This window comes from Rhinatrema bivittatum, chromosome 2 (genome assembly GCF_901001135.1).
Source record: "Rhinatrema bivittatum chromosome 2, aRhiBiv1.1, whole genome shotgun sequence".
Taxonomy (NCBI): Eukaryota; Metazoa; Chordata; class Amphibia; order Gymnophiona; family Rhinatrematidae; genus Rhinatrema; species Rhinatrema bivittatum.
Genome location: NC_042616.1, coordinates 773,046,169 through 773,190,347, shown reverse-complemented (window position 1 = coordinate 773,190,347; position 144,179 = coordinate 773,046,169).

Here is a 144,179-nt window from a genome sequence, read left to right as displayed (position 1 = left end):
ACAGTGCCAGAGAACCCAAAAGATTGCTCATTTGCAAGAGGAACAAGGGATTTCATCAGCATTAGGTAGTTATACCCCTTCACTGAGGGGCTCAACTCATTCTTCCCCAGGCCTCTAAACACATCAACCAGATCTGCAGAGGAAAGCAGCATCCATGGGCCCATCAGGAAAGACAAGTGCTCCAAAACAGAGGTTAAGAGCCCAGAGCAGCATGAAGCTACTTCTCTGCCAATTTCAAGTAAAGCTTCTAGGAGCCAAAACATTGCAGCACATAAAAATCTCCAGTTATGTGCCGCCTTCAGCCTCAAGATCTACAGAGCTGAAATATCCCATGTAGCTTGCATCACAATAGAACGCATTGACCACCTCGGCATATGACGCATCTTAACGCGACGCTTTGAAGCAAGCGTTGAAGACTGTGCACAGTACAAAACATTTGCTGGCGCAGGAGCACTAATCTGAAGCATTGACGCATAGCCCTCACACGCGAAGGGACAACCACGACACTCTGAAGCAGGGCCACAACACGTGAAACAAGGCCACTCACACAGTATTTCCATCATGATGCACCAAAGCATTAGCCGGGTGAGGTACCTAAAGAAATCACGCTAAATTCATGCACAGGGGGAGAAGTCCACGATGCAAACATCAACTCGTGGCCACCCAGCGAAAGATCTGGAGAGCTTGCTTTATCTATGGCCAAAAAGTATCATCTTTAGACAGTGCAGTGAGTCGAGCAATTTTGAGTAACTTGTCCAGCAAGTAAGGACTGTCCACTAAGGAATTCAGAATGCAAAGAAAAAAAAAAGGAGAGGGGGATAATTTTATAAAGGTCAAAACACATTCTTCGTGGTAACCCTCAGCTTGGGGACTCCCCAAACAGCATGGCTAATTCAGCCTGCTTATCGAGGGGAAAAAAGCAAGTTTACTTATGGTGTTTTCCATAGATAACAGGATGAATTAGCCATGCACACCCAATCGCCTCCCTAAACAGCCATTGCTTGATGTTGAAGCACCAGCCTACATGCTTAATTATGAACTGAGGAGACAGCACACTTTTGCGCAGGAACTGCAGCACAGGTGCAACTGAGCAAAGCCCTGTAACCTTGAAGAAAGAGCTGTGCCTAGTGTGCCGTTGGATGACGTCACCCAAACAGCATGGCTAATTCATCCTGCTATCTATGGAAAACACCGTTTCTGGTAAGCAAATGTGCTTTTCTTTCTTCAGGCAATGTACATTAAGCGCCTGATTCTTCAAGATCTTTTCCCATAGATACAGACAGCCTGATTCATTAAGGCTTTTCTCTCATACAGTACTTATATAGGAAAGTACCAGCTTTATTAAATCATGCCCTAAGAATAGAATAAAAAAGAGGGACATTTATGCAGTGTACTGTAGTCTGATTCACAATGTAGAATTTCTTACGCCTAAAGTTTAATATATTAAAGCATAGGGGGAAGCAAGAACAATCAGCTTCAAACAGGATTGCCACATTGGATTTTATACTGAGCTATTTTTACTTGTTTTTTGTCCACACTGTACAATTTGACTATTATAGTAAGATACTTTTAGAGCAATGGCATTCAAGTTGCTGGTTAGTGGTATAGGAAATGGAGGTTACAGCGTGACCCTAAATTATATCAAAGGAAGATTTTAAAGAGGGCTCATTTCATGTGCCCAGCATACTGCATTTCAAAGTGCATGCTTTGTAAATATGAACAGTATGCAGTTACCAACACTCATATAACAGAAAGCCAAACATTTAATGCTAACATTATGCATTAGTTTAGAAAATATGTAGGATGATGTCTCTGCTAACCACAAAAATGTGAGCATTGGTAGAAGAAGAAAAAATACATTACAAGCCCAAATGTTTCTACTGATATGAGGGTGGTAAATTATCTGTTGCTCCCACAGGTCAGTAATTAGCCCTTGTTTGTTGCTACAGAAAAGAATTGTTTGCCAAACAGTTCCATAAACCACTGCCAGGTGATTTTCCTGAGAACTGGATAATTTGCTTCATTAAGGCAAAAATCTGTTTGCTGCTAATAATTATCTGCCAGAAACTACATGAATAAAACGGTTTTGGTTCAACTTAGCATGAACAACTTCTAACGGTGAAGACTTATCAGCAGTAATATTTAATTTTTGAAATACTAGTGCAGCATTACTTTCTCAGGAAATGTCAGATGCATCTATGTAAAATCAAAAGTTGATCGCCCCATGAAGACCAAAAATATCTGACCCAAAGACTAATTATTGCATTTAACGTTTGACGTTTAGATGGAGCATATTTATTTATTTATTTATTTATTTATTTATTTATAGATTCTTTTATACCGCGGTACGTATAATTATACATCACCTCGGTTTACAGTGAAACAATAAATTAGCAACAGGCTTTACATATAAGAACATAAGAAAATGCCATACTGGGTCAGACCAAGGGTCCATCAAGCCCAGCATCCTGTTTCCAACAGTGGCCAATCCAGGCCACAAGAACCTGGCAAGTACCCAAAAACTAAGTCTATTCCATGTAACCATTGCTAATGGCAGTGGCTATTCTCTAAGTGAACTTAATAGCAGGTAATGGACTTCTCCTCCAAGAACTTATCCAATCCTTTTTTAAACACAGCTATACTAACTGCACGAACCACATTCTCTGGCAACAAATTCCAGAGTTTAAATGTGCGTTGAGTAAAAAAGAACTTTCTCCAATTAGTTTTAAATGTGCCCCATGCTAACTTCTCGGAGTGCCCCCTAGTCTTTCTACTATCCGAAAGAGTAAATAACCGATTCACATCTACCCGTTCTAGACCTCTCATGATTTTAAACACCTCTATCATATCCCCCCTCAGTCGTCTCTTCTCCAAGCTGAAAAGTCCTAACCTCTTTAGTCTTTCCTCATAGGGGAGTTGTTCCATTCCCTTTATCATTTTGGTAGCCCTTCTCTGTACCTTCTCCATTGCAATTATATCTTTTTTGAGATGCGGCGACCAGAATTGTACACAGTATTCAAGGTGCGGTCTCACCATGGAGCGATACAGAGGCATTATGACATTTTCCGTTTTATTCATCATTCCTTTTCTAATAATTCCCAACATTCTGTTTGCTTTTTTGACTGCCGCAGCACACTGCACCGACGATTTCAATGTGTTATCCACTATGACACCTAGATCTCTTTCTTGGGTTGTAGCACCTAATATGGAACCCAACATTGTGTAATTATAGCATGGGTTATTTATCCCTATATGCATCACCTTGCACTTATCCACATTAAATTTCATCTGCCATTTGGATGCCCAATTTTCCAGTCTCACAAGGTCTTCCTGCAATTTATCACAATCTGCTTGTGATTTAACTACTCTGAACAATTTTGAGTCATCTGCAAATTTGATTATCTCACTCGTCGTATTTCTTTCCAGATCATTTATAAATATATTGAACAGTAAGGGTCCCAATACAGATCCCTGAGGCACTCCACTGTCCACTCCCTTCCACTGAGAAAATTGCCCATTTAATCCTACTCTCTGTTTCCTGTCTTTTAGCCAGTTTGCAATCCATGAAAGGACATCGCCACCTATCCCATGACTTTTTACTTTTCCTAGAAGCCTCTCATGAGGAACTTTGTCAAACGCCTTCTGAAAATCCAAGTATACATATCTACCGGTTCACCTTTATCCACATGTTTATTAACTCCTTCAAAAAAGTGAAGCAGATTTGTGAGGCAAGACTTGCCCTGGGTAAAGCCATGCTGACTTTTTTCCATTAAACCATGTCTTTCTATATGTTCTGTGATTTTGATGTTTAGAACACTTTCCACTAGTTTAAACAGTAGAACATTTAACCGCTACAACCTTTACAGTAAAAAAAAAAAAACAGGTTCAATGGTAACATGCTAACTTCATTAACTATAATAACCATATGATATTAATGTTCAAGAATTACGTATGAGTCATTAACTGTCAAAGGCAAAGTCCAAATGTCACATTAAAGTCAAATAAACAGAGGTTGTATGAAAGATGTGGTAAAAGATTAGCAGTATGATAAAAATAAATGGATAGAGGAAGAACATGGAGTAGGATAGTAGGAATATGGGATAGCTGAATTTTAGGTAAACTATTAATTAATCATATTCTATGATTGATTATTGATGATTTTTTATTAATTTTATATTGGAATTGTTTTATTGATTTTACTTTAACTGTGATATTTATTGTCAATTTAAGTTTTTATAGTAAACTTGCCTTGAGTGTAAGTATAATAAAAAGGTGGTCTAAAATAAACATTGATGATGATAGTGACGAGATACCTAAAGGATCATTTGCTCTTTTTATTTATATTTGATGTTAATTTTAAGAGCATATTTACCAATGTTGTCCTGTCAGAACAGGAAATTTTCCATAAACTGATCTCCAGTTTTGTGCTCAGGAAAAAGTTGATTCAATAATTCAAAATGGTCAATTCTGATTATTATGGTGTATCAGTCTCCTACATGCTGGAAATATTTGGTGACTCCTGAGGTTTGAATTGACTTCTCCATAAATAATGAAAACAGTGTTGTTCATTATGAACATGAAAGGTCTCATTGGGGACTTAATGTGTCCCTGGAGAATGGTCATTCTATGCATTGCAGGTCAGAGAATGTATCATCTATCCATAGCACCTTCACTAATGGTTGCTGCAATGATCCATTCCATCTTTTACATTAGTAAGTGGCTCCTAATATTTTTAGGAGTGTAGAAGTAGAATAGAGTTCAAAAGGGAAGGGCTTTCTATTCCCCTTCTCACCTGATTTAGATTAGCATGCCAAATACATTGGTGTTAGAACCTTGTTATTCATTTACAGGTCGATACAGTAAGGCCGCGGTAAAAACAGTGCAGCAGTGTCAGGCGCACCCTTCCTCCCCGCACGCACAGTTCTCTAGACCTAGCGCCTGATACTGTCTTCTAATCGCATGCAAATGCATGCCGCGGCTGTGAAGCGTTAGGGAAGGGTTATGCCCGCGCAACCCATTTTACTGTATAGGCGCTTAATACAGCGCCTATACAGTAACCTGGGTGCGCTGGTGCCTGTCATTTCAAATGTCATTTGAAATGACAGGCACCAGGAAGTGTAAAAAGTGTAAAAAAACAAAAAACCAAAAACCTGTGTGTTATATAAAAAATAAAACATTTTTTTAAATACCTGTCGGAGGGCCGTGGGTCCAGGCGGCCGGTGGGCGGGCGGGCAGGCGGCGGCGAGAAGCAAAAAAAGCGGCATCCGGGATCCGGGGGCAGCAGCGGCAGCGGGGGGGCAGCGGGATCCGGGGCGGCAGCAGGATCCGGGAGCGGCGGGTAGGTAGCAGCGGCAGCAGGGGGGGAGTGGCAGCGGGATCCAGGGGGTCCGGCAGCGGCAGCAGGATCCAGGGGCGGCAGCAGCAAGAAGCAAAAAAAGCGGCATCCGGGATCCGGGGGCAGCAGCGGCAGCGGGGGGGGGCAGCGGGATCCGGGGGCAGCAGCGGCAGCGGGATCCGGGGGCAGCAGCGGCAGCGGGGGGGCAGCGGGATCCGGGGGCGGCAGCGAGATCCGGGGGGCGAGTAGGAGGCGGCGTGTTCGATCGGGCGGGCAGGTAGGTGGCAAAAAAAGAAAAGATGGCCGCCTGCACGGGGAAAGCGTGCAATTGGCCGCTGAAGACGTGACGTCACGATGTTTGGCGGCCAATTGCACGCTTCCCCCCGTGTAGGCGGCCATCTTTTCTTTTTTTGCCACCTACCTGCCCGCCCGATCGAACACGCCGCCTCCTACTCGCCCCCCGGATCTCGCTGCCGCCCCCGGATCCCGCTGCCCCCCCGCTGCCGCTGCTGCCCCCGGATCCCGCTGCCCCCCCCCCCCCCCGCTGCCGCTGCTGCCCCCGGATCCCGGATGCCGCTTTTTTTGCTTCTCGCTGCAGCCGCCCCTGGATCCTGCTGCCGCTGCCGGACCCCCCGGATCCCGCTGCCACTCCCCCCCTGCTGCCGCTGCTACCTACCCACCGCTCCCGGATCCTGCTGCCGCCCCGGATCCCGCTGCCCCCCCGCTGCCGCTGCTGCCCCCGGATCCCGGATGCCGCTTTTTTTGCTTCTCGCCGCCGCCTGCCCGCCCGCCCACCGGCCGCCTGGACCCACGGCCCTCCGACAGGTATTTAAAAAAATGTTTTATTTTTTATATAACACACAGGTTTTTGGTTTTTTGTTTTTTTACACTTTTTACACTTCCTGGTGGGAGGAAGGGAGGAAGGGAGAAGGGAGAAGGGACTACCGTAGCAGGCCCGAGCCTTGCTACTTTTTCGTTTTTTGTTTTTTTTTTTTGCTTCGGGAGGAGGGGACCGGACGGGGCTGCAGGAGACCGGACTGGGGCTACACCGGACGGCTGGACCGGGGACCAGGGCGGGTAAGCAATGTTTTTTACACTACACTACACTACACTAACACCTACTAGGGGGAGGCGGTAAACTAGCACGTTAAGGCCGCTGCAGAACAGCGGGTTACTGAGGAGATAATATCAGCGCCCGTTACAGTATCGCAGGGGAATAGCTAATTCCTTCATTATACAGCTTTTTCGTTCATTTACATGCTGGGTGCGGAAAGGGTTATGTGTTTATTTTAGGAAGCGCTAAGGACGCGTGAAACTGGAGACTGTATTGCTGGATCGCCTTACTCGTCTGTATTGTGCGCTCCCAGCACGTTACAGACGGGGAATCTTTAACTGAACGTTACTGTATCGACCTGTTAGAGAGTAGTTAATTGCCCACAGCTAGGGAACTTGCGAAAAAGCTTTTTGGGACATTCCCCGATGACACTGACTGTGGTTTGGAATGAACCAGATGCCATAAAATGCAGGGCACACAATAGTTTGGTAAGGCCTTGTATAGCATTGGACTTTTCTGTGACAGGATCCAGGTCCCCTCTAAGTTCTTGATATAAATCCATGATAGCCTGAGAGCTCAGGTGATATCTCATAACCATGTATGATATCCTGGATGAATGTCGGTATATAAAAATTTTAAATAAATAAATAAATAAATGTATTCCTCCAGCATCCCCAGCAATGTGGGGCGGGGATGGAAGATGTGTTCCCTGTACTGCCTGTGTGCCTTCCTGCATGGGAATCACTGACGTGGACCATCCTGCTTCACGGGTGTGGCTTACAGCTCTGGATCCAGTGCAGATACTTCCCTAGGAGGTGTTTGAACATCCCTTGCCTGTTGTAGTTGTTGTTAAGCAACCTGAAGCAGCCAGTATTCTACTACTAGTACCCTTTGCCCTAACATTCTGGTTTTAGGAAGACAGGGCAGGTAACAAAAAGTATTTTATGGGTTCACCAGGGCAGTGTAGGTGTGTCAGAGAGGCTTAATTTTATCACATATGATAATTACTGCTATCCGCGAAACTTCCACTTCCATCTTTAAAATTTTTTTGGAAAAAAATAAGAATAGATATTGGTTAAGAAAATAAAGTAAAAAAATAAGATAAATAAAAAACTTATATCCCGTAGAGATAAATTCAATGATAAATGTGGAGGGGGGTTGGTTGTAGTTTAATGCAACTGCAACATTGCTTCCTGCTTAGATGGCATGGGGAAAAAAGGAATTGGATTCAGAAGACAATCGAGGGTCCCAACTTCCATGGTCTTGGATACCGATAAGTAGACATAAGGGAAAAAACACAGGCCTGCTTCTATGGCCAAGTCCTAAAGGAAACTGGCTGGTGCAATGGTTATTACACTTAACCAATAAGCCTTGATACTTTTGATGCAACCAACATTGCTCTCTGCTTCAATGGCAAGGGAAAATGGGAACTGGATTTAGACTGCAACCAATGATGCTTTTGATGCAATTGCAACATCACTCTCTGCTTTGAAGAAGTGAGTGGAGGGTGGGCTGTGGAGGGAAATAGTAATTTGGATTCAGAGAATCAACACGAGCCATGACTTTTTTACAGTCATGAGATTTTTACAGTCTGGAGTACTGATGCGCAAACATAAGAAAATAAGAAATTGCCATACTGGGTCAGACCAAGGGTCCCATCAAGCAAGGTATCCTGTTTCCAACAGTGGCCGATCCAGGTACAAGTACCTGGCAAATACTCCAAAACTAAGTATATTCCATGCTACTGATGCTAGAAATAGCAGTGGCTATTTTCTAAGTCAACTTGATTAATAGCAAGTAATGGACTTCTCCTCCAAGAACTTATCCAAACCATTTTTAAACCCAGCTACACTAACTGCACTAACCACATACCCTGGCAACAAATTCCAGAGTTTAATTGTGTGCTGAGTGAAAAATATTTTTTTCCGATTAGTTTTAAATGTACTACATGCTAACTTAATGGTGTGCCCCCTAGTCATTCTATTATCTGAAAGAGTAAATAATCGATTCACATTTACCCGTTCTAGACCTCTCATGATTTTAAACACCTCTATGATATCCACCCTCAGATGTCTCTTCTTCAAGTTGAAAAGCCCTAACCTCTTTAGTCTTTCCTCATAGGGGAGCTGTTCCATCCCCTTTATCATTTTGGTTGCCCTTCTCTGTACCTTCTCCATTGCAACTATATGTTTTCTGAGTTGCAGCAACAAAAATTGTACACAGTATTCAAGGTGCGGTCTCACCATGGAGGGATACAAAGGCATTATGACATTTTTTTTATTCACCATTCCCTTCCTAAAAATTCCTAACATTCTGTTTGCTTTTTTGACTGCTGCAGCACACTGAGCCGACAATTTCAATGTATAATCCACTATGATGCCTAGAAATCTTTCCTGGGTGGTAGCTCTTAATATGGAACCTAACATTGTAACTGCAGTATAAGAACATAAGAAATTGCTATACTGGGTCAGACCAAGGGTCCATCATCCTGTTTCCAACAGAGGCCAAACCAGGCCACAAGAACCTGGCAATTATCCAAATACTAAGAAGATCCCATGCTACTGATGCAATTAATAGCAGTGGCTATTCCCTAAGTAAACTTAATTAATAGCCGTTAATGGACTTCTCCTCCAAGAACTTATTCAAACCTTTTTTGAACCCAGCTACACTAACTGCACTAACCACATCCTCTGGCAACAAATTCCCTAAATGCATCAGCTTGCACTTATCCACATTAAATTTCATCTCACTCACAAGGTCCTCCTGCAATTTATCACAATCTGCTTGTGATTTAACTACTCTGAATAATTTTGTATCATCTGCAAATTTGGTTACCTCACTCGTCGTATTCCTTTCCAGATCATTTATAAATATATTGAAAAGCACGGGTCCAAGTATAGATCCCTGCAACATTCCACTGCCCACCCCCCTCCACTGAGAAAATTGTCCATTTAATCCTACTCTCTGTTTCCTGTCTTTTAACCAATATGCAATCCACGAAAGAACATCGCCACCTATCCCATTACTTTTTACTTTTCTTGAAGCTTCTCATGAGAAACTTTGTCAAATGCCTTCTGAAAAGCCAAATACACAACAACTACCGGTTTACCTTTTATATACATGTTTATTAACTCCTTCAAAAAAGTGAAGCAGATTTGTGAGGCAAAACTTTACTTGGGTAAAGCCATGCTGACTTTGTTCCATTAAACCATGTCTTTCTATATGTTCTGTGATTTTGATGTTTAGAACACTTTCCACTATATTTCCTGGCACTGAAGTCAGGCTAACCAGTCTGTAGTTTCCCGGATCGCCCCTGGAGCCCTTTTTAAATATTGGGGTTACATTAGCTATCCTCCAGTCTTCAGGTACAATGGATGATTTTAATGATAGGTTACAAATTTTTACTAATAGGTCTGAAAGTTCATTTTTTAGTTCCTTCAGAACCTCGGGATGTATACCATCCGGTCCAGGTGATTTACTACTCTTCAGTTTGTCAATCAGGCTGACCACATCTTCTAGGTTCACCGTGATTTGGTTCAGTCCATCTAAATCATTAGCCATGAAAACCTTCTCCGGAACGGATATCTCCTCAACATCCTCTTCAGTAAACACCGAAGCAAAGCAATCATTTAACCTTTCTGTGACGACCTTATCTTCTCTAAGTGCCTCTTTAACCCCTCGTTCATCTAACGGTTCAACTGACTCCCTCGCAGGCTTTCTGCTTCAGATATATTTTAGAAAATTTTTACTGTGAGTTTTTACCTCTACAGCCAACTTCTTGTCAAATTCTCTCTTAGCCTGTCTTATCAATGTTTTACATTTAACTTCCAGTGCTTATGCTTTATCCTATTTTTTTTTTTGTTGGTTCCTTCTTCCAATGTTTGAATGAAGATCTTTTGGCTAAAATAGCCTCTTTCACCTCACCTGTTAACCATACCGGTAATTGTTTTGCCTTCCTTTCTTAATTTATGGAATACATCTGGTCTGTGCTTCTAGGTGTTGCGCTGGAGGTGGACCCTTGGCCTGGTACAGGATTGGTACAGCCCTCTGGTCAGACCCAGAGAGCGCCTGCCACCAGGAGGCAGAGCACAGGATGAGACAGAGGCTAGCTGGAGTTTCATCAATAACAACCCGGGGTTCCCTCAGGTTGAGCTCTTGGCTGCCCGGGCCGCCTGGTCTTAGGTGGGCCTTGCAGGGTCTCCTAGAGAGAAAGTTCAAGGGAGTGCCCACCATGAATAAGGGTGCGCAGTTGGGGGCGGATTTTCAGAGCCCTGCTCGCGTAAATCCGCCCAAAACCGGGCGGATTTACGCGAGCAGGGCCCTGCGCGCCGGTGAGCCTATTTTACATAGGCTCACCGGCGCGCACAGAACCCCGGGACTCGCGTAAGTCCCGGGGTTTTCGGAGTGGGCGTGTCGGGAGGCGTGTCGGGGGCGGGGCCGGAGCGCGCGGCGTTGCGGGGGCGTGTCGGCAGCGTTTTGGGGGCGGGTATGGGGCGTGGCTACGGCCCGGGGGCGTGGCCGCGCCCTCCGTACCCGCCCCCAGGTCGCGGCCCGGCGCGCAGGAGGCCCGCTGGCGCGCGGGGATTTACGCCTCCCTCCAGGAGGCGTAAATCCCCCGACAAAGGTAGGATGGGGGTTTAGACAGGGCCGGGCGGGTGGGTTAGGTAGGGGAAGGGAGGGGAAGGTGAGGGGAGGGCAAAGGAAAGTTCCCTTCTAGGCCGCTGCGATTTCGGAGCGGCCTAGGAGGGAATGGGGGTAGGCTGCGCAGCTCGGCGCGCGCAGGCTATACGAAATCGATAGCCTTGCGCGCGCCGATCCAGGATTTTAGCCGATACGCGCGACTACGCGCGTATCTACTAAAATCCAGCGTACTTTTGTTTGCGCCTGGAGCGCAAACAAAAGTAGGTTGTTCGCGCTCGTCTGAAAATCTACCCCTTGGTGTTCAAACAGAGAAGTACAGAGGCCGCAGGAGGCGCTGGAACAGGAGATGCTGGAACAAAGACGCTGGAACAAAGACACAGGAACAGGAGACACAGGAACAAAGACACTGGAATGCAGGAAGGCAAACTAGAGACACTGGAGTGTACAACCTGATTGCCAAGGCACCGTTCAAGGGAACGGACCTTCCTTTTTATAGTAGAGAATCATGACATCATTGGTGAGCGTTTGGCTTTGGTTTCCCGCGCTTGGGGCTTTAAAATGGAGGACGTCGGGAGCGCATGCTCCTAGGGGCAGGGCCAAGGAGCAGGAAGACATGGAGCTCCTCCGTTGTGAGGCCAGCATCAGAGATGGTTCCCGCCACTGAAGGCAGCCATCTTGCCCAAACAACGATGATGAAACAAAATGTGAGAAACTAGCCTCTTACTTCCACAACAAAATTGAAACTATATTGACATGCTTCAATTCCCACTTCTCTCCCAACTCGGCTCTTACACCTAACAGCGCCCACAACTCCAACCACACACGCTGTACACATTCAGCCTCCCACAACCATTCCTCACATCACACAACCACTCACTCAAACATCGAACCCACTCTCACAAACCTTGAGACTACTTGTTCTATAGAAATAGACTATCCTTAAAAAAATCAAACCAGCACTGCACCCCTCAGACACAATGCCCACAAAATCTCTACACTCAATCCCCACTACTACAGCAAACCCCATTGCTAATATCCTCAACAAATCTATTATATCTGGTATAGTTCCATCCCAGCACAAACATGCTATAATAAAACCTACCCTTAAAAAACCAAACCTTGATTCTGCTGATCCGACTAACTATCGCCCAGTATCGAACCTCCCGTTCCTCTCCAAAATATTAGAGAGAATCATTAACAAACAACTCACTGAATACCTCGACGAGCATCAATTACTCTTCCCATTCCAATATGGATTTAGAAAGTATCACAGCACGGAAACGCTTCTCCTCTCCCTATCAGAATCGCTTCTAAAAGCTCTAGACGCTGGCCACTCCTACATTCTCACCCTTCTAGACATATCCGCCATATTTGACACGGTCAATCATAACACTCTCATCACCTGCCTCACTGAAATTGGTATCACCAGCACAGCTCTACTCTGGTTCCAATCATATCTGAGCAATAGGACCTATAGTGTAAAAATTGGACAATGTGAATCTAAGCCAAGAAGTCTTGCACAAGGAGTACCCCAAGAATCCTCACTCTCGTCAACTCTTTTTAATATTTATCTTACTGCTCTGTCGACTATTGTCGAAACTGGGTTTTCAGCACTTCATCTACGCAGATGATGTGCAGATCCTCATTCCCATAAACAATTCGCTCCCTAATGCCCTGAATACCTGGAACGCTGTTCTCACAGAAATAAAAAAACTACTCACTGACAACTTTCTGGCCATTAACACCAACAAAACAGAGCTACTCATCATCTCACCTCCAAACAACTCCACAATGAATACAACACTCCTATCCCAAGTCTGCCCATCCACTTTACAACAAGTCCGCAGTCTTGGCATCATCATCGACAACCATTTTACGTTAAAAAAGTTCATCTCTGCCACTGTAAAAAATGGATTTTTCAAGCTCCACACCCTAAAACGAATCAAACCACTCCTACACCCATATGACTTCCGCACAGTCCTACAAGCTACAATCCTATCAAAGCTTGACTACTGCAACGCATTACTGTTAGGCTTACCAAAAAATACGTTACAACTATTACAAATGCTACAAAACGCAGCGGCCCGCATACTCACCAACACGCACCGCAACGATCACATCACTCCCGCACTTCAGTCCCTACACTGGCTACCCGTTGCTTCCAGGATTACATACAAATCCATGATGCTAATACACAAGGCCATTCATAACCAAAACATGCAGTGGTTCTCCGAATATTTGTCTTTCAAAAAGACAAACCGACCAAGAAGAACACAGCACCAGGCCAAACTGCGGATACCCTCTCCTAAACTTACCAAACATGTATCCACAAAGGAACGCTCACTCATCGTAGCAGGAACCACAATATGGAACAGTATGCCCTCTGACCTGCGCCAGGAACCTTGCCACAGAAAATTCAAACAAAACCTAAAAACCTGGCTGTTCAAACAAGCATACCCATGACTAACTGTGCCCTTTACCTGCCGCATACATCACTGTTAACCTCCCCCCTGACTACCCTCCCGACACTTGTTCCCTTAAAAAAAAACCAAAAAAAAAACCCGCTCTACTGTATATTTCCTATACGTATATCAAATATGGCCCCTCTACCAAACTCATTTGTAACCCTTGTTACGTGTATTTCAATGATAGCTATTTTAAAAAATGGTTCTAGTTTCTAATTTGACTGTAAAGCCTGTTGCATATCTTGCATACATTGCCCTGTTTAATATTTTAATGTTGCTCCATATAATATTTTATTGTAAAGCCTATTGCTGCATTATTGCTCACTGTAAACCGAGGTGATGTTCTGAACGTGCCGCGGTATATAAAAATCTCTAAATAAATAAATGACGTGTATTTGAGCATAGGAGATGTGCGTGCTTGCGCCCTAGGAGGCCACGGGAGTGAGCATGGAGGATGGGCATGCCCATGCTGGTTTGGAAACGCCGAGACCCTCGGCACTCGGCACCGAAGGCAGCCATCTTGCCCAAAGAGTGTGAAAGAGGAGAAAAAGAGGTAAGGCAGAGTGTTCTTATGTGCATATATTAATGACCAACAAGACAACTGGTCAGACCTCTTATCCTGGGCAGAATTCTCCCACAACTCTCACATTGCCTCAGCTTCTGGAACATCTCCATTCTCAATAGTCTATGGAAAACAGCCTTGACCACCATTACCCATACCTCTCTCTGTGCCATGTCCCACGGCACAGGCTACTGAGGATACCCTTAAGACATTATGGGAACACCCTAATCTCTGCCTGCGCCAGACCACTTCCTGGGCCAAGAAGACTGCTGACGGTCGACGCCGCGCAGCTCCTGAATTCCTTCCTGGCCAGAAAGTCTGGTTAAGCACCAAGTACATTAGACTTTGAATTCCTTCACAGAGATTTGTACCGAGGTTTATTGGACCATTCTTGATTACCCGACGCATTTGACCCGTGACATACCAACTCCGGCTGCCTCCTTCTTTGGGCATACATAACACTTTCTATGTATCGTTGCTGAAGCCGGTAGTGCTGTCTTGGCCTTCCCAGAGGGTCCCCAAGCCACCTTCATTGGTGGCAGAAACCAATACAACTTATAAAGTTCATGAAGTCCTAGATGTCCGCCGTTGATGGGAGTACCTCCTTTCCTGGGAGGGTTACAGATCCGAGGAAAATTCTTGGGAGCCTGCACGGAACATCTTAGACAAGACCCTCCTCTTGAACCTCCATCGTGCCCATCTGGGCAAACCCCGACCTCCAGGAGGGGGGGAAAAAGGGGGGTACTGTTGTTCTCGCTGCCCATGGCAGCCCTGTGGTGCAGCCCTCTCATCTTTCTAAGCAAACTGCAGGCTCCAGTTCTCCGTCACTTGCGGCGGTAGGCCACTGGCTCCGACCTCGGGTTCCTGCCAGCATCTCCGGCCCTGCTCTTCTTCCCAGGACTTCCAGCCAGGATGCCTACATCCTTCAGGCCTCTCCATGGGGTTCACGAGGCATAATTTTACTTTTATTTTGAGAAAGTTCACGGATTGCCATTCAACAGGAGTAATTTACCTCATTCAGTGCCCATGCAATCTTTGGTACGTGGGAAAAACCAAGCAGGCTCTTAAAACCCATGTTATAGAACACCGATCATATATATCCACGGGCCATCTCACGGCTCCTCTTTCATCTCATTGCATTCAACAAGCACATTCTTTTGACGACCTTAAAGCATTTGTCCTTGAACAATTGTCTCTGAATTGGTGGGGAGGCGACTTCAACACTCGTTTATTACAGGCGGAGCAACGATGGATTCACCGTTTGGGCACGGTGAATCCAGAAGGTCTCAACTTGGCACTTGAACTTCAAGTTTTTTTGTGAAGTTCGTTCAACTATCACTATAGCAACCAGATGCTCCATACGTCATTTCCTGTTAAGTTGTTTTCAATCATTACCATAGTGATGAGACGCATTACACGTCATCACGGAATACATCTTAAAAAGCGCGGGCTATTTAAAGGTACAACCGGTTCAGGGTGGTCTCTGTCCCGTTTACAGTATAAAATCTTTTGAGACGATTCTGTCCAAGAAGAAGATTGATTACACTAATGACATCAAAGTTAAGTACTGGTTTTTACACAATTTTTTGGTGAGATATTGAGTCTTTCTTTTCCTTTGTTTGCAGTACATGTTATAACAATTTAGACTCCTGAAGAAGCGACTGACGGGTCGCGAAACACCAGTAGCTGTCGGGTCTAATATTAATTCGGGTCTAACACTGATTTATTACGGGAACAGACAAACTATTCACACCTTTGAACTGCTTTATGAATTTATTTACAAAGCATCATGCTTTGTAAATAAATGACCAACAAGACAACTGACGATCAGACCGGACGGCTTTGCATACACGCATTGCCGTTGTCAGGCTTGCTGATGCGGTTTCAACATAAATAAGGAAATTTCTTTTGAGATTACACAGTGTCACAGCGTTGGAAGTCCTTTTGTTGTTTTTTGAGATTATTGCCTATAGGACTGTGATTGTTTGGGTTCTTTGTATTTTTCTTGATTTAATTTGAAACCTATGCCCCCAAGAGGCCCCAGAGAGACTCTGGGGCTGATGCAATTCGGTGCACTGAGCCGAGTGCACTGTTAATGTGCAGTTGGACGCGGGTAAAATAGACGCTAATCAATCCCCTAATGCAATAAGGGGATTAGCACCTATTTAACGTGCGTCTAACGCGGAGTGAATGAATAGTGTTCTTCACATGCAAATGCATGTGAATGAGGCTATTAGGTATTAGGTATTCACTCCCAATGCAACTGTCATCTATTAATGCTTGCCAGGAGCAGGCGTTAATAGATATGTGCATCGAAAAAATATAAAAAGAGAAGAAATAAAAGAAAAAATTGACGATCGGGCCCATCACAAAAACCGACGCCGAGTTTATCAGCGTCGGTTTTCGTGGCTGTCCGCCGCTAAGGAAAACTGCCGCTGATAAACCCGGCATCGGTTTTTGTGATAGCCCAATCGTCACTTCCTCCTACCTCCTTCCTTCCAGAACAGCAGTGCCTGCCCTCCCCGTCTTCTCTTCACAGTTTCTGCAATGGTGATTTCCTGCTGTCTGGGGCTTCCTGTTAACACAGACAGGGGGACCGTTGGTCTGACTGCTGAAAAAAAGCAGGGTCTTTGCAGCTGCCGTAAGTAAAATAATGTTCAACGCCGGGTTTATCGGCATCGGCTTTTGTGACTGCCGTATGGCAATCAGGGAAACCGACGCCGATAAACCCAGGAGGGAGCGTTTCCATCCTCTCCTATTTTCTAGTCCTCCACACACACAGCTGGAAATTTGTGTATGAGCTGACCGTCCTACCTTGCTCATTAGCAAAGCACAAATGGTGGGGCCAGCCCAATGGAAGCCACCATGTAGGAAAACCCTGGTTAGATTTCTGGGCCAAGGCTCCCGCTTCAACGAGCAGCAGCTGGGGACCCCGCAGAAGCAAAGGTTACAGCCCCTGGCAAGGAGACCCAGCTCCCACTCAAATAAAGCAATGGCTCCTGGTGGGCACCGAAGCGGACAGCTGCTGCTTCTGCCTCTCAGGCGGAGGAGAGACGATAAAAAATTAACAGGAAACAAAAAAAAAGCCTAGGTCGCTAGCAATGAAGGCTTATGGTGCCGTAGCCCCAGCTGGGCCAAGCGATTGTGCTGGAAGCCCCCCAAAAAACGAAATGTTAGAGAGGACAATTATCAGAGCAATCGAGCTGAGTTGGGTTTATCGGTGTCGGTTTTCATGATCGGCATACGGAAGTCACGAAAATCGTCTGGGTCGTTATTAACGTGACTCCCCAATTTAAATATTGCATGGCGCCCCCCCCTTTGGGGCGCCATGCGCCCGCTTTCTACATGTCTTTATTACATCAACCTCTCTGTACTGTCTTGCTTGGTTTGTTAAAGAGTTAAAAAAAATATGAAGGCATTTGGCAGTGCTGAATACAGTATATCATAATGCATAACAGAATTAATATATCTGTCAGGGCATAAAATCATGGGTTGAAACTGAAGAGCTGATAGGGATATGCATTTCTTTGAAACGAATGTCATAAATACAACAAATGAGGCCATTTTCGGATTGTTGCAAACACTGATGTGCCGGTGCCCTTTCCCGACAAGAAAGAGCATTGTCATACTTCAAAGATACAGGGAAGTGCTCTTTTGTTTTCTATTTGCAATATATATATAATAGGTTCGCATTTGATTAGTATAAACCCTGCTGTTTTGGATAATTAAACAGGGAGCAGGGCCAGCCCATCTGGCTCCAGGCACGCCCCTGCTCTGGGCCAGCTTGAGGCAGTCTCTAGCACTGGACTGATTCGGATATTTGGCCTAGGAAGGCCCAGCCAGCGCCACCAAAGCCCCTTTTTTTGTTTGCTTTGGGTGGGGTTTCATGTTTAATGGTTTTTTGTTTTGTTTTTTTTACATAAAGCAAACTGAAAAGGAAACAAAACAAAACAAACCAAAATGAAAAACTGGGGGCTGCAGATCCCTAACAGTTGTTGGTAGGAAATATACCAATTTGCCCACTACCTTGGATTTTCAAGAGATATGGATTATTTAAATAAAGTGGTCAGCTATTTATACACCTGGAACTCAATATCTAGCGTCCATTGAAGACATCTATAGCATTGCAGAGGACATGTTTTTTATTTTATGCCTGGGGGGGGGGGGGGTGAGAGAAGCTATTTCTTTGCACAGTCACATGGGCAGCTAAAGGCTTTCAGGCCTTAGGGGGTTTCCTTTAAAACTGATTAAAAGAAATAGCTCGCCAGATGGAAAACCCGATGTGAATTCACTGTAAAAAAAATGAAATGAACTTAAGACTTGCCATTCTGGTTAAGACCAAAGGGCCATCAAGCCCAGCATCCTGTTTCCAACAATGGCCAATCCACGTCTCAAGTACCTGGCAGGATCCCAAGCAGGGCAGGCAGAAGCACTAGGCGAATTAGGTCTGGGCCTAGGGTGCCGACCATTAAGGGTGCGAGCCATGTGGGGAAGTATTGGGATCGGCCGGCGTGAAAGGAGGTAGCTCCCGGAGCCCCGCTGGACTTTTGGCAAGTCTTGTGGGGGTCAGGAGGCCCCCCCAAGTTGGCCAAAAGTCCCTGTGGGTCCAACGGGGGTCCCGGAGCGACCTGCCATCCGACGCCAGGACTCAAAATGGCGCTGATAGCCTTTGCCCATACTATGTCACAGGGGCTACCGGTGCCATTCGTCAGCCCCTGTCACATGGTAGGAGCACAAGATGGCGCCGATGGCCATGTGACAGGGGCTGACCAATGGCATCGGTAGCCCCTGTGACAAACACTATTGGCGCCATTATGAAACTAGCACCGGGTGTGAGTGAGTTCCCGGACCCCACCGCTGGACCACCAGGGAGTTTTGGTGAGTCTTGGGGGGGTCAGGAGGGTGGGGGGGTTTAAATTTTTATTTAGGCCGAATTAAACAGAAATCTGTTTAATACGTGGGGAGTCGCGATGCGTTTCACCTCCCCACGTATTTAACAGAGAGCAAAAAATAAGTTGCGGATTACAAATACGTGGAAAACGGATGCACACCTCTAATACATTCCTGTCCTCTGAGTCCAGCCGGCAAGGATGACCTTTCTCTAAGAGGCAGAGTTTAAACACAGTCCCTTCCAGAAATAGGATCCTTCTAGCCTTCAGTCATCTCACACAGCCAAGCATGTCACAGGTACTTACCTCATTCAGGGTGTGACAGGGCTCAATGGTCTTCAGTCCTGGAGTGGAAGCCCCTCGGGGGTTCCAGCAAAACGAGCTTTTTACTGTAACTAAACTCCAAGAGACCCTCTGGCAGGGATGCGCACAGAGGAGACGCCAACCAACAAGCAAAACCCTGATGAGGCAGGGAGGCCTCACCAAGGAAGAAAAAAACGTACATCTTTACTGATTGGTGTCTGCCCTGAACTGAAACTAGCCACACCTTAATCTGCAAAATGGCTGGGTTATAAAGCAAAGAGCAACCAATCCCGGCTTTCTTAAGTGGGAGGAGAGCAAGGGGGATGGATAGCTCAAGGGTGTCAAATATTGAGGAATGGACTTAAGGCTTTTTTAGTGCGGGACTGGATGCTCCTGCCATATTTAGAAGGGGAAAAGACAGGTGGGTGAGTAAGAAGAGAGAAGAAAGAAGAAAGAAAATGGAATAAAGAAAAAAGGAAAGGAAAGTAAAATAAATACAATGTGTAGAAACTGGAAAAGGTATTGAACAAAACAAAATTAAGTCTTCAGTTGCGTACACAAAGGTTAGAAGGCATGATGTTTTAAAACAAATATTTAAAATTCAGATTTAGAAAATAAATGTTTTGGGCACACAATAAGTCAAAAATAATAATAATAATAACTCGCTATATGCGAATGTATGCTAATGTACCACAAAAATGCCACATTAGCTACCCCTGAGCCACTACAGGAAACCAGGAGCTGCACGTATAGCAATTCTACACTAGCATTGCCAACAGTCCCTTATAGGGGATGCCCACATATTTACATTTTTTTTTTTTTTAATTTTCCATTCATTTCTGTTTAGTGCAGAAACTGCCGCTTGTGTTTTGGCCATCGTGTTTTGACAGTCCTACTCTACACATGGACTATTTGTACAACGACTTGAATTTTCCAGCTGCTTCATCAGTGCTTCAAATGTTGTGAAATCTCTGAAACCGGAGACCCTTGCGAGTGCTTTTGTGGATGTGCGCTGTTACTTAATAGAGGCGGACAGGAAGCACCATGGCAACCAGAGATCGCTTTGAACGATACAGAGCACTTGAAGGGAAAGTGCTTTGTATTATAAGCTCCTTTCACTGTGTTTACTGTTTGGGTTTACACAGAATCCTGCCTCCAGTATGCAAATTTAATTTCTTTTTCTCCGTGTTTTGGTGCCACATTTTTAGGCCCAAAGAACTTTTGTTTTGACACTTTTCAAGGCGCAAGAAGCAGAACATTTTCCTCCCTGCAATGTTTCACTTCATGCTATATGATTTAAATATTTATAAAACCACTGCCTGGTTGTGTAGTTTCTTACTCTTGTTTTTCCTGTTGAAATACCCCTAGTGGAATTTTCCCTCAGAACCTATCTGCGGACCCTCTGAGGCCTACTATTCAGCACTCACCTACAGTTTGGGAAGAGCTATACCAGGGGCTATACAAACTCATGGACCTCATGAACAGGATGCCACCAGGGCCAGAAAAGGGAGCCAAGAGCTGGGAGTCTGGAGCAGTGCCGCCGTGGAATACAGGCACGGGTAGTGGCAGGTTTCGGATCTTGCCTTCCATTCTGTTCTTCTTTTGCCACCCTTCACAATTTCCTCCTCCAACCCCCCTTTTATAAAAGATCATCCCACTGTGCCTCAGATCCAGCCTTCTTCCTCTCAGTATGTTTTGTTGTGGGGGGGGGGGGGGGAGGAGAAACATAATTTTATCATGATCCCTTGCGGATGCCTGCGTTCTAGAAGAAGGGCTGACACATAAGAAAGCCCTGCAGCCATTCAGCTCACTATTGTCAGAACAAAGTAGGATTGCCAAATGACTCCAAATGTCATAATGTCCATTTCTGGTTTTACCCCAAGGCATGCATGGATTTCTAGTTCTGATTTTCTTAAGGAATATGAAATCTGCTGGCAACCCTAGGAAGGGTGAAAATCCAGCAGGATATACGATATATGCACGGTCTAGTGGAGGTCAATCGTTTAAATGAAGATTATGATATCTGCTGTTTTTAAGCATGTCACTGTATTTCCTGGATTTTTACATGCTGTTAAACAAAGTAACTTAATAAATGACAGCAGATAAAAAAAACAATTGGACTATCCAGTCTGTCCAATTGAGATTTTTGCTCTCTTGATTTGTATCCCTTGTGCAGATGATCATGCAAACTCCCATACATTAAGAAACACCAACACCCTGCCCCCCATTTCATTTACCCAACCTATCAATCATTTTCCTACCACTCCCCTAGAGAGCTGTCCCAAGCATGCCCAAATGACTTAGGGGAAAGTCTCCACCTTTAATAATTTTAGAAGTATCCAACTCAGATGTATTTACTATTATTGTATATATAAAAACATTAGGTAGAAAGACCTTTGCCTGGATCTTAATGCTACATTTTGTAATGCACTCACCAGGTCAGAACACAGTTCCATACATCACCCACCAAATTTAGGGATGACCAAAATAATCCACATTAAATCTAGGAGATATTGGATAATCAGGAGGTATTGGATAAGGGGAGTCAAACCAAGACAGGCTTCAACACAAATTAGAGAAACCAAAGTAATTTGTATATTGACTCTGATTCATCCCTGGCTAGATTCAAGTCGATTTACTAACCTACTTTCGAGGTTTAAAAGATACTAGACTGTCTTGCAATGGAGAGACAGAATGAATGTGAATCTATCTTAGGGATGTGCATTCGTTGCCCCATTCATTGCATTCGTTTCAGTAGTACACACGTATCTCACGAATGGATAGTCGGCATACAAAAACATATATAAACTGGAAGAGAAAGCCTTGTTGTTATGAAATGAAATCTCCCACATCCCATGCTGTTAACCAATTGCATAGGCCATGTTATGAACCCGCTTAGCGCCTGCTAATCGTTGGTTGCCCTGTAATCGAAGCTGGTCAAAAGAACGACATATGTACTGAGGACAAGTTTCAAAACTTTTTATACAGTTAAACAGTTGTTTACCTGCATAACAAGGCCTGCTGAAACTTACACTACCACCTCCCCTTCTGCAGGTAACAGTATGCGCGTAGGTCACAGTACATGTACATTTATCCACCTATAGAAAGTTGCAGAGGTGGGGCAGAGAAAGGTCGAAGGAGGCACATAGGACTTTCATTTAAAGTTCCACACATACTTTCCATGGGCACACTTGCACCTGCTTCAAAGGAGGTGCAAATGGATGTTGGTACACTGTACTCACTTGTCCTTATTGGACTGTGGGACTGAAAACTCAAGCATTATGAATATTGCCTCCATAATGCTTGAGTTTTCAGTCTATACTATTCCTTATAGCTTTATCAGGTATTTATGGTATCTACCATGTAGCTGTGACCTGGACTGGCCACTGTTGGAAACAGAATACTGGGCTCGATTGACGTTGGTCTGCTTCAGTAAGGCATTTATGTTCTTAAACACCACCAAGTTATAGCATTTATCACCCTTGCAGCTAGAAGAAACAGAAAAGTGCATGGTTTATCTGAATGTACTTGTATGAACTATCTGGATAGCTCAGGCAGAATCGAACATCTATCCCTGACTCTCCTGCAGGGACACTTCCCAGAATCCCCATGTCATAAATCCTAGATCATGCCAATAAATAGTTCTGTTGGCCTTTTGTAGCTTTGGTCAGTAAACTTTTTTTTCCATCAACCACTAGGTGGCAATTTTAACATTAAAATTATGAGTGGTAAAAGAAAGGTAGATAGTGTAACAATGCTAGGGAATGTTTTATTTCTGTTGATGAGATATAAGGCTACATTTAAAATATCTTGAGCTATAAGGTGCCTGGATAGCAAATGTCCATCTCCCTCAGCATGCCAGAGAGTATGTCACATACTATGGCACAACCACTGTGTTATTACACATCTTTTACTTGAGGACTTTAATAACAATGATAATTATGATTAGTTCTTTCTACTTTTAGTGTAAGCAGGACTACACTGGATAATAAATAGATAAAGGCAGAAAAAGACCAAATGACTTGTCCAGTTTGTGAGCTATTACAGTTCATACTGCAAGAATACATCCTAAGTGCCAGCCATAGAGCATTGTCACTTGTAAGATATTGTTCCTTGTCCAGGACAGTTTTCTTCATCTCTCATTTGAATTCTATCATGGGCAGGACAGCGTACAAATTCTCTACTTACTTTGCACTCATGTCTGCTCCCTTCCCATGTCTAATCACTATTGTGCTTCCCGGCCGTGTCCGCTCTGCGGCGGGGCCTGCTCACCTCTCTCGTCCGTCCACGAGCTCCGGGCTCTCCCACTCCACAGCCAGTTCGTGGCGTCCCCGGCTCCCCCACGCTCAGTCTCCCGTCCAGGCCTCAGCAGGGCTCGGCGTCCTCCTTGGTGTCGGCCCCGCCCCTAGACATGCGCGGACCGCCCAGCCCCTTAAAGGGCCAGGGGCGGATCCCACCTCCACGGCGCGCCCTGATTGATGGCTGCATTAAAGGAAGTGGTCTGACACCACTTCCTCGCCTTGGCAATCGGGTCGTACACTCCAGTGTCTCTAGTTTGCTTTCCAACGTCTCCTGTTCCAGTGTCTCTTGTTCCAGTGTCTCCTGTCCCAGCGTCTCCTGTGTCTCCTGTTTCAACATCTCCTGTTCCTTCATCTCTCCATCCCTGGTAGTACCCTTCAGACTGATCTCACGGTACTGACCATTGCTTGCTCCTCACTACTCTTGATTGCTGCCTGGACCTGACCTCTGACTACTCCTGATCGCTGCCTGGAACTTTACCTCTGCCTGACCACTGACTTCTGATCACTGCCTGGAATGTGACCTTTGCCTGACCTGACTACTTCTGGATTGACTACAGGTACTGACCCCTGCTTCGGCTGACCATTCTGAACTGTTACTCTGGCCTTGATCCTAGCAATCCTCTCAGACTCTCTGCTCTGGCCTCCTGTGACCTCTGGACATTCTTGTTTGGCCATCGACCGCGCACCCTTGTTTGTGGTGGGCACTCCTCTGCAATTCCTCTCTAGGAGATCCTGTGAGGCCCACCTAAGTCCAAGCGGCCCGGGTACCCAAAGGCTCAACCTGAGGGAACCCCGGGTTGCTATTGGTGAAGCTCCAGCTAGCCTCTGTCTCCTCCTGTGCTCCTTCTCCTGATGGCAGGCGCTTTCCGGGTCCGACGGGAGGGTCATACCAATCCTGCACCAGGCCAAGGGTCCTCCTCCAGTGCAACAATCACAGCTCTTTGTAATGCTATAAATAACTACTAATACTATTTTGTATCATTTCCATTTGCATTTATAGAATGTGTATCTCTAAAAATAACCCAAAATGGTTTACATCAATAAATAGAACAAATCAGGATAAAATATATAAGCATGAAAATACAATACAAACAAAATATATACCCCAATCCCTACTCTCACTGAGAATAAAGGGCAAAGCTACAAAGTATAATAAATCATCTCAGAATACAATACAAATCATATTATTTAATGAAATCACACTCCTTCTCCCATCTAAAAGGTCACTTTTCTCAGTGAAGAAGATTAAACAGCAGGGTACCTCATAGATCTGTACTGGTTCCAGTGCTTTTTAATATATTTATAATGATATAAAAAGGGGAACAAGTGAGGTGATTAGATTTGCAGATGACACAAAATTATTCTGAGTTGTTAAATCACAAGCAAATTGTGAAAAAATTGCAGGAGCATTTTGTATGACTGGAAGTCTGGGCATCCAAATGGCAGATGAAATGTAATGTGAACAAGTGCAAAAAGTGATGCACAAAGGGAAAAATAACCCATACTGTAGTTATACAATGTTAAGTTCAATATTAGTAGTTACCACCCAGGAAAAGAATCATCATAGTGGACACCCTACTTTAAAATCCTCAGCTCAGTGTATGGCAGCCCTTAAAAAGGGAGGAGGAATAGCCTAGTGGTTAGAGCAGTGGGCTCTGAACCAGGAGACCAGCGTTTGAGTCCTGCTGTCGCTGCTTGTGACCTTGGGCAAGTCACTTTACCCTCCATTGCCTCAGGTACAAAACTTAGATTGTAAGACCTCTGGAGATAGGGAAATACCTACAGTACCTGAATGTAAAGCTAATGTGATATCTCAGATTGAATGTCAGTATATAAAGAAAACAGAATGTTAGGAAAGGAATAGAGGGTAAAATGGATAATGCCTCTCTATTGCTCCATCGCAAGGCCACACCTGAAGTAGTAGGTGTAGTTCTGGCCACCACATCTCTAAAAAGATATAATTGATTTGTAAAAGGTATAGCGAATGATAAGGGGTTTGGAATGGCTTCCCTATGAGGAAAAACTAAAGAAGTTAGGGCTGTTCAACTTGAAGAAGAGACAGCTAAGCAAGGATATGATAGACGTCTCTAAAATCATGAGTGAAATAGAATGGGCAAATATAAGTTATTTACTTCTTTCAAAAAATATTGATATCCACATTCAAAAGCATTTAGCCAGATAGTAGTTATCTGACTAAATGAATTCAAGCCGGATCATAAGTTAGCCAGCTAGAATTTAGCCAGATAAGTTATAGGGGTGTTCCAGGGGCATAACGGGGAGGAATTGATTTAGCTGGATAAGGTATGTGGCTAAGTCTGGTCAGGCCAAAGTCCTGTCCTAAAGTTAGCCAGATAAAGTTAGCTTGCTGAATTTAAGATAGCTGACTATTTTCAACTAGTGCAGCTACAATATTGAATAATGCTACGTTTACCGGCTAACTTTGCTATCGGGACAGTGACTGAATATGATCCTCATAAAGACCAGGGGTGTTGTAAATTTCTGGAATCCAGGCTTGGATTCCCTTGTTAATTATGCTGACATCTGTCTTAATGATCTGAGATTGTGCTGTAGAATTAGTATAAGATGGCTGCTCTAAACTGCTAAAGTCAGAGAACCAGAGAAGACATATAGCTATTGATTGCTAGCATTTAACTAAATATATTTTTCTTTAGAGGTTAAAGTTTTATCTTTTTATAGAAGTAATTAAGTTGTTTACTGGTTAAGATGTCCGATAAAACACGTAGACAAACATAAACTTGTACATAGGATTAGTTACAAGAATTAAGTATAAATTCTAGGAATCTAATAAATGTTGAGATATTTGGTTGCTGATTAGTTGAAAGCTTGTTATTAATGTTTCTGGATCTTTTTTAAAGTGTTAATTTCTTCTACGACACTCAGAGCTCTCCAGATTTGGTCAGTGACTGTAACCTGTTTACTACTTTGCATTCAAATTGATAAGATCAATAAAAGAGGAACTTAAACTGGCCTTAGCAGATTGAATGGTATGACAAAATTTTAAGTTTTTAACATCGATTTCAGCTGAAGTATATAAAGCCAATTTAGAGGCCTCTGGAAAATGTCCTAATGTTATTTCCCTTGGGATTTTCCACAGGGGACACTCCATGAAATTAGTAAGTAGCACATTCTAAACAAATCTGAGACAATTCTTTTTCACTCGGCACATAAGCTCTGGAATTCGTTGCTGGATTCTATTGCTAAAGTAGTTAGCATAGCTGGATTTAAAAAAGGTTTGGACAAGTTCCTGGAGGAAAAATCCATAAACTGTTATTAACTAAATAGCCGTAAGAAATAGCCACTGCGTGATAGCAGTATTGTGTTGCATCCATCAGTGCTAGACGGCTTTGCCCCATTTGCCTCACCTTGCTCACGGCTCCTCCTGCATCCCTAGGGAAAATGGCTGCCACCATATCTACAAGCCGACCACTCCGGCATCCCCAGAATGGCTATGGTGCTGTCTCCAGCCATGCTCCTCCCAAGGGCCTACTAGGGTGTGCGCGCTCACGCCACCCACGTCTTTATTCCAGCAATGGCGCGAACCTCAGGGGCGATCCCCTCTACTGACGTCACGCCATCCGGGTATATAGCTTGTACTATGTTGCTAGCTCAGTGAGTTAGCAAGGACTTGGTCTCGGCTGGTCTAAGCTACTCTGCCGCTTCCGTGCTGCCGCTGGAAGCTCTCTCTCTGCCCTTCGGGGTAACTGCTAACCCGCTCCTCGGGGGCCCTCTGCTTTAGTTCAGGTGCCTTACAGGGATCAGGTACTCACTCCTTGAGGGCCTGCTCTCCCTGCCTTGGTGTCTGTACCATCTTCTGCAACCTGGTAGAATCGCTTACCTACAGCAACCATCTAGTGAGTAATCTAACTCTCAGTCTATCTCATCCACAGTACTGCATTACTGGGAGACCTACACCGAAATTCCCCTTTACCAACGGGGTGAGAAGGGTCCCCTCTGCCGAGGGTCCTGAGACTGCTACATCCAGACTACCTCACTACTGCCACCTCTTGTGGTATACTTCAAGCTGTATAAATAAAGAACTAATTCTGTGTTTGTGCGTCCTGCATCTAGCCCAGTACTGCGGCGCCTCACAGGGCTCCTCCCCATGGGTGTGGTCATCTGCCACAGTACCCGAGACTCCACCCAAACACTGCTTAACCATAACAGATTGCTAACTCCATGGATTCGGTTCAGCTTACCACATTGCAGGCCATTCCAGGCCTGGCCCAGCGAATCTCCGAACAGCAGAGTGCGCTGGAGAGTTTGATTACTGCATTCAACTTACTGCACATACAGATGAATTTACCCACCACCACAGGTAAAGAAGCTACACCGCCAGAAGTGATGGTTAAGACTATTGTACCTCTATCTACTCCTACACGCTTCTCGGGGGGAGTTTGGAGATGCAGAGGTTTTCTTAATCTGTGTTGCATGCACTTTTCTCTGCAACCTAGCCATTTCCCCACAGCTTATGCCAAGACTACTTATATCTTGTCTTACCTAGACAGAAGAGTGTTGACTTGGGCCTTTTTGCTGTGGGAAGGATTCCTCGAGCTGTTCAAATCTGTTTTTGATGACTCTGCCCTGTATACCACTGCAGGATCTTCTCTGGTTCACCTGAAGCAAGGTAATAAACCTTTAGCTGATTTCGCTATTGAATTGAAGACACTGGCGTCTGAATTGCACTGGGACCCTAAATGCCTAAGGACCCTCTTCTTTGAAGGACTGAACTCTCATTTGAAGGATGAGCTCGCTGCTCGTGAAATGCCTGACACCTTGGCTGAACTAGAGAAATTGGCAACAAGGATTGATCGCCTACCTCATGACAAGGTTCAAGAGACCAAGACTCCCAGAAGACCCTTTTAGGGTGAAACTCGAGTTAAGCCCACACCCAGGCCTGCTCCTCCGGTTCCAGTTGCTGGCGAAGAAGAACCAATGCAATTAGGCCGCAGCCACCTGACAGCTAAAGAAAGAAGAACATGGAAGGGCTGTGTATGTACTGTGGACAAGCTGGCCATGCTGTTCAGACATGCCCTATATGTCCGGGAAACTGACAGACCTAAGTCCTGTGGGAGGACTCTTCTTAGTTCTTACTGCCCCCTCTCCTCCGCTGTAACTTCCTGTATCCTTGATCTGCGGACCCTTAGAGTATCAGACTCTTGCTCTAGTGGACTCAGGGGCTGGAGGTAATTTCATTCTTCAACGATTAGTGGAGCACTTGCGGATTCCCACTACCATTAAGAAGTCTCCGCTACTCCTATCTTCTATTCATGGAGAGCCCTTGCCGGGTGAAGTAACACAGCTCACTGAACCAGTATGTCTGAGGACTGGTGCTCTCCATTCTGAAACTATCTCCTTCTTTGTTTTAGAGTAGGCCATGCACCCTATAGTGCTGGGGCTACCGTGGCTACAGCAGCATATGCCTCAATTCCATTGGGCTACTCTGGAGCTTTCACGATGGGGTCTAGACTGCCACGGTAAATGCCTGATGGAGGTTGCTCCTATATCCTGCATGCCAACTACCCCAGTGATTCTGGGGTTGCCGCCTCAGTATGCATCGTTCCAAGATGTTTTTTCAAAAGAAGCTGCAGATGTACTACCACCCCACAGATCTTATGACTGTGCTATTAATCTGAAGCCGAACACCGAACCACCCAAGGGACGGGTGTACCCTCTCTCAGTGGCAGAGAATAAAGCCATGTCCAAGTATATTCAGGAAACGCTTCAAAAAGGCTTCATAAGATCCTCCAAGTCTCCTGCTGGCACAGGCTTCTTCTTTGTGGGGAAGAAGGACGGAACATTACGTCCATGGATAGATTACAGAGGTCTCAACGAGATAACTGAGAAAGATCCTTACCTGCTACCTCTCATTTCAGAGCTATTGACCAACTTCAAGGAGCCAAGATCTTCTTACAACTTACTTCGCATTTGCGCAGGCGATGAATGGAAGACGGCCTTCAGCACCTGGGACGGGCATTTTGAACATTTAGTGATGCCCTTTGGCCTGTGCAATGCCCTGGCTGTCTTCAAAATTTAATGAACAACATCTTCAGGGATCTCCTCTACAAATGTATTGTCGTTTACTTGGATGACATCCTGATATTCTCACAGGACATGACCACTCATCTGGAGGATGTCAAAAGAGTGATGCAAAGACTCCGTGAGAATCATCTTTATGCTAAGTTGTCTAAGTGTGAATTCCACAAGGAATCAGTGCCTTTCTTGGGCTATAACGTTTCCAACCAGGGCTTCCAAATGGATCCACAGAAGCTGGAGAGCATAAAGAATTGGGCTCAACCCACTGGTCTGAAGGCTCTCAGATATTTCTTAGGTTTCACCAACTGTTACAGGACTTTCATCAAGAACTACTCCTCGCTCACTGTTCCGCTTACAGCTATGATGAAGAAAGGTGCCAATGTTGCTAATTGGTCTACGGAGGCTATATCTGCATTCCAAAAACTAAAAGATGCCTTCTTGAGCAAGCCGTGTCTCCAACACCCGGACCCCACTAAGCCTTTCATCGTTGAGATCGATGCCTCAGACGTCGGCGTAGGGCCGTGCTAAGCCAAGCTGGGGATTCCAAGGCATTACACCCATACTCATTCTTCTCTCGTCGCTTCTCTCCAGCAGAGAAAAATTACGGAAGAGGAGATAAACAGCTCCTGGCAATAAAGATGGCATTTGAGGAGTGGTGCCCTTGGCTCGAAGGAGCGCAACATCAAGTCACAGTCTTTACAGACCATAAGAACTTAGAGTACCTCCACCACGCACATCACCTAAACCATAGGCAAGCAAGATGGTCTCTGTTTTTTAACAGATTCGACTCTGTGCTGAAATACCGCCCTGGAGAGAAAAACATCAGAGCAGATGCCTTATCTCGCTCATTCCTCTCTGAAGATATCCCAGAGGAACCGCAACACATCATCGACTCAAAAAGAGTTATTTTGGCAGCTACTCACTCAGTACCTGCAGGAAAGACCATCGTACCCAAGAACCTCAGAAAAAAAGCTATTAGCATGGGCTCACGACTCCAAACTGGCTGGACACCCTGGTCAATGCAGAACTCTGTCTAAACTGCAAAAGTTTTACTGGTGGCCTATTATGAAGGAAGATACGTTCTCCTACATTGCTTCCTGCGCTAATTGTGCCAGACAGAAGATGCCACCCGGTTGTCCTTAGGGTCTACTCCAACCCTTACCAGTACCAGACGAGCCATGGACACACATCGCTACAGACTTTGTGGTGGACATACCACTCTCAAGAGGAAACAACACGATTTGGGTAACTGTAGATTGATTCTGAAAGATGGCTCACTTTGTGGCTCTCCCTGGTTTACCCACAGCCATGGAGCTTGCCCAGCTCTTCATCACGCACATCTTCCACATACATGGCATGCCTAAGCACATAGTCTCCGATTGCGGAGTCCAATTCACAGCTAAATTCTGGAAGGCATTGCGCAAGAAGTTTGACATTTCTCTCGACTTCACCTCAGCATATCATCCTCAATCTAACGGAAAAACAGAGAGGATGAACAGGACACAAACAGTTCATTCATGCCTACGTGAACACTCGCCAAAATGATTGGGCAGAACGGTTGCCCTGGGCTGAATACGCCATCAACTCTTATTCAGCAACATTCACTGGATCAACACCATTCGAAGTGGTTTACGGACTACCATTGCCACCACTGCCACTTCCACTGTCCGTGTCGTCCCCGGCAGCTCAATCAACTGCCAAAGATATTCAACAACTCTGGACTCAGACCAAAGAGATGCTTCTCAAAGCAGAACTTTGAGCTAAAAAAGGATACAATGCTCAAAACTGCAAGGCTCCAGATTTCCAGCCTGGTGACAAAGTCTGGCTATCGACTAAGGGGTAGATTTTTAAAAAATGCGCGTTCGCGTACTTTTCTTGGCGCACCAGTCGCAAACAAAAGTACGCTGGATTTTAGTAGATACACGCATATCTTCTAAAATCCAGGATCGGCGCGCGCAAGGCTGCCGATTTTGGGCAGCCAGTGCGCGCCGAGCCGCGCAGCCTGCCTCCGTTCCCTCCGAGGCCGCTCCGAAATCGGAGCGGCCGGAGCGGCCTCGGAGGGAACTCTCTTTCGCCCTCCCCTCACCTTCCCCTCCCTTCCTCTACCTAACCCACCCCCCCGGCCCTATCTAAACCCCCCTTACCTTTGTCCACGGATTTACGCCTCCCGGAGGGAGAAGTAAATCCACGCGCGCCAGCAAGCTGCTGGCGCGCCGAGACACAACCCGGGGGCGGTTCCGGAGGGCGCGGCCACGCCCCCAGACCGCCCCGGGATGAAACCATGCCCCCGGGCTCACCCCCAAAACACCACATCCCGCCCCCAAAACGCCGCGTCGATTGGCCCCGCCCCCGACATGCCCCCGACAAAAAACCCCGGGACTTACGCGAGTCCCGGGGCTCTGCGCGCGCCGGCAGGCCTATGGAAAATAGGCGCGCCGGTGCGCAAGGCCCTGCTCGCGTAAATCCGCCCGGATTTACGCGAGCAGGGCTTTTAAAATCCACCCCTAAGCACTTAAGACTTAAAATACCTTCAGCTTGCTTCACTCCACGCTTTGTTGGACTATTTCCTATTCTCCGATGATTAGGCAATCTCACCTATAGTCTGAAGCTATCACCTACATTGAAGATTTATAATGCGTTCCACATCTCACTATTGAAGCCATTGATCCTTAATGAGTTCTCTAGCAAGACACCTGAACCTACATCAATAGATGCAGAGGAAGACATCGAGTACAAGATAGATGCTGTCCTTGACATAAGGAAAAGAGACAGAGTATGGGAATACCTCCTATCATGGGAAGGTTATGGACCTGAAGATAATTCTTGGACACCTTTGGCTAATAAACTGGATAAAGAGATGCTGCAAGATTTCCATAAGATGTGTACTCAGAAACCAAGACCAGGTAGGAAGTCCGGAGGATGCCTCACCTTGTTCACGGCTCCTCCTGCATCCCTAGGGAAAATGGCTGCCACCGCGTCTATACGCCAACCTCTCCGGCATCCCTGGAACGGCTATGGTGCTGCCTCCCGCCATGCTCCTCCCAGGGTGCGTGCATGCACGCCACCCACGTCTTTATTCCAGCAATGGCACAAACCTCGGGGGTGTTCCCCTCTTCTGATGTCACGCCATCTGGGTATATAGCCTGTACTATGTTGCTAGCTCAGTGAGTTAGCAAGGACTTGGTCTCGGCCGGTCTAACCTACTCTGCCGCTTCCGTGATGCCGCTGAAAGCTCTCTCTCTGCCCTTCGGGGTAACTGCTAACCTGGGTACCCACTCCTCGGGGGCCCTCTGCTTTATTTCAGGTGCCTTACAGGGATCAGGCACTTGCTCCTCGAGGGCCTGCTCTCCCTGCCTCGGTGCCTGTACCATCTTCTGCAATCTGGTGGAATCGCTTACCTACAGCAACCATCTAGTGAGTAATCTAACTCTCAGTCTATCTCATCCACAGTACTGCATTACTGGGAGACCTACACTGGAATTCTCCTTTACCAACGGAGTGAGAAGGGTCCCCTCTGCCGAGGGTCCTGAGACTGCTACATCCAGACTACCTCACTACTGCCACCTCTGGTGGTATGCTTCAAGCTGTATAAATAAAGAACTAACTCTGTGTGCGTCCTGCGTCTAGCCCAGTACTGCGGCGCCTCATGGGGCTCCTCCCGTGGGTGTGGTCATCTGCCACAGTACCCGAGAATCCACCCAAACACTGCTTAACCATAACATATTGGACCTATTTACTATTTGGGATTTAGCCAGGTACTTGTGACCTAGATTGGCCATTGTTGGAAACAGGTTATTGGGCTTGATGGACCTCAGTCTGACCCAGTATGGTAATTGCTATTTTCTTATGTTCTTTTAAACATTTTGAACTCCTAAAGAACAAAATTACAGAGGGAAGGCCCTATGCATAAGAAGGCCCTTTTTGAGGTTTCAGTTAGCTTCTTCCTGATTCTGAACATTCCCAGGGCTGAAACAAGTTATTTATTTTATTTATTTATTAATTTCTATACCGGCTTTCACGACCAGAGGTTGCATCAAGTCGGTTTACATTTAACAAGTCGTGTAATGAACATAGAACTAGGGTAATTGAACTGGTGCAGAAAATAATAGTTACAATGAACAAGGAAATTACCAACTGGGATAGGAGGAAAAAAGAGAAAAGGGACAGGAATATTTACATAGTAAAACGCATTTACAGTGAATATTTACATAGTATGCAATAAAGGATCTGTGTCTAGAGGATGTCGAGGGCTAAATGAAGTCAAGGAAGGGGTAGGGTATGGGATGGTGGGGTTTACACTAGAATAGAGGGAAGAAGGAGGTTAGGGGTGACAATTGGTGGTTGAAAGGGAACCTGGATCAATCTGAACTCTGGTAGGCTTTTTTGAAAAGCCAGGTTTTTAGTCTTTTCCTAAAAGTAGGTAGGCATGGTTCCTGGCGAAGCTCTGAAGGGATGGAGTTCCATAGGCGCGGTCCTGCTGTGGATAGAGCTCTGTCTTCGAAAGATTTGTGTTGGAATGTTTTGGCTTTTGGAACATGAAGTGATTCTTTGTAGTGTTCTCTAGTTGGTCTGACAGAGGTGTGTTTCTTGAGTGGTATTTGTAGATTTAATGGTGCGAGTTGATGTATGACTTTGAAAATGGTGGTAATAGATTTGTACATGATTCTGTAGTGAATGGGAAGCCAATGAAGGGTTTTCAAGATGGGGGTGATGTGGTCGAATTTTCTGGAGTTGGTCAGAATTCTGGCGGCTGTGTTCTGCACCATCTGAAGGGGTTTTGTATGAGCGGCAGGGAGACCTAGTAGAATAGAATTACAATAATCCAGCTTTGAGAAGATTATTGCTTGTAGAATTGTTCTAAAGTCTTGTGAGTGGAACAGTGGTCTGATTCTTTTGAGGATGTATAACTTGTGAAAACAGTCCTTGGTTGTTTGGTTTATGAATGATTTAAGGTTTAGGCAGTTATCGATGATCGCTCCTAGGTCTCTTACGTGCAAGGTTTGCAGGTTGGCTGGTAGGTTTGTGGTGATGTTGTTGTTTTCGGGTGCTATAATGAGGAATTCTGTTTTTGAGGCATTTAGAATAAGGTTAAGACTGTTGAGGAGGAGTTTGATCTCAGTCAGGCAGTTGTTCCAGAATTCTAATGTGTTTATAATGGATTTTTTTATGGGGATTACGATCTGTACGTCGTCTGCGAATAGAAAGTGTTTCAAGTTTAGTTTGGTGAGGAGGTGGCAGAGTGGGAGCAAGTATATATTGAAAAGGGTGGGGGAAAGAGAGGAGCCCTGTGGAACCCCTAGTGAAGATGGATGGTACTGAGATTCTTTATTATGGATTTTAACCTTATATCCTCTGTTTTCCAGAAATGTTTTGAACCAGTTCTGTGCAGTGCCTTGCACTCCGATGTTTGCCAATTGGTTTAGTAGAATGTGGTGGTTGACCCTATCGAATGCCGCCGAAAAGTCAAGTAGAATTAGAAGGTAGGCATGTCCTTTGTCTAGGCCGGTTAGGAGGAAGTCTGTGAGGGAGAGTAGAAGCGTTTCCGTGCTTGCTGCTCTGCGAAATCCAAATTGGTTGGGGGACAGTATTTGGTGATCCTCAAGGTAATTGGATAATTGTGTGTTTACTAGTTTCTCCATGACTTTTGCTATGAACGGGAGGTTGGAGATGGGGCGGAAATTACTGGGATCATTGGTGTTAAGGTTTGGTTTTTTGAGTAGTGGTTTGATCGATGCCATTTTGAGGTCATCTGGGTAGATACCCTGGGCTAGGGAGCAATTAATTATGTCAGCTAGGGTTTTGGAAATAGTGTCTGGGATTAGTAGGAGAATTTTTGTGGGGATTTGGTCGAATGGGTGAGTTGATGGTTTCATTTTCTTCAGAGCCTTTTGAATTTCAACAGTAGAGATGGGATCGAAGTAGTTGAGCATAGTGTTTTTGTTTGGGTGGAGATATGATGAATTGAGTGATGGATTATGGTTTGGTGTCAACTGTTTGAGCAGGTCAGAGATTTTTCTATTGAAGTAGTGAGCCAGTTCGTCTGCTTTAGTCTGTGCTGTGTCCATAGGGATGTCTGGAGCCAAGGTTTTTGTGAGATTGAAAACGTAGTTGAACAAAGCTTTCGAGTCAAATATGAGGTGGTGGATCTTACTGGAGTAGTAGTCCCTTTTGGATTTCAGTGTGCTGTTTTTGTAGAGGTGGAGGGTGCGTTTGTATTCAGCTAGTGATGCAGGTGATGGGGATTTTCTCCATTTTTTTTCCTTCTGTCGTAGAGACTGTTTAAGTTTTCGTAATTCCTCATTGAACCAAGGTTGCCTCTTTGTTGCCTTGTGTTTAATATGTTTTGTTGTTAGAGGACATAGTGTGTTTGCTATAGATTCAGTTATTTTAGACCAGGATAGTATGGCTGCGTTGGGAGTGGTGGTGTCGATGCTGGATAGATCTGGGGCTAGGAACTTTGCGAGTTGCTCAGAGGGGCATGTTTTTCTATATAGGAATGATTGAGGTGGGAGGGGGGGGGTGGTTATAGGTCGGTTTTGACAACGAGAACGCAGCGGAGATTATAGAATGGTCTGACCATGGAACTTTGTTGCATTCCGGGTGTTTTGGGAGGTCAATACCGGTGTTAGTAAAGATAAGGTCCAATGTATGACCCGCTTTGTGGGTAGGTTCGTTAATTTGTTGTTTGAAACCCAAGGCTGTCATGGCCGTTAGGAAGGCTTCGCAGTTGGGGGAGAGAGGAGACTTATCCACGTGTAGATTGAAGTCTCCCAGGATAATGGCTGGTGAGTCTAAGTTTAGATGGGTTGCTATGATTTCCAGAGTGTTTTCAGACAGCCCTCAACAAAGTCCTCCTTTGAGTAGGGACACAGGAAGGGGGCAAAACTAGTCTGACCATTACCAATACATTTGACTTCCTTGGTACCCTGCATAGACTATCATACAGACCCAGCTACATGCACACCCATGTTTCCACTAGGACTTTTAGTTTTTGTTGTTCTTATAGCTTGCCAAACAGACAGACTTACCATATATACTCACGTATAAGTTGAGAAACTTATGCCAGAAAATAAGTCCAAAAAAGCTGGGTCGACTCATACATACATACTATTAGTTTTACTGCATATACCAGTGATGGCTAACCTATGACACGCGTGTCAGAGGTGACACGCCGAGACTTTTTGCTGACACGCGCAGCGTTTCGTGGACTATCAGGAATTTTTTTTTTAATCGGCTGTGCCGACCCTTTAAAACTAGTTTTTTAGTATCCCCCCACCCTCCGGACCCCTCCACCCCCCCAGTGCCCCCGGGCGCAGCGACAGGCAGATAGGCAGGGCCGCGGCCCGAAGAAACAGATCACTTTTAAACGCGCTGATGCTCCTCCTCCTTCCTGCTTGTGCGGCTCCGGAAGTAAACGTTGCCAGAGCCACGTGGCCTGGAAGGAGGTGAAGCATCAGCGTGTGCAGAAGAGGAGCAGCGCTTGCGTTTACGGGCAGCTGCGAATCCCAAGTCGCAGCGACCCGAGAAGAGGAAGAGGCCTGGTAGCAGGGCTGCCGCAGAGCCCATCCTGCGACGACCCGCGAAGAGGAGGCCCAGAGGTGAGAGAGAGGCTGAGGGTCTGTAGAGACTGTGTATGAATGATTGTATGAGAGAGAGCATGTGACAGTGAAAGCCTGTGTGAGTGTGAGAGAGAGAAATGCATGTGAGAATGAGAACCTGTGTGTTTGAGGGAAGAAGATGGAGAGAAAAGAAACAGAAAAAAGACAATATAAAAGGAATTGGCAAAAAAAATAAGAAAGGGAAGGTGGGAAAAAATAAGAAAGGGAAGGTGGGAAAAAAAAAAGCCTGTGACCAACCAATTAGAAAATGAAGATCAGACAGCAAAGGTAAAAAACAAAATAAATTACTTTTTAGTGATTGGCACATGTAATCTTTGGGAATGTGCAAGAATAGCACTTTCTCTATGCGGATCTCACAATGTACGAGATCAGCATGGAGAAAATGGAAGCCCACAGGGCCCTGCACAGAGGAGGCAGCAGAATGGGCTTCAGTGTCAGTAGCAGCAATCGGCATCTCCCCAATAGCCATGCGGCAGCAATGACAGTGGCAGCAGAGGAATGAGAGAGGTTCTGAGGTTGCTGGCAAAAGAGAGGGGGGTCTGCCTTTAGTGTGTGCATGTGAATGAATGGGACTCTGCATGGGGGTGTATGTGTGTGAATGCATAGGTGCCTGCCTGGGTGTGTGTGTGTGTGTGTGAATGAATTGGTGCCTGCCTGGAGGATGGAGCGGGAGTGGTGTGAAAATGAATGGGAGCCTGCCTGGGGTTCAGTGTGTGTGTATGTGTGTGAGCGAGCCAGTGAGTGTGAGAGCATGTGTGTGTATGAGAAAATCCAGGGGAGTAAAAGTTTGGGGGGGGGGGGGGAGGGGGAGAGAGTGTTTTAATTGAAGATTTAGCCAATGAAATTCAGCAACAAAAAAGTCACTAAGCAGGTAAGGTAAAGAATTATTTGTTTTTGCTTTATTAATAAATACAGAACATATATTAAAATTATAACTTTTTGTTGTTAATATTAGAGCTATAAATATCACAAAATTATGGATTTTTCTAGAAGTGACACACCACCCGAGTTATGCTCGGTTTTTTTATGAATTTTGACACACTGAGCGCAAAAGGTTGGCCATCACTGGCATATACTATAGTGTTGCCAACTGCCAAAATGGAGGAGTTAGACGAATAATTTAAGTGGCTAACTCTGATATTAGCAGTTAGCCACTTAACTTATGTGGCTAACTCTGGTCATGCCACTGACCTGTCTTAAAGTTAGCTCCCCATGTGATGTTTTTTAATATGGTCATGGCTTTTCTTGAATTCTAATTTTCCTGATAGATTGCTCATTTGAAACCTCGATTGATACATGGGCCAATGGATTTCAATGGAATTTGGTCTGAAATTCATCTATCGACTTATACATGAGATCGACTGTACACGAGTATAAACAGTAGCTGTTAGTTGGACTTTATCATCACAGCCTAGTATGGCTGTTGCCTGAACATCTCGTCTCTTAGATTGGCTGTGTAATCTGCCATACAGACTTGGCTAAATGAGCACCTGTGTTTCATGTTAGACTTTTAGTAATTACGATGACTATGCAAAATCACCTACTTAATCCAGTACCTTGCACCTCCTTACCCCTCTGTTTCTGCCCACCAAGCTTGATAACAATCTAAACAACTACCAAAACTAGTGAGACTGTTTATTTATTTATTTTGAAGTTTTTTATATACCGCGGCACGTTAATAACATCACTTGGCTTTAAGGGACAATACCAAGTCCACCACTAACCTGCCAGCACCGACACATTTAGTTTCTGGAGAGTTGAAGCCTGCTGGTACCAACCCAGATACCTCATGGGCTGCAATATCACCTGCTCTTGTTTCCTTTCTTCACCCTGCATTTTTTTCCTTTCACTACTCCCCTTACTTCTACTCCTGAAGAACTGAAGGATGGGTTGATTTCAGAGTTGCAACCTCCCACCCTGTTCCTATTAGAGATGTGTATCGTACTGGTAATCATTTCTGGTTTTGTTTTTGTAGAACTGCAGGAAATTTCGTTTCCCACGGTTCTGACCTTTTTTTTTTTTGGCTGTCCCGATCCGAAAAAAAAACCCCACCCCGATCCTTCAGATTTAATTATTTACAATCCCCCACCCTCCTGACCCCCCAAAAACTTGCCTAAAGTCCCTGGTGGTCCAACGGGAGTCCCGGAGCGATCTCCTGCTCTCGGGCTCTCGGCTGCCAGTAAACAAAATGGCTCCAGTGGCCCTTCGCCCTTACCATGTGACAGGGGCTATCAGTGCCATTGGCTGGCCCCTGTCACATGGTAGGAGCAATGGATGGCTGGCACCATCTTAAAAAATGGAGCGGGCCATCCATTATTCCTACCATGTGACAGGGGCCGACCAATGGCACTGATAGCCCCTGTCACATGGTAAGGGCAAAGGGCCATCAGCGCCATTTGTATTAGTGGCAGCTGACGGCCCGAGAGGGGGACATTGCTCCCGGGACCCCCGCTGGACCACCAGGGACTTTAGGCAAGTTTTGGGGGGGTCGGGAGGATGGGGAATTGTAAATAATTAGATCTGAAGGGTTGGGTGGGTTTGGGGGTTTTTTTTTCTGTGTGCCCTTTCTCCCCCCCCCCCCCCCCAAAAAAAATGATAAGAAAACCACACGAAATTTTGTGGGGTTTTCCTATTATTTTCTGGACCCCCCGAACCATGACAAAATAGGAAATATCGTCTATATTTCCTATTTTGTCTAAAACGAATGCAAATCTCTAGTTCCTATCACTATGAAAGAATATGACAGTAGATAAGGACCATTAGACCAATCCAGTGTGTTCACGCTTTTTCCTGGTGCAATGTCACAGACCCCAAGCGATTTCTGGTTTTCCCCTCACTTCTTCTCCTCTTTGCATTCTCTGTGCTTATCTCATACTTTATTTAAATTCCATTACTGATTTTGTCTCCACCATCCCCACTAGCAGCCCGTTTCATGCATTCACCACCCTTTCAGTAAAGAAACATTTTCTGATGCTGCTCCTGACTCTGCCCCCCCTGGTGCCTCATACTTATGACCTCTTGTTCTGGAACCTTTTTTCCTTTAAAATAAGTTTTCTTTCTTTTGTGTGTGATTTATACTTTTGAGATATTTGAATGCCTCTATCAAAAAACCCCCATCTCTCCTCTCATCTAGGTTATGCATATTTAGATTCTTAAGTCTTGTCTCATATTTCTGTAACCCCTGGGATGGTTGTACCAGAGGCCACATCTCAAATCACAATTTCTGGTGGTTATTGTTACAGTTCTTCAAACTGCAGGGTTCCCTGAACTGGGGGTATGGGGATAATAACTTTCAAGGCCTTTTGCATTGCAACACTTAATTCCCATTTCACAGTTCTTGTACACAACACTAATGAGTGCTAAAGTCACTTTGCAGCAAAAAGCACACTGGTACATTCAAGTCCCTTAATACATTTGTGACTTCGCAAAGACTTGTTTAAGAATTAGATGATAAAGCCCAATTGATTCCATCATTAATCTGATGTTTATCTCATCCCACTGACATAGGGCAAACTTTATACCTCCCTCCCAATGTAGGTGAAATATTAAAATTAATATCCAAATTTAAATGTCTCTTCCAATGCACAGTCTTATCTCCTACCTCTCCATGTAGTCGTCTTATTCTCTTTGGTCTTCTCGCTGTATCTGACGGCACACATTGGGGTAGATTTTCAAACACGGCGCGTTTGTGTACTTTTGCTGGCGCATCAGGCGCAAGCAAAAGTACGCGGGATTTTAGTAGATACGCGCGTAGTCGCACGTATCCGCTAAAATCCTGGATCGGCGCACGCAAGGCTATCGATTACGTATAGCCGGCGCGCGCCGAGCCGCGCAGCCTACCCCCCGTTCCCTCCAAGGCCGCTCCGATTTCGGAGCGGCCTTGGAGGGAACGGGGAATCCTCTAACGCTCTCCCCTCACCTTCCCCTCCCTTCCTCTACCTAACCCACCCCCCCAGCCCTGTCTAAACCCCCCCCTTACCTTTGTCGGGGGATTTACGCCTCCCGGAGGGAGACGTAAATCCCCGCGCGCCAGCAGGCCCCTAGCACGCCGGGACGCGACCTGGGGGCGGGTACGGAGGGTGCGGCCACGCCCCGGACCGCCCCGGGCCGTAACCACGCCCCCGGGCCCGCCCCCAAAACGCTGCCGACATGCCCTGAAAACGGCGTGGCACTCGGCCCCGCCCCCGACATGCCCCCCTCCAAAAACCCCGGGACTTACACGAGTCCCGGGGCTCTGCGCGCGCCGGTAGGCCTATGTAAAATAGGCTCACCGGCGCGCAGGGCCTTGCTTGCCTAAATCCGCCCGGTTTTGGGCGGATTTAGGCGAGCAGGGCTCTTAAAATCCGCCCCATTATTCTTTTCTTCGCTCCTTTTAGTATCAGAGCGATACTGCAGTTATTACTCTTCTCCTACATTTTTAGCTTAAAACTTAGGGATTTATGCAATTAGTAAAAGACACTCTACATAAACAATTTCATCTAATTAAATCTAATAGATCATTCCAGATGACCTCTGAACCTGGTACTCCTTGAACTCACCAATTCGAGGGCAGACTTTTCAAGCTTTGGTGACCGCCTAAATGGCTTGTTATGGTTTGTAAACCATAACAGCTTGTGACAATTTACAGTATCATCCCTATCTATATCAGTGCTCATTAAGGGGGCAGAAATTGCATGCCAGGAACCCTGTTTCATGTCCCGACAAGCATGCTGGCAATGTACTAAGCTATAGCACTATTGGGTGGGTCTGTTCTTCTGCTAAAATAGTCTGCACATTAGCCTTGAAAGGACTATCTGCAGACAATGATATTATTTTGTCACAAACACTGAGACATTTATTTTCCATTAGTACTTCTGTAGATTGTATATATATTAGACTTGGCAGCCACAAGGAAAACAGTTACTAGTGAGCAATCCAGCATGTTCATCTACTCCCAAGAATATGCTGTCTAAATTGCTTATTGACAAAGGAATTACTGTTCACCACATACGACAATCACCTAACTCAACTTGACGGAAACAGATACAAATTGGTGAAAAGGCACATGCATAGACTTACATGCTGCTTTATTATTGGAATACTGTAAATGAATCTAGTTTCCTAGGGACATGAGTTTTCTTTTACAGCAAACTATTCAAAGATTTTTTTGACTCAAGGAATTTCATTCTTAATAAATGTTTACAGGGCCTCATAATAGGGCTCAAGTAGCAAAACCCACGCTATAATCAGAGTTTAGATTTTAATGCAGGTTTTATTCAACAAACGTGTTAAAAAATGTGGTTCTGCCAGGAGGCAGGAAACTAATGACATGTAACTAGACAGGAGTATATAAAGCATAGTAAACTGAAAAACCCCCCACACGTTTTGGACTCATGGTCCATTTGCATGCTAATCTGCACAAAAAAAATAAATTCCCTGACCTCCCTGAGTTGAGCTCCCTCTCCCCTCCCTCCTGCTTGGCACGACTGGGTCAGCCAGGCAAGTCCTCCTTCTCCAGCATGCCACCTCCCTCTCACCTATACAGGGCAACATCCCTGGGCCTGGGCCCCTCCTCCTCCTCCCAGCTCTTTTCCCTCTCAAAGAATCCAGCCCAGCGGAGCTCCAGCCCGTCAAATTCCCTCCAACCCAGGAACCCCTGCTGAAGAAGTCCTTACCTCCTCCAGCAGGCAGTCAATTGGTCCTTCCACTGTCACATGTCAGTGGAAGGACCAATCCCCTTTCAGAACTGTGCACAGACAGCCTTCTGAAAAAAAGATTGGTCCTTTCACTGACATGTGACAGTGGCAGGACCAATCGGAAGACAGTTAAGGAGTGAATAAATTAATATTAAGACACTTAATATTAATAAATGTTTAAAGGGCTTCAGCACAGCTTAGTACATTGGCCCCAATATTAAGACACCCGGACCCAGAACCAACCCAGAAATGGACTGTGTTCTGACTTCTTTATATGTGAAAGGGAGGGAATCGGTATGCTAGGGAGGGAGAGAGGGATGACTTGCCAGGCTGGCCCGCAGGAAGTTTAACTCCTGCCTCTGACCAGGCGTAAAATTTCCTGCGGTAAAAGGAGATGTGCTAGGCCGCCTCCCCACTAGCGCACCTCCTTGCATTGCAGGTTAATAGTTAATAAGGCTTAGTGCCCTGCAATATGCATCAGATGCGCTAAGCTTGCCACAGGTATTTTAGCCACGGCTAAAATAAAAAGCCATAACAATTTTTCAGGGCTAAAGCCCTTATTACATATCTGGATAAGGTTAGCATAAAAAAACCCATACTAAAACATGAGTAAAAAGGTGGTAGGCCCAGTTCAGCATATTACATCGGCCCAAAGATTAATTGTCAATACCTCAAAAGAGAAAGCAACAAACTAAGGGGCCTATGCAAATAAGACTGAACCCATAGAAACAAACTAGGAAAAAAATATTTTGTACTTCAAGCCCTAAAATAGGGCAAAGCCCAAAACATAGATCCAATCAAAACGAAGGGAGTCTTCAACATCATCTGTTCATAGTTACCAAATTTTACATCACAGAGAACATAAAAGAAAAATAAAGACAATTATGTCTTAAGGACTACAGGATCATTTCAACCCTAACTTAGGGCTTAGAAATGTTTGCAGCATAAGACCATTTGTCAGTGATGAGTACAAATAATGAACGCCTATGTTTAGAAAAATTCACCTTGCAGGGAAAACATTACAGGAAAATGAAATGAAATCCATTGGAAAGGGTTTTTTTAACTCCCTGCCTCCCTTTCTCCCTCTCTTCGCCCCACCCCCAGGCACACACAGTCTGCATTGCTTAATCCATTATCAGCTTCATTTCAATAAGCATGACACACACTGTGCCTTTCCAGGAATACAGACTCACTCTTCTGGTATCAGTGACATTTGGAATTGAGTAAAAGAAATAAACATGCTCCACTGTGATAGATTAAACCAGGGAGAAGAGACAAATAAATCTTTCCTCATAATTCAGTCTCCATGTTGTCTCCCTTAAATATGACCAAGATTGCTTATGTATGGTACATATATTTATTTATTTATTTATTTAAAGAATTTATATACCGGGGTTCCTGTATAGTATACATATCACCCCGGTTTACAAGGAACCAAAACTATCGCTAAGGAACCGTAACTATCGCTTCATTTAGCGGTTTACATTGAACATTTAGCGGTTTACATTGAACATAGTTAATTTGAGAAAACATAAATAAACATAAAATAGTTAATTTGAGAAAAGGTATATAATATGGTTAACCAGTTAATAACTAAAAGGCAGGTTAATAAGTACATAAGTAAGTAAATAACATTGAACTTGATAGAATCTGGTAACAGGATAAAATATAGTGTTGCATATGCTTAAGTACACTATGCCCTCACTATGTCCTCAGTATGTCACAGGGGCCGACCGTCGGCCCCTGTGACATAGTGAGGGCAAAGGTAGCGCCGGCGCCATTTTGAATACTGGCAAAACGGCCCGATTGCAGGAGGTCACTTCCGGACACCTGCTGGACTTTTGGCAAGTCTTGTGGGGGTCAAGAGGCCCCCCCAAGCTGGCCAAAAGTCCCTGGGGGTCCAGCGGGGGTCCGGGAGCAATCTCCTGCACTCGTGCCATCGGGTGCCAGGAATCAAAATGTCGCCGATAGCCTTGCCCTTACTATGTCTCAGGGGCTACGGGTGCCATTGGTCAGCCCCTGTCACATGGTAGGAGCACAAGATGGTGCCGATGGCCATGTGACAGGGGCTGACCAATGGCACCCGTAGCCCCTGTGACAAAGGCTATCGGCCCATGATGAAACCGGCACTGAGGGTGTGAGTGCAGGGGATGGGTCCCGGACCCCCCGCTGGACCACCAGGGAGTTTTGGTAAGTCTTGGGGGGGGTTCAGGAGGGTGGGGGGTTTGTTTAAATTGTTATTTAGTTGGCCGTATAATTTGGCGAATATTCGTGTATTCGTGGGGAATCGCTATACGTTTCACTTCCCCACGAATACTACGAATAGTGCAGTATACGTAGCGGATCGCCAATACGGCGAAAACGAATGCACACCCCTAAAGGACGGAGGTTTAAGGTGGATATGTTGAGTGCTGAGCCAGACCTTTTCTCCTGGCCTGAATTGAGGCGCCGGTCATCAGTGGGTATCAGTCACCTTCTTGGCTCTGTGGCCATCTTCCTGTAAAAGTCGTTGGGTCTCATTCCAAAGATGGTGTAGCTGCTGGGCCTTTAGCTGAGCCACTGGGGATGGTACCGTTAATGGTACTGGCAGTGGAGAGGCTGTCGGCCATAAACCAGGTGAAAAGGAGAAGTCTTAGTGGCTGAGGAGACATGAGAATTCAAGGCAAATTCTGCCCAGGGCAAAAGAGATGCCCAATTGTTTTGTCAGGCATTGATGTATTTACGTAGGAACTCTTTAAAGTTTGGTGGGTCCTCTCTGTCCATTGGCTTGAGGGTGATAGGCCGTGGTGAAATCTAGTGAAATATTAAACGTTTTGCAAAGGGCCTTCCAAAACTTGGCCGTGAACTGAGTTCCACGGACCGAGACTATATGCTGGGGTAGGCCATGGAGGCGGACGATGTGCTGATGAAAAGCTGCGCCAATTGTGGAGCGGAGGGAAGAGCAGGCAGAGCGACAAAGTGCGCCATTTTGGAGAACCGATCCACTATAGTTCAGATGACTGTGTCGCTGTCGGAAGGTGGAAGATCTACCATGAAATCCATGGCAATATGCGACCAGTGCTCCGTGGGTGCTGGCAGGGGTTGTAGGAGCTCTGAAGGTCGGCCTGCGAGAGGTTTCTGCTAGGCGTAGACCGGGCAAGAGTCTACATAGTTGCAAACATCACATTTGATCGTGGGCCAAATAAAATCATTGTAGGGAAGCCAGGGTACAAGCTCTCCCAGGGTAGCCCGCGGTGTGGGCGTCATGGGCCCATTGCAGAACTGTGTTTCGGAGCCGGCGAGGAACGACCATCTTGCCCATAGGAATGGTGGAGGTCGCTGAGAGGATGATCTGAGCGGGGTCAATGATATGATGAGGGGGCTCCTCTGTGTCTTCAAGGACAAAGGAATGGGACAAGGCATTGGCCTTAAGGTTTTTGGCAGCGGGCCAGTAACGAAGGCAAAAGTTGAAATGGGCAAAGAAAAGGACCCAGTGGGCCTGACAGGGATTTAATCGCTGAGCTTGGTGTAGATACTCTAAGTTTTTATGGTCTGTGTATACAGTGATGGGATGTTGTGCCCCCTCAAGCCAAGGCTGCCACTCCTCGAATGCGAGTTTTACCACTAGGAGCTCCTTATCGCCTATCCCGTAGTTGCATTCTGCAGGAGAGAATTATCTAGAATAGAAAGAGCATGGGTGTAGAGTACCCATTGTGGAGTGCTGGCTGAGTACTGCCCCTACACCCACAGAAGAGGCTTCCACTTCGATTATGAAATGTCATGATGGGTCGGGTGCTGAAGACAGAGTTCTTGAAGGAAGGTGGTCTTTAGACGCTGGAAGGCCGACATGGCCTTGGCGGGCCACAATTTTGGATTTGCTGCTTTACGGGTCAGGGCGGTGAGTGGAGCTACTAGTTTAGCATAGTTATGGACGAACGTTTGGTAATAATTAACAAACCCTAAGAAGCGTTGCAAGGCACGCAGGCTGACAGGTTGAGGCCAATTCAGGATACTTCGGCGTTTTTCTAGGTCCATCTGGAAACCATGGCGGGAGACGATGTAGCCAAGGAACGGTAAACTCTCTACCTCAAAGGTACATTTTTCCAGCTTGGCAAACAGCAGGTTGTCTCGGAGATGTTGAAGAACTCGGATGACATCTTGGCGGTGAGTTTGAAGGTCCTTGGAAAACACGCGGATATCGTCTAAATTAACAATCACTTAACTGTATAAGAGATCGTGGAAGATCTCGTTCATCATGTTTTGAAAAATGGCTGGGGCGTTGCACAAGCCAAACGGCATTTCAAGGTACTCATAGTGCTCGTCTCGAGTGTTAAATGCCATTTTCCACTCGTCTCCCTTTTGGATACAGATCAGGTTGTAGGCCCCTTGGAGGTCAATCTTCGAAAAGATTCTGGCTCCTTGTAAGCAGTCAAACAATTCCGAGATGAGTGGCAGATGATAGCGATCCTTGATAGTGATGGTGTTCAGACCTCTGTAGTCTATGCAGGGTCACAGAGACCCATCCTTTTTAGCCACAAAAAAGAAACCCACTCCAGCAGAGGATGTAGACCGGCAATGAATCCTTTAGCTAATTTCTCCTGTACGTAGTCCGTCATGGCTTTGGTCTCTATGAGTGAGAGTGGATAGACTCACCCACGTGGGGTTTCCACGTTGGGCAGGAGATTGATGGTGCAGTCATATGGATGATGAGGGGGTAAGAAATCCACCCCTAGTTTTGAAAAGACATCGACATAGGAGGAGTAGTGGGTTGATAGCCCGGCAGGAGACAGGGCGGTGGAGAGACAGCACCTGTCTCCAGAGTGGACAGTATCTTCAAGCAAGAGTTGCGGCACGAAGGTCTCCATTGTGACAGTTACAGGGAGGCCCACTCAAAGCTAGGGGAGTGTTTCTGGAGCCAGGACAAGCCAAGGACTATGGGGTGAATAGCTTGGTCCAACATGTGAAAGACGATTTTTTCTTCATGGAGGGCGCCAGTCGCAAGGTGATAGGTATGGTGGTATGGTGACTTTCCCCGGCAGAGGTTCGCCTGAGATGGAAGAAAGTACCAGCGGCATGGGGGCCAGGCAGGTAGGAATCCGCAGGTGCTGAACCAGTTGTTTGAGGATGAAGTTATCACCTGAGTCTACTAGAGCCAGAGTGTGGAAGTCATCTTTTTTGCCAATGATGGCGACTGGTAAAGTAAGCGGGGGAGCGGGAGAAGTTAGGCCTAGGGAAAGTCCCCTGACTTGACCTAAGCCTGGGAGTTTCCCAGGCGCAATGGGCAAGCAGTATAAACAAAGCCCCCCACGATGACATCAGAGGCGTTCCTCGGGGGTCAGCGGACTATGACCCAACTGCATGGGTTCCTCAGGGACATCCCTGGTGGCAGCAGGCACTGGCTTGGGAGAAGGCGAACGACGAGAGAACCTGGAAATAGGTGGAGGCCTTTTAGAGAATGATAATTCCCGGGACCCCTCCTGGAGTTGGCGGTCAATACGACCAGCCAAGTCAATCAAGGCATCCAGAGAAGAGGGTAGCTCACAGGCCGCCAATTCATCTTTTATCCGAGAGGTGAGACCCTCTAGGAAAATTGAGCATAGACAGTCCTCGCCCCAATGATGTTCGTACGCCAATGTGCGGAACTGGATTACATAGTTCGTCAGGGGTCGGGATCCCTGTCGCAAGTGGAGCAAGGTGGTACTGGAAATCGCCTGTCACCCGGGGTCATTAAAGATGGTACGAAACAGCGATAGGAATGCTTGGAGGTCCTGCAGGACCATATCGGCTCGTTCCCACAGTGGTGAAGCCCACGCCAGAGCCTTTCCATCCAACAGGGAGAGGATGTATGTCGTCTTGGTGAGATCCATGGGAAAGAGGGTGGACTGGAAACAAAAGTGCATGTGGCACTGATTAATAAAGCCACAACATAGCTGGGGGTCCCTGGCAAAGTGTGAAGGAGCTGGGAGCAGTAGGACCATTCGTGAGGCAGTTACGATAGGGGAGAGATCCCCGGCTGAGGATGAGGAGGCCCCCTTTTGTATTGTGGACTCCAGACGTTGGTTGAGGCGATCCACCGCTGAAGCAAGGGACTCGAGGACCTAGGATTTTCTGGGCCTGTCGGGCAGAGGCCTCTGCCGGGTCCATGGACTTGGCAAACTGTTGTAACCTTGACTGGAGTTGTGGACTCTTGGCCTGAGTTGGGATTGACACCACCTGGGAGGAAGACCAACCACAAGTTCCTGTCACGAGGCGAGGCTGACAGATGACAGGGGCCAGTGGCTGAGGCTTCACCACTACCAGCCCCGTTCCCCACAGGTTGAGCCCTTGGGTTCCAGGGGCCAGCTGGACTTAGGTGGGACCCTATGATAAAGCTCCAATGAAGGAGGATGCGAGTCCTGGGCTGGCAGCGAGCATGAGATGAGAGGTCTGGTCCGAGGGTCCAAGGCAGGCGGCAAACAAGAGGTGTAAGGTCCAATCTGAAGTCCAAGGCAGGCAGCAAGCGAGAAGCGTGAGGTCCAGTCCGAAGTCAAGCCAGGAAATCCGTCCGAAGGAGAAGGGCATGAGCAGGAGCAGGAACCAGGCTGGAAGGCAGGAATGGGGACTTGGAACATTGGAACCGGAACAAGGAAGACAGGAACAGGCTCTGGAGCAACAGGAACAAACGCAGCACCACAAAGCAGCATGGCAGTCTTGTTGCCAGGTCGCCAGAGGAGTGTCTGCTGCAGGATTTTATAGGGCAATGCCCTGGTGCTGAAAGGAAGGGCCGACGGCGATTTCCTGCTGCGGGCCCTTTAAATCTTTAACAGAGCCGCGCGCGCACGTGCCTACATAAGAACATAAGAAGTTGCTATACTGGGTCAGACCAAGGGTCCATCAAGCCCAGCATCCTGTTTCCAACAGTGGCCAATCCAAGTCACAAGTACCTGGCAAGTACCCAAAACATTAAATAAATCTCAAGCTACTATTGCTTATTATATTGGAGCTGAGTCAGCGGTTGAATGGTGGCAGAGGTATACCAGCAATATAAATAAATTAATTCTGTTCAATTATGTTTATTAAAAAGAATAAAATGAACAAAAGGCATGATTTTTAATACCGCATACCAAGTCAGATCATAGCTATGAGCGCTATTAGCTACACGCACGTCCTGGACACACCAATCTCCCCCCTGCATAAGGCATCAGCCCAGCGCGTCCAAAGCGCGCACTCAATCGCTGGCTGGAAGTAGCTGGGGTCGACGCCGGCGGCGTCCTGCAGCCCGGAGGCCCCATGCTGGCGTCGGCAGCGACGGAGGCCCTCCGGCCTCGGGGAGCGGTGCGGGACGAGGGACCAGTAAGTGTAACAGATGAGAAGATTGGCCAGGTGGAACTTAGTCATTTTCTTCCAAATCCATTCTTGATGAAAGATTTTCCTGAAAAAACCTTGATATCGTTTACAATGTTCTTAAAAAATGACGATCACTTGCAGAGCAACAGACATACTGTGTATATATGAAAGATAAATCCATATTACTTAGGCCAAATCAGAAGGAAGTCCCATCTTGCCATCTTTGTTTCTTATTTAAGGTATGCCTTATTGCAATCCATTGTCATATCATCTGTATCAAGTCTTTGAAATGGCATTAAATGGCCTTCCACACAGAGGGCGCTCATGGATTTTACTAGTTGCCTGACTGAACAAAAATAGCAGTATGGCTACAGTTCTTTCATTTCTTCTTCAGTTGATCCTCTCAGACCTATATGTGAACATATGTAGGCTCTTCTCCCATCCCAGGGACCTTTACTAATAATAAATGTGTTGCTAAATTGTATGGTGCCACACTATAAATATGTGCTATCTGTGCAAGAAAGTATAGATTTTATTTTACATTGGGTATTATGGCGGTCAATATGCAAAGACTCACTGAATGGACAATATAACCAGGTAATTTTAATTGGTTAACTTTATGAGAATTTTCAGCTGAACCTTGCTGTCAAGGATTTTGATGAAAATTCACCTAAATCACTGATTTGCTCCTACCTTTGTTTACCATCATGGTCCCTTTCCATTTGCTTAATGCATGTTTGAATACTGGCATTGAATTGCCTCTTACCACATCTGCTGGAAGGCTGTTTCAAGTATCTACAGCCTTCTAGCTGAAAAAAATATTTTCTCATATTCCTTTTGAGCCTGCCTCCCTTTACTTTCCTCCCTCAGCTGTGCCATATTGCCTGCCATACAGAGGGCACTTGTGGATTTTTCTAATTGCCCATTGTTCTAGTATTTCTTAGTTTATAGAAAATAATAGCATTTTTCATCTTTTCGAAGCCTATGAGATATTTGAATGTTGTTTGAATCATAACAATTTTCTCCATAAAATACACCTCTGTGAGTGAACGGGGAGATAGGGGGTGCACTCTTTCCCCTTCACTCTCTCACACCTTCTTCATGCCACTCCCCTATCCTATGCCTCTGTATCGCTGAGACTGCACTTTGCATACTGTGTACAATTCTGGTCACCGCATCTCAAAAAAGCTATAGCTGTGATGGAGAAGGTACAGAGAAGGGCGACCAAAATGATAAAGGGGATGGAACAGCTCCCCTATGAGGAAAGGCTAAAGAGGTTAGGGCTCTTCAGCTTGGAGAAGAGATGGCTGAGGGGGGATATGATAGAGGTGTACAAAATCTTGAAAGGATTTGAACGGGTAAATGTGAATTGGTTATTTAATCTTTCGGGTAATATAAGGACTAGGGGGCACTCCAATAAGTTAGCAATTAGCTCCTTTTAAAACAAATCAGAGAAAATTCTTTTTCACTCAACGCATAATTAAACTCTGGAATTCATTGCCAGAAGATGTGGTTACGGCAGTTAGTGTAGCTGGGTTTAAAAATGGTTTGGATAAGTTCCTAGAGAAGAAGTCCATAAACTACTATTAATCAATAAGGATTAGTAAGTTGGGATCTATTAATTTAAGGTTTGGATACTTACTAGGTACTTGTGAATTGGTTGGCCACTGTTGGCTTGATGAGCCCTTGGCCTGACCCAGTATGGCATATCTTATGTTCTTATGTTCTCCCACATCTCTACTGCAAAGTTTTTGATCCCCATCTTGGAGATCCATCTAACCAGTCTGTCTTTCAGGATACCAGTATTGAATATGCATGAGTTAGATTTGTATACATTGGAGACACAGTGTATATAAATCTGTATAATGCATTGTGGCAATCTTGAAAACCCAAATGGATAGCTGTGCCTCCTGTGGTGGGTTGGGAAACAATGCTCTGCTCTCCCATGTTCCCTAACTTCTCCACACAGGCTCTCTCCCTCTTTCTCTTTATCTGTCTGTTCTCCCTCTCCTATTCTCCCCTGCTCCCACTCCTTCTTCCCTTGACACTCTTCCCCTTCTCAGCATCCTCTCCTCCTCTTTCTTCCTCTTCTTCCCCTTCAACTCTCCTCTCCCCCATTCTTCCCTCTCTCCCTCTCCTGCTTTCCCCTCCCATTTCCTTCTCCCCTGCCATCTCCCTCTTCCCCATTCTCTCTCCAATCTACTGAACCGTCCCCTTCTCCACTCCCTTCCCTTCCTTCTCTTCTCCCCATTCACGTTGGTTGCCGGCTGCATTTCATCTTCAGCTTGCAGAGCCTGGGAACTTCATCCAAGCCACTGGGCTATTCCACCTGTTGATCTGTTTCTTTTTGGGTTGGTGAGATCTGTGAACCCCCACTGGGCCCGCTGCTCTGTTCTGCCATTGGCGACCTCACCAAAGCTTATCTTTTCTTTAGTCTACCTCTCTGCCGCTACTCCTTTCCTGTAATGTCAGTGACACAGATGGACAGACAAACAAAACAGACCAAAATCATAAGTGCTTTTGTACTTTATTAAACATGCTAACACAATCACATATGACTTTTATATAAATCAACTTAACAATACTACATACAGTGTACCTTCAACTCCAGCACATTATTAATCTACCTGATACAAAAGAATGGACTCTCTTTTACAAAATGAACTATTTAAAGTTGCCAACTCTCCTTATTAAAGAAGAAGGTTTCTTAGTTTGGCTCAAAATATTAACCTTCTTCTACAATCTTCCTCATAAAAATGTCTCCAGTGAATATGAATAGAGGATCAAGATGCCGCATGTTGCTCTGAAGAGTTTTCAAATCCTGGTATGTAAGCAGAAATTCCAGCTTCTACAACTACAATCACACTTACACAGTGAGTCAACAAATTAATCTATCCACAACTGAATGGTATGCACCTCATACGAATGCAAACATATACAAAGTCAATAAGCAGATATGGTATATGGCGTCTACAGGCATGTCCGCAGAGTTGTTCTTTCTCTTTGCCCTGATTTTATGGTCATGTTAGCATTCTCAGGATTCAACTTAACCTATTCAAATAGATTTTTTTTTCAGACCCACTCAGTGGCAAAAAAAAAATAAAAATGTGTTCTCTATGTCAATAATATGAGACAGTGAACTGCATAACAATTTATCTGTATGCTGCATGAGTCAGCCACAGTTTAAGCACCTGCTGTGACTTACAAAGCAGAAATGCACTGTAGTCACATGCAGATGCTGGTTTTCAAAAACAGACAGATTTGGAAAACACCATTAACCTTGATCCATGTAAACACTTCTCTTCAGAAAAAGGAGCATGTGCCCACATAGCAACCAATCCACTTAGCTTTAAAGGTTTTCTAAATTATCAGCTGCAGTTGATTTTTACCAGATCAAATAAGACATGAATAACTCCATTAACATTCTACTGGCTCTCTCATTTCATTAGTGCAAACAGTGACTCCAACTCTTAAGCAAATTGAGCCATTAAATTAAATTGTTCTCAGTGTTTACCTATAAGAAGCAATCAGGAAGATGAGTGGGGGAGGTGGAAGGATAATGCAATGACTTTATCTAATTTTACAACTTAATTATAAGGAAGTATATCAGATTAGAAAATAACACCTTTGATCATTCCTAATTTTAAGTCTTTATTTACAAAAAATTATCAATACTTCCAGTGAATTCTATGCTTTGTGGAAAATATGGCCTACAACACACCAATTATTAAGCGTGTGCAATGACAATATTTTCAGTTTGGTTCGGTTTGGATTTTCGTTTCCATTTTCTAATTCACTCAGTTCATTTGGTTGGATCAAGAGCTCATTTGTTTAATTTGTATCATGTTTTTCATTCATTTGGCTAAAGTCAGTGAAGAAGCAATGCATTCTATTTTTGACTCTAACTTTGGGAATTTTAAATCTAAGTGTTATGGAATTTGCTTTCAAACATCAGCGGTAGAAGTAACAGCACCCAAGACACCAACAGTGGCATGAACATCCCAAGGCAATATGAAAGAAGCAAAGAGACCCAAAAGAGGGACAGTGGGCACCAAAAGTGACATGAAGATCCCATGGCATAGAATGAGGGATAGAGCAGAAAGCCAGAGGCATGAAGATCCCAAGGCATAGAGTTGAGGGTATAGCAGCAAGCACAATACCCTAAGGCACTGAGTGAGGGTTATAGCAGCAAGCACAGTGCCAGTGATTCCAAAAGCATACTTTGCTTTTTCCTGTAAATGACATCTTTTTTCTAATCTTATCTTTCACTCTTAGTTTTCAAGCAAGGACCTTGATAATCTGTCTTTCCTCTCTGAAATCCAACATAGGAGAATGACTGAACAAAATGTCCACTATCCAAAATGGTCATAGTTTCATTTAAAACAATGATGAAGTCAATCCTTGCAGCTGCCAGCTGGGTTAGGCTGGTTAAAAAAGTGCTGAAACATCCTTGTTCCATCAACTCCAATCATCTCTGATCTGTCTGACTTGCAGCAAAAAAAAAAAAATTGCATTGCCTGCTTTCCCCATAGACTTTAATGGAACTGAATCAAGTGAACTGAAAAGGATTTGGGTTTTTTTGCAGTACAGAGCCAATTTGGTTCAGATGACCTAAATCATAAAACACCTCATTCCAATCAGTTTTCACATTCGGATTATCTAAATGTACATCCCTACCCTTTAATCCATATAGAAATTAATGTTCAAAAGGATTTCTCTGGATAAGTTTCAGACCTTACTGGACAAATTTGAACTTCAAATATTTCTCTTCCTCCCCCCCCCCCCCTCCCCCACTGACTAGCTATAAATCATTCCCCAGCTAAAACTTAGATGAATAAAAAAAATAGGTGATGTAGGGGCTTTAAATTAGGTAGAGCTAAATATCAGCATTATCTGGCTAAGTTATCTGAGTAGGTGTCTATCCGGAAAAATTAGTACTTAACTAGGTATATTTAGTGTTACCCTCTTGTCACACTGCCATCCCTAAGGTCATCCTCCTGCCCCACTGCTGCCATTGTGATTGCAATATTAATGTCATATGGTATGAGGAAACAACGTAGGATACAACCAGGATCACAATAGACACTACTGGCTCTTCAGAGGTTTGGGGATTTCAGGTGGGTAGGAGGGTGGCAGTACAGCCAAGGTTTGGGGGGGTTTTCTATGTGTGCGTATGTCATAGCTGGGTTTATACTTAATATTAGGGATGTGAATCGTTTTTTGACGATTTAAAACAATCGTCAGATATATTTTAAATCGTCAAAAATCATTAGAGCCACGATACAATAGCAACTCCCCCGATTTATCGTCAAAAACGATATGCATGTGAGCCTGTGTGAGGGGGGTATGTATGTGTGAGTGAGAGAGAGAGCCTATATGAAGGGGTGTGTGTATGAGAAAGGGACAGAGGAAACCTGAGGGTATGTGTGCATGTGTGTGCGAAAGAGGGAGCCTGTGTGAGGGTGTGTGTGAGTGTGTGAAAATAGGACAGAGGGAACCTATGTGAAGGGCCTTATGAGAGAGTGGTCAACTTCTGGGAGTGGAGGGTTGGAGAATAAATATAATGGTTGAGCCTAAAAGGAGAGGAGAGAGATAGTGGAGGGCAGAGGAATTAGAGCCTGAAAGGGCAGAGTGACAAGGATTTTGTCAGGGGAATAGAGAGAAAAGTTGGAAAGAATACTCCTGCAGTGCACTTTTAGGGGAATTCTGCTCAAAATATTTAAAGCACTGCATCTTTGAGTAATAACTTTTCAGTAGTACATTTTTTTTTTTTTTTAATTTATGCAATTTTACATTTATTCAAGAAATCTTGTACAGAATCAGGGAAAACAATAATCTTAGTCGGTACTTATAACATCAGTATTGTCTAATTTTAACCAAGAAAATAAAAAAAAAAACAAAGGTAAAGAGACACATCTCTACTTATTGTTCCACTGAAGAGATCCACTAATAGGAGGGCGGATCTTTACCAAACCTATCAAACACAACAGGATCATACCAAAATAAAGATAATTCCGGATTATTACAGCACCCCACACTATTTGTGAGAAATTATGGAGGATCCTTCAGGGTACATCATCTATGGCCACTGGGGTCTTACCAACCAAGAACTGTGTTAGCTGGGGCGGATCGAAAAAAACATAAGTATTTTGCAAATATTTAACCACACATTTGCATGGAAATTTGAGGAAATATCTAGCCCCAATTAACAAGACCTGAGGTCGCAAAAGGAGAAAGGCCTTCCTTTTCTTCTGTGTCTCGCGAGACAAATCAGGAAAGGCTCGGACCATTAAACCAAGAAATCTCTCATTTCTATGTTTTATACTCAGTCTCAGAAGTCTATCTCTATCTGTATCAGAGGCAAAAATCACAATCAGGGTTGCAGGAACCGCCATTTCAGTATCCGTTGTTTCCAGCAATGCTGTTATGTTCAGAGGTTGATCAATCACTGGTGTTTCCATCTCTAATCCATTTCCTTGATTTTCTGCTGATGTTCTAGGCTTTGGTAAGTAAAAGGATTTCAAAATCGTTGGGCTCTGATCGGGTGGGATTTTTAATATTTCAAGCATATATCTATTGAAAACTTCCCTTGAAGACCTACTGGTAACTGTGGGAAATTTATATATCTGACATTCCTACTTTTTACACAGTTCTCTAGACTCTCGATCTTTTGTCCCATAATTTTATTATCTTTTATAATCATTGCTTGCACTTGTTGAATCGTTTTTATCTCAGTCCTGATAGTCACTGATTGTTGGTCTGCCTCCATATTAGACTTTTCATACACCTCCAACTTTTGTTCAAATTTCCTCAGTTGCTCCATTGCTGGAGTTAGTTGTTGTAATATGTTTGTCCTCATATCATTAATGGCTTCCCATAAAGTCTCAAAAGAGAAAACCTGAGGTCTTACCATTGCTGGTATTGCCTTCGTGGCAAAAACTGTAGCAGCCATAGCGTTTCCCTCAGTTGGGAATCCTCCTCCTTCACCGCCATGCCCCTGATCGTCTGTTGGGCTTGAGGCAGCCGTCGGCAGCACTCCTGCTCCTGCTGAGAGGAAATCATGACTGCTCCAGTTCAGAGTATCCTCCCCATTCTATGCTGCGTCTCTACCGGCTGCTGGGTCTAGCGGTGGAGTCCTCACTGCGGGACTCAAAGGTGACATAGAACCAAGCAGAGAAGGGAGCTCTACTTCCCCTCCCCCACTCTGCAACGGTTGGTCTCCCGCTTCTCGAGTGCTGCGTGTGACATGGGCATCCATCGGGCCGGAGGGAGTGCTCACCGAGGGATCAGCAGGGTAAGATGTCCTCGGTTTGCGCTTCCTTCCCATGTTAGGTAAATGTTTCGCAAGAAAAAAGAAGAATCTTTAGCAGTTAACTCGAGGACGCTCTGGTCACAACATCTCATCCGGTGGCCATCTTGGATCCGCCCCCTAAATGTACATTTTAAATTAATTACTCAAAGACCTGGAATTTTTAAATTTTGTGTGCAGAAACCCTTCAGAAGTAAAGAAGGAAATTTTTGTCTTTGAAGAACCAGGTGGTAGAATTGGGGGCTACTTTTTTAAAATTTCCATCAAATGAATTATTGGCTATAAGGATAATAAGTTTATTTTTTAGGACTCTGACCATTTAAAACAGGGGTGAGCAATTCTGGTCCTCGAGGACCGCAACCAGTCGGGTTTTTAGGATATCCCTAATGAATATGCATGACAGATTTACATGTACTCTGCCTCAGTTTTATGCAAATCTATTTCATGCATATTCATTAGGGTTATCCTGAAAACCCAAATGGCTTGCGGCCCTCTCGTACCAGAATTGCCCACCCCTTATTTAAAACATTTCTTGTGAGATAAAGTTTCATCTTAGGTTTAGTACATTACGGCTCTCCTATGGAAGCTGCTTTGTGCTGTACAAATGAATCTACCTAAGTAATAGCTGCTACAGGTTGTTCATTATTGGGATGGGGATTTTTTTCTTTTCCTTTCATGGATCTATTGGTTTCCCCCCTTTTAGGGGATTTTATATTATTCCACTTAAGCTTTACATTTTGAGATTTTTGTATTTCTTTGTCTGATTTAGGTTGCTTAGATGGTTTGGTTTGCTTCAATACATTGGTTAACTCTATTGAGGAAAAATTCTATGAATAAAAACATTTTAAAATATATATCTGTGACAAGTTATCCGGCTAACTTTAGCTGGATATCTTATCTCCTCTCTGGCTTTCTGAATATGGAGCTCATACTCTTCCTCAGTGTTGCGCTGGGATGGGAAGAGTGCTAGGGGGCGAGAGGTTGTGTCCCTTCGGCAAGATGCACCTTGTCTAGGAGTGGAGACGTCCAGACCCCTGCTGACCTGCACGCCTTGGTGAGACCAACCATGCAAGATTGGCCTCTGAGTGGTCCTCCGACTATTTCAAGCCCTTTCAGACCTGCCACAGGAAGCAGCAGAGGCAGCAGGCTGGACATGAGGCAGGGCGCAAGGTAGACGAAGGCCAAAGGCACTGGAGCTTGGATCTTGGAATGAAGACAAAGACTTGGAACTCACACAGGAGATAGAGGCAAGAGCAAGGAGCTCAGAAGACCCAGACACAGTTCAAGGAAGAAGCTTGGAGACGGGACTCGGAGCCGGAGCACTGAGGCAGGACTCAGTGGAAGGGAAGTTAAAAGCCGGGATCAACAGAAGACTTGCACAGCCATGGAGACAAGAACATCAGGACCACTTGGAAGACAAAACATCAGGACCACTTGGAAGAAAAAACATGGAATCCAGAGACCAGGAATGCCAGGCAGGAACAGGAAGCGTAGGAATCCTAGGGAGGACTAGTCCCAGATGACTAGCTCCTTGCCAAGCCCCTGAAGGAATGGCTGAAGAGCCCTTTTATAGGGTTGACGTGGCAACTCCCTGGGAGGAGCTACCAGGTGGACCACACCTCCCTATCCCTTTAAGAAGGGGAGAGCGGCATGGCCTCGCCCCTTAGATGGGGGCATGAACAGGAAGTCCAGGTCCCTGGACAGCGGCATCCCTGCCGCTGCAGTGCAGGAGAAAGCTGGGCCTCAGGGCAGGCCCCGATGGGCAGCGGCGTGCTGCCGCTGAAGAAAGGAGTTCCGGGACGGCCTCCTGGCTGCAGGAAAGGCCCTGGCTGCTGAGGCCTCCGGGCCACATCAAGGGAACGATGGCAGCAAGATGGCGGCCTCCGGGCTGTGAGGTGATGGCGTCTGCGGCCTCCATGCCGCGGGACAGGCCCTGGCTGCTGTGGCCTCTGGGCCGCGCAGGTAAGAGGTGGCGTGTGGCTCCTGTCACAGGCCGGATCGCAACACTCAGATCATTAATTTACAGTTGAACCAATCTGGATAGCTTATCTAATTTGATAAGCGGGTCCTATAAACAGAACATGTAAATTAAAATGCAACTGCTGCTGTAAAAAATATGGACTCCCGTAGGGAAAAAAACAGAAATGCTGACAAAAGTGAAATAGCACACAGATGTTTGTTGTTCACAAGAGGAACCAGAAAACCAAGGCACAAATTTCTATCCAAACACCATGAAAACGCATTCCAGCAACAGTTAAGTGCTTTTCACCATGCCCCCCATTGATGTTATTTAGACTTCATTTTGTTAAAATTTGCTCAGATTGCTATCCAGAGCAATAGAGAGTTTAAACCATAGAGCTTTTAAGAACCTGGGAAGTACCAGACCCTGGGGTCGATTTTAAGACTTGCATGCGTGACCATGTGCGCATGGTTCCTGGCGCGCGAACATGGATGCACTAATTACAAACTCCAACGGCTGCATGCACGAAGAAGTTTAAAATCCATGTGCGCATGAGTGGGTGGCCTGTAACTCGCGTGCACGGGGGTGGGCGGGGAGGATTTTAAAACCTTAGCAGGACGACACACTCAGGTCTCCCTCAGTTCCCTCCCAATCTACCCCAATTAAGGAGCAGACTGGGAGGGAACTTCCCTACCCCACTACCTAACCTTCCTCCCTCTTCCCTTCTGCTTCCCTCCCCCTAAACCTAACCTAAGTAACCCCAAATTTTTTATTTCAGTACTGGAGAAGAAGTAATCTGTGCGTGCCAGCCAGCTGCCAGTGTGTGCTTCCCTGGCACAGCATTGAATGGCACTACCCCGGCCCGCCCCCTGCCCCGCCCCTCCCCACCCCACACCCTGCCCACCCCTTCTGAGAGGCCCTGCACTTGTGCGTGATTTGGTGGTTACGCGCGTGGCCGGGCCCTTTAGAAAATGCATATGGCGCACACAGGGCCTGGCCACGCACGAAAATGCCGGTATTTTCACCCTCCTGTTTACTGGTCTTCCCTCCACCCTACAGAATTTGGAAACCAGGTCTACACAGAAACCTGATTCTCACATTATTCTGCTTCCAGACCCATGCAATGAAACAGTGAATAAATAAAAAAGCAGGAATGCATTTCGTCCTCTGCTATGTAAAATATAAAGATATCAGAGATGCACTATAGCAAGCTGACTTGTAGCTAAGCATCCATCCGTGGTTCCTTAGGGTCCTTGAGTATCCAGAATGAGCACAAATGTTTCAAACATTATGTCCCTTTCAGTGAGTTTATTCCATGAAAACAGGAAAAACAGCAGGGAAAGCCCCAGAGGGGAAACATTATGTACATAAACAGAAAACCTGGCCCTACTATGTACACTTTGGCAGTTCCCTCATTGCCTGGAATCAAGCTAAGCAGGTTAACTCCAATACAAACTCCCCATAGTTTTAAATTCTCTTCTCTCTTCTGGGCTTTTACCTTGCAGCCTTGGCTCTGGATTTCTTCCAGCAGGATTAATTCTGCCATGTCGCCTTCCTGGTCTATTCTTTATACCTGGCCCTTCTGATAGAGAAGGGACTCCGCATTCCCTTAGAATCAGAAGTAAACCCTGGCATATCTTCAGGTTGCAAATCGTGGGGTATGTCATGTTTTATGCTTTCACTGCTATGTGGCTTCCTTTTACCTTTTTGATTTATATCTTGCTGCCCCCTTGGTAACGTGGACTGGATTATGCATTCACCTTGTGTAATTTTCTTTGGTTAGTGATATTGCTTTGTGTTTTTTGAGGTGTATTGCATTATTTTCGTTATTTATGTGTAGTACATGTAAAAAAATTTTGAAAAATGTAAATTAAAAAAAAAAAAAAAGAAGTAAACCAGTTAAGAACATATATGCCACCATGTGCATATGTCCTAAAACTAACAGAGAAAACCAATAACTTCCCAAAAAGAATGAGCAGGAAAATCTCTGAATAATCATGCTGGGCAGACTGGATGGACCATTTGGTCTTCTTCTGCCGTCATTTCTATGTTTCTATGTAAGTAGCAACTCTGGCAGCAAAATATAATAAATCCTGCCACCAGCCCAGAAACATAAGCTAACCAGGGGCAATCCAAACCAGTATGAGATCTTGGGAATTGTCCTTTCTGTAGCCTGTAATTTTATTTCACAATTATTAACACTATTATGGTTTTTTTCTCAGTTTATTTCTACTGTAGGTACAAACTGTCATGCCAATAAAGTTTCTTGAATCTTAGAAAGACAGAGACATGTAATTGAATATCATATTTAACTCACTTTTACTGATAATAAACTTATACAATAACAATTATAGCTATAAATTAAAGACATAAAAAACTGCTTCAAAAGCAAATTAAGTCAATTTAGAACATTACCAACGGTGCTCAGATTATTTATAAGTCATCTATGCAGAACCATGTCAAAGGCCTTACGGAAATCTAAGTATACTATATTTAGCACTCTGCCTAAACCAGCTCTCTGGTCGGTCACCTAAAGAAATAGATCAAATTCATCTGACAAGACCTACCTCTGGTAAAATCATGGAGGATAACTTTCAAACAACTCTAAATGGCTCCATATATGTGCATATATGGCCTCGTAGAAATCCACTACAGTATTTATAATTTGCACATATCAGGTATTCACAGATTATACCTGACATATATGCAAATATCTGCAATGCATTGAAAGAGCATATTTCAAGGTATTGAATGTGCATACTTTTCTTACCTATTTTAGAAATGTACATGCGTATATTTTACGCACAAAAAAAAATACAACTTGCTCACATAAAACCCCAAGTTACACTCGGAAATTGGTATAGTTCTCCAACTCCTCCACCAGTTCACCCAGTCCTTCTCCAGGTCATTGAGACCCTCCTAGTTCTTCAACCTGAATTCCTCTCAGTATACCAACACCTTCTACCCAACACCTGTTTGATTATGAGAGAGAATTAGCAAGTACATAATTGCGTGAATAGGTTACAACATGTACTCGGGTAGTCTCTTATAAAATAGCAACTTATGTGCATAACTCTTGACCCGGCCCTAGAAGGTCCTAGACCGCCCTTTTTGAATGCATGTAGATGTGCACACAAAAGCAAAAATAAGCGTGTATATTTGTTTATAAAATACCATGTAGGCGAGTACAGTGATTTTTCATGCATATACATCCAAGCCCTAAGTACACTTGATTGGAATTTGACATATAGGTTATAGAGTCATTACTGCACTCTGTAAAGCAATGTGCATACCATAGCAGCTGAAATGTGGCATCATTATTACAGATACAGCACAGGAAAAAAAAGGACATAAGTCACCAAGAGGAGCAAACCTTACCCAGAAAATATTAGACCACTGCAATTAAAGTAACTAGCAGGTATCTGGTGATTGCTAAGATAATATGGACAACTAGTTTAGTTATGGTTATGATTTCTTTACTTATAATATGCTTAAGAATTTCCTAAGTGGCTAAGTGTAGTGGGTTCTGCTGGTATTGAGTATTAGCCCTGTGGTTTGTATCACACAGACAGACCAGGAAAATAATAACACTCACTATGTCTTCTGTGAAATAATGAAAAGCTACATTTTTTCTGTATAATATATACAAACAGGTGCTTATGAGAGCAGCTGAGACATATAATTAAACAGAATATATGCAATATATCAGCACAATAAGCAAGAGTAATATCACCACTTAATAGGGTATAATTATATACAAAGGTGTATCAAAAGTTACCACCTTCCTGAAAAGTGCCTACCAAAATTTCTCAGTTATTGGTAATCAAGCCAATCTCATTCAGAAGGCTGGATTGCACAGATAATTCTTGGTCTCTGCCAAGCTGGTCATGCTATTTTGTATAGATCCTAACATGAATTAATATGTTCTACTGTGTTCTAGAATTATATACCTTTTGGACTACACATTCTTAGAAGAGATTTTTTTTCCTGAAATATTGCCAAGCTACTAATAAGAAAAACTTACTGCATATGCTCTCTAAGATGGTGGACTTCTGGTCTTTGTCTACTGCTTTGTCATATTGTGACCACTAGCTTTGCACTTTCCCTAAACCTAGCACATTCTGTCCTGGGCAGTTACCAGATATTTTCTGCTCTCAGCTCTCAGCACTAGTAAAGCTATATGACTTCCAGTAAGTACTGGTCTTATGTTTTTAAGTCATGTCTTCATTTTGTGCTCAGCCATTTTGATTACTGGAATCCGATGGCCCGAGTGCAGGAGATCGCTCCCGGACCCCTGCTGGACCACCAGGGCTTTTGGCAAGTCTTGGGGGACCCTACTGACCCCCACAAGACTTGCCAAAAGTCCAGCGGGGGTCCGGGAGCGACCTCCTGCACTCGGACCGTCGGCTGCCAGTATTCAAAATGGCGCCGATAGCCTTTGCCCTTACTATGTCACAGGGGCTATCGGTGCCATTGGTCAGCCCCTGTCCTTTCAGGCCGACTCCATCTCCCTATTCACCCCACTACATCTCCAGGTAGCTGTCATTTATCGACTCCCTGCTAAATGAGGAATGGAGGTAGGGAGATGAGATGTGAAGGAAGTTTAGGAGGGAATTGAAGGTTGGACTCTAGAGAGTTCATCAGATGAACATAGTAGCCTTGCTTGGCAAGTGCAATAGCAGACTGGAAGGAGGTCATCATGAATTTGAAATGTATAAAGTTAGCTTAGGCATGGGAGTTTAGCCAGAGACATGGTGAAGATACTGAAGAGGCCTGCACCGGGGCGCGCCCTACACAGTCCGCCCGCGGGACTGGTCGCGGACCACGCTGGAGCAGAACAGGATCGAACAGAGTCTTTGGCATGGACGGCCGCAAATGCAAGGAGCTCTGAAGACCGGGACAAGATTCAAGCACAGGATTCAAGACTCTGAAGGATTCAAAGACAACTCAGGATTCAAGACTAGGATTCAAACAGAAGTCTTCTGGAGGCTTGCACTGCACAGAAGATGATGTCCTTGTACTATTAGGCACCGTACACAGTCCGCCTGTTGGCTGGTTGCGGATCACGACAATGGCACGCCAGGAAAGTGGACTTTAAGGAACCAAGGCATGGAGGCAGAGGTGAAGACAAGGTGTCAGGAAGGAACAGCGGACATCATGAACATGGAGACATCTGGACATATGGACGAAGGACATCAGGAACCTGAAGACGTCTGGATGCACAGATGAAGGGCATCAGGAACATGAAGACGAAGTCATCAAAGCAGGAGAAGACCACGGAGGACCTGGACCAAAGAGAAGCCACAGATGATTGTGAAACCCAATCCAAAGGCCAGGAGTGACTGAAGAGGAGCCCTTTTATTGGGCAGAACTAGGAAATGAAGAACAGCTGGATTCTGGTGGAGCCAGGAGCACTTCCTGCTACTAGCCCTTTAAATACATTGAAGAGGCATGCGCCGGTGCCTAGAGGAGAGCCCTGGAGGAAGGTAGGACCATGGAGAGTGACGTCCCCCTGTGCAGGGGCAGAGGAAGAAACAGGAAGGCTTCGGAGTGACCTCCAGGCCACAAGATGATGTCAGGACTGCAGCGGCTTCCCTGCTGCTCGAAGAAGATCTCGGCGGTGGCACCACCAGGCGGCAAGAACAGTGCTTCGTCGGTGGCACAGGCTGCAAGGAAGATGGTGTTGGGTGTGGCCATCCGGGCCGCAATGGCGCAGTGGCAATGGCGGCCTCCAGCCGCGGCCAGGCCGTGACAAGTAGGCAATTTGTCGGCGGCCTCCAGCCACACGAGATGTCCTGGCAGTGGCACCAAGCCACGAATACAGTCGGTGGCGGCAGCAGCCTGGCTTTCTGCATTTTGAAGCAGCAGGTAGGGAGTCTACCCACAGCATGTGGGCAGATTCACAACAGTACCCCCCCTTAAAGACCCCCTCCCCAAGCCTCCTATCAACAGCTTGGAAAAGTGAAGGAGCACTCCATATCGTCAGGGGATGATAAAGGGTCCAAGGACAGAAGAGAGAAGATTCTTGGTGAGCAACTGTAGCGATGGTAATACTGTAGCTGAAGACATGATGAAGAATATTGAGGATCCAGGTAAGATGAAGACGAGACATGGAAGACATAAAACTAGCAAGGTACAGGATTGCTGGACACCAGGCTTGCATCACGTTCAATAGATCAAGAGGCAAAGTTCAAGGGCAAAATGTCTAGGATGAACAGAAGGTATAGATGAGTAGTAAGTTGGAATGAGGACCGGTTCTTGGTTCAAGGTAGTCAGAACAAGTGTGGCAATTAGACAAGCATCATCTTCACAACTGAAGACCCGATATCCCACCAGGAGGAGCCCTTGAGGATCCGAGCCGCTTGGACTTAAGCGGGATCTGCGAAAGGCGGGAGTCCAAAGGGAAATCCGAAGCTAGGTAGGCGAAAAATGAAAAATCTCAGGATTGTATGGCTAGAAGAGAAAAATCTTTATGGTTTGGAACAAGGGTGTGCAACTTGGGAAATCCATGAATACCTCAGGCACTCACAAGGGGGGAAGTTGTTTTCAAACTTGATGGTGGGGAAGTGTCGCTATAGTACTTATGCAAGGGACTGTTTGCTGAAGGTGATTGCTCTGATGACTGTGAAGATGATGTTCCCTTATGTTGATTCGAGAGAAACTGCAGGCAGATTGTAACCTGAAACCAAACTTTATTTGAGAAAGACAAAGGGACAGGGACCGGAACAAAGCATGAGGAAATAATTTGTCCTGGGGAGTAACAGAGATCCTCACAACATTTGTATTAACACCCAATTACTCAACTCTTCCAGCAGTGTACATAGCATTATAAACCCTTCATACTGACCAATCAGAGCATATTCAGAGTGTTGTTTTTAGATAAGAGCAGTACATTTGATTTGAGTATGTATTTGATCAATCAGCTAATGGGTCTGGGGTGTTGGCTCATTGCATTCCAGCACGTAGTCAGGGTCCTCTGCTTTCTTTGTCTAAAAATTAGTATTCAGGAATACAGCAGAAATGAGGTGCCTCAGAAAGTCAGTGCATAATACTACATACATCCCCCTCTTGAAGTGTTACACCTAGAAACCCTTCACATATGGGTGGGTCCGTGGCTGCCTGTCTTAGGTTGTCCCTTACATCCTAAGCTAGCCTTAGATGAAGAAATCTTACCCATCCTCGGCTAAGCCCACTGTTTTTCCCTACCCATCTGATTCATGGGGAAACTCATGCATGTCCATCATTAAGCGCTGACGGATAGTAGTTACTTGATCTTGCACTGCAGAGGAAGAGTTGACCATAGTTTTCAGTCCGGGCATCCTGGGCATGGCTGCAGTGATGGAAGATCCAAATCATCAAAGGCAGAGGCATATGCATGGTAGGCAAAAGCATAACAAAAGTCCAATACATCATGCTGGTCCTGCAGGGTATTGATGGCTTTATTTAGTTCTATGACAACAACATGTAGCAGTGAAAGCAATCACTGTATGGACATTCCTAATTCAACTGTGGCAGACACCTGTCCAAGAGGTGACCCAGCTGTGGATGAGAAGGCATTTAAATGAGTTTTTGTCAAGGGGTATATTCTGTTAATGTAGTTGAGGGCTAGTTGTACTGCTTCAACTTCGGGTGCATCTGGGGAAGCAGGGCTAATACCCCTCTTAGATCAATGGTGTGTCTGAGTGTAATTGGGGATAATCATAGAAACAAGTGACAGCTGACTCTGTGAGAAAGTCTTTAGCATGCTATGTGGTCTAAAACAAAATAATGTACTTTGCAGGGTTGCTAAACCATCAGTGTGCATCTTTGCACAGGAAAAGGACGAAATGTAGTAGAATAAAAGACCAGAAATAAGGAAAAATTATATATTCCCCTCTGGAATCCCAAATGTAAACAATCTAGCTTATAGATAGAGATAGAAGAACATTTCAAGAAATCACATAATAGAAATTTTAGGACTGGAAATTTCTACAAGTGTAAAAATTGCATGACCTCAAATTATATCATTGATTTAGGAAATCTAAATCATGGCACTTGCAAAAAGGAATAATAACTAGATACATATAACAATCAATTATCACATGGCAGATCAAGGTACATTGATTCATATGATCAAGAAAACTACATCAGGGTAAAGAATAATGAAACATAAAACAAAGAAGAAATCAGGCCAAATGAGTAGATAACTCAGGTCATATATTGATATAATGTTGGGCTGTCTCGCCAAGATGAGCTCTGATTTCTGACAATCAATGGAATATTCATTTTATTCAGTAGGTTGAATTAATCTTTCACTAATCAAGGCCTAAGTTAGATATGTGTGTTTATGGAACATGTGTGTGTAATGGAGCATCACAAATTCAAATTGATGCAGCAGAAGTCAAATGTAATAAACAGAACCACAGACAACTCAGGTACGGCAGACACTACATAGAACATATGTTTCACAAGACCGACACATATCCATTTATTTCACACATATTCATACGATGTCTTCATAACATCAAGATAGACAACAATTAACACATATTTTGAGCTCAAAAATGAAAACAAAAGTAAAAGTAAACCAAAAAGGTGTTTGAAAAGTGCCTGGGAAAAGCCAGAAAACAAAAACCAGAATGCTGTTTAAAAATGGAAAAAGAAAATAAAACTGAAAAAACTTAGAAAAATAAAATATCAGCCTTAATTCTTTCATGACAGGAATTCCGTTGACCTGAAAAATAAAAGCTAGCATACAAAAAAGTAATAAAAAGAGTGATATCAGCATTTTTTTTATTTATTTATTTATTTTTAACTTTTATATACCGACATTCTTGCATCAAATCCACTTGGAGGTGCTATCACAAGCCGCTTTGTGGAATAATACCAATTTTAGATTTCAACCTTGGAGAATAAATTCAGGCAGCAGCACTCTGAGCTGAAATTCAATGTGAAATACCAATCAATTAGGATTTGCAAGAAAAAGCTTGTGAGGTTGCCTGAAATGTAATGGTTAGTGAACACTGTATACCAACCTCCACCAATAATTGCATGTTAAAGAATCATAACTTTTTCAATGTCTCTTTGTACTTTCAAAACAATCTAATTAGCATAACCATGCCATACTTCCATCTTTATTCATATACGCACGCCTTCAATAGGAAAGCTCCATTTGTTTAAATAAACGAAACCTAATTTTTTTTTCTTTTTCTTTCTCTCCGGTCACTTGCACTGAAGGAAGCCCACATGCTGATTCAACCCCTCCTTCCTCTTCTCCCCCTTTTTTGTTTTGTTACGATTCTGCTCAATTAACCCCTTAACTACCAGTGTCATTAGAGTTTTTAAGCACTAACACCAGGAAATGCTTTTGTCAAGAACTTCAAACAAAACAATGCCTGCGATTTGCCATCCATCTCTGGAAACGTGTACTGAAAGCAAAATATAGAAGAAGCAACAAAGAAGACTAAAGTACGCTAGCGCATGGTGATCACCTTAATTAAGATGTGAGAAAAAGATAAGAGAAAAAACGGTACCGCAGGATAGATAGACAAACAAATACTGGGGTTTTTTAGAAACTTAAGGAACTGGGGGTATCATGGAAAGAAGGGGGAAAGGGAAGGAGGCACTTACAGGATAACAAGCCATACAAAATATCTTTAATGTAAGTTTACACAATGGCTTGCCCAAGTTCCACTGCTGTAACAACGAAATGCTAGGGTTATTGCTTATGGCTCTAAATGCTGTATTAAAGTCATTTGTGGTCAGGGATCCTTCCAGGGAATAGGATCTCATTTGTGGGCTTAAAGTAAGTGTCCAGCCATGCAATGGATTGGGGCTTTTTTTTTTTTTTTTTTGTTAAATTGCTCAGGAGTTGGTGAAAGAGGGGGCAGAGCGGGCGGAGGGACCCCTCTTGCAACATTATCTGCTGGAGCATGAATGGCTTTGATGGCCATAAACACTCCATCTGTTTACACTTCTGTATCTAGGGTGTCCTCTGATTTCTCTGAGTTTGGGATTTCCTCTGAGGTGATAAAGGAATGGCGTTGAGCCACACGCTCAATCAGTTCAGAGTTTAAAATGGGTGGGGACAGAGGGGGACTAGACTTGGGCTTCAGGGCAGCAGGGGGTTTGGGACTAGGGAGTGTGGGGTCCAAGGAATCTGCAGGATGTGATAGGATAGAGGCAGGGCTGCACAAACCTGATCCAGCAGGAGGTGCTCCCCTTTCTTCCTCAGTAGGTTTATGTCCCTCCTTTGGGGTAATACTCTCTCCAATGGGGACACAGTGTAGAGTCCCTTCTACCTTAACAGTCCTAGACATTGGCATATCAGTAGATGCCGTGGGACTCAATTGGGGTTCCTTCTCCAGGGGTGCAGTTGGGACTAAATGTGAAAACCCCACTGCAGTAACTGTTTCCTCTAAAGGTGATGGCTTTGTACTCTGCATTAAACACCATTGAGTATTGTGGGGGTCAGTAACAACGGTGTATGGGGGTGGGGATTGATTAGATTCAAGCTCTTTTTCTAAATATACTCGAATCATAACCAACCAGAGGCAAATTAACTTCTCATCTGGCTTCTGCAAAGAGATAACACATTCTAATGGACATGTCTTGCTGAACTCTACAACATCTTTTGTACCTCCTAACTTTCCTGACCAGAACTTAGACATAATAACAATTTACCAATGGGTAAATATAGTAAAATTTGAGAGCTCTCCCTTATAAGAAGGAGAGCATGTTCTTATCTGGATGAATATCACACCAAGCTGTTATTCTGGTGTATATCTCCGTTTCAGTTAACGGCGACTGTGGGGCTTCAAGCAACGTGACTGAGACAGCCTGCTCAAACAAAAACAAAAAACAATGTAGCAACCCTGGGCAGCTTACCTTCCATAGTGCCCTCCCCTTTGAGTGAACTAACCCAAATATTTAACAATTATACTCGTGATGAAGTCCCAGCCAAACTGTCTATCCAAGTCTTGGGCAACTTCCCTCAAGACGACGTCCCTGAGACGTTCCAATCTGAGTGTTCGCGATATGCGTCTGGACCGCTATCTGGCCAAGCTTGAGTTCCCATGGAGTTTTCTATTGTCTGGTCTTTTCAGTCAGGGAGATTCAAATCACAGATGCAGATGAAAAACCATCCTCTGCTACCAAAATGTTGATTCGAGAGAAACTGCAGGCAGATTTTAACCTGAAACCAAACTTTATTAGAGAAAGACAAAGACAAAGGGACAGGGACCAGAACAAAGCATGAGGAAATAATTTGTCCCGGGGAGTAACACAGGTCCTCACAACAATCGTATCAACACCCAACTCTTCCAGCAGTGTGCATAGCATTATAAACCCTTCATACTGACCAATCAGAGCATATTCAGAGTGTTGTTTTTAGATAAGAGTGGTACATTTGATTTGAGTATGTATTAGACCAATCAGCTAATGGGTCTGGGGTGTTGGCTCATTGCATTCTAGCACGTAGTCAGGGTCCTCTGCTTTCTTTGTCTAAAAATTAGTATTCAGGAATACAGCAGAAATGAGGTGCCTCAGAAAGTCAGTGCATAATACTACATACACTTAGGACTGGGTCAAGAAGCCACTACAACGAATGGAGCCTCAAGAGACAGGCTCGAAGATAGCTGAGAATTCCATGGGTATGCAGTGAATCTCCACAGATGGAAGTCGAATGCAGGTAATGGTGAACATCCTTGCAGAAGTGGGTCACTGGTGGAAGGCACTGGGGTTGAAGAATACTCAGTGACTTCGTTGAGCTGTACGGTAAGCTTCCTGGGGTGATGGACTGAAGGTAAACGCATGGGTTCCTCTGGATCCAAGGAAGTAAGGTTGACTCACCCTGTGGTGTCAAGGAAGACAAGGTCTCTTCAGGAAGATCAGCAGCATGGTAGCACAGGCATACTAGAGAACTGGGAGATGGTAATGTAATCCTTAGCTTGGCAATGAGGCTGTATAGCAGAGCAGAAGGCAGGAAATCAGGATCCTCCAATCTGGATTCTGATGTCTTGGAATACAGCATGAAGGACGCTATAGCAACCATGGTGGCGAGCTCTGGGTGCAGAATAGCTCGCAAAGGTGATCCTGGGTAGGATCCAGTTGCATAGAGCGGAAGCTGGACCAAACTATAGATTCAAGGTGATTCGCAGGAAGGTGACATCTGAGAGAAACCAACAAGTAGTCCATAGCTGGAATCTCACTTGCGGATGTGAAGAGAAACTTCTAGTTGAAAATGGCTCCTAAGGCAAGCACTAGGACAATGCAAGCAGGAGCAGAGTCAGAAGCAAGGTGATGAGGACGAGTCTAGGGTGCAGGCATCTCCTGCTGGTCGTAAGAACTCTAGACGCGAAATGTGGAGAGAAGCTTCAGGCTGAGAAGACTCCAGAGCCAGCACTAGGCCAGTGCAAGCAAGAGATGAATTTACAGGGACGAAGTGAAGACAGGTCACAGGTACAGGCACCTCCTGCTGATCAGAAAAAGCCAAGACTTGGAGTGAATTAAGGTACACTTCGAAGTCACGTACTCCCTGAAGCTTGAATATTCTCGATGTTGAGGGTGCTGGTTGCTGGATATGGAACCTGGGTGCAGGCACCTCCTGCAGGTTGTATAAAACCCAGGGAGCTGGACCACATTGGAGTGGGAAGAACAGAGATGAACTCTGGAACACTGGCAGGCATCTCCTGCTAGTTGTGGAAGTTCTAGGACAAATGAACACAGAGATGGTCTGAATGCAAGCACCTCCTGCAGGTCGTGGGAACCAGACAGCTGTAGAGGAGAGACAGCAACAAAAGCAAAAGGGAAAAAAAAAAAAGAAAAATTGACTAAAGCAAGCATTAAATGTCCAGGAAGCTAGGAGCAAACATTCTGGGCAAAAATAAGTTGAAAAAAAGTCCAGAAGCTGAAGTAAAAATTTCCAGGCAAAAATCAAGGCCAAACAAAGAGTCCAAAAAACTGGAGCCTATAGGCACAGCTCACTGAGCTCATGGCCTTTGGATACTGTTAAAAGCGCACCCGCGTGGTCGTTTCTGGAACAGGTGATGTGAGCCCTTGGACCACGGCACAACTCAGGGAGGAGCCCCAAGACACACAGTGGGATGTGAGCTGGTGCAAGCACGGGTAACAAGGAGCAAGACAAGGCTGGAGTGAAGACAAGGAGATGGAAGGTCTGACCCTCTACCAGACCTGCACGCCCCAGGATGACCAACAACGCAATGTTGATCAATTAACAGTCTTCCGACCGTTCCAAGCCCTTTTGGTCCTGCCGCTGGGTAACGGCAATAGGTGGCAGGCCAGACAGAGGACGAGGGTAGACGGAGTCCTTAGAACACAGAAGACTTTGGATGAGGACTCAGGCGAGGACACTGTAGACGAAGACTCAGGTGAGGACACTGTAGATGAAGGCAAAGGATCAAGGCTCTGTAGGCGAAGGATCAAGGCGCTGTAGGCGAAGGATCAAGGCATAGGATCAAGTGCTGGGTCGAGACTGCGACACAGCGTGCCCTACACAGTCCACCCGTGGGACTGGTCGCAGACCATGCTGGACTCGAAGCAGACTCTAGGAGTGATAATGGAAGCTGATACTGGAACATGGTGAAGATACTGAAAAGGCCTGCACCGGGGTGCGCCCTACACAGTCCACCCGTGGGACTGGTCGCAGACCACACTGGACTCGAAGCAGACTCTAGGAGTGATAATGGAAGCTGATACTGGAACATGGTGAAGATACTGAAGAGGCCTGCACCGGGGCGCGCCCTACACAGTCCGCCCGCGGGACTGGTCGCGGACCACGCTGGAGCGGAACAGGATCGAACAGAGTCTTTGGCATGGACGGCCGCAAATGCAAGGAGCTCTGAAGACCGGGACAAGATTCAAGCACAGGATTCAAGATTCTCAAGGATTCAAAGACAACTCAGGATTCAAGACTAGTCTTCCGTAGGCTTGCACTGAGGTGGGCTGGCCGCAGACCATGACAACGACACGCTGGAAAAGTGGACATCAAGGAACCAAGGTATGGAGGCAGAGGTGAAGACAAGGCATCAGGAAGGAACAGCGGACAGGAACATGGAGACATCTAGACATATGGATGACGGACATCAGGAACCTGAAGATGTCTGGAAGCACGGACAAAGGACATCAGGAACATGAAGACATCTGGAGGCACAGACGAAGAGACGGCACACATCAGGAACATGAAGACATCTGGAAGCACAGACGAAGGACATCAGGAACCTGAAGACATCTGGATGCACGGACAAAGGTCATCAGGAACATGAAGACAACTGGAGGCACAAATGAAGGACATCAGGAACATGAAGACGAAGCCGTCAAAGCAGGAAAAGACTATGGAGGACCAGGACCGAAGAGAAGCTACAGACGATTGTGGAACCCGATTCAAAGGCCAGGAGTGACTGAAGAGGAGCCCTTTTATAGGGCAGAACTAGGAAATGAAGAACAGCTGGATTCCGGTGGAGCCAGAAGCACTTCCTGCTACTGGCCCTTTAAATACATTGAAGAGGCGCGCGGCGCCTAGAGGAGAGCCTTGGAGGAAGGCAGAACCATGGACAGCGGTGTCCCCCTGTGCAGGGGCAGAGGAAGAAACAGGCAGGCTTCAGAGCGGCCTCCAGGCCACAAGATGACATCAGGACGGTATCGGCTTCCCCTGCCGCTCGAAGAAGACCTCTGAGGTGGCACAACCACGCCACAAGAACGGTGCTTTGGCGGCAGCACAGGCTGCAAGGAAGATGGCTTCGGGTGCGGCCATCCGGGCCACAAAGGCGCGGCTGCAACAGTGGCCTCCAGCCGTGGCCAGGCCGCGACGAGCAGGCAATTCGTCGTCAGCCTCCAGCCGCGCAAGATGTCCCGGCAGCGACACCAAGCCGTGAAGACAGTCGGCGGCGGCAGCGCTTGGCTTGCCGTGTTTCGAAGAGGCAGCAGGTAGGGAGTCTGCTCGCAGCATGCGGGGAGATTGACAACACTGACATCGCTTCCTGGAAGTCCCACCATCACCTTAAATGTAACATAGCCAAGAGAGAGATCCTTATCTTCCCCTCAAGCCCACTTCCCCTTTCCTCTTTCTCTATTTCTGTGGATAACTCCCAATCCCCTCAGTCCATAACTTTGGGGTCATCTTCAGCTTCTCTCTCTTCTTCTCTATACACATCCAAAACACTGCTAAAATGTTTTGTTTCTTTCTCTGTCACATCACCAAACTCCATCCCTTCCTTTTTGAACATACTACCAGAACCCTTATCCACTCTCTCCTGCTTAGACTACTGCAACCTGTTTCCTCACAGGTTTCCCAGCGAGCCATCTCTCTCCACTACAATCTATCCAAAATTCAGCTGTGCAAGTTATATTTCGCCAAAGTCGCAACACCCATATAACCCCTCTTTTCAAGTTTCCACATTAGTTCTCTGTACATTTCCACATACATTTCAAACTCCTCTTACTCACCTACAAGATCCTTCACTCTACAGCTCCTCACTACCTTTCCTCTCTTATCTCTCCCTATATCCTTCTCAATCAACTCTCCTTAACAGGCAAGTCACTCCTATCTATTTCCTTCTCTACTGCCAATTTTTGACTCATGCTTTCCATGTGACAACTCTGTATGCATCAAATAGACATCCTGAATTGGTGTGTCATGCTCTTTCTTGGTTTATTCAAATGCAGTCTAAAACACCACTTTAACCCCTTATTATCCCAATTACAACCCTAATAATTTTAACCATTTTCTTAATAAATGAAATTCCGAGTTTCTTTTGCTCTGTATGTTTGTCTTGATTAGATTATAAGCTCTGCTGATTCTGTATTTTATATGTTTTGGTAAAGAGCTGCATATGTCAAGTAGTAGGATAGAAGTAATAAGAAGTAGTAATAAAGTAAAATCCAGAACATCTTTTTTAAAAAAGCCTATTTAAAAAATAATTTTTAATTTCTTATGAAAAATCTTATAGTCTACAGTGTTGTAGAGCATTCCATAGACTGGGTCAAGCCTGAATGGGAAATATATTTTTTTCTGCTGTCCTCTGCTATGCTATTGACTGAGGACACAAGTACAAAGAATGAACAATGAATTAGGTGTTGCGGTCCCGACCGCTTCCCTTCTGTTAGGGCTCAAGCCCGCCTACCTCCGCTTCAGGGATCACCGCATTCCGCCCGCTCCGGACCCCGGGGGCTTCTCTCACTCCACGTGGCGGCCGCCATTACGTGCCTGCTTCCCGTCAGTCTCGCGCGCAAGGACGCCCGTCTTGAGCGCCCAGCTCCTGGAAGCCTGGCCCCGCCCGCGCTGCTGACGTCACACCCAAGTCCCGATATAACCGGCACTCAAACTCTCTCTCATCGCCTTGCAACGAGGTTCACAACTCCATAGTTGTTCTTAGTTGCGTTCCTGGTGATCTTCACATTGCCTGCTTCTGACTCCGGTTTGCTTCTGACTCCGCTTCAGCCTGCTGCCTGCCTCTGACTCCTGTTTGCTTCTGACTTCCGCTTCAGCCTGCTGCCTGCCTCCGACTCCAGTTTGCCTCTGACTCCGCTTCAGCCTTCTGCCTGCCTCCGACTCCGGTTGCCTCTGACTCCGCTTCAGCCTGCTGCCTGCCTCCGACTCCGGTTTGCTTCTGACTTCCGCCTCAGCCTGCAGCCTGCCTCCAACTCCGGTTTGCTCCTGATTCCGCTTCAGCCTACAGCCAGCCTCTGACTCCGGTTTGCTTCTGACTCCGCTTCAGTCTGCAGCCAGCCTCTGACTCCGGCCTGCTTCTGACTCCACTTTAGCCTACAGCCAGCCTCCGACTCCGGTTTGCTTCCGACTCCGCTTCAGCCTGCAGCCAGCCTCTGACTCCGGCCTGCTTCCGACTCTGCTTCAGCCTACAGCCTGCTTCAGACTCCGGTTTGCTACAGACTCCGCAGCCGCCCGCTGCCCTGCCTTCAGCCGGCCCTCGGCACTGTGCAGCCGGTCCCCTGCCTTCCGGGTACCTTGGACTTCCTATCCTTTCTGCTTGCTCTGGTCCTGGCCTACGCCTATCTCAGCCTCTGGACTTTCTGTCTCAGTTCCAAGTCCCGAGGACCCGAGACCCTACGGGCTCCTCCCGGGGGGTCCCTGGTTCCTGGATGAACTCCTCCAGCTTGTGGCTCCGCCTCCCGGCCTACCCTGCCTCCCTAGGTAGGTCGGCCCAAGGGTCCACTATCTCTCCAGCAGTGTCCAACTGCAACATTAGGCACAGAGATTTCAAAATGAAGTCCCTGTCTGTGCTTTCCTTCCCCTGCTCTGTCCACTGTTTTTTTTCAGCAGATGAAAAGCATGTGTGCTGTGAAACAACGTGCATACTTTTACCCATGCTAAGGAGGAGGAGAAGGTGTCAGTCTTCAAATGCCATTTTATGTGGGTAAACACACATTTAATCACATTAAAAAAAACTTTTGAAAATGTGCCCTCTCAAATTTTAACCTCATAGGTTGTGATAAAAGTTATGGATGATTAGTTATCTCAATCACTCATCAGGCCATTTAAAATCCATACCTCAGAAAAAAGAACAACATTTTCCCACTACTTTTCATCTAGAAATTTGAACCATTTAAGCTTCTGAAATTCATTTTTAATTTTTTCATTACAGGATAATTAATATTGTGCCTAACAGATCAATAATACTTAACATCTCTTAAATAGCAAACCGATATTTGCCAGGAATGGACAGTTTGCCGTCAATAAATAACTCCACACAAAATGCAAATTTGAACCTAACTACTATGTCCATATTTTAAATGTTCCCAATGTTTTTTTTTTCCTGTTGAGGAAAACATGCATATAAATATTAGGAGCTGTAAAAGATCCAAGATATTACTAATGTCCAAAACCCAGATTAAGTAACAAACATGAAGAGATTGACGGGCGGATTTTAAAAGCCCTGCTCGCATAAATCCGGGCAGATTTATGCGAGCAGGGCCTTGCGCGCCAGCGCGCCTATTTTCCATAGGCCGCCGGTGCGCGCAGTACCCCGGGACGCGCGTAGGTCCCGGGGTTTTTGGACGGGGGCGTGTCGGGGGCGGCGCCGAACAACGCAGCGTTTTGGGGGCAGGACGCGGCGTTTCGGGGGCAGGCCCAGCGGCGTGGTTTCGGGCCGGGGCATTACGGGGCGTGGCCGCGTGGATTAAATGTGGGTCTTGGCGCACGTGGATTTACATCTCCCTCCGGGAGGCATAAATCCATGGATAAAGGTGGGGGGGGGGGGTTTAGATAGGGCCGGGAGTGTGGGTTAGGTAGAGGAAGGGAGGGGAAGGTGAGGGGAGGGTGAAAGAGAGTTCCCTCCGAGGCCGCTCCGATTTCGGAGCGGCCTCGGAGGGAACGGAGGCAGGCTGCGCGGCTCGGCGCACACCGGCTGCCCAAAATCGGCAGCCTTGCGTGCGCCGATCCAGGATTTTAGAGGATACGCGCGGCTATGCGCGTATCTTATAAAATCCAGCGTACTTTTGTTTGCGCCTGCTGCACTTTTTAAAAATCTATCCCTGAGTGAAGAGCAACCTGTGAATAACACTCATCTAAATATTCTATCACATGATTATGCTAGCTTTATACACTATGGGGTAGATTTTATAATTTTGCGCGAGCAACATGTAGCCACACGTATCTTATAAAATCTGGGGTCGGCGCGCAAGGGGGTGCACATTTTTGCAACCTGCGCACGCCGAGCCCAGCGTGCGCTGCCTGTTCCCTCTGAGGCCGCTCCGATTTCGGAGCGGCCTCGGAGGGAACTTTCCTTCGCCCTCCCCCCATCTTCCCCTCCCTTCCCCTACCTAACCCACCCCCCCCAGCCCTATCTAAACCCCTCCCCCTTACCTTTGTTGGCAGATTTACGCCTGCTGAAAGCAGATGTAAATCTGTGCGCGCCAGCAAGCTGCTGGCACGCCATAACCCGACCCGGGGGCTGGTCCGGAGGCCTCGACCACGCCCCTGGGCCGGCGCCACACCTCCGGGCCCGCCCCCGAAACGCAGCATCACACCCCCGAAACGCCGCGTCATTCACGGAACGCCCCCGACACGCCCCTTTTACGAAGCCCCGGGACTTACGCACATCCTGGGGCTCTGCGCGCACCGGCGGCCTATGCAAAATAGGCGCGCCGGCGCGCGAGTGCCCTGCGCGCGTAAATTCGGCCGGATTTACGCACGCAGGGCATTTAAAATCCGGCCATATATCTTGGAGTTTCTTTAACATAAGTACATCAAAATATTGCTTTTGTCTCAGTCCCATAACACCCTTCATTAAAAAAAAGATTATAATTAAATGTATCAACAAAAATTTTAAGTAACAGACTATGCAGTTTAACATGACTCAAGGGACAGAGTGGAGAGGGTACAAGATTGAAGTGGCTGAAATAAATCTGCCACCACCTCATTCAATTCTTTTTCTTCTTTAGAAATTTAGATAACTCTCATATGTTTGTTTGTTTTTTTCGGGGGAAGGGGGGGTGGAGCTTAAAGTCTGTGAGCTGATCCCAGATATTTCAGGGAACATCCATTTGGGCAGCTTCAAAATCCATCCAAAGAGATAGAAGGTAGCCTGAGAGATAGATTAAGGAGCACAGATTTACCGCTTTTAAGTTGTCTCATGGACATTGCCTGGAAGACTTGTATAAAGTACCATATGCTCCATGTTTGAAACCATTTATTCTGTAAAGTTATGTAGGGACACCACCATAGTTTTTAGCTTCTTTATTGGCACTCAGAAGAAGATTCAATATCTAACGCCTAGGGCATTGAAGATTTATCTTTCCCTCTAAAAGAGCAACTGCAATTCAGGACTGAAAGACTGAGTATAAAACTGAGCCCCAATAATGAGTGTAAGCCTCATATGCCTAGTATGCCTAGTGTATGCCTAGTAGTTGTAGTGAAAGTATGCATGCAGTATAAGCCGCTATATGGAAACAATTTTCCAGGCGATCTAGTTGGGTAACTCCATAGTTATCTGGCTAGAATGTTGGCCTCAGTATGACTATTTATCTATTTAAAAATATTTATAACTCACCCCTCTGAATAGTTCATGGCAGGGTACAAGTCACACATAATAAAAACTGAACATAATGAGATTTAAATTAGAAACAAGAGACAATACTGAACATTACCAGAATCCTGGACCTGTCATTTTTATTGTCCTTTCTATATTTTGTCATTTTTTTCATTACATGTTTTTTTCAACCAGTTTATGTATTAATTTGGAAACAGGTATAATTTGTCATGCCAATAAAGTTTCCAGAATCTGAATCTATTAGACAAATACTTAAATCCATGCTGTGCTGATGCATTTATCGCTTTGTTGTTCAAATGGTACTAGGTGCATTACACACACAGGAAAAAGCAGAGTACATGAAAAGGAAGTGTGTTTGAAACACATTTGCAGAAGATTAGTCTGTATCCACCCTAGGAAGTATCAGTTATTTAGTGGCACATTTGACTGCTGAAGGCCACTCTACTGCTGTTCAGCATATCCTCTGGAACTGAGAAATTAATGATTGATCACCACTTAATGAGCATTGATAGAAGCAGAAGCAGCAAATCAGGCATTATTTACTGAATTTCTTTAATTCTTAAATCAAATAGTGTGCATACTTTTCCATCATTCCTTTCAAAATTGGTATGCAACTGTTTAAATGTATTTGATGTTACCGTTTAATAATTTATATTATGCATTCTGGTTACTTCACCAGGTGTTAAGCTGAATCTTTAAACAGGAAAACCTTCTTGGGTTGAGTACATCCTATTTCCTACATGTGTCCTTGTAAATGAGCTGGGAAGCTAATGATTTAGAAAGAGAGCAGTCCTGGAGAGATAATCTGAACACAAGTCACTAAGTTCACAGATCATTGCTCTCCCAACTATACTGCACTGCCAACTTTTAAGTCTTCAGTTTGATGAAGGTCATCTATCCTTAAATGTGTCCTCTTATATTTATTCAGAACACACTGATGAACTGTGAATATTTTAACACTTGGATTAGCCAACAAAGGACAAAGAAGAAGATAAAGGCAGAAATGAAAAGGAAACTAACTAAACATCATTATGGCATCTGATACTCTTGTTACTGAATGTATAAACATATTAAAAAATGATCCTCTGGCAGCCAGGACAAATAATAACAAAAAAGCATAGGAAAGTCATCATCAGCAAATTAAAATAATGTTTTATCTGGGAGCAAGTTCCACACTGAGAACCTAATGAATTTAAATTGACCTGGGGTGGTAGAGCTGGCAGTAGAGGAAAAAATTCTCTCTGCATTGTCTGGTACACATAATAGGGCCAGAAAGTTCCAATGCATGTTTTGTGAAGGTAGGTGCTCACCAACAATGTAAGTGGAAAGAAACAGGGAAAGATTCATCTGCTTTCTGGCACCTCCAAGTCTGGGAGTCACATTGATATCCATAAATAAAAAAAAATAAAAACAATAGAGTTCATCATATCTTGCAGTAAATACTTTTAGCAATAGAAGGAAAAAAACATGTATTCCAAAGAGTCCATATTTTATTAACAAACATATATTTAAAAAAACAATTTAAAACAAACATTGAAAACAAAATAATGTAACTTGATAAAAACTGTGTTTCGCTCAGCAGAGTTACATCAGGGAGTAGTTAACATACGTAGATAATCTGAAAAAAACCCTCACTGTATTTGCATTTCAGATCAAAACCAGTATTCAAGTTTTTAATAGCAAAGTGTTGCTGAACATGATTGTCTGCATAATCATTTTATATCATTTCCAAGATATTTAAATTGGAAAAACTAATAGTAGGCTAGGTTGCATAGGTAGAGTTACTATTATCATGAAAAATAAGGCAATATTGCTTTTATATAGGTCACTTGTATGTGTTCAGTGATGATGTGACCCTATGTGATGAAGTGACCCTATTTCCCCCCTTTAACCTGTGCAGAGCACAGTAGGGTACACTGAGAGGAGAGGATCATCTTGTCCCTGAAGAGGATCAGTAAGAATTGCTTTGGGAAATTTTAGAACTTAACATGTTTTAGGGAGATTTAAACTATTGGGGTATGTTCTTTAGTATGTGTGTCTATGTTTGTTATAAAAAGCAAGCCAAAAGGTATGAAAAAGCTTAGAGTTGGTATGTTTATTATAAAAAGCAAGCCAAAAGGAAGGAAAAAGCGTAGAGTTGGTGTGTTTGATGTAAAAAGCAAGCAAAAAGGTAGGAAAAAGCTTAGAATTGGTGGTGTTTGTTATAAAAAGCAAGCCAAAAGATGGGGAAAAGATTAGAGTTGATGTATTTGTTATGAAAAGCAAACCAAAAAGTAGGAAAAAGCTTAGAGTTGATATGTTTGTCTTTCTCTTCCTACCACCCCTCTCTCACCATTAGCAGCTCATCTTTTGTTTTATATGCAAAAGAGATACTTTCACATTAAAAATCAATCAGTCTTTTACCTAAAACACAGGATTGCCCCAGGCCTTATCAAGAGTTTAATTGTCCTGTTACAGGTCACTACCAGATTAATAGTGAATATGCCAATACTCCCATAGCAACCTAAACTTAACTAAGAGCTCAACAAAATGAAGATGAAGGCAGCAATCCAGCAGTAAGGGGGGGGGGGGGGCTTCCAATCTTCTGCATTCATTGTCATATGTATGATTTTTTACCCGCCGGTGAGAAGTTGTATGTGTGCCCACAATGCAAAGACCTCCTGTCTCTCAGAGAATGAGTCTTATCTGTGGAGGCTAGAGTGGCAGATCTGGAGGAGCTGTGGCAGAAAGAGAGATTTATAGATGAGACCTTCAGGGACATAGTAGCACTGGTGCTGCCTTGGAGGAGGAAGGTCTCCTGGTTGGAAAGCATCAATGTGGTACAGCAGAAAGTGATCCTGTAGCACAGACATGCTCTTCAGGTGATGCATTTTCCTCCTCACACAGCAGAAAAAGACCAAATGATCCATCCAGTCTGCCAAGCAAACTACCCACAGCAGTAAATGCCGCTCCGTGCAGGTTACTCCATGTTTATGTTTAAAGGTAGTAACTGCCGCTCTGTGTAGCTTGCCCCCATGATTATGTTAAGGGTAGTAACTGCTGATCCATGCAGTTCACCCCCATGATTCTGTTAAGGGTAACAACTGCCGCTCCATGCAGGCCACCCCCAGGCCCACTACCCCCATGCTTTTCTTTATTCTTTCCCATCCTCTAGCCTTTAGTGATCCACAGTGTTTATCCCATGCCCCTTTGAAATCCTCTAGCCTTTTGTAAAGGCTAGAGGATTTCACCAAGGATGTCTCTCCCAAGGCTACTGCCCAGGAAGAAAGGGAAATGTATATCATCATAGTTGGTGAGTGGATTATTAGGTATGTAGAGATATGTGTGGCTTGTGGGCACGAGGATCGCCTGGTGACATGCCTGCCTGTTGCGAAGATGGCAGATCTCAAGCATCACTGAAATAAGATTTTAGACAGTGCTGGGAAGGAGATGGCTGTCGTGGTACATGTGGGAATCTATGACATAAGAAAATGTTAAAGGAAGGATCTGGAAGCCAAATTTAGGCCCTTGGGTAGTAAGCTTAAATCCAGAACTTCCAGGGGAGCTTTCTCTGAAATGCTCCCTTTTCCATGTGCAAATCCCCAGAACCAGGCAGAGCTCTGGACTCTCAATACATGGATGAGATGATGGTGCAAAGAATAGGGATTCAGTTTTGTAAGGAACTGGTGAATCTTTTAGAGAAGGGGGAGTCTTTTCTGAAGGAAGAGGCTCCACCTTAACAAGGGTGGAGCAGGCTGATGACTCTTTAAAAAGAAAATAATGCAGCTTTTAAACTAGAACAAAGAGAAAGCTGACAGTTGATCGACAGTGCTTGGTTCAGAGAGAGGTATCTTTGAAGGATACTAATGAAGCAAGAAAGTTAAGACACCAATTAAAAGCAAATATAGAAGCATATCCTTAGTAACCTTTTGGTTCCAATTCCCTTCCACCCCCGCCATTAATGTAGAGAGCAGTGCTGTAACTGCATCTAAGTGAAGTATCTAGCTTAATTGGTTAGGGGTAGTAACCGCCGTAACAAGCAAGCTACACCCATGCTTATTTGTTTACCCAGCCTGTGCAATTCAGTCCTTGTTGTTTGTTTCTGAATATGAATCCACTTTTCTTCATTCCCCCCTGCTGTTGAAGCAGAGAGCTATGCTGGATATGCATTGAAAGTGAAGTATCAGGCTTAATTGATTTGGGGTAGTAACCACCGTAACAAGCAAGCTACACCCATGCTTATTTATTTACCCAGTCTATGTAATTCAGTCCTTGTTGGTTGTTGTCTGAATATAAATCATCTGTCTTCATTCCCCCTTACAATTGAAGCAGAGAGCTATGCTGGATATGCCTTGAAAGTGAAGTATCAGGCTTATTTGGTTTGGGGTAGTAACCGCCGAAACAAGCAAGCTACTCCCCGCTTTTTTGTGAAAGCAAATCCTTTTTTCCACATTTCCTCTTGCCGTTGAAGCATAGAGCAATGTTGGAGTCACATTAACCATGTGTATGTTTAAATAAGGGTATTATCTCCAGGTAGTAGCTGTCATTCCCGCAAGCCACCCTCTCTTCATTCACATCCTCTAGACTTTATGGATCCACGGTGTTTATCCCACACCCTTTTGAAGTCCTTCACAGTTTTAGTCTTCACCACTTCCTCCAGAAGGGCATTCCACTACCCTCTCCATGAAGAAATACTTCCTGACACTGGTTCTGAGTCTTCTTCCCTGGAGTTTTAAATTGTGACCTCTGGTTCTGCTGATTTTTTTGCAATGGAAAAGGTTTGTTGTTGACTTTGGATCATTAAAACCTTTCAAGTATCTGAAGGTCTGTATCATATCCCCCTGCTCCTCCTTTCCTCCAGGGTATACATATTTAGATTTTTCAATCTCTCCTCATAAGGCATTCTATGAAGACCATACACTTTTTTGGTCGCCCTTCTCTGTACCACCTCCATTCTGTCTCTGTCCCTTCGGAGATACAGTCTTTAGAACTGAGCACAGTACTCCAGGTTAGGCCCCACCAAGCACCTGTACAAGGGGATAATCACTTCTCTTTTCTTACTCGATATTCCTCTCTCTATGCAGCCCAGCGTTCTGCCTTTAGCTATCACCTTGTCACATTGTTTCGCTGACTTCAGATCATTAGACAGTATCACCCCAAGGTCTCTCTCCTGCTCCATGCACATCATCCCTTCACCCCCCATCGAATACATTGCTTTCGGATTTCCACACCCCATATGCATGACTCTGCACTTCTTGGCATTGAATCTCAGCTGCCATATCTTTGACCAATCTTCCAGCTTCCTTAAATCCCGTCTCATTCTCTCCACTCCTTCCGACATGTCCACTCTGTTGCAGATCTTAGTATCAACCTCAAATAGACAAACCTTACCTTTATCCCATCTGCGATGTCGCTCACAAAGATATTGAACAGAACTGGTCCCAACACCGACCCTTGCGGCACTCAGCTCATCACCGCTCTCTTTTCCGAGTAAGTTCCATTTACCATCACACATTGTCTTCTGTCCTTCAACCAGTTTACTATCCAGGCCACCACCTTGGCACTCACTCCCAAGCTTCTCATTTTATTCATTAGCCTCCTGTGGGGGACCGTATCAAAAGCTTTGCTAAAATCCAAGTAGATGACATCGAGCGCTCTTCTTCGATCCAATTCCTTAGTCACCCAATCAAAATAGTCTATCAGATTCATCTGACAGGACCTTCCCTTGGTGAAACCATGCTGCCTAGGGATGTGAATCATTTTTCAACGATTAAAATTATCATCCGATAATTTTCATATCGTCTTAAATCGTTATAGAACACAATACAATAGAAATTCTAACGATTTATCGTTAAAAATCGTTAAATCGTGTTAGTGCGCACTAACTCCCGTTAGTGCGCACTAACAGAAAATGATACAAATTGACACTTTCCAGGTTAGTGAAGGTCAGTTAGGAATGAATATGTATTCCTATTGGCTGGCTGCCCTCTTATCTATTGATGTTACCAAGGTTCCCACTGAGGTGATGGTTGGGGGGATGGGAAATGGAACTGGAAACTCACGAACACCAACAGAAAATTATACAAATTGTTCACACTTCCCAGGTCAGTAAAGGTTACTTAGGAATGAATATGTATTCCTATTGGCTGGCTGTGCTCTTATCTATTGATGTTACCAAGGTTCCCACTGAGGTAAAGGTTGGGGGGATGTGAAATGGAAACAGTTGGAAGCTTGACAAAAAAAGTAATGTGATGATCATCACTCATTGACTCCAGTTTGGGGACAAGGCAGGTCTCCTTTACTGCACACATTGACTCCAGCTTGGGGAAAATGGCAGGTCTCCTTTACTGCACACATTGATTCCAGCTTGGGGATAAGGCAGGTCTCCTTTACTGCACACATTGACTCCAGCTTGTGGAAAAGGCAGGTCTCCTTTACTCCACACATTGACTCCAGCTTGTGGAAAAGGCAGGTCTCCTTTACTGCACACATTGATGCCAGCTTGGGAAAAAGGCAGGTCTCCTTTACTGCACACATTGATTCCAGCTTGGGGAAAAGGCAGGTCTCCTTTACAGCACATTGACTCCAGCTTGGGGAAAAGGTAGGTCTCCTTTCCTGCACACATTGACTCCAGCTTCGGTACAAGGCAGGTCTCCTTTCCTGCACACATTGACTCCAGCTTGGGGAAAAGGCAGGTCTCCTTTATTGCACACATTGATTCCAGCTTGGGGATAAGGCAGGTCTCCTTTACTGCACACATTGACTCCAGCTTGGGGATAAGGCAGGTCTCCTTTCCTGCACACATTGACTCCAGCTTGTGGACAAGGCAGATCTCCTTTACTGCACACACTGACTCCAGCTTGGGGACAAGGCAGGTCTCCTTTAGGGATGTGAATCGTTTTAGGACGATTAAAATTATCGTCCGATAATTTTAATATCGTCTTAAACCGTTATGGAACACAATACAATAGAGATTCTAACGATTTATCGTTATAAATCGTTAGAATCGTGAGCCGGCACACTAAAACCCCCCTAAAACCCACCCCCGACCCTTTAAATTAAATCCCCCACCCTCCCGAACCCCCCCCCCCCCCCCAAATGACTTAAATAACCTGCGGGTCCAGCAGCGGTCCGGAACGGCAGCGGTCCGGAACGGGCTCCTGCTACTGAATCTTGTTGTCTTCGGCCGGCGCCATTTTCCAAAATGGCGCCGAAAAATGGCGGCGGCCATAGACGAACACGATTGGACGGCAGGAGGTCCTTCCGGACCCCCGCTGGACTTTTGGCAAGTCTTGTGGGGGTCAGGAGGCCCCCCCCAAGCTGGCCAAAAGTTCCTGGAGGTCCAGCGGGGGTCAGGGAGCGATTTCCCGCAGCAAATCGTTTTCGTACGGAAAATGGCACCGGCAGGAGATCGACTGCAGGAGGTCGTTCAGCGAGGGTTCCGGCGCCTCGCTGAACGACCTCCTGCAGTCGATCTCCTGCCGGCGCCATTTTCCGTACGAAAACGATTCGCGGCGGGAAATCGCTCCCTGACCCCCGCTGGACCTCCAGGAACTTTTGGCCAGCTTGGGGGGGGGCCTCCTGACCCCCACAAGACTTGCCAAAAGTCCAGCGGGGGGCCGGAAGGACCTCCTGCCATCCAATCGTGTTCGTCTATGGCCGCTGCCATTTTTCGGCGCCATTTTGGAAAATGGCGCCGGCCGAAGACAACAAGATTCAGTAGCAGGAGCCCGTTCCGGACCGCTGCCGTTCCGGACCGCCGCTGGACCCGCAGGTTATTTAAGTCATTTGGGGGGGGGGTTCGGGAGGGTGGGGGATTTAATTTAAAGGGTCGGGGTGGGTTTTAGGGGGTTTTAATGTGCCGGTTTTGCGATTTTACGTTTTTTCGATTTTTTACGATTTTTCACGATTTTTCACGATATTTTACCCCCCCCAAACGGCAACAATACGATTCCCTCCCCCTCCCAGCCGAAATCGATCGTTAAGACGATCGAGGACATGATTCACATCTCTAGTCTCCTTTACTGCACACACTGACTCCAGCTGTGGAAAAGGCAAATCTCCTTTACTGCATACATTGACTCCAGCATGTGGAAAAGGCAGGTCTCCTTTACTCCACACATTGACTCCAGCTTGTGGAAAAGGCAGGTCTCCTTTACTGCACACATTGATTCCAGCTTGGGGAAAAGGCAGGTCTCCTTTACTGCTCACATTGATTCCAGCTTGGGGAAAAGGCAGGTCACCTTTTCTGCACACACTGACTCCAGCTTGTGGAAAAGGCAGGTCTCCTTTACAGCACATTGACTCCAGCTTGGGGAAAAGGTAGGTCTCCTTTCCTGCACAAATTGACTCCAGCTTGGGTACAAGGCAGGTCTCCTTTCCTGCACACATTGACTCCAGCTTGGGGAAAAGGCAGGTCTCCTTTACAGCACATTGACTCCAGCTTGGGGAAAAGGCAGGTCTCCTTTACTGCACACATTGATTCCAGCTTGGGGATAAGGCAGGTCTCCTTTACTGCACACATTGACTCCAGCTTGTGGACAAGGCAGATCTCCTTTACTGCACACACTGACTCCAGCTGGGGAAAAGGCAGGTTTCCTTTCCTGCACACATTGATTCCAGCTTGGGGAAAAGGCAGGTCACCTTTTCTGCACACACTGACTCCAGCTTGGGGACAAGGCAGGTCTCCTTTACTGCTTACATTGACTCCAGCATGTGGAAAAGGCAGGTCTCCTTTACTCCACACATTGACTCCAGCTTGTGGAAAATGCAGGTCTCCTTTACTGCACACATTGATTCCAGCTTGGGGAAAGGGCAGGTCTCCTTTACTGCACACATTGATTCCAGCTTGGGTACAAGGCAGGACTCCTTTCCTGCACACGTTGACTCCAGCTTGGGGAAAAGGCAGGTCTCCTTTACTGCACACACTGACTCCAGCTGGGGAAAAGGCAGGTCTCCTTTCCTGCACACATTGACTCCAGCTTGTGGAAAAGGCAGGTCTCCTTTACTCCACACATTGACTCCAGCTTGTGGAAAAGGCAGGTCTCCTTTACTGCACACATTGATTCCAGCTTGGGGAAAAGGCAGGTATCCTTTACTGCACACATTGATTCCAGCTTGGGGAAAAGGCAGGTCACCTTTTCTGCACACACTGACTCCAGCCTGGGGATAAGACATGTCTCCTTTACAGCACATTGACTCCAGCTTGGGGAAAAGGCAGGTCTTCTTTCCTGCACACATTGACTCCAGCTTGTGGACAAGGCAGATCTCCTTTACTGCACACACTGTGATCTTCCTGCACTGTGTTCAGGAAGATCACAACACTCCTGGTATTAATAGGGATAGGGCACTGTGTGCAGGAAGATCACAACACTCCTGGTATTAATAGGGATAGGCCACTGTGTGCAAGAAGATCACAACACCCCTGGTATCAGGGTTAGGGCACTGTGTGCAGGAAGATCACAACACTCCTGGTATTAATAGGGATAGGGCACTGTGTACATGAAGATCACAACACCCCTGGTGCCAGGGTTAGGGCACTGTGTGCAGGAAGATCACAACACCCCTGGTATCAGGATTAGGGCACAAGTTCTAGTCACATTGACTGATCATATTACTTTTTTTGTCAAGCTACCAACTGTTTCCATTTCCCATCCCCCATATATTGTCAGTGGGAACCTTGGTAACATGAATAAATAAGAGGGCAGCCAATAGGAATACATATTCATTCCTAAACTGAGCTTAACTGACCTGAAAAGTGTCAAATTGTATCATAACGGGAGTTAGTGCGCACTAATCGGAAAAAAACGATTTTTAACGATTTTTTAACTAAAAAATCGTGCCAAACACGATTTTCTTCTCCTGCCAGACGATTTCGATCGTTAAGACGATAGGGCACACGATTCACATCCCTAATGCTGCCTCTGGTCCAGCAATTCTGCTGCTTGTAGATAGTTCACTATTCTTTCCTTCAGCAGCGACTCCAATACTTTTCCCACCACCGAGGTGAGGCTAACCGGCCTGTAGTTTCCATTCTCCTCTTTGCTACCACTCTTGTGAAGAGGGACCACCGCCACTCTTCTCCAATCACTTGGCACCACTCCTGTTTCCAGGGATCTATTGAACAGGTCACTCAGTGGAACCGCCAGCACATCTCTGAGCTCTTTCAGTATCCTGGGATGAACCTCATCAGGCCCCATGGCTTTGTCCAATTTCAGTTTTCCTAGTTCTTCCCATACATTCTCTTCTGTAAACGGAGTTTCATCCATTCCACTCCCCTCCAGTTTCTTGTTAACTAGCGTCGGTCCTTCTCTGGGGTCTTCTTTAGTGAACACCAAATTGAAGTATTCGTTTAATATTTCTGCCATTTCTTCATCTTTCTCCACCCATTGATCCTTTTCACCTTTCAATTTCACTATACTTTGGACTTTTCTTCTTTCACTGATGTATCTGAAAAATGTTTTTTTCACCTCGCTTTACCTCTTTGGAAATCCTCTCTTCTGCTTGCCTTTTCATGTTCTTGATTACTTTCTTCGTCTCCCCCAGTTTTACCAGATATTCTTCCTTGTGATCCTCCCTTTGGGATCTTTTATATTTCTTAAACACTGTTCTTTTAACTTTTATTTTATCAGCCACCTTCTTTGTGAACCAGATAGGTTTCATTCTTTTCTTGCTTTTCTTTACTTTTCTAAGAAAAGTAATAAGAAAGGAATAAAGTAAGAAAGGAAAACTAAAATGTTAAGACTTCTTGGCTAGGTTGGTTCTTAGGTAAAAACCTGGTGACCATAAATAGAGGCCCATTCTCCTCAGTCTTACCCACTCCTCACCTCCAATTTTTTGGATTACCAGGGGAATTGATAACGTTTGGGTATGCCAGTACTTTTTGAAACTGGAGTCCGTGAGTGAGTTTTTTGGACATGGGGAGGAGAGAATGTTAGCTATGGGGTTAATGTGGGAATAGCTAGGGATGTTAGATTAGGACAAATATAGTTTATTTGGGTCAATCAGACTAGGATAAATCCAGTTCACTAGGCTATGTAACAGGGTTATTCTGTGATAATTAGCTTAATTAGATGATAAAGATAAAGATACGATTTAGATTTAGATATGATAAGAGAATCACATAACTAACAGGTTTAAAAGTTTAAAGGTACAGCGCTAAACTTTAAGGTAAGGTATAATGGAACTTCCAATAGGTGTGACTAAAAGAAAGAAAAAAATTTGAAGTACTTGTCAGTTTGTGTTACAAAGTAATGACTTTCTCTGGGTAACATGTATGTTACTGAGTAATGAGTGAATACAGTTTAATAGTTTCTGTAAATTTAAGGTAAGTAACAGTTTTAATAGTTTTTATATAGTAAAGATAATGATTAATACTTTTAAGGTGCTTTATTTGTTTTGTTCTATTTCTGTTTTTTTTCTGGACACCTTCTCCAGACTTGCCCTGTGCGTCCGGGAAACTCCAAAGCCTGAGCCCGGCGGGGATCCCGAGCTTGGGCGCTACAGTTTCTGGCCCTCAACTGTTGCTGCCTATCTCCCTCCTTAGGGAGTCACGTTCATTCGCCACCACCACCCTTGTGGACACTGGGGCAAGTGGAAATTTCATTATGGAAGAGATTGTCAAGCTCTTCAGATACCAGTCCAACCTCTGGAGATACCACTCCCCGATCGTATCACTCACAGTACCATGGCCATTCGCCTCACTGTTGGGACCGTCCATGACGAGGAGATCTCCCTCCTGATCTTGAAACGATCAAAGCACCCCGTAGTCTTGGACTTTCTTGGCTCTAGTTACATGCACCCCACTTCGACTGGCAATCTCTACAACTCACCCAGTGGGGCCCTCAATGTCAAACCCACTGTTTACGGCAAATGTCTCCGTCTGTGACAGTTCTAAGCTCTACCTGGATTACCTGCCCCATACTCTGAATTCAAAGACGTGTTCTCCAAACAAAACGCCGATATCCTGCCTCCACTCAGAGAATTTAACTGCCTCATAGAACTCCTACCTGGAACCATGCTTCCCAAGGGCAGAACCTATCCCCTTTCACTCCCATAAACCCAAGGGATGTCAACATACATCAAGGAAAGTTTGGCCAAAGGGTTCATAAGACCCTCTACTTCCCCGGCAGGTGCCAGGTTCTTGTTTGTAAAGAAGAAGAATGGCAGTCTAAGACCATGCGTAGACTACAGAAGATTGAACACAGTAACCTGTAAGGATCAGTACCCACTGCCACATATTAGTGAACTGTTCGACCGCCTACAGGGCACACAAATATTTACTAAATTGGATCTCCGGGGAGCATATAACCTAGTACAGATTCAACTGGAAGACCTGGAAAACTATCTTTAACACAAGAGATAATCACTATGAATATGTAGTAATGCTCTTCGGACTTTGCAACGCCCCTGCAGTCTTCTAGCGGTTAATGAATGAGATTTTCCAGGACCTTTTGTACTCATTCGTCGTAGTATATCTAGACGATATATTAATCTTCCCCAAGGACCTAAAGTCTCATCACTCCGATGTTCAAACAGTCCTTCAACACCTCAGAGACCATCATCTCTATGCTAAATTGGAGAAGTGCATTTTTGAACAACCCAGTCTCCTATTCTTACTGTTGCATCTGTTGGTCGCAGATGGCTGCGACCGCTCTGCCTCACCTCTCTTCTACCCTTTTCCTCCTGCCTTGGAAGGATGGCTGCCTCCGCTGCTATTTTCCGAAACCCTCGGCATCTCCGAACCAGCATGGGCATCCCCATTCGCCATACTTCTTCCTGAAGATCTCCTAGGGCACTGCCTATGTTTATGAATATGTCATGGCGGGAACCTCGGGGGCAGTTCCACCACATGACGTCAGTACCTCTGTTATTTAAACCTCCTCTCCGCTCCAGTTCAATTAGTTAGCAAAGACTTCGGTTTTGCTACTCTGACCGCTTCTAAGCTGCTCGCTTGGATTCCTCACTATTCTCCGGGATATCTTGCTCCTACAGAAGCTCTGGGTACCTGCTCCTCGGGGGCCTCTCGCTTCTACTCACCCTCCGGGGTTAATCTTCCTAACCTTAAGGACACCCGCACCTCAGGGGTCCTGTCTGCTTTCTTTCAGGAACCTCGACTCTCCTAGGTATTCGCTCCTCGAGGGCCTATTCTGCTCAGGGTATCCTGCACCTCGGACCTCGGGTCCCTTTCATCTTCAACTACCAAAGGAAGTTATCAGCACTGCTACTCTGTGAGTATCTACGCTCCAGCTCTCCTCATTCCACCCTTCAGGTTCACGGCTTATCCCGCGCTGCGGAACACTACCGGACCTTTGCTACATCTGGGTGAGACCATCTTCTGCAGAGACTGTCTGAGCTTACTGTGTTATTGCTGGACTACAGTACTGTCCGTTCCTTGGGCAAGATTCTACTCTTCAACAGCAGTATAATAAAGTTTTCTTTCCTCAGTGTCTGCTTACTAGAGTCTAGCCAATCGTTGTGGTTCCCCACGGGGCCCCTCCCCGTGGGAGGAGTCATCGCCACTATGACCAAGAGTCCACAATATGCCACAAACCCAACAGATTGCTAACTCTATGGACTCAGCTCAGCTCACAGCCTTGCAGGCCATTCCTGGCCTAGCCCAGCGGATCACTGAGCAACAAAAGTCTCTGGAAAGCCTAGCTGCTGCCTTCAATCAGTTACATGCACAACTGAATACTTCGGCAACTCCAGTGAAAGAATTGCTGTCTCCGGTGGTGACTGTCAAGACCACCGTACCATTATCCATGCCTACCCGCTTCATGGGTGAAGCAAGGATGTGTAGAGGGTTTTTAACCAATGCAATATGCATTTTTCTTTGCAACCTACCCTCTTTCCCACAGAAGCTTCCAAGACCACCTATATCCTTTCTCTACTTGAAGGAAGAGCCTTGGCGTGGGCTTCACTATTATGGGAAAGTGAAGGGAACGTGAAGATCCTATCCTGAATGACCTATCAGGATTTCTAAAACTTTTGATGTCTGTCTTCGATGACCCGGCTTTCCACACCATCACTGGATCTGCTCTGCTCAATCTCCAGCAAGGTAATAAGCTGCTAGCAGACTATGCAATCAAATTCAAGACTTTAGCATCCAAACTACACTGGGACACTACGTGCTATCTTCATGGAGGGTCTCAACTCTCGCTTAAAAGATGAACTGATGGCTCGTGATCTGCCTGATACCCTTGAATCTCTCAAGGAACTGGCTGGGAGAATAGACCGCCAGATCCAAGACCGGGAGCTAATCATCCTAAACTTGTGCCAATTGCCTCAAGCCTACCATCTGCACCCTTAGAAGAAGACGAGCCTATGCAATTAGGAAGAAGTCATTTAACTTCTAAAGAAAGACAATTCCGCAAATGCATGGGGTTATGCATGTACTGTGGCCAATCAGGCAACGCCATCCAAACCTGCCCATCTGTCCGGGAAACTGACAGGCCTAGGATCTGCAGGAGGACTTCTCCTAGGCCTCACCACTCCAACTCATTCATTGTCTCTACCAGTATCTCTCCTCTGCGGAAGTTTGGAGTTTCAGACCCTTGCTGTTAGGGATCTGCTGCTCGAGTTAGCAATCTGTTAGTGAACTGCTGCTGGATGCTCCTGAAAAGGGAGGAGTTTAGCAATCTGTTGTGGGATCGGCTGCTAGAGAGAGCAATCGGATAGGATCCTGCTGCTGGACACTCCCACAAGGGGAGGAGCCAGTAATCTGTTGTAATACTGCTAGAAGTTAGCAATCTGTTGCAGGGTCTGCGATGCGGATGGGAGGAGCGAGCAGATGTGAATAGCAGTCTGATAAAAGTCTCTCCCCTAAGGGAGGAATAGCAATCTGTAGTGAACTGCCTCCTATGGTCTGCTAAGGAATGGCAATGTAAATGTAGACTGCAGAGTTGGCAATCTGTACCAGCAGAGTACTGGAGATGGTGCTCAGCTGAATAGAAAGTAAACAGGTGAATCCTTGGGCCAATGGCAGATGACAGCGCCCTCAGGAGGGAGTCTCGAGAGGGACCACCGGCTAGGCTGGAGTATGGAGACAGACACAGATAGTTCTTTATTAGATAAGCAGTATAACCACCATAGATGGCAGTAGTGAACTGGTATGCCCGGCAGGGCTGAAGTCCCTCAGATACTGGAACTGCGATTCCCAGGTTGCTGAGCTGCAAAGAGACTGTAGATAGTGAATAGACAGGATATGCAGATATACATAGCCAATACTAGATGATATCTCACACAAGGTCTTGATATGGCTCAGTAGTTGGAAAGGTTTAGGCCCTCGAGGAGCGAGTACCTGGTTCCAGGGAAGCTCTGAGAGAGCGGTGGTCACTCACACTAATCTGTATCTGGAATAGCTTCTAGTAAATAGAGAATCTTCAGAGTATTCAGGAACGTAGGCCCTCGAGGAGCGAGTGCCGGTTCCTATCTGTAGTCTGAAATAATAACTCACAATGTCTTTACCTGCAATGACTTCTGGGCAAGGAGAATCTTCAGAGTGTTCAGGAACATAGGTCTGCGAGGAGTGAGTACCGGTTCCTGTCTGCAGTCTGAAATAAGAACTCACAATGTCCGTCTCTTGCGATCACTTCCAAGCAATAGAGAGTCTTCAGAGGGTTTAGGAACATGGGCCCTCAAGGAACGAGTACCCGTTCCTTTCTGTAATCTGAAATAGAGAAAGAGAATGAAGCGCCCGAGGAGCAGGTACCCCTGGTAGGTCCGGAGAGGCAATGCTGCAAGAGTGAAGCAGGTCCGGAGGAATCCCGCAAACAATCCTGTGGTGCAAGGTAGTCTTTGGACAGCCGGAGCTAGTCCAATCGGAGTCCTTGCTAACTCAATCTGTTAGCAAAAGTAAAGACCTTTTATGTTGGAAGAGGATGACGTCAATACAGGGGAACGCCCCTGAGATTCGCACCCTTGCTGGTACATACTTTGTTGCGCGCGCGGGCGCCCTACGTCATCAGGAACATGGCGGATCCGCAGCGTCGAGCCGGCCCATGGATGCCGGGGAGAAGCGGCATGGAGACGCCGCGGCATCAAGCCGTCCATCAGGCACGGAGGGAGTCACCACACAAGTAGAGAGAGTGGAGCGAGGGCGAAAGCAGGCACGAATGCAACACTTGCCCTCATACACTCCAGTGCCGGAGGAAATTTCATCTTAAAACGTTTAGTAGAACATCTACGGATTCCTACCACACCAATAACTAAGTCATTGCTATTATCTTTAATCCATGGGGAACCATTGCCTGGAGAGGTTTTGTTGATTACCAGGCCATTGGCCTGCGCACCCGGAGCTTAACACTCTGAAACTATCTCATTCCTCATATTGGAAAAGGCCATGCATCCGGTGGTACTTGGACTGCCCTGGCTACAAGATCATATGCCACAGTTTAACTGGGCAACGCTGGAATTATACCGGTGGGGACCTGGCTGTCATGGCCAGTGTCTCGCAGAAGTCTCGCCACTAATATGCATGCCCACTACACCATCTTTACCAGGCTTACCTCCACAATACGCCTCCTTCCAGGATGTCTTCTCTAAACAAGCAGCAGATGTTCTTCCACCTCACAGGGTTTTTGACTGTGCTATAAACCTGAAACCCAATTTGGAGCCTCCTAAAGGGAGAGTTTACCCTCTTTCTGCAGCTGAGACTAAGGCCATATCCGCCTATATACAAGAGAACCTTCAAAAAGGTTTTATCAGACCCTCCAAATCTCCGGCTGGTGCAGGATTCTTTTTTGTGGGAAAAAAAGATGGCACCTTACGCCACTGCATCCACTATAGAGGTCTGAATGAAATTACCATCAAGGACCGGTATCCCCTGCCCTTAATTTCCGAACTATTTGACAGAATCCAGGGAGCCAAAATATTTTCTAAATTGGACCTCAGAGCTTAAAACTTGGTGCGCATTCATGAAGGTGACGAATGGAAGACAGCCTTTAACACCCGCGATGGACACTTCGAATATCTTGCCATGCCCTTCAGTCTAAGTAACGCACCTGCAGTCTTTCAAAATATGATGAACGACAGCTTACTGGACTTACTATATCAATGTGTAGTAGTATATCTTGATGACATCCTGATCTTCTCTCAGGACCTACAAACACATCAAGAGGACGTCAAGACGGTTTTAAGACGCCTACGGGAGTACCACTTATACTCGAAACTCGAGAAGTATGAATTCCACAAGGAATCTGTACCCTTCCTGGGATACATTGTTTCAAAGAATGGGTTTCAGATGGACCCCAAGAAATTAGAAAGCATCCGAGATTGGCCCCAACCTACAGGCCTGAAGGCACTGTGCCATTTCTTGGGCTTCACATACTACTACTATCAAGAATTATTCATCATTGTCGGTCCCTCTCACTGCAATGACCAGAAAGGGAGCCAACCCTGCCAACTGGTCTCCTGAAACTATATCAGCCTTCCTGTCTCTCAAAGAGGCTTTTCAAAAAAAGCCATGCCTCCGCCATCCAGATCCGCATCGTCCATTCATCGGCGAGGTCGACACATTGGACGTTGGCGTGGGAGCGGTTTTGAGCCAGTACAGCGAATCCAATGTGCTCCATCCATGCTCCTTCTTCTCAAGGCAGTTCTTGCCCGCCGAAAGAAATTACGGAATCGGAGACAAAGAGTTACTTGCAATCAAACTGGCCTTTGAGGAATGGCGTCCTTGGCTGGAGGGCACACAACATCAGATAGTAGTGTACACCGATCACAAACACTTGGAGTACCTCAGACATGCACAACGACTCAATCACTGTCAAGCAATGTGGTCAATGTTCTTTATCAGATTTGATTTCCTTTTGAAATACTGTCCAGGAGAGAAGAACATCCGGGCTGATGCCCTGTCATGATCCTTCTCACCACAGGATGTGCCTGATGAACCCCATCACATTATAGATCTCGGGAAAGTGGTCCTTGCAGCCACTCATGTTGTACCCGCTGGGAAGACCGTTGTGGCTAGAAATCAAAGAAAGAAACTGTTAAAAGTGGGCGCACGATTCCCGCCTGGCTGGCCATGCTGGTCTGAGTCGTACTTTGGCCATGATACAGCGATACTATTGGTGACCAACCATGAAAAAGGATGTACAGGCTTATGTGGGTTCATGCGCTGTCTGTGCCAAGCAAAAACCGCCAGCCGGACGTCCGTGGGGTCTGCTTCAACCCCTGCCAGCGCCGGATGAAACCTGGACACATATAGCAACTGATTTTGTGGTAGACTTACCCCTCTCCAACGGGAACAATACCATTTGGGTCACCATTGATCGCTTCTCCAAGATGGCACATTTTGTAGCCTTACCAGCCTTACCTCAGCTGTGGAGTTAGCGGGACTCTTCATCAAACATATCTTCCATCTTCATGGAATGTCTAAGCATATTCTTTCCGACAGAGGAGTACAATTCACTGCTAAGTTCTGGAGAGCCCTATGTCAAAAGTTTGACATCTCTTTGGACTTAACCTCCGCTTACCACCCTCAGTCTAATTCCCCACAACCCTCCCCCCCCCCTGCTTACCACCCTCAGTCTAATTCCACACAACCTCCCCCTCCCCCTTACCACCCAAAAATCATCCTGTAACACTCTCATCTCATTCGAACTCACCTCTGCCGCAGAGATAACTAGTCTTCTAAAGAAAATGAAACCCTCCCTCCACTCCGAAGATTCCATCCCCACAAAATCGCTCCTTGCTATTCCAGACGCCTTAGCTAAACCTATCTCCGAAATTATTAATCGATCCCTCACCCTAGGTAAGGTCCCCGATGAACTGAAACAAGCCACCCTCAAACCCATTCTAAAGAAACCTAACTTGGACCCTGCAGTCCCAGCCAACTACCGACCGATATCCAATCTTTCATTCATATCTAAACTCATGGAAAGGGTAGTTAACGCCCAGCTTATAGAACATCTCGATAGTCACAACTTGCTTTTCCCCTCTCAATTCGGCTTTCAAAAATTCTTCAATACTGAAACCGTGCTAATATCTCTTATCGACACAATTCTCAAAGGGTTAGATAAAGGCCAATCTTACATCCTGGCCCTGCTAGACATCTCTGCGGCCTTTGATACCGTCAACCATAATCTCTTTATCAATCGCCTCTCAGATATCGGTATTGCAGACTCAGCCCTGAACTGGTTGTCCTCCTTCTTAGACAACCGCTTCTACAAAGTCAAAATAGGCAATCATGAATCTAACTCGGTCAAGTTATCACATGGTGTTCCCCAAGGCTCTTCCCTCTCCCCTACCCTCTTTAACATTTACGTATTACCCCTATGCCAATTACTTGCAGATCTTGGACTTACACACTATGTATATGTGGATGATGTCCAGATACTTCTTCCTATCACCGATTCTGTAACAAATGCCCTTAAATTATGGGATAAATGCCTATCCTCAATCAATAGCCTTCTCACCAACCTTAACCTCGCCCTTAATTCCTCGAAAACTGAACTACTCTACATTTCTCCTGCCCGCCACCCTCCCACTCCTCTGCTCCCAACTCACCCCTTCTCACAACATGTCAGAGACCTGGGGGTCACCTTGGATGACCACCTCAATCTCCAAAAACATATAACCAACATTACAAGAGACTGCTTTTACAAATTACACATCCTGAAAAAATTAAGACCCCTTTTACACTATAATGACTTCCGTACTGTCCTCCAAACTACTTTATTTTCAAAAATCGACTACTGCAATACCCTACTTTTAGGATTGCCTGCGTCCACCACCAGACCTTTGCAGATGCTGCAAAATGCAGCAGCTAGAATTCTTACCAACTCCCGTAGATCTGACCATATCACACCAATCCTCAGAGACCTCCACTGGCTTCCTATCCCAGCTAGAATCCTTCATAAAAGCCTATCTATCATCCACAAAACCCTACACAATAATGAGATTCACTGGCTTAATGACTCTCTCCAGTTTCATATCCCCAACAGGCCTACCAGATCCGCCTACCTAGGGATTCTTACTGCCCCCTCACACAAATCTGCCCAGCTCACTTCCACCCAAGAACGTGCTTTCTCCATCGCAGGTCCTACGTTATGGAACTCGATGCCACCAGACCTACGCCTGGAACACTGTCCAAACACCTTTAAAAAAAAGTTAAAAACCTGGTTATTCAAACAAGCATTCACTTAATCCCATCCTAGTCTCTGCACTCCAACCAGTTTCCATAACTCCATCTATTTAACCCTTTATCCACCTAACTTTCCTATAGCCATCTCTGGTAAACCCAAATATTATACATTGTCACAACAATTTGCTGCAACCACTAGGGCTTTTGACTGTCATACAGTTTTTGTAAATATGTTATGTAATATAGTTGCTATCTCAACAAAGTTGTAAGTTTGCTGTATCCTTCCTGCTATTACTCTCACTTGGTCCCTTAGACCGTTCCGCATTCTCACCCCGTTCCTTATGATCCCCTGTTAATTGTAAATTTATCCTTCCTTTCTCCCTACTAGTTTTTTGGCTTCCCAGTTGTATGTGAACCGATGTGATATTCATTTGAATGTCGGTATATAAAAAGTTCTAAATAAATAAATAAATAAATAAATAAAATAATGGACAGACAGAAAGAATGAACAGAATGCTTAAACAGTTTCTACGGTCCTACGTTAATTCAGGACAGAGTGACTGGGCAGAACTGCTGCTTTGGGCAGAATTCGCTATCAACTCGCATCCTGCTATATCTACGGGGTCTTTTCCCTTCCAACCTATGTTAATTCAAGACAGAGTGACTGGGCAGAACTGCTGCTTTGGGCAGAATTCGCTATCAACTCACATCCTGCTATATCTATGGGGTCTTTTCCCTTCCAACTCGTCTATGGACGACAACCGCTTCCTCCTCTTCCAATTCTTTTATCAGTGGCTTCTCCTGCTGCACAGGCCACAGCAGCAGAGTTATTTCAGCTTTGGAAAAAAACGAAGGATCTACTCCTTAAAGCAGGACAGAAAGCAAAAAAGATCTACAATGCTCACCATCGAGAGGCGCCTCAGTTTCAGCCTGGAGACAAAGTCTGGCTGAGTACCAAGTTCATCCATCTTAAACTACCTTCAGCACATTTTGCACCTCGCTATGTAGGACCCTTTGCTATTCTTTGGCGCTTAGAAAATCTGACGTATAATTTGAGACTACCTCCATCAATGAGAATACATAATGCCTTCCATGTCTCTCTGTTAAAACCCTTGATGCTCTCAGAGTTCTCTAAGAAGACCCCAGAACCCACTAACCTGGACATGGAGGACGATATTGAGTATGCTGTAGATGACATCTTGGATGTCTGTAAGAGAGGCAAGATGTGGGAATACCTCATCTCCTGGGAGGGTTATGGACCAGAAGAAAACTCATGGGAGCCTTTAGCCAACATCATGGACAAAGACATGGTACGTCAATTCCATCTCGCACACCCTCAAAAACCCAGACCACCAGGAGGATGTCCTGGAGGGGGACCTTTGAAGGGGGGTACTGTTGCATCCATCGGTCACAGTCGGCTGCAACTGCTTTGCCTCACCTCTCTTCTACCCTTTTCCTCCTGCCTTGGAAGGATAGCTGCCTCTGCTGCTGTTTGCCAAAACCCTCGGCGTCTCCGAGCCAGCATGGGTGTCCCCGTCCTCCATGCTTCTTCCTGAAGGTCTCCTAGGGCATGCACACGCACGCTGCCTATGTTTATGAATATGTCATGGCGGGAACCTTGGGGGCGGCCCCACTGCATGATGTCAGTACCTCCGGGTATTTAAACCTCCGCTCCAATTCAACAAGTTAGCAAGGACTTCGGTTTTGCTACTCTGACCACTTCTAAGCTGCTCGCTTGGATTCCTCACTACCCTCCGGGGTAGCTCACTCCTACGGAAGCTCTGGGTACCCGCTCCTCGGGGGCCTCTCACTTCTATTCGCCCTCTGGGATTAATCTGCCTAACCTTAAGGACACCCGTTCCTCGGGGGTCCTGTCTGCTTTCTTTCAGGAACCCTCGACTCTCCTAGGTTCTCGCTCCTCGAGGGACTATTCCTCTCAGGGTATCCTGCACCTCGGACCTCGCGTCCCTTTCCTCTTCAACTACCAGCACTGCTACTCTGTGAGTTTCTATGCTCCAGCTCTCCTCATTCTACCCTTCAGGTTCATGGCTTATCCCACGCTGCGGAACACTACCGGACCTTTGCTACATCTGGGTGAGACCATCTTTTGCAGAGACTGTCTGAGCTTACTGTGTTATCACTGGACTACAGTACTGTCCATTCCTTGGGCAAGATTCTACTCTTCAACAGCAGTATAATAAAGCTTTCTTTCCTCAGTGTCTGTTTACTAGAGTCTAGCCAATCGTTGTGGTTCCCCATGGGGCCCCTCCCCGTGGGAGGAGTCATCGCCACTTCGACCAAGAGTCCACAATATGCCACAAACCCAACACTTAGGCTACATCATCTCCAACTGTGGGTTCACCATGGACCCACACAAACTCCAAGGTATTCAAGATTGGACTCGACCGGTGGGCCACCAAGCCCTACAAAGATTCCTGGGATTCACAAATTACTATCGAAACCTCATCGCCAATTACTCCACACTGGATGCTCCACTCACCGCCATGACTAGGAAGGGATGTGACCTTTGAGTGTGGAGTCCCAAGGCCCAATCAGCCTTCCACGCATTAAAAGAGGCCTTCTATACCGGCCCGTGTCTATGTCACCTGGATCCTAACCGCCCCTTCATCGTTGAAGTCGACGCTTCCGCCATTCGAGCAGGAGCGGTTTTGAGTCAATACTCCACCAAGGGAACTCTAGTGCCGTGTTCCTTCTATTCACATAAATTCTCCTCCACAGAACAAAATTATACCATAGGGGACCATGAACTCCTAGCAATGAATCTTGCCCTCCAGGATTGATGTTCCTGGCTTGAAGGGGCGCAACTCAAATTCACAGTATTTACTGACCATAAAAATCTGGAACACCTAAAGGAGGCCCAGTTACTTAACCCAAGGCAAGCCCGCTGGGCCCTGTTCTTTGAGCGCTTCAACTTCGAGCTCCACTATCGCCTACTGGTGAAAAGTCTCCGTGCGGACGTACTCTCGCTCCGTCGAGCCAGAAGACACACCCGAGGCACATTATTGATCCAGCTTGCATATCCATTGCGGTCACCACCACAGTACCAGCTGGGAAGATGGTGATCCCCCGCCATCTCCATGAGTGTGTGCTCCGTTGGGCTCACGACTCCAAGCTGGCTGGCCGAGCCCAGACTCTCGAGATGCTCCAAAGGCACTATTGGTGGCCTGGTATGATAAAAGACTTCCGTGAATATGTGGACTCCTGACCGGTTTGCGCACAGCAAAACCCCTTGACTGGCCGCCCATGGGGACTTCTCCAACCACTTCCTGTGCCCACCGAGCCCTAGTTGAGTCTCTCCACAGATTTCACTGTAGATCTGCCTCCTTCAAAAAGAAATACTGTAATCTGGATCATCATTGACCGCTTCTCAAAAATGGCCCACTTTGTCCCCTTACCTGGACTCCTTTCAGCTCCAGAGCTAACTCGACTCTTCTTAACCTACGTATTTCGTTTACATGGACTACCACAAGAAATCTTCTCTGATCATGGCCCTCAATTTGCAGCTAAATATTGGAGGTCTCTCTCTAAAAAGTTCAATATTACGTTAAACTTAACATCAGCCTATCATCTGCAAGCAAATGGCTAGGCCAAAAGGACTAATTGCTATTTGAAAACCTTCCTGTGATCATATGTCAACGACCAGCAAGATAATTGGGCTGATCTCCTGCCAAGGGCAGAACTATCCCATAACACCCATATAGCCTCTGCCACAGAAGTTTCACCCTTTGCAGTAGTCTTCAGCCGTCAACCATGCATACCCCTGACGGTTCCATTCAGTGTACCCTCACCTGCAGCCCAATCCACAGCACAAACTATGCACTGGCTCTGTAACCAAGTAAGGGAACAGCTCTGCCAAGCAGTTGACTGGGCCAAACGCTTCACAGACACCCATCGTCAGACCTTGCCTCTGTTCCGGCCTTGACAGAAAGTCTGGCTTATTACTAAGCACATCTGGCTACGATTGCCTTCCCAACAGCTAGCCCCCAAATTTATTGGTCCATTTCCCATCCTTCGACACAGGAGCAGTCACCTACCAGTTAAAACTTCCAGCTTCCATGGGAATTCACAACACGTTCCATATGTCGTTACTTAAACCTTTAGTCCTATCCTGGCCTTCCTGAAGGCCACCTCCACCTACACAACATTCAGCGGAACCTGAAAACACCTTACAAGTCAAAGAAGTCCTGGACATCCAAAGCCGTTGAGGCCACTGGGAGTACCTCCTGTCGTGGGAGGGCTTCGGCCCGGAAGAAAGTTCTTGGGAGCCCTCTTACCACATTCTTGACAAAAACCTGCTCCAGGACTTCCATCGAGACCACCCAGAAAATGTTACGAGCGTGTGCGGGCGCGGTCATCTCGAGCTGGTGGTGAGCCCTTGGGCCACGGCAGAACTCAAGGAGGAGCCCCAAGCCACACCATGGTAGGTGAGCTGGGCAGGCATGGGGAGCCAGGCGGGTACATAAGCAGGGAGTCCGACCCTCAGCCGGACCTGCACGCCCATGGTAGCCAACACTGGGAAGTTGACTGATGAACGGTCCTCCGACTGTTCCCGGCCCTTTCGGACCTGCCGCAGGGAACGGCAATGGGCAGCAGGCCGGACAGAGGTGAGGGCAGACAGAGTCCTTACAAAGAAGACGTCAGACGGGGGCTGAAGCAGACATCTAAGACAGGCTGAAGCAAGACGTTGAAGAGGAGGGCTGGAAGGAAACATGGCACTGTCCATCAGGGCGCCCTTCTCAGCCCACCCGTGGGACTGAGTCGCAGACCACCCCGTCCCAGACGCGCCCTACACAGCCCAGGAAGGCTGGTCGCGGACCACGCTGAGGAAAGGAGGGTGCAGGGAAGACAAAGTGGAAGATCCAGGCGAACAGGAACTCCGATGCTGGGATACTGACATCCGAAGCCCTTTCGGCTGGCAGGCAGGGAAGCTCAAGAGCCCGTGGGACGAATCCCTCCTGTTGGCCACTCCAGGGCCCAACAGGACAGAAGGCTCAGGAACCAGACAGGACGTAGGGCAGAAGCGAGCGGAACTGGATCAGGACATCAGGAACACATCAAGGCAGACATCAGGAACATCAGGAAGCAAACATCCGGACAGAGACAGGACAAGGAGCCATCAACACAAGGCAGACCACGGTGGACCTGGATCGGCAAGGTTACAGACGACTGTAGAACCCGATCCACAGGCCAGTTGCAAATGACAAGGAAGTCCTTATATACTGGAGGTAGAAGGCAACTCCCTAGGAGGAGCTTGCCAGGACCGCCCACCGCTGGCCCTATAAGTGGTGTAGAGAGCTGCGGGCCGGCCCCTAGGAGAAGGGCGTCGCCAAACAGGAAGTCCAAACACAGAGGCATGCAAGCCACAGGCAGGCCACAGGAACAGCTAGGCCTCTCAGGCCCTAGAGCAAGTCCCGGATGGTGCACAGGAGAGGCCCTGGCTTCGAAGCGGCCTCCGGGAGGAAGGTAAGAGACCTCCTGTAGCGCAGCAACAGGGGGGATCGCAACAGAAAAACCCAGACTGGTAATGGGGATGCCTAGAAGGGGGGGTACTGTTGCAAGTCCTGGCCGCGTGGGTGCCGCAACCGGGCCTGCTCACCTCGCACTACCTTCTACCAGCTCTAGTCTCATCGCTGCCGCTAGTTCCCACTGTCCCCGTTGCTCACCATGGCCCTCTCCGGCTTCCTCCATGCCGCAAGCCTTGCAGTGGAGCTCCCGTCGGGGCTCCATGTCTTTGGCCGCCTCGGCCCTGCTCCTAGGCGCACACGCGGCCGATGTGATAGAATTTAAAGGGCCAAACGCAGGAAAACTGAGGTGGTCACAGAGTGCTGACATCACTTGAGAGTCCTATAAATAGCGAGGCTCTGTCCCCAGGACCTCGCCTTGGCAATCAGGTTGACACCGTGTGTTCTAGTTTGCCTAACCCTGTGTTCCAGCGTTTCCTTGTTCCAGTGTCTCCTTGTTCCAGCGTCTCCTTGTTCCAGCATCTCCGTGTTCCAGCGTCTCCTTGTTCCTGAGCCTGCGTGTGTTCTTGCATCCTTACTCAGGTAGTACCTCCTCGGACTGATCTCTGGTACTGACCTCTGCCTGCCTGACCATTCTCTTGTCTGCTGCCTGGAACTGACCACTGCCTGCCTGACCATTCTCTTCGTCTGCTGCCTGGAACCGACCACTGTCTGCCTGACCATTCCCTTCATCTGCCGCCTGGAACTGATGCTCGCTTGTCTTGACTACACTTGGACTGACCTTGGTATTGACCCCTGCTTTGGCTGACCACTTCTGGACTGATACTCTGGTTCTGACCCTTGCGCTTCACTCGGACACTCTCTTCTGGCCTACTGTGACTACCAGCCCAACCTGCTTGGAATCCACCCACGGCTTTCACCTGACTAGATCCACAGGCACTGCCTGCCTCGCTCAGAGAACCTTCCTGAACTGTTACCTCCCTGAGGTCTCTGGAGCTTCCAGTTCGGGTCTAGTCCATCCTCTCTGCATCAGCCGTGCACCCTTGCTCGTGGTGGTCCGGGTACCCAAGGGCTCAACCTGCAGAAACCCCGGACTGTTATTGGCAAAGCTCCAGTTAGCCTCTGTCTCCTTGTGTGATCCGCCTCCTGGTGGCAGGCGTTCTCTGGGTCCGACCAGAGAGTCGTACCAATCCTGCACCAGGCCAAGGGTCCACCTCCAGTGCAACAATAATATGAGATCTCAAGGATTTAAGATAGGAAATTATCTTCTTTTTAATGGGATGTGAAATGCCATTAACATTCAGGGAGATTAAAACAAAGGAAGAGGCTGCTGCCATTGATTATAATAATCAGAAAAAAACCCAGCATATCCATTCATCGAGGCCAACAAGATCAATAGAAAGGAAAAATATTAGAAAATACGCCAAGGAAAGTGGGTAGTGAAAAAATTGCTATACTTAATTACTAAAAACCAAGAAATAAGATTCCCCAAACCAGTGGGGGTATGCATTCTTCAAAAAGTATGTGGGGGGGGGGGGGGGCATGCAAGATATTGGTAGACAATGCAAGCATCCTGTATCAGTGCATGGAAAAGAAAAAAATAGGAAATATATAATGCGAACTTGGGAAGAAACATGTGAAGCCCAGTGATCATCCATTGGAACCCGAGAGCAATGTTGAAGAAATTTTTGCAGTTCCACAGAATCATTGAAATTACATTTGGAAGTACCAATGGTGGCTTGCAAACTAGAGGTATAAAATTGGCCATTGCATGCCCCCAAGGTCTTCAGCCAAAAAAGGTTTTCTAGTTTTGGCTAAATCAGCCACTAAAAGCAAGCAATGACCTTGCCAAAATGAGGGCAAATTCACATGATCATACTGAAAATTGTTAATATATGAGGGTAGAGGCCGTTCCGAAATCGGAGCAGCCTCGGAGGGAACTTTCTTTTGCCCTCCCCTCACCTTCCCCTCCCTTCCCCTACCTAACCCACCCCCCGGCCCTGTCTAAACCCCCCCTTTACCTTTGTCGGGGGATTTACGCCTCCCGAAGGGAGGCGTAAATCCCCGCGTGCCAGCGGGCCGCTAGCGCGCCGGGACGCGACCTGGGGGTGGGTCCGGAGGGCGTGGCCCCGCCCCCGGACCGCCCCGGGCCATAACCACGCCCCTGGACCCGCCCCCGAAACGCTACGTCCCGCCCCGAAAACGCCGCGCAGATCGGGCCCGCCCCCGACATGCCCCCGACACGCCCCCTCGGAAAACCCCGGGACTTACGCGAGTCCCGGGGCTCTGCGTGCGCCGGTAGGCCTATGTAAAATAGGCGCACCGGCGAGCAGGGCTCTTAAAATCCGCCCCAAAGAATTTAAACTTATCTGTTGCGGTGTAGATGTGCTCTCCAGATAATTCAGCTCCAATTCTCCTCCGTCTGGGCTGCCAAGGTGCGTTTCATGCCCTCCAGGCCAGTCTTCCTTGCTGCTTTCTCCCAGAGGTAGGCTTCCTGGCAGGCTCTCCCCACTGGTAATTTCATCCCACAGGGCTTCCGGGTCTCCATCCGGATCTCGCAGCATCGCTGGGTTCCTTGGCGCCTCCCTCTGCATCGAGGATAACGTGGTGTCAGAATCCAACAGGGAACTCAACTCCTCTCTCCCTGTTCCCTGCTCCTGCGACTCTCCTCCCAATGTTCCAGCTCCTCGAGTAACGTGGGCATCCTTCGGACCGGTTTTTGGCGTCTCAGGAGTATCCCCAGGAAAGGCTTTCTCTTGAGCACGCCTTTTCCTAGCCGAATGGGGCATAGTAGCAAGAAAATTTCAAAGAATAACCTCACAAAAGAGCGCCAAGCTAACAGTGCTAGCTCTCAATCGCCATCTTCACCCCCTCCCCGTTTTTTATTTCTTATATCCCTATAGTTAGTAATAGGAGACTTCTATCTTTATATCCCTCCTCCCTTTACTTTTGGTGTTGGTTTTCAATTACCCTCCTAATCGCACACGTCCTTAGTTTGTATTCATATTAGCTCATTTTATCCTATACTTAAGTGGTGTTTGTGTTAATTATCATATATCTGTACCAATTTTAATACGCATTTCTCATTTTAATAAGATATTTATCTACGTGCCTGCATTATTATTATTTTACTTATTTATTTTTGTTTGCATTTTTTATTTCAATTTACTTTTTTATAATTTAGTTTTTAATTATTTATTGTTCTTATCATATATTTATATTTTATATTTATGTTGTTTACTTATTGTTATTTGTTCTTTTTTATGTGCATTGTAGCCCCCGATGCAGCCCACCGGGTGAAACTTGGCCAGAGTTGGGCATTTTAACTGTGACAACGAAAGTCTTCTTAAATCTAAGGCAACAGGACTATTTTACACTGTGGGCCTTCTATCTTTGCTGCGAACAGCGCACCAGGGCCTTCATCTTCGCCCCAAATGGAGCGCTCCATTGGCGGCATGCCGAGGTCTCCTCTGCTATTTTCTGCGCAGAATTTGGCAATTCTGCAAAGAAAATGTCAATCCTGTGCAAGGGGGGAATTCTGCACAAGTTCTGCACTCCGCAATAGCGCAGAATTCCCCCAGGGCTAAGTGTTGCATTGCATATAGTGTCTGGCTTCCTGGGGTTTCCAGCTCATTTAGTGACTGCATGTTTCTAATTCTAGCCTGTGCTCTTCTTATTCTGTATTGGGAGAGGAGGGTCTGTCTGTGTTCAGCATTTGTGACTGAGAGATTCTGCTAGTGTGCATTTGCTGTTTGGGATCTGTAGCAGTCCAGCTTGTATTGTTCACAGGGTACCATGGGGCTGTCATCAGCTGTCACGAGGTCCTTTTCTAGTATTTCTGCAAATCTATGGATTATTCTTTGAAAAGATACTACAACCATGTAGTGACAGATTTGGGATTTTGACACTCCTAGGCACTGTTGGCCCTGTCAGCCCCCCCAAGGTTGGACAACAGGGAGCAGAAGGTCTAAGGCTCAGTCTCCAAGTTTCCTGGGGCAAATCAGGGACGAATCTTATTACAAAAATTAAAAATTCTGAAGCAAATTGTCAAAAATTTCCATTTTTTATATTACTTTATTTATATTACTTTATTTTTTTTGGGTGAAGACAAGTGATCTCAAGTATCCATACATGGAGGAACAGAAATGAGAAGAGGAAGGGAGGAGGAACAGGAATGGAGTGAGGAGAAAGGGGGACAAGGATTAAGGATAGGGAGGTTGAGAGATGAGGAAGGGGAGAAGGGGAGAAGGGGAGAAGGGAATAGGAAAGGTTAGGGAGTGAGTTCCAGAATCTGGGAAGAGGTAGCAAGGAATGGAAATAAAATCCAAGATCAAGGGAGGCAGGGTTTGTATTGCATATGGTGGGGAGGAGAGGAGGGAGGTGTCCTTACCATGCTTTGCTCCTGCTCATCCTTGCATCCCCTTCTCTAACATCCCACCCAATATGCCATAAACACACTTGGTACCAATCCCCTCTCTCTCACACATGAACACTGTCCCCTACCCTTGTTCCCCTTCTTTCATACACAGATATATGCCCCCAGCCTTCACTCTCCAATGATCTCTATTCAGCCCCTCCTGATCTCCCCAAAATGATCCCCCTTTTCTCTGTCTGCTGCAGGCTTTCCTGTTCCCTGCATGCTGCGTGAAGGGGAGGAACTGGATCAGGAAAGGGCTGTTCTCTGCTGAGTGACATTCGGCACAGCTGAAAGGCAGCACATCCTCAGCCAGCCTGCTGCCCCCCACCCCCTTCCCCAGACTTCTGCTGCCCTACGCACAGGCCTAGTGTGCTTATTGACAAATCCAGGCCTGCAACCATGTGTGCAGAGCAACGGAAAGTGCACCAATACATCATTTGCACCAGCATGGCACGCTCTCTCTAAATATATTGATCAGTTAATATGGTTTTTCAGTATCTTATGAGCTAAAGAAGTTTTTCCTTCTGTGTTGGAGAATCTGAAGGGTACATGCTGTGACCTAAAAGCTCATGTACAAAATCCCCACTGGATACATTGTATGGTTGGTCTAATAACAGGACTGCAGCCTCAGTGAATTCCTGCGCAGCCTAACTCTTGTGAGCCTGTGATGTCATAATGGGACATTATGCCAGCGGAACCCTGGCAGGTACATTCTCTCTTCCTCTCACCACGGCGATTCATTTCTTTGCTGCCCCTGACACTGAGGAGTTGCAGAGAGGAAAGAGAGCACTGGGACACCCCAAAGTGCATAAAAGGTTTGGAATTAATCCAAACCAATTAGCTGCCGGCCTTGGTAACAGGTAGCCACGTATCTTGGATCATCCATATTTACGAACCATCCTTAAAAGGGACCAAGAAAGGGACCTGTCTGTATGCTCCTTAATAACTGTGCGATGTTCAGGAATCCCAGACCTTTCTTCCAGCGACCTCGTCTGAAATCACAGGTGCACAGACAGGAGGTGAAAGTGATGTGTGGTCAAGCTGAGCACTCGAGTCAAAGGCAGCTGCACTGTGTCAGAGCAAGGAGAGTCTCTCGGGATCACCCAGAGCAGGAGCTGGAGCAGTCGGACCAACTCTGCCCCAGAGCCATAGCAAGACCCAGACGGGACCCCTCTGGTTTGAAGATTTACATCCGTTGTGAAATAGACAACCCGAGCAATGCAAGGTACTTTTCACTAATATGCTCTGTCTGCAGTGCCCTGTCTCTCAGGCTCCCACACACAGACAGTGTTGGCAGCAACTATTGTGTGAGCCTGAGCCCTAAGTCAATGGCCCACCTGTGGCTATCATACAACCATAAAGGGATCCATACAACGTTTTACATAAATATGTCCATTTTAATATACGCATTAATATTAAAACATGCCACATTGTGTATCAGCTTTGATTTTTAGATTGTAGACCTCAAGGTATCCAAGCATTAGAAAAGATTGCTTAATTAAAATGCAAGTAACACATCATATACAATATGTCTGTGGACTCTTGGGTCAAAGCAGAATTGCCTCTACCTGCGGGGAGGATCCCTGCAGGTTCTCACCATCAGCAGGCAGACCCAGGCCATTGGTTTTGTACCAACTCCTGAAATAATATGGCAGTCATAGTCCCAAGAGCAGAGGGGAGCTGAATAGAGATAATCCTTTACCAGAGAGGATGGATTGAAGGGAAATATCAGCACGATAGGGATAGCTGGGAGTTTGAAATAGATGCAAAACAGCTGAAGCTGTAGAATAAATTGAATAAATGAACAACTCTGAGCATTACTGTTACTTTCAGGCATTGACCTTCCTGTGTTCATCTTGCTCACTGTCTCCCTCCTTTATTCAGAAGGATGGGATGGTGTTGGCTGACGATTTGTGTCTTTCCTTCACTGTACTAACACTCCTGGTATCAGTTGTTAATAGTGACAAAGCTGGTACAAAAAGGGGCAGTTTTGGATAGCCTAATGTGTCTGTGGGAGACTGCAGCTGATTCTCAAAGGAAGATGCCCTGTGGAATTTTCCTCTAAAAGTTTGGAGTCAGCAGAAGTGCAGACTTTGCATCATCTTTAGTGCAGGTGCACAGTAAATTATGCACGGGGATTTCAAAATGTAATTTCCATTTGTGGTCTGCCTTCCCCGCCCCTTATTTCCTGCAGTGAAAGTACGCAGACTGTGAAACAGCGCTCATAGTTTTATCTGCTGAGGGAGGACAGTCTTCTGTCTGGGGAATTCATCTGGGGTGTTGTTTACTTACTCAGGCAAATTTCCCTTGAAAATTGTCCTTCCCAAAATCAAGAGAACAAACAAGAAATATACAAAGGGGGGTGGGGGGGGATGTATTTTCACTGAAATATGAGTCTCTGCTTAAAGGAATTAAAATAAATCCTTTTTTCTAGAATGAAAATGGCAGAATCTCAGCCTAGGGGAGCCTGCTGCTGCCACATTCTCAGCCTTGTCTACCTGCTGCTGATGGCATCGAAGCCTCAGATGTACCGGAAGCTGTCGTAAGATTACTCTTTCTACCAGCGCTGCTGGCTGCACGGTCACCTCCACCTCCAGCAGGACCAGGGGAGCTACATCTCAGCTGATGCAGTGACTTAACCATTCCCCGCTCCTTCTCGTCTGCCTGCTCCGATCTTCTCCTGTTCCTGATGATAAGTTGATGTGGAGCCTGGATCAGGTCAAACTGAAGTATTTCTTCATGACCCGGAATAGTATTCATTATAAGGAATTCTGTTCCTGCAACTAGTGGCCCTGAAGACACAGGGAGAATGTTATTTGACTTCACTGGGATTGGAGACTTTTTATGTCTTACAGGGCTCTGTACTGTTGAGCATACTTGGCATCCATGAAGTTAATGGAAATCCTTGAGTCAAGCATGGCGTCCTGTTGAAATTTTCTGTCTCGCCATGAGAACTGGACGTATTTTTTTTCATGGAGCATTGCTAAAATCTTATCACACAAATCTATTCCCGTGTCACCTGGCACCCTCTCTACCATCACCAAAGATAGATGAACTGAAGGAATCTGTGGTAAAACAAATTTTAGACTCCAAGGGAATGCAAGACCAGCTTCAAGGCTTGGGAAGGTTTTGGCACAAAGGAATGCATTTGGGAACCAGCCCAAAATGTATGCACCTCCAAACTAATCAGGAGCTTCCACTACATGCACTCCCAGAAGCTGGCTTCAGTGGCCCGAGGAATTGCCTATCAAGAGGAAGAAGGGCTAATCACAAGCCCAGAAGATCTTGGACTAGCAACCTGTGGATCAGCAGGGAACCTTTTTACTGGATCAGAGCTTCAAGTGTTCCCCAGCTTCTCCCAGCAAGTTCTCCATTCCTCTCGGTGTCTGCTCAGCTGTAAGCTCATTGATCGGACAGGGCTACTCACAAGCCCAGAAGATCTTGGACTAGCAACCTGTGGATCAGCAGGAAACCTTTTTACTGGGTCAGAGCTTCAAGTGTTCCCCAGCTTCTCCCAGCAAGTTCTCCATTCCTCTCGGTGTCTGCCCAGCTATAGGCTCATTGATCCTGCAGGGGCTACTCACAAGCCCAGAAGATCTTGGACTAGCAACCTGTGGATCAGCAGGGAACCTTTTTACTGGGTCAGAGCTTCAAATGTTCCACATCATCCCCAAGCAAGTTCATTTTCCTCTCTGTGTCTGCCCAGCTGTAGGCTCATTGATCCAGCAGGGGCTACTCACAAGCCCAGAAGATCTTGGACTAGCAACCTGTGGATCAGCAGGAAACCTTTTTACTGGGTCAGAGCTTCAAGTGTTCCCCAGCTTCTCCCAGCAAGTTCTCCATTCCTCTCTGTGTTTGCCCAGCTGTAAGCTCATTGATCCAGCAGGGTCCAGTCCTGACTGACAGCAACATTTAAACCCTCACAAGGTCCTGGCTCCCTGTTAATACAGCAGACTTCATGAGTATTTTATATGATAACCTTCTATGGCCTGCTTTTTCTGCTCACCAGTCATCTCTGATAGACTCCTGCTCCTGTTACTTGTTCCTACATAGTTGCCTGTTCCTTCTGTTAGTCTATGGGCTCACCTCAGACCGACATTGGCTTGGAAGTGACTCCACTCCTTCTGGCTACAGCTGTAGGTACAGTTCTTTGCTTATTATTTACCATTCAGTTATTGGTTGCCCATGCCCTGACCAGTACCTGACATGCCTTAACATCCTGCAGGAGTGACAGCTAGACCGGGGCTTCACAAATCTATTTTGGGGACTCCACAGCCATTCGGGTTTTCAGGATATCTACAGTGAATATACATGAGATAAATTTGCATATGCTGGGTCTCAAATGCATGCAGATTTATCTCATGCATATTCATTGTGGATATCCTAAAAAGCTGAGTGCGGGGTTTCCAGAACAGGATTTGGATGGCCTGAGCTAGACTTACCTTCACCTTTTTTTTTTTTTTTTTTTACCACCACCACTGGCATTGCTACAGATTACTGATTTCATTGACTAAATGAGAAATGGAGGAACATGTTTGGGCAAGTGGAAGCTTTACCACTGGTTTGTACTGATGGGTCTGTCTGTATTATTGCCATCACTGATCAGTAGAAATATTACATGAAAAAATAAGATCCGTCCTTCTTCTCTTGGGTCCCACAGTTACTGTCCCCTATTGGAGAGGAGTCCCTGAGATAGCCCATGGGTTTTATAGCGTCAGAAATTGTTTATCTTTACCGATTCGGGGGGGGGGGGGGGGGGGGGAAGATGAACAAGTGACAATTACTGCATAACAGTGACACCTAGTGTTTGGATTTAAGTTCTGAAGGGACCCTTGCTGCACAGGCCCTGGCTGAGGTTTATCGTATAATGACCAGGCTACATGAGTTAACAGATATATGATAGGGGGAAAAAATCTAGGCAGCTGCAAATGAAAAACTCCTGGTATCATAGACTAACAGAGGTCAGTGCCAATTGAGCTGGAAGCTCATAGCAGCAGGAAGAAATGGCCACCCCCTCCCCCACCACCCAACAAAAAAAAATATGATGATCTTTAATGTCTCATCATTAGTCTGACTTAGGTTATTTAGTTAACCAGGTGTTTTTTTTCCTTATTTTTACAGAGTGAATATACTGTCATCTCATCTTAGCCCAACAAAAATCCATGTTGAAAATATTTGAAAAATTGAAAAATACTAGAACAATTCAAAATGTGAATATATATATCTGTATATGAAAGAAGGCAACACACACACACGTGCACACACACACACACACACACGAAACAAATCAATTTAAGGCATATACCTGGCCTCATGCCTATATTTTGAAGTATTTGTGTGCTAACCAGATGTGTAAAACATAAACAGGTGTTCTAAGGAATCAGGGAGATGCCTGTGGGATTTTCAAAGATATGAACTGAATGTCTAAGCAGATACACAGCTAAATAATTCACCAAAATCATACGGCCTTGAAAACCTCCATTTCTTGAAATATCTTTACATATATTCATAAAACAACAACTTATTGTTCAAAGATGCAAAAAAAAACTTCTCTAAAGAATCCTTCATGAGATCAGCCTATTTCAGCTTTATAGGGATTGCTTCAAAGCATAAAAGGCAATTTTCAGTAGAAAAAAAACAGGCATTACTGCATCTGGCAGGCCTCATTTATACTTTATTGTGTGGATCATTTGGGGGGAACATTTAACCAAACGACCACTCACATCAGCGACATTCCCTGCACCCTTGCATATCCCTAAACTGCCCCTCCTGCTGAGTAATATTATAAAGTGACAGCACGACCCCCAGGGGATATGAGAAGAATGGAAGAGAAACTGGGGAGATCTGGATCTTGAAAGCCAAAATTGGAAAGGGGTGGTGGCATCAGTATATGGTTATGAGCTGGAAAGGGTAGCACTGGCCAAATATTTTAGGGGCTGGGGAAATATGTATTTCATTTTTTCTTTCCTATTTTGGGGTTTTGGTTTTTCTTGTTCTTTTCATTGCTTTAATTTCTGAGTTTATTTCTTTGCTTATTTTGCTCTGTGTTCATTGAATGGGGGTTGATTTTTTTCCCCTCATATTTTGCTTTCCTTTGCTTCCCTACCTTTAACCTTTTCCTCCCCCTCCCTCTCTTTCTCATTTGTCTCCCCCCCCTTCCTTCTCAGCCACAATATATTGTTCACAGCAAGTGAGACCCTTCCTCCCTCAAACTGACTCGCAGCAATCATTTTCCCCTCTCTCACAGTCACTCTCAACATTCTTATATCCCTCATGCTCACACTGCAGGTATATCCACCTCTGTCTCACAAAACAATCATATCTCCCCTCTTTTATGCTTAGAAATAACTTTCTCCTCTCTTAAACAGCCTCACATTCAGCAATCATATCCCCTCTCCTTCTTACACGCAGCAATAATATCCTGGTCTTTCTCACAGTCTTGCTGAGACAGAGCTGCCCTCTGGCATCTCCTAGAAGCTCTTTTGGGTTTGACTGGTGTCTCCTCTGGCTAGCTGGCTTTCTCCACTTGCAGTCTTTGGCAGTTCCTCACAGCGGTTTTCCCTGTAATCTGGTTCTTTCCTTCACTGTGGCACCTGGCTGCAATTCATCTGGAACAGCTCTTCTCAATAGGCCTCTGCCCTGTCAGATTTTTCTTTACAGCTTAGCAAGCACTTGGCATCCTAGAAGAGTGATGGGCAGAGGGCTTGATTGCTAACTGCCATGCTCTAATGCTGACTTGGTGGGTCATTACCTGAGGGAACTGAGTTTCTCACCACCACCACCTCCAGCAACATTTGTTCAATCCACAGGGTCTTTGGAATCAGAGGAGGATTCAGAGGAGTCCTCAGAGTCTGAGATTAACTCAAGCTATAAATGCTCTTGGGGCCCTACCAGATCTCTTCCCTATGCTGCTGCTTTTCTCTTCTACCCTTTTTTTAACAAGGCTTTCCAGATTTTTTAATTATCATTTTTAAGATGGAGACCCAACTTATTTCCACATTGAGCCTAACACCTACGAGCAATGACACAATCATACCATTCAACAATCAACAATGAAGAGTTTTCTATATTTTTCTCTGCATCAATTGGTTCCTCCCCCCATAACTCAATATCATGCTCAATTTGTTAAGTCTCCTGGTATGTAGCTGGGAGGGACCATCCTTTTACTCCTACTAATGCTGATGAAGATAATCCAGCTATAGCTCTGCAACATGTGGGTCAGGAAGGAAGCAGCTGCAGTTTTTCCAAAATAGCCCTTTTTATAGTCTGGTGCTTGTTGGGTGGAAGAAGAAGTGCATTAGTGCTGTTTCCTTGCAGAACATATAGAAAGACATGGTTTAATGGAACAAAGTCAGCATGGCTTTACCCAGGGCAAGTCTTGCCTCACAAATCTGCTTCACTTTTTTGAAGGAGTTAATAAACATGTGGATAAGGTGAACCGGTAGATATAGTATACTTGGATTTTCAGAAGGCGTTTGACAAAGTTCCTCATGAGAGGCTTCTAGGAAAAGTAAAAAGTGATGGGATAGGTGGTGATGTCCTTTCATGGATTGCAAACTGGCTAAAAGACAGGAAACAAAGAGTAGGATTAAATAGACAATTTTCTCAGTGGAAGGGAGTGGACAGTGGAGTGCCTCAGGGATCTGTATTGGGACCCTTACTTTTCAATATATTTATAAATGATCTGGAAAGAAATACGACGAGTGAGATAATCAAATTTGCAGATGACACAAAATTGTTCAGAGTAGTTAAATCACAGGCAGATTGTGATGAATTGCAGGAAGACCTTGTGAGACTGGAAAGTTGGGCATCCAAATGGCAGATGAAATTTAATGTGGATATGTGCAAGGTGATGCATATAGGGAAAAATAACCCATGTTATAATTACACAATGCTGGGTTCCATATTAGGTGCTACAACCCAAGAAATAGATCTAGGTGTCATAGTGGATAACACATTGAAATCGTCGGTTCAGTGCTGCGGCAGTCAAAAAAGCAAACAGAATGTTGGGAATTATTAGAAAGTGAATGGTGAATAAAATGGAAAATGTTATAATGCCTCTGTATCGCTCCATGGTGAGACCGCACCTTGAATACTGTGTACAATTCTGGTTGCCACATCTCAAAAAAGATATAATTGCGATGGAGAAGGTACAGAGAAGGGCTACCAAAATGATAAGGGGAATGGAATAACTTCCCTACGAGGAAAGACTAAAGAGGTTAGGACTTTTCAGCTTGGAGAAGAGACGACTGAGGGGGGATATGATAGAGGTGTTTAAAATCATGAGAGGTCTAGAACGGGTAGATGTGAATCGGTTATTTACTCTTTTGGATAGTAGAAAGACTAGGGGGCACTCCATGAAGTTAGCATGGGGCACATTTAAAACTAATCGGAGAAAGTTCTTTTTTGCTCAACGCACAATTAAACTCTGGAATTTGTTACCAGAGGATGTGGTCAGTGCAGTTAGTATAGCTGTGTTTAAAAAAGGATTGGATAAGTTCTTGGAGGAGAAGTCCATTACCTGCTATTAAGTTCACTTAGAGAATAGCCACTGACATTAGCAATGGTAACATGGAATAGACTTAGTTTTTGGGTACATGCCAGGTTCTTGTGGCCTGGATTGGCCACTGTTGGAAACAGGATGCTGGGCTTAATGGACCCTTGGTCTGACCCATTATGGCATTTTCTTATGTTCTTATGTTCTTAACTGCTAACTCAGCTGTAATATGCTTAGATTACTAGACATGACATGCTAAGATTCAGTAGCATTTGTCAAGTTGACATCTTTGCCCATCTTTATCTTGGGTCTGCATTTTGTAATTAGGTCTGAAAGGCTATAAAAGAGCTCTGTAATTTGGCAAGAATTCACAGTTCTTAGGGAGGAAACCTGTTCCTTTTGAGAATTCACTTATATTTTCTTAATAAAGGGAACTGGCATATTCTGACACGAACACAGTAAAAAGCTCTGTTTCTTCCAAAATTTCCCAGCAACCCTGTCAAGAGGGGGATGCCAAGAGCTGGGAATTTGGACTTGACCATCTATCACAGAAATACTGGCAAACCCCCAAAAGCTAAGAGAATCATGAAAATCTCTGAAGAGGGATTTGTAGTGAGAAACAAACTGTGTTAGTTCTCTGCTGTTGAGGCTCACCCTCTCTAGTCTGTAAATCGTCAGAATTGTCCAATTTGCTTCTACATTAGAGAAAATAATTATGAAAAGCAAAAAATAGTCTGCATATAGCAGCGTGACAGAGGTGGTGTTAGCAAATCTGATAATATGACTTGAGATTGTCCTGAAAAGTGAGATATGAATTCAGAAATTATAATTGTTGACAAAGTCTGGCATATAAACTATTAGGAACCTCCACCGAGGCTTTTCCATTATGACTTCTTTTCACTCATCAAGATTGGTGGAACCCTGTGACCTAACCAGTGTGTGTGCTTTATTTATTTATTGAAACATTTATCATCTACTAATAAAATAAATCATATGAAGCGAATTACAGTTTAAACATCTCCAATACAACATATTATCAAACACATTTAAAACAATATAAAACATCTTAAAACATCTTGGCATCTTTATCCCACAATGCTTTTCCTTGTCTGAATTGAGATTTGTGGTTTGGACTTATCCAGAACTTCTGGACCTATTATGAATGGAGATTTTCCAGCTATGAAATTATTATTATTATTATTATTATTTAGAGTTTTTATATACCGGCAATCATGAAAACATATCTTGCTGGTTTACATCGAACAGGAGTGCAATTATATACAAAAAACTAGAACTGTGGTGACCGAAGGTACAGTTACATTTAACAAGGGTAGCCGAACTTGGAGAAGGAAGAAGAAAGGAGAGAAAAGAAATGGTTAAACAATATACAATTTAAATATAGTATACAAAATAAATGTTATAAACAAGAGGCATGGTGTTTTAGGAGACATTGGAATGTGTCATTGGGTTGTGTCCGGAAAAGCTTGCTGGAATAACCAAGTCTTAAGTTTTTTCCTAAAAGTTAGGAGGCAGGTCAACAATTATAATTGTTGACCAGGTCTAGAACTAAAATTAGTGTCCAGCTGCCTCAAGGCATTTAGATAATGAATTGCTTTGAAATCACGAAGCTGGGTGGAACCCCGTGACCCAACGAGTGTGTTTGCTTTATCACTACCTTTATCCTTGTGAGTAAAGATTTGTGATCAGGACTTATTCAGAACGTCTGCAGTTAGTATGAATTGAGATTGTTTTAAAGAGTGGGATATTAATTCAAATAATTGTTGACCATGTCTGGAATTTAAACCGTTGGCTAGCCATTTTCATAATGAAATGCCTTGAAAGCAAGAAACCTTGTGGAAATCTGTACCGTAATGAATGTTTTCTTTATCCCTTAAATTACCTGAACTTTTACTTGTGTGAGTTGAGAGTTGTGCTCAGGACTCAGACAGAACTTCTAGACCTCATAAGAATTGAAATTGAACTGAGAAATGGGATATGAATTGAGAAATTATAATGAATGACCATATCTAGGAATTAAAACTTCTGCCAACAATGAATTGTCTTGCTATTGAGAAACATGAGCAGGCTTTGTGGACCTTTAGTCTTTATCTGACATCATTTTCTATGTTACCCAGAGTGTTTTCTTAATCATTAAAACCCCTTTCCTGGGTAATTGCCAGGTTCTTGTGGCCTGGTTTTTGGCCTCTGTTGGAAACAGGATGCTGGGCTTGATGGACCCTTGGTCTGTCCCAGCATGGCAATTTCTTATGTTCTTATGTTCTTATGTTGAAATTTGTCATCAGACCTTATCCTGAAGATATGGACCTGGTATGAAATGGAATTTAACTGAGAATTCGGACATGAACTGAGAAGTTTCAATTCTTGACCAGGTCTGGGACTTAAAGCATTAGCTAGCTGCACAAAGGCTTTTCCACAGTGATTTCTTTTTAAAGTAATCAGCCTTGTGGAATGCCATAGCCCAAGTATGTATGCTTTATCTCTAAAACCCCTACAAGTTTCCCTGTCTAAATTGAGATTTGTGCTCAGGGCTCATCCAGAACTTCCGGACCTATTTTGAAATGAAATTGAAGATTTGGGATATGAAGGAGAAATTATAATCATTGAAGAAATCTGGACATAAACCACTGGTTAGCTATACCAAGGATTTTCCACAGTGAATTGTCTTGAAAGCAGGTAGCCTGATGGAACCCTGTGACCCGATGAGAGTATTTGCTTTTCCCCTTATAACATCTGCTCTTTTCCTTATGTAATATGAGATTTCTACTCAGTACAAATCCAGGAAGTCTGGGTGTGTTATGAAATGAGATTATCCTAAGGAGTGGGACATGATTTGAGAAAAATGATTGTTCATCAGTTTTTGGATCTTAAACCACTGCCTAGCCAAAAAGCTTTTAAACAGTGAATTGCTTTGAAAGAAAGGAGGCTGATGCAATCCCGTGACTTAATGTATATGTTTGCTTCATCCATTAAAAAACTTACAATTTTCCTAGTGTGAGTTGAGATTTGTTCTCAGAATTTATCCAGAACATTTGGTCATGATATGAATTGAAATTGAATTGAGGAGTGGCACATAAATGAAGAAAATTCAATTGCTGACTAGGTCTGGGACTTATACCATTGGCTAGCTGTACCACACATTTCCCACAGTGAATTGTCTTGAAAACAAGGTCTGGTAGATGCCCATGACCCCAGTATGTGTGCATTATCCCTTTAAAATCCTTCTCTATTACCTGTATCAGTTTAGAGTTCTGATCAGGACTCATCCAGACTTTCTGGATTGGGCAGGAAATGAAATTGTTTGAGAAGTGGCATGTGAATTCAAAAATTATAATCTTTGACCAGGTCTGGGACTTAAATCATTGGCTAGATAAACCATGAATTTTCCAAAGTCAATTGTCTTGAAAGCAAGGAGCCTGTTGGAATCCCTTGACTCAATAGGTATGTTTGCATTATCTCCACAATTTTGCTTGTATCAATTGAGATTTGTGATAAAGACTCATTGATTACTTTTGGACCTGTAATGATTTGATATGAACTGAAAAATTATATTTGTTGGCCAACTCTGCTACTTCAACCATTATATAACTGTAACAGTGATCTCAAATCATTATAATGCCTGGCCTAGTATAATATGAGATTATCCTGAGAGGTTGGATATGAATTGAGAAATTATAATCATTGACCATGTCTGGGATATAAACCATTGCCTAGCTGCAACAAGTGAATATCCACAGTGAATTGTCTTAAAAGCAAGGAGCGTAGTAGAACCTTGTGACCAAATGAGTGTGTTTCCTTTGTCCCTTAAAACCCTACTCTTTTCCTCTTGTGAATTGAAATGTATAATCTGGAATCTTCCAGAATAGCTGAACCTGCTGGAAATGCAGATTATTCTGAGAGGATAGATAAGAATTTAAAAAATGTAATCATTGACTAGTCCTGGGAGTTAAAACATTGGATAGCTTCACCAAAGCTTTTCCACAGTGAATTTTTTGAAAGCACATAATACGCTGGAACCCTATGACCCAATGACTGTGTTTCCTTTGTCCCTTAAAACTCCTACACATTTTCTTCTGAGAGTTGATATTTGTGCTAAAAAAATTGTCCAAAAAGAACTTCTAGACCTAGTATGAATTGAGATTGTCTTGAGGAGTGGGACATGATTTCAGAAATTATGATCATTCATCAGTTTTGGATCTTAAACCACTGGCTAGCAAAAAGGCTTTTAAACAGTGAATTGTCCTAAAAGACAGGAGGCTGAAGCAACCCCATGATCCTATGAGAATGTTTGGTTTATTCATTAATAACTTTCCACTGTTCCTTTTATAAATTGAGACTTGTACTCGGGACTTATCCAAAACTTCTGGACCTGGTAAGAATTGAGTTATACTGCAGAATTTGACATAAATTGAAAAATTATAATCTTTAACTAGGTCTTGGAGATTAACCATTTGTAAACTGTACCAAGGCTTTTCCACAATGAATTGTTTTGAAAGCTTGGAGCCTTTGGAACCCCTTGACTCAATGAGTATGTTTGCTTTATCTCTTAAAATGCTAACAATTTTGGTTGTATCACTCATATTGATTTTAAGGATACATCCATTACTTCTGAACCTGGAATGAATTGATATTGAAGTTGGCCATAGAAGCAAAAACTTACAGTAAAAACTTTTTAAAATATATCAGAAGCAGAAAGCCTGCAAGGGAGTCAGTTGGATTGTTAGATGATCGAGGGGTTAAAGGGGCACTTAGAGAAGACAAGGCCATCACTGAAAGATTAAGCAATTTCTTTGCTTTGGTATTTACTGAAGAGGATGTTGGAGAGATACCCATTCCAAAGAAGGTTTTCATGGATAATGATTTAGATTTTAGATTAACTGAATCAAATCATGGTGAACCTAGAAGATGTGGTAGGCCTGATTGACAAACTGAAGAATAGTAAATCACCTGGACCAGATGGTTTACACCCCAGTGTTCTGAAGGAAATAAAAATTGAAATTTCAGATCTATTAGTTAAAATTTGTAACCTATCAATAAAATCATCCATTGTACCTGAAGAGTGGAGGGTGGCTAATGTAATCCCAATATTTAAATAGGGCTCCAGAGTGATCTGGGAAGCTACAGACCAGTTACTCTGACTTCAGTGCCAGGAAAAATAGTGGAAAGTGTTCTAAAGATCAGTATCACAGAACATATAGAAAGACATGATTTAATGGAATAAAGAGAGCGTGGCTTTGCCCAAGGCATATCTTGTCTCACAAATTTGCTTCACTTTTTTGAAGGGGTTAATAAACATGTAGATATAGGTGAACCGGTGGATGTAGTGTATTTGGATTTTCAGAAAGCATTTGACAAAGTTCCTCATGAGAGGCTTCTAGGAAACGTAAAAATTCATGGGATTGGTGGCGATGTCCTTTCTTGGATTACAAACTGGCTAAAAGACAGGAAACAGAAAGTAGGATTAAATGGGCAATTTTCTCAGTGGAAAAGGGTTAACAGTGGAGTGCCTCAGGGATCTGTACTAGTACCTGTGCTTTTCAATATATATATATATATATATATATATATATATATATATAAATGATCAGGAAAGGAACACGATGAGTGAGGTAATCAAATTTGCAGATGACACAAAATTATTCATAGTGGTTAAATCACAAGCAGATTGTGATAAATTGCAGGAAGACCTTGTGAGACTGAAAAATTGGGCATCCAAATGGCAGTTGAAATTTAATGTGGATAAGTGCAAGGTGATGCATAGAGAGAAAAATAACCCTTGCTGTAATTACACGATGTTAGGTTCCATATTAGGAGCTACCGTCCAGGAAAGAGATTTAGGCATAATATAATAATAATATGGATAATTATATATATATATATATATATATATATATAATTTAGTGGATAATACTTTGAAATCGTCAGCTCAGTGTGATGTGGCAGTCAAACAAGCAAACAGAATGTTAGGAATTATTAGCAAGGAAATGGTGAATAAAATAGAGGCTGTCATAATGCCTCTGTATCACTCCATGATGAGACAACACCTTGAATACTGTGTACAATTCTGGTCGCTGCATCTCAAAAAAATATAGTTGCAATGAAGAAGGTACAGAGAAGCATGACCAAAATGATAAAGGAGATGGAACTGCTCCTCTATGAGGAAAGTCTAAACAAGTTAGGGCTGTTCAGCCTGGAGAAAAGGCGGCTGAGGGGGGATATGATAGAGGTCTTTAAATTCATGAGAGGTCTAGAACAGGTAAATGTGTGTCAGTTATTTACTCTTTCGGATAATAGAAGGACTAGGGGGGCACTCCATGAAGTTAGTATGTAGTACATTTAAAACTAATCAGAGAAAATTCTTTTTCACTCAAAGCACAATTAAACTCTGGAATTTGTTGCCAGGGGATGTGATTAGTGCAGTTACTGTAGCTGCATTTAAAAAAGGTTTGGATAAGTTCTTGGAGGAGAAGTCCATTACCTGCTATTAATCAAGTTGACTTAGAAAATAGCCACTGCTATTACTAGCATCAGTAGCGTGGGATTTACTTACTTTTTGGGTACTTGCCAGGTAATTGTGGCAAGTACCCAAAAACTAGATTGGATTGACCACTGTTGGAAACAGGATGCTGGGCTTGAAGGTCCCTTGGTCTGACGCAGTATGGCAATTTCTTATGTTCTCATGATCAGTAGAGTATAAATAGAGAAATTATATTTGTTAAATAACTCTGGTACTTAAACTATTGCATAATTGCAACAAAGATTTTCTAGAGTGAATTCATTTTAAATTAAGCACCATGGAGAATCTCCCTGTCCCACTCAGTATGTTTGCATTATTCCTATAAAGCATTATACTTTTTCTTCTTTGAAGTGAGACTTTTGCTCTGTTATGGTTTGTGGGTATGTGGACTCTTGACCTGAGATCAGAGTTGTTACCTCCTGTGGGGAGGAGCCCCACAGGTCCACACCGTCAGGAGGCGAGGTCAAGCACAGCAGAGAGCTCTGGGTGAGACTGTTGAGGTCCCAAGGAGCCAGGAGGGATTCCCACAGTAGGTAGACAGGCTGGAGATAATACCTGGGCAGAGTCCCCTGAGGGGGAAGGCACTAAGCAGGCCGCAGAGTGGGAGCTGCAAGACTGGCCGTGCAGGAGGTATTCCGGAGAGGGGTGGAGAGGGGTGGAGCTACACAGCGAAGGAGGTGCTGATGCAATGATGTAGGCCAACCCCCAATGAGCAGGGAAGCCCGAGTCAGGTCTCCAATGATGACATATACTCAACTCCGAGGAGCGGGGAATCACAGACAGTCTCAGTATAGCACGTAAGCGTGACCCCAAGGAGCGGGGAAGCACAGACAGTCTCAGTTTAGCAAGGGAGCACTTCCCTAAGGAGAGGGGAAGCGCTGACAGTCTCTTGAATAGCACGTAGGTGGAGCCCCGAGAAGTGGGGAAACACTGACAGTCTTGTACAACACATAGGCACAACCCTGAGGAGCGGGGAAGCACTGAGGTAGAACTTCTGAGTGGTAAAGGTGTGCCAGAGGGCAGCCCTGAGGAATGGAGAGCCTTGCAGGTAGTGACGAGTGGGCCTGAACAGAAAACCAACATGGAGAAGGAAATCCCCAGAATCCTCTGCTTTTCTTTAGCCTGCCTGGGCTGAATGAACTTGCATGAATTTCCCTGGATATCTATAAAGGCAGAAAAGCTGGTACCAGAAAGGTGAGGCCTATTCATTGGGTCACAAAGAAGAAACCAATGGCGGGAGCTTCAGGCACTATTCTCTGGAGTTTTTATCAACACAGCCACAGATGTGGTAATTACCTTGACCAGCAAGATTCTAATAGAACAAAAGACTTCCTAGAGAGTGATTGGTAAATGAGCCCCACTTCCTGAGAAAACTAATCAGGGCAGTTCAGAGATAGTCATCATGTGGTTGATATGACAACCTATGTAAATGATTCTTTGGGCAGTCACACAAGTCTAGAAGCTTCCACAATATTGTATGTTATCTATAAAAGAAGCATCACTTCCTGTGTACGAGGAGATGCTGGTGGACAGGTTGTCAGAGGCATGGCATCAGCATCTCCCGAGAATACTTATATTGTTCAATAAAAGATTATGTTTTTCACTGAAAATCTAAGTCTTCTTGTCTCCCTGGCCATAAGCGTCATAAAAAATGGCATGGAGCTTAACAGTAGGACTTCAGGAGGTGCAGGGCCAGCCCGAGGAGTGGGGGAGGCCAGGAGACCAAGTCCCCATAGAGTGCACACACTGGCCCCCAAGGAGCAGGTACCAGACTGAGTCCAAAGTCCAAGGAGTCCAATAGCGTAGCCACAGGAACACGGAAGCAGGAGCTTGTAAAGATGTACGGAACTCATTGCCAAGTCAGCTAGCTGGGGGCGAAGGTGGTGCTTAGGTACCTTGAACCAATGACATCATCAATCAGGGTCTCCCCTGAGGTTCCCGCCGAAGAGGCTTCAAAGGAGGGCCCGGTGACACGTGCGCATGCCTAGGAAGGCCTGGAGATATATTACTATGTACGCGAATGAGTGTGTTTGCTTTATCCTTAAAACCCCTACATTTTTGCTTGTGTGAGCTTAGATTTGTGATCTTCACTCATCCTGAATAGATGGACCTGATATGAATTGGGATTGAACTGAAGAGAGGAATATGAATTGAGAAATTATTATCATGTAGCAGGTCTGTGACTTAAATCATTGACTAGCTGCACCAATGCTTTTGCTCAGTGAATTGCCTTAAAAGCAAGCTGCCTAGTGGAACCTCGTGTCCCAACAAGTGTGTTTGCATTGTTTCTAAAATTGTTTTCTTTTTTAAATTGAGATTTGTGATCAGTAATCATCCAGCACACCTGGACCTGATATGACCTGAAATTGAACAATTTATAATTTATAATAATTGACCAGGTCTGGTTCTTAAACCAAAGGTTAGCTACAATAAGACTTTAAACTATTAATTGTCTTGAGGGCAAGGAGCCTGGGAAGACTGGTTGACCTTTGGTCTTTATCTGCTTCCATTTTATATGTTATTATGTGACCTGACCTGTATGTTTGCTTTATCCTTATAACTCTACACTTTCCCTTTTATGAGTTGAGATTTGTGATCTGGATTGAAACAGAATGCCAGGCCCTGTTATAATGTTAAATTATCCAGAGAAGTGGGATATAAAATGAGAAACTATAATCATAGACCAAGCCTGGAACTTAAACTATTGGACAGCTGCACTAAGTCTTTTCCGCAATAATTATCTTGAGAGAAAAGAATTTGGAGCACTGATTGACCTATGGACTTTTTTTGCTATCTTGTTATATGTTACTAAGTAATATAATGTATGTGTTTTATTTGTTTCTTAAAATCATTATAAGTTTCCTTCTATGAGTTGAGATTTCAGATCTGGACTCATTTAAAATGCTTGTCCTAGTATGAAATGAGATTATCCTGAAGGGTGGAAAATGAATTAAGAAATTATAATCATTCACCAGGTCTGGGACTTAAAGCACTGATAAGCTGCACCAAGACTTTTCAACAATGAATTGTCTAGAGAGCAAGTAGCCTGGTGGAACACTTCGACCCAATGACAGTGTTTGCTTTTTTCACTTAAAAACCTTAAACATTTATTTATATAAAATCTTGTTAGCCACATACTTCCATAGAAAAACTTAAATGATCAATTTTCTCAGTGGAAAAGGGTAAACAGTGGAGTGCCTCAGGGATCTGTACTTGGACCAGTGCTTTTCAATATATATATAAATGATCTGGAAAGGAATACGACGAGTGAGGTTATCAAATTTGCAGATGATACAAAATTATTCAGAGTAGTTAAATCACAAGCAGACTGTGATACATTACAGGAGGACCTTCCAAGACTGGAAGATTGGGCATCCAAATGGCAGATGAAATTTAATGTGGACAAGTGCAAGGTGTTGCATATAGGGAAAAATAACCCTTGCTGTAGTTACACGATGTTAGGTTCAATATTAGGAGCTACCACCCAGTTAAAAGATCTAGGCATCATATTGGATAATACTTTAAAATTGTCGGCTCAGTGTGCTTCAGCAGTCAAAAAAGCAAACAGAAGGTTGGGAATTATTAGGAAGGGAATGATTAATAAAACAGAAAATGTCATAATGCCTCTATATCGCTCCATGCTGCGACCACACCTTGAATACTGTGTACAGTTCTGGTAGCCGCATCTCAAAAAAGCTATAGTTGCAATGGAGAAGGTACAGAGAAGGGCAACCAAAATGATAACGGGGATGGAACAGCTCCCTTATGAGAAAAGGCTGAAGAGGTTAGGGCTTTTCAGCTTGGAGAAGAGACGGCTGAGGGTGGATATGATAGAGGTCTTTAAGATCATGAGAGGTCTTGAACGAGTAGATGTGACTTGGTTATTTACACTTTCGAATAATATTTATTTTATTTATTTATTTATTTAAAGAGTCTTCTATACCGATGTTAGTCGAAACATCACCTCGGTTTACATGGAACAAAAGCAACGGAAATTACAAGTAACAGGGTAAGGGTAGGGGGTACAAAAAACCAATAGGAGAGCAGAGAAGCATAGGAACAATTAACAAGTGAACTATAATGTCATAAGAACAAGGTCATAGTCAAATTCAGGTCATGATCCATCACCTGATGGATATGCCCCCTAGTCCTAATAGAAGGACGAGGGGGCATTCCATGAAGTTAGCAAGTAACACATTTAAGACCAATCGGAGAATATTCTTTTTCACTCAACGTGCAATAAAACTCTGGAATTTGTTACCAGAGGATGTGGTTAGTGCAGTTAGTGTAGCTGGGTTCAAAAAAGGTTTGGATAAGTTCTTGGAGGAGAAGTCCATTAACAACTATTAATCAAGTTTACTTAGGGAATAGCCACTGCTATTAATTGCATCAGTAGCATGGGATCTTCTTAGTGTTTGGATATTTGCCAGGTTCTTGTGGCCTGGTTTGGCCTCTGTTGGAAACAGGATGCTGGGCTTGATGGACCCTTGGTCTGACCCAGCATGGCAATTTCTTATGTTCTTATGTTCTAAGACAGGCTAGGAAAGAATTTGAAAAGAAGTTGGCCTTAGAGGCAAAAACTCACAGTAAAAACTTTTTAAAATATATCCGAAGCAGAAAGCCTGTGAGGGAGTCAGTTGGACCGTTAGATGATCGAGAGGTTAAAGGGGCACATAGAGAAGATAAGGCCATCACGGAAAGATTAAACAATTTCTTTGCTTTGGTGTTTACTGAAGAGGATGTAGGGGAGATACCCATTCCAGAGAAGGATTTTCATGGTTGATGATTCAGATGGACTGATTGACAAACTGAAGAGTAGTAGATCACCTGAACTGGATGGTATACACCCCAGAGTTCTGAAGGAACTAAAAAATGAAATTTCAGACCTTTTAGTAAAAATTTGTAACCTATCACTAAAATCATACATTGTACCTGAAGACTGGAGGATGGATAATATAACACCAATATTTAAAAAGGGTGCCAGGGGCAATTCAGGAAACTACAGACCAGTCAGACTGACTTCAGTGCCAGGAAACATTGTGGAAAGTGTTCTAAATATCAAAATCACAGAACATATAGAAAGCCATGGTTTAATGGAACAAAGTCAGCATGGCTTTACGCAAGGCAAGTCTTGCCTCACGTATCTGCTTCACTTTTTTGAAAAAACTTAATAAACATGTAGATAAAGGTGAACCGGTAGATGTAGTGTATATGGATTTTCAGAAGGCGTTTGACAAAGTTCCTCAGAAGAGGCTTCTAGGAAAACTAAAAAGTCATGGAATAGGTGGCAATGTCCTTTCATGGATTACAAACTGGCTAAAAGATAGGATAGGATTATATGGGCAATTTTCTCAGTGGAAAAGGGTAAACAGTAGTGTGCCTCAGGGATCTGAATTGGAACTCTTACTTTTCAATATATTTATAAATGATCTGGAAAGAAATATAAATGATCTGGAAAGAAATACAAGATGGTGCCGACCATCCATTGCTCCTACCATGTGACAGGGGCTGACCAATGCACCGGTAGCCCCTGTGACATAGTAAGGTCAAAGCCTATTGGCGCCATTTTGAATACCAGCAGCCGACGGCGTGAGTGCAGTAGATGGCTCCCGGACCCCTGCTGGACCACCAGGGAGTTTTGGCAACGTATGCGATCCCTCTGCACATCACTATCCATTTTCCCATTAAAGTCAATGAGGGAAGTATTTGCAGCCTATTTTTGGCTGCAGAATTCTGGGAAGCAATCATAAGAACGAGAAAAGAGCTCCAAGGTACTTGGACTCTGGCAAAGTGGCACCAAAGTGGCATGAATAGCCTAAGGCACTATAAAGGGGCAAAGGGGTACCAGGAGTGGCAAGAGTGCTTTAACAGAGGTGCAAAGCAGCAGCGAGAGTGTCAAAACCACACCACAGCTTGAAAAGAGAGCACCGATAACAGTTGTATGAACCCTCAAAGGCAGCACGACAGGCAAAGTGGCAAAGCAAATGGCATCAACATCCTACAGCACAATGAAGGGGGAACATAGCAAGCAGAGTGTCAGAAAAAAACCATAAGGTGCCGATAAAGGGACAAAGCAGCTGAAAGACTAGCACCAACACACTGAGGAACCATGATTGTAGCAATAACACCATAAGGAGTAGAGTGAGTCATCTGGTGTATGGCAGCAAGGCAGAGTGGCAGAAAGTTGATAGGGGCAAGACAGGCTGGCAGAGCAGAGGTAGTCAGGTCCCTGTGGTTTTGATAGGGGCAAGACAGGCTGACCCCGAGGAGAGTTCCATTTCCTATGCGCAGGAAAGGGCTCCCTAGAATGGGTTTGCCCCTAGAATGGAGCACGAGCCTTCAAGCGTGGGGGGTCAACGTGGAGGAGGTTTCCATGTAAACAGCAGTTCTGGTTCAACATGGGTCAACTGGTACCAAGAGATAGGCTGGCTACACCAGGGGAGAGTTCCTTTTCCTTTGCGCAGGAAAAGGCTCCCTAGAATGGGTTGGCCCCTAGAGTGTGGTGGTTCCGTTGGAGTCTAGTGAATACCCAGAAGCTATTAACTGTACATATGCACTTCAGCTGATGACAAAGGAACTTGAAGAGCTCTCAGAAATAAGAAAACCGCTACTCAAGTCCAAATCTACAATATCAACCTATGTTGACCTTGTAGTTTACACAGTGCCTCTGTAAACTATGGGAACACAAAGGATGAACTAGAGTACAACTACCACCAGTGTTCTATAGCACTAGAAACATTAATGTTGGCAACTAAGAAAATATCTAGGGAAAATAGCCCGTATTATCAAGGTCATGAAAACTATTGAGCATATGAAATACCCAAGCTCCAAGCTGGACAGACAGGCACAGTGTTAGAGGTCAAGCCCTTGTAGGGACGTAAAGCCTTGATGGACAGGCACAGCATTAGAAGTCAAGGCCCTGTAGGGACGTAAGGCCTGGATGGACAGGCATAGCATTAGATGATAGAGGTCAAGCACATGTATGGACATAGGGCCTGGATGGACAGGCACAGCATTAGAGGTCAAGCCCTTCTAGGGACGTAAAACCTGGACAGACAGGCACAACGTTAGAAGTCAAGTCCTTGTAGGGACATAAGGCCTGGATGGACAGGCACAGCATTAAAGGTCAAGCCCTTGTATGGACGTGAGGCCTGGATAGACAGGCATAGCATTAGAGGTCAAGCCCTTTTAGGGACGTAAAGCCTGGATGGACAGGCACAGTGTTAGTAGTCAAGCCCTTTTAGGGACGTAAGGCCTGGATGGACAGGCACAGTGTTAGAGGTCAAGCCCTTGTAGGGATGTAAAGCCTGGATGGACAGGCACAGTGTTAGAAGTCAAGCTCTTGTAGGGACATAAGGCCTGGACTGTCAGGCACAGCATTAGAGGTCAAGCCCTTGTAGGGATGTAAGGCCTGGATGGACAGGCACAGCATTAGAGGTCAAGCCCTTGTAGGGACGTAAAGCCTGAATGGACAGGCACAGCGTTAGAAGTCAAGCCCTTGTAGGGACATAAGGCCTGGATGGACAGGCACAGTATTAGAGGTCAAGCCCTTGTAAATACCCTGAAGCTATTAACTGTACATATGTACTTCAGCTGATGACAAAGTAACATGAAGAGCTCTCAGAAATAAGAAAACCGCTACTCAAGTCCAAATCTACAATATCAATCTATGTTGACTTTGTAGTTTACATAGTGTCTCTGTTTACTATGGGAACACAGAGGATGAACTAGAGTGCAACTAACACCAGTTTTCTATAGTACTAGAAACATTAATGTTGGCACCTAAGAAAGATTTAGGGAAAATGGTTCATATTATGAAGGTCATGAAAACTATTGAGCATATGAAATATGCAAGCTTCAAACATCTGAAGTTCGCTTTTTATGTTCTTACATTCAAATGTTGCAAAACAGGAAAAAGAATATTCTGGAAAGAAGTGATGCACAAATACTCGAAACTGAAATTAGAAATACTAGAACTAAACTCAGACAGGCACAGCGTTTGAGGTCAGGCCCTTATAGGGACGTATGGCCTGGACAGTGGATGGACAGGCACAGTGTTTGAGGTCAGGCCCTTGTAGGGTCATATGGCCTGGACAGTGGACAGACTGGCACAGTGTTTCAGGTCAGGTACATGTGTTGATATTATCTGGAACATAGGAGGCAGTTGGAGCTGCTGCAAGGCTTTCAATTGCTTTTATTCATCTTGCCATTCACAGGGAAAATTTGGAAACCCAAGCAAAGGCATGTTTATTTTCAAAAACACTAGCATTTCCATCAACTCTGGTGCCAGCCTTGAGCAGTGAGGGCTCATGATATCCCCTGTCATTGAAAATACATGTTCTCTGGGCACACTGGTTGGTGGACATGACAGATATCGCCGAGCCACTTTAGCTAGGTGTGGCCAGACAGTGGACCTGTGTGCCCAATATGCCAGCGGATCTGTCTGCATGTCCTCTGTGGGCTCTGAGAGATACCGTGTCACTGACATTTGTTCTGGTGTCTCCTTTGCTTGGGTGGGCTGAGAGTCACTCATGCCAACTGCTTTCTCTCTAGCCTGTAGCAGGACAGATGATTCTTTATGGGCAACATGGCTTTGGTGTACTGAAGTGGAGCAGGAGGAAGTACTAGCTGTCGCTGACAGAGTCCTGCTCCTCCTTGGGCTAGCACAACTCTCTGAAGTGCCTGCTGTTTCCTCCTCTGCTTCATGCCTAATCTGTCTCTGCCTATGGCGCTCCTGTTCTTGGACTTTTAGTAACAGCAGGTCCTTCACAAATGTGAGACAATTGGACTGTAGGGCAAGTTTCCCTTTCAGATGAGGATCACAGACTGTGGCGAGCATGTATGTCTGGTCTTCTGTTAAAGGCCTTAATCTCTCTTGTACCTGCTTCTGCAAAACTTCCTGTTACGTTCGTGGACTCTTGGGCTGGTTGGAACAGAAGGTGGAGTGCTGTGGCGGTGCACAGCGAAGTCCCAACCAGGAGGCGGTTCAGAAGTTCGAAGCTGGCTGACGCTCTGGTCGAAGAAGAAGTCCTTTGCGACCAAGGACAAAACCTTACTGGACGGATGGACGCTGTTGGACCGAAGAAGAAGAAGACTCTTCGCCCTGGAGACCGGTACTCCTCCGGGAGGAGCCTTTAGGAGCCCAGCCGCTGGGACTTAGGAGATTCACCCTGGAAGCCGAAGTCCCCCCAGGAGGAGCCTGTAGGGACACGGCCGCTGGGACTTAGGCGATTTCCTGAGGATGTAGGTGATCCGGATGCAGGCGCCTCCTGCAGGTCGTGGGCCCAGATGGCTGGTGCCTCCAGCAGGACGTAGGAAATCCAGAAGTCAGTCCAGGAGTCGGAGTCCAAGAGAGGTCCGTAGCCAGTCCAGGGGTCGGTATCCGGAGAGCGGTCCGCAGCCAGTCCAAGGTCGGAGCCAGAGAGCGATCCGAAGCCAGTCCAGGGGTCAGAGCCAGAAGAACGATCCGAAGCCAGTCCAGGGGTCAAACCAGAAGAATCCACAGCGGAGGGAAGGCAGAAGCAGGATGAAGACAACCAAGACCACAGCAGCACAAACCAACCTCGGGAACCTTGTTGCAAGGCACTGGATAGAAGTAGATGCAGGGTACATATACCCTGAGGGCGTCTGATGTCATCCACAGGTGCAGTAAAGATTTTCCCGCGCTGGCCCCTTTAAGAGGAGCTCCTCCCCGTGCGCGCGTGTCAGGGGGCGGGGCCAGCCGTGTCGAGCCGTCGGCATCTCTCCCGAGGAGGGAGAGACGCGCTGGAGGACCTGGGGGCCTGAAACCTTCCCGAAACGGCCCGGGCCGCCCCCGAGGTAGGAGAAGGGACCGGGGCACGGCCCGGGACCGCAACAGTACCCCCCTTCCTACCCCCCCTTCCTGGAGGCCTGGGTTTACTGGGGTGATCCAGATGGAACTGGCGGAGGAGACTTTTGTCCAGGATATTGGAAGATGGTTCCCAAGAATTCTCTTCAGAACCGTACCCCTCCCAGGAGAGGAGATACTCCCATTGGCGATGCTGAAATCGTACATCCAAAACCTCCTGTACAGTATAAATGCCGTCCGCCTCAGCTTCAGTGGTGGTAGGTACTGGAGGTTTGTCATGGAAGGAAGAGAGCACCAGCGGTTTAAGCAGGGAAACGTGGAATACGTTATGGATCCGCAAAGTGGAAGGCAGTCGTAGACGGTAGGATACCGTCCCTACCCTCTCCAAGACCGTAAAGGGCCCCACATACTTAGGAGCCAGTCGCATAGACGGGATCCACAGGCGAATGTTCTTGGTGCTTAACCAAACTTTACTGCCAGGCAAGAAGATCGGAGCTGGCCACCGTCGGCGGTCAGCATATTTCTTTGCTTTAGCCGAAGCAAGTCGGAGCTTCTCCTGTGTGGACGTCCACAGGGAGTGGAGCTGCTGGGCAGTAAGGTGAACCGCCGGAGATGAGACTGAGAGAGGTAGAGGCAAAGGAGGTCTGGGGGTTTTCCCATAAACGAGCTGAAACTGAGACTGGTCGGTTGCTGAATGCTTATGACGATTGTAGGAGAATTCAGTCCACGGTAAAAGGGAAACCCAGTCATCCTGTAGATCCCCAACAAAAGCTCGAAGAAAGGCCTTCAGTGTTTGGTTAGTCCTCTCGACCTGGCCATTAGCCTGTGGGTGGAAGGCTGTAGTAAAGTCCAAGTGCACCCCAAATTTCTTGCACAGGGATCTCCAGTACTTGGCGGTAAACTGCTGCCCACGGTCGGAGGAGATGCGCGAAGGCAAACCATGTAGACGAAATACATGCTGAATAAAGAGGTTGGCCAGTTCCGGCGCTGAGGGTAGCTTGGCAAGAGGGACGAAGTGGGCCATCTTGGAAAAACGGTCGACCGTGACCCAAATCACGGTCTCCCTTCGGAAACAGGCAAATCTACAATAAAGTCGGTGGATAGGTGGATCCAGGGCTCCGTAGGAGTAGGTAATGGCTGCAGAAGCCCCCAGGGACGTCCATGGAAAGGCTTATGTTGAGCACAGGTGGGACACGACTGGACATATTGCCGTACGTCCTCCTTAACTCGGGGCCACCAGTAGAATTCGGTCAGAAGGTCCAGAGTCCGAGTGATCCCTGGATGTCCAGCGGTCAGTGAATCGTGGGCCCAGGCTAGGACCTTCTTTCGAGACCGGGTAGGAACCACCGTCTTACCCGCAGGGGCCACGTCAGTGGCGGCTAACAGGACCTTGGCTGGATCCAGGATGTATTGAGGCGGGTCGGGTGTATCTTCGGGTTCGGATGTCCGAGAGAGCGCGTCCGCTCGTATGTTTTTTGTTGCTGGTCGATATCGAAGGATAAAATTGAAGCGACTAAAAAAGAGTGCCCATCGAGCCTGCCGCGGATTGAGGCGCTGAGCCCGACACAAGTACTCAAGATTCTTGTGATCGGTGTAAACGATAACCAAATGTAGTGCTCCCTCCAACCACTGTCGCCACTTGTCGAAGGCTAGCTTGATTGCCAGTAGCTCTTTATCCCCAATCTCGTAGTTCCTCTCAGTGGGGGAAAATTTTCGAGAGTAGAAAGAACAGGGCAGAAGCTTTCCGTGGATGGATAGCTGGCTTAAAACTGCCCCCACAGCTGTATCCGAAGCATCCACCTCAACGATGAATTGACGCTGGGGGTCAGGATGGTGCAAACAGGTGTCCTGGAGGAACGCTTCTTTCAAGTCATGAAAGGCCTGTATGGCCGTAGTTGGCCAATTTTTGGCATCGGCCCCCTTCTTGGTGAGCGCAGTTAGAGGAGCCACCTTCTGAGAGTAATGTGGAATAAACTGCCGGTAAAAGTTGGCGAACCCCAGGAATCTTTGGAGAGCTTTCACCCCTTGGGGTTGAGGCCAATTCTTGATTGCAGCAACCTTCTCGGGGTCCATCAAGAAACCGGTGGATGACACAATATACCCTAAAAAGGGTAGTGATTCTTGTTCAAACACACACTTCTCTAGCTTAGCGTACAACTTGTTCTCTCGAAGCTTAAGCAGTACTTGTCGGACGTGTTGGCGGTGTGTCTCGAGGTCCTTGGAGTAAATAAGGACGTCATCCAGGTAGACAATGACTGAGGAGTGTAACATGTCTCGAAGAACTTCATTCATAAGGTTTTGGAAGACCGCCGGGGCGTTGCACAGACCAAACGGCATAACCAGATATTCATAATGGCCGTCCCTCGTATTAAAGGCGGTCTTCCATTCATCACCAGGGCGGATCCTTACCAGATTGTAGGCTCCCCGCAAGTCCAATTTAGTAAAAAACTTGGCCCCCTGTAACCTGTCCAGGAGTTCCGGAATCAGAGGCAGAGGGTAACGATTTCGCCGAGTGATGCTGTTCAGTCCGCGGTAATCAATGCAGGGGCGGAGTGAGCCATCCTTTTTGGCTACAAAGAAGAAACCTGCCCCTGCCGGGGATTTAGATGGCCGAATGAATCCTCGCTCCAGATTCTCCCGGATGTAAGTAGACATGGCTTGAGTCTCTGGCAGGGATAAGGGGTAAACCCCGCCTCGCGGCGGGGTGGCACCAGGCAAGAGGTTGATTGTGCAGTCAAAAGGACGATGCTCTGGAGAACTTCAGCTCTCTCTTTGGAAAAAACATCATGAAACTCCCGGTACTGAAGAGGTAACGCCAGAGGGGTAGTCATGAGAGCCACCGGGGCATAGGGTAAATCCGTCAAGCAGGTATCAAAGCAGGCGTGACCCCAGGATGCCAACTGGAGTGAATCCCACGCAATAACTGGAGAATGCTTCCGGAGCCAGGGCAATCCCAGGATGATAGGATGCATTGACCTCTCTAAGATGAGGAAGGAAATCTCCTCCTGGTGCAGGATGCCAGTACGTAAGACGAGGGATGAGGTACGTGTGGCAATGGTACCTGGAAGAATTCTCCCCTGAATAGAAGAAATCTGGAGTGGAGGTTCCTGGGGTTGTACCCCAATCTGGAGTTGCTGTACAAGCTCCTGGAGGATGAAATTCTCCCCGGCCCCTGAGTCGATTAAGGCTTGGGTCTCGAACTCTCCGTCCGGAAGTAGCAGAGTTACTGGAACAAAGCATGGGGAGTCGGCAGCAGCATGACCTAGGGTTAGCTCCCCCACCGTCCCTAGGTCCGAGCGTTTCCCGGGCGCTGGCTGCAATGGGCAAGGAAGTGGCCCTTACCACCACAGTACAGGCAGAGACCTAGTGATCGACGTCTTTTTCTTTCCTCCTGGGAGAGAGGACCTCGCCCCACCTGCATGGGTTCGACATCTTGGGTCTTTGAAGAGGCTGGAGGTGAGATCCCACGGTGTACGGACATGGTTCCAGAGGAATCGGGTCTATGGGGTATTCTCCTCTCCCGAAATCGACGCTGTAAGCGGTGGTCCACTCGACCTGCTAATTCAATTAGTCCATTCAGATCATCGGGAAGATCTCGGCCTGCCAACTCATCCTGTAATCTTGAAGAGAGACTCTCCAGGAAGATACTATGTAAGCTGTCACTTCCCCAGTTTAATTCAGCAGCGAGGGTTTGGAAGTCCATAGCATGATTCGCTAAGGGCCGGTTGCCCTGCTGTAGTTGTAGCAGTTCAGAGGCAGCGGTGGGTTTACGGGCAGCCTCATCAAAAACCTGCCTGAATGCTGAAATAAAGTTCACTAGATTGTTCAAACGAGGGTCCTGGCGTTCTAAAAGGTTGGATGCCCAGGCCAAAGGTCTCCCATCCAGAAGGGAAATAATGAAACTGGTCTTGATTCGGTCAGTTGGGAACTGAAGCGGGAGAAGGTCGAACCGGATATAACATTGATTCAAGAAACCTCGGCAAAGCTTCGTATCTCCGGAGAATCGTGACGGCACTGGCATCTGGATAGGGGCAGGAGCAGCAGCCCCAGCTGTGGGTGCATTGGAACTAGCAGCAGAGGTTCCAGTCACGCGGTCGGCTAAGGCTTGTACCGTGGCCGTCAGAGTGTCTAAGCATGCTTGTTGTTGCTGCAGCCTCTGGGCTATGCCGGGAATGGCTTTCAGACCTGCAAGGTCCGCCGGGTCCATGGCCTTGCAAACTGTTACGTTCGTGGACCCTTGGGCTGGTTGGAACAGAAGGTGGAGTGCTGTGGCGGTGCACAGCGAAGTCCCAACCAGGAGGCGGTTCGGAAGTTCGAAGCTGGCTGACGCTCTGGTCGAAGAAGAAGTCCTTTGCGACCAAGGACAAAACCTTACTGGATGGATGGACGCTGTTGGACCGAAGAAGAAGAAGACTCTTCGCCCTGGAGACCGGTACTCCTCCGGGAGGAGCCCTTAGGAGCCCAGCCGCTGGGACTTAGGAGATTCACCCTGGAAGCCGAAGTCCCCCCAGGAGGAGCCTGTAGGGACACGACCGCTGGGACTTAGGCGATTTCCTGAGGATGTAGGTGATCCGGATGCAGGCGCCTCCTGCAGGTCGTGGGTCCGGACGGCTGGCGCCTCCAGCAGGACGTAGGAAATCCAGAAGTCAGTCCAGGAGTCGGAGTCCAAGCGAGGTCCGTAGCCAGTCCAGGGGTCAGAGCCAGAAGAACGATCCGAAGCCAGTCCAGGGGTCAGAGCCAGAAGAACGATCCGAAGCCAGTCCAGGGGTCAAACCAGAAGAATCCACAGCGGAGGGAAGGCAGAAGCAGGACGAAGACAACCAAGACCACAGCAGCACAAACCAACCTCGGGAACCTTGTTGCAAGGCACTGGATAGAAGTAGATGCAGGGTACATATACCCTGAGGGCGTCTGACGTCATCCACAGGTGCAGTAAAGATTTTCCCGCGCTGGCCCCTTTAAGGGGAGCTCCTCCCCATGCGCGTGCATCAGGGGGCGGGGCCAGCCGCGTCGAGCCATCGGCATCTCTCCCGAGGAGGGAGAGACGCGCTGGAGGACCTGGGGGCCTGAAACCTTCCCGAAACAGCCCGGGCCGCCCCCGAGGTAGGAGAAGGGACCGGGGCACGGCCCGGGACCGCAACACTTCCAGACAATGCAGCACCTCTGCAGTCATTCATGGAGCAATTGGTTCAGGAATCAACAAGAGAGGGAGCTATTTTAAATTTAATTCTTAGTGGAATGCAGGATTTGGTTAGAGAAGTAACGGTGGTGGACAACAGTGATCATAACATGATCAAATTTAAACTAATAACTGGAAGGGGGACAATAAGTAAATCTGCAGCTCTAACACTAAATTTTCAAAAGGGAAACTTTGATAAAATGAGGAAAATAGTTAGAAAAAAACTGAAAGGTGCAGCTGCAAAGGTTAAAAGTGTTCAACAGGCTTGGACATTGTTTAAAAATACAATTCTAGAGGTGCAGTCCATATGTATTCCGTGCATTAAGAAAGGTGGAAGGAAGGCAAAACAATTACTGTCATGGTTAAAAGATGAGGTGAAAGAGGCTATTTTAGCCAAAAAACCTTTATTTATGTAAAATCTTGTTAGCAAATTACTTCCATAGAAAAACTGTGTCCAGTGTGGCTTACAAATAACATCCACGTCATAAACATAAATAATTAAAACAAACTAGCAACATAAACAATAATATTATCACTTTAAAATACAGACATGATCATTCCCCAAATGCCTCCTGGAATAAGAAGGTTTTAATGTACTTCCTGACATCTAGAGGCAAGGCATTCCATATAGATGGAGCTACATAAGAGTATACCCTCACCCTGTTTCTCTTCATCCACTAAGATTTGCATGGGGTAACACAATAAATGTCGCATTTCAGAATGTAATGACCATAATGGGTGGTACTGTGTTTCAGGATCTGTTGGACAGCACAGAGAGTAGCAGTATATAGCAGATAATGATTTGTTGTCAATATTTGGAATTTTATTCTTTATCTAACCTGGAGACAAAGAAGAACATACATTACTGAGCTAATAAGATCCAATTTTGATAGCCTCATTAATAGACGTGTTGCTACATGCTGAATTAAATGTAAAACATGTAGCAGCTTCTCTGGTATGTGAAGGTGCTTTTTATTTTTAGGTTTTTGCTCACTTTCATTGGCCTGTTGTATTTTGAATTTTTCAAATATGAAAAAAAAGGTAGCTTCTAGATTCTACAGAACCCTCCCTAGTGGCACGAGAAAAGGTTAATAAATAACAGAGGATAATGCAAAGCTTTGAGGTAGGCAAATTTTCAAATTCCGCCAAGTAGAAAACTGATCCTTTATTTGAGCACATTGAGACCTACCTACTAAAAAGGAGACAAACCATTTTAATATATTCTCTGAGATCCCAAGTGATTTTAAATGGATATTTAATAAGTCGAGTGTCACGGTGTCAAACGCACTGGAGATATCCAATTGGACCAATACACCAGTATGTCCATTCTCTAAGTGGCTATGCAGAGAGTCCAGTAGACTCACTATAAGCAACCCAATATTGTGACCCCCTCCTAAATCCAAACTGGTTCTCTTCTAGCAGATCTTGCTCTAGAATAAAATCATTCAGCTGGGCTAGAACACTCTTTTCTAAAATTGTTATTAATGTAGGCAGATTTGATATGGGACAATAGTTATATCAGTCAGAGATATTGTGTGATATTTTAATATGGGCCTAACTGTTGTCTGTTTCAATTTACTTGGAACAATGCCTTCAGACAAAGAGTAATTAACTTTCTTGTGGATAATCTCATCGGTGGTATCCTTTAGAATCTTCTCTAAATAAAATGGACACATAGGAGATCACGTGACACGTGAGAGGGAGCGGATGTAGCCGACCCTCTCGGGCTCCCTGATTTCTAATCTAACCCCATCCGGCCCTAATTGCTGTTCATTTTTGCGTGGAAGTCTCTCAATATCCCAGCGGCTATTATTGGTGAGCGGAACGGTAGCCAGATGTCGACCCGCACGGCGCGCAGGGACAAGGATTCGGCAAAAGAAAAAGTCAGGCCTACTGACTCGGCCTCTGAGGAGGAACACAGCATGGCAGACCTACCGGCACCAGCGAGCTGGACAGATCTTCGCACCGCGGTAGTAGAGGCACTGGAGCCAGAGTTTAAAAAACTTTCGTCCCAACTCGGCGAGGTGACCGCAGCGCTTGCTGGCTATGAAGCGCGATTCTCAGCCCTAGAGCAACGGGTTTCGGACGGCGAAGATGGCGCCCAGGCCATGCGGTCAGAGGTAGCGGAGCTACGTGCGGAGATCACCCGACACACAGCGCGTATTGAAGACCTTGAAAACAGGTCCAGGAGGTCCAATCTACGTCTGGTAGGCCTCCCAGAGGAAATTGTGGATCGAGATTTGCCCCAAAAAATAGAAAACTGGTTGATTCGCGAACTGTCTCTGGGCACTGAGCACGGTCCCCTGAGAATAGAAAGAGCTCACCGGTTGGGGCAGAAAAGGGCTCAGCAAGAAAAACCACGAGTAGTAATAATAAAACTGTTAAATTATGCTCACAAAGTAGCGATCCTGCAGGCCAGCCATCGGGGGAAAGCGTTGTTGTATGAGGGAAAGAAAATTCTGATCTTCCAAGACTTTTCAGGGGCCCTATCTGCACAGCGCAGGGCTTTCTCCCCACTGTGTACACAGTTGTTTAATCTGGGTCAGAGAGCTGTGGTAGTATACCCAGCGAAGGTCCGTGTAAGTACACCTGGAGGACCCAGATGGTTTAGTGAGGTCGCTGACTTAAAAGCTTACATTGGCACCCTGGATCGTGGGGCTGGAGAAAGACCGGGCGGACGCAGCCCTGGGTCGGATACTGGATAAATGTACAGGACAGGCAGCCAGCTACTTAAGCTGAGACGTTTCTACCGGCATGGCATGCATTGCCTAATCTATTGCTTATGGGGGCAGGGGGACCTGCACCCTTTGGTTACTTAATATTTGACAGTTAAGTCTGTTCACTGTTTTTTCTCTCTCTTTTTCCAAGTTTCTGGCACATGCTGGAGCGGTGTGAACAGATCTCCACTTTGTGCTGCAATGGGATATTGGTATACTATAGGTGTTTCAATATTGTATTGTGAAATTGTTTATAGGGGGGAACAAAAGCTGTTATTTGTTCAACTTTTATGTTATGTTATTTCTATGGAGTCCCATCCCTTGTTATGTTGCTGCAAGCTGGATGGGGGGTGAAGAAAGGGGGGAGGGGGCAGAGGAGCCCGAGTGTCTTAACAGGATCTCTTAGGTGGGGAATTAGTGGAGATGAGACTTCTGGGGAGTCTAGTTAGGGGAAGGGGGGTGGGGGGGGGGGGGGAAGGGGGGAGGAATGGAGCGGGGAGGAGGGTCAGGGAAAGATACAAGGTGCTGGTATGATACAGATTTCAAACATTTTGGTGGCATTTGGCGTGGGGAAATCACATTCACAGGGAGATGGCTAGAGCTGGGGTGGTCATCATTCCCTTGGAGTTGGGAAATTCTCATTGTTCAAATTACTTTTCTGTGGCGTGATATGGGGTAAATGGCTATGCGTAATCTCAAATTGATATCCTGGAATGTATGTGGTATTAATACACCTGTCAAACGGTCGAAGGTATTACAGGCCTTGAAGAGACAGGCTGCGGACATAGCATTCTTGCAGGAAACCCATCTTACAGATGTGGAGCACCTGAAATTATGTCAGTCTTGGGTGGGTTCGGTGTATTATGCCTCCGCCACCACGAGGTCAGCGGGGGTAGCTATCCTGGTGCGCAAAAATCTCCCGCTACAAGTTCTTTCTGAACATAAAGATCCTCAGGGTCGCTTTCTTATTTTAGAAGTAACAATTAATCAGATGCCTGTGGTGTTGTGCAACCTGTATGCCCCGAATTCTCAGCAAATGCCTTTCTTTCAGAATATACATAAAATGTTACTTTCATATATGGACGAATTCCTGGTAGTAGGGGGAGATTACAATTCTTTACAGGACCCCGAATTAGATAGCTCTGCCACTCTGCGGCGGACGGGGGTCAAGGGTCGGGGGATACAGCTCCTTGAACAGAGTTTGCACCTGGTTGATGCATGGCGAGCTCTAAACCCTTTTGAGCGGGACTTTACACATGTCTCCAGAGCTCATTCCACACAATCCCGTATCGACTATTGGTTAGTCAGCACACATTCCTTCTCCAAAATTTCAGGAGTAGGAATTGGAGACATTATTGTCTCAGATCATGCCCCAATTTGGGTGGATCTGGCAGTGCTCCCTCAAGTGAGTGACTGTAGGGGCTGGCGCTTCCCTTATTATCTGGCAGAGGACACAGCGTTTCAAACCTTTTTATTGGAACGATGGACAGATTTTGCAACCCTAAATGCCCAACATAGCAGTGATCCAGTACTGTTCTGGAACACTGCTAAAGCTGTCCTTAGGGGAGATATTATCTCGTATATATCACATCGGAAAAAAGTGCTAAATAATCAATTATTGACCCTGACAAAGAAATTGCAACAGGCTAAAGGGGCACTAAATCGTTCTTGCACATCGGTAACCAAGAGTGATTATAGAACCATTCAATCAGCTTTGAACTCGCTGCTACACCAGAGGGCTAAACACAGCATTCTATATCACCAACATAGGCTCTATAGATATGGTAACAAATCTGGGAAGCTTCTGGCCAACTTAGTTAAGTCTAATAGAGGGTCCCGGCATATCACGGCTCTTCGTACGCCACAAGGCCACATAGTTCATGAAACCCCTAAAATCCTAAACGTTTTTCGGGATTATTATGCGGCATTGTATCGGGCTGAGGGCTGGGACTCAAGTCAATGGGACTCATTTAGTGCCGCGT